This window comes from Oncorhynchus mykiss, chromosome 1 (assembly GCF_057628025.1).
Source record: "Oncorhynchus mykiss isolate SJ-2025 chromosome 1, ASM5762802v1, whole genome shotgun sequence".
Lineage (NCBI taxonomy): Eukaryota > Metazoa > Chordata > Actinopteri > Salmoniformes > Salmonidae > Oncorhynchus > Oncorhynchus mykiss.
Genome location: NC_143022.1, coordinates 25,105,715 through 25,231,852, shown reverse-complemented (window position 1 = coordinate 25,231,852; position 126,138 = coordinate 25,105,715). Strand labels below are relative to the sequence as shown.

Below are 126,138 nucleotides of genomic sequence, written 5' to 3'. Positions count from 1 at the left end.
GGCAGAGTTGGGAGGGTCGTCAGCTACATGGGAAACACCTGGGCCTGGTGTGTCCCAGGATAAATACACCACTTCCCCATTCATGGAAGATACTCTCCATGCAGACACCTTTATAGATTTTGTTGTGTATCTTGGTGGTTTTTGGTTGTTTGCTTTGGCACCTTTCAACACCCTGCATTATCACATTCATGCATGCAAAACACTCACTTACACTACTGATTACTGATTACACACACCATTGTATATTGTACTTAGTTTACTTTATTTAATAAATATATGTTTTGTTACTCCTTATCTCCACGTTGTCTCCCTTTTGTTACGGGCTTTGAGCCGGTTCGTGACAGCTGTAATAGTTAAAATAACTATAAAAATATAAATAATAATTTACACTTCCAAACAAACTAACACCTGTTTGGCCGTGGCACACATACAATCGCTTTTCCTGTGCAGCGCTATTTTTGTACAGTATAGTGTTCAGGTGCCCCACTTTAAGCTTTTCGAACACAGTAAAAGTCCAGGAAAACTGCCTATGGCGTAGCTTTTGGTTCAAACTCACCTGCTTTGTATTCTAAGGACTGGATCGTGGTTTTATGGATCTGCAATCAATCGGGTTGGCGCCCCCCCTTGGGTTGTGCCGTGGCGGAGATCTTTGTGGGCTATACTCGGCCTTGTCTCAGGATGGTAAGTTGGTGGTTGAATATATCCCTCTAGTGGTGTGTGGGCTGTGTTTTGGCAAAGTGGGTGGGGTTATATACTTTCTGTTTGGCCCTGTCCGGGGATATCATCGGATGGGGCCACAGTGTCTCCTGACCCCCCCTGTCTCAGCCTCCAGTATTTATGCTGCAGTAGTTTATGTGTCAGGGGGCTAGGGTCAGTTTGTTATATCTGGAGTACTTTTCCTGTATTATCCGGTGTCCTGTGTGAATTTGAGTATGCTCTCTCTAATTCTCTCTTTCTTTCTCTCTCTCGGAGGACCTGAACCCTAGGAACACCTGGCATGATGACTCCTTGCTGTCCCCAGTCCACCTGGCCGTGCTGCTGCTCCAGTTTCAACTGTTCTGCCTGCGGCTATGGAATCCTGACCTGTTCACCGGACATGCTACCTGTCCCAGACCTGCTGTTTTCAAATCTCTAGAGACAGCAGGAGTTGTAGAGATACTCTTAATGATCGGCTACGATTTTCTCCTGAGGTGCTGACTTGCTGCACCCTCGACAACTACTGTGATTATTATTATTTGACCATGCTGGTCATTTATGAACATTTGAACAACTTGGCCATGTTCTGTTATAATCTCCACCTGGCACAGCCAGAAGAGGACTGGCCCCCCCTCATAGCCTGTTTATTCTCTAGGTTTCTTCCTAGGTTTTGACCTTTCTAGGGAGTTTTTCCTAGCCACCGTGCTTCTACACCTGCATTGCTTGTTGTTTGGGGTTTTAGGCTGTACAGCACTTTGAGATATCAGCTGATGTACGAAGGGCTATATAAATACATTTGATTTGATTTAGATTTTAATCGTTTTTCCTGTCCATGCTAGCTATATGTGCTGCATACAGACATTTTGTTTTTTATTTGACCTTTGAACATGTTTTAAAACCCAAATGTAATGTCACTTAAATATGAATCATTGTTAATATTTATCTAACAATTTTTGATATCATGAATGAATACAGGTTATTGACACTTTTCTACTATTATGTCGTGGACTTTTATTTTGAAAATGTCTACCCGGAAGTGATTGGTTTAGCTGACAATACACAAACTGAAAGGAGCCAAGAAGACAGCTGCGAAAATTGATACAAAGGTTTCAGATGTTTAAATGATAAGAGGTACCTAGCTAGGCTTTGCATGTCATTGTCACCTCTACCAACTGCTAGCTACTACTTACAGTTTAAACTTTAGAGTCGAGAAATATGTCTTTATGGCTTAACTTTGGCATGTGTGAAATGGCAAATCAATCACAGAATGCCATTGTCTACAGTACACATTACCAACACTGTACACAGTGAACAATTTCCTCTGGCATTTGGCCTGGCGACACTGATACCTGAGTATCAGTCCATGGATGCCAAGAAGACAACAGTTGTGGAGACTGCCTGCTCTCACTCAGGTGACCCATTTAAATGCCCAGTACAGTCAAAAACGTGATATACTTGTGTTTTATATATATTTCCACACTATGAGGTTGAAAAATTATGATATGTGAAAAATCATGATATTATGATTATGATCCTTTTAATGTAAGAGCTGTTTGAAAATAAATATCAGCCTGTTTGGTGGGATGGAGTTTTGGTCTGCCTGGTGACATTTGCTTGAAAATAATTAAAAGTAAACAAATACCCTACCACCTAACACTACACACACACAAACAAAAAACATACAATTCTAAAAATAAATGTAATTAAAATAATACCACCCTACTACACTATTTAAATCTATTTAATCCTACTTCATGCCGACAACCTGAAAGGATGGGAAACTTAACACACCCTGTAACTCTTCTGATGTCAAGTCTCGCACACCCAAATACTTCTCTGCAGCTGCCACCACAACCTTTCTGATCCCCATCCTCATGGGCACCCCTACAATTAACACATACCACTACTATCCCTAATGCTGCACATTCCTTTATCTCATGGCCTTCTGCACACATCTCACACCTAGGATCCTCCCTCCTACACACTGCTGCCACGTGCCCATAAGCTTGACACCTGTAACAACGTAATGTATTCGGCACAAAAGCTCGTACAGGATAACTTATATATCCTAACATCACTTTGTCAGGCAAAGACCCATCATCAAAACTCAAAAGAACAGACAATTACTTTTCTGTTTCACCACTCTCGCCACCTTATCTGCGTTTGCACCAAACGAAGAGCATCACAAATACCGGGAATCTTCCCCTTCAGTTGGTGAACTTTAACATTTACTGCTACCCCAGTAATCACTCCTTTCAATGGCGCCCGTTTCTTGAGAGCGAAACAATTCACATTTCTTGCACCCATTTGTTTAACGCCGAGTGCCTTCTCCCTCTGACCAGCAGAAACACAAACAATTATCACAAGACTACTTCTGGTTACCCTCACCGATTCCACAGTACCCAACTCTGTTTTCACCCACCCTGAAACCACAAATGGATCAGCCAAATGGCAAGGGTCCACTTTTTCCACAGACTCATCTTCATTCTGACACTCGATGCAATCCTCGCGCTCCGAGAACTTAGCCCTCTTTCACTTCTATTTCTCCTCCTGTCTTCAGCTCACTCTGCTTATACTTTCTACCTTCTTTAACAAACCATCTCCCTTTTTTCCTCCATTTTTAACAGACTCAAGCTCACCATCTTCCTCCCTCTCTCTCGTAGACCTCCTCTGCCTCTCTTTTTCCCTCTATTCCTCTTCTGTATTCCAAATATATGTCTCCTTATGATGATCCTGCACTTCTCCTGACACATCTTGTTTTTCCTTCCCACTCAGACCACTCACAGACAGTCCCAGCAAAATTCATGCCTGAGAAATTGCTCTTTGATAAGCTCTTTTTTTGAACACATTTTTTTTTTACCATTTTAATTGAAAACAATCACAGTAAGGTACTTAAAGATGCACTATGCAGAAATCACTCTGTCATTTCCTGGTTGCAAAAATTCAAATAGTTCGCCTAATTTCAGTTTATGTAACAAAATAAGCAAGTATAATGTAGAGAATCATTGTACCATCTAAACCGCAGTGAAATATATTTTCCATAACTAAAAATATTGTACAAAACTGAAAGTAAAAGACGCAAAAACAAAACTTAAGAACAGGAAGTATCAAAATAGCACACACAGAACAGATCTACCACTTCTTAGACTTGATTTCAATGAGAATTTATTGGGATCGTCCAAGAAGTTACATATTGCAGCTTTAATTGTTACCCAGATATGATTTGATATTGAGAAAAAATGACTGCATTGGACCTGTAAGTCCTGGACATTGACCTGGTGTGTATTCATTACGCTGAATCTGTTACAAAACATGAAACGGTAGACAGTTTCCATTGATGTAATCAATACACCCCCGGTCTGTGTTCAATAGGCACATAATGGGGGAAAGTGTTTTGAAACCTGGGTTGCATTTAGTATGAAAAAAAAAAACGGTGTGCGACATTGAATTCAATAGAAACGGTACTGTACTGAACGACCAGTTGAAAAAACGTGATAATGGTGGCCCAGACGGCAATTACCATATGGTGTTTTGCCCGAGTTTTGCGATTTCAGATGGTCATACCCATATTGATTCAGACCATGTGTCAGGGGATATTAATATCCAGTGTCAGTATCCTGTTGGTCTCATCACTGTCTGTCTCATCACTCCTCAGGTTGAATTCCTCTCTGTCAGCATACCCCGACAAGGAAGAACTGATCTTGTTTGGGGGCGAATTCTTCAACCTCAAAAAGGTAAGATTGATATACCTTGAACATCATTATATCCTTAAAAAAATGTTTTGGACAAATCCTTGTTGACTTTGGATGAATAGGTTTTTAGTTGACAGTGGGTTTATTTCCTTCCTTTCAGTCTTACCTTTACAATGACCTGTTCTTCTATAACATAAAGCAGAACACCTGGGTCATCGGGTAACTATGTACCTCCTATAAACCTCAGTGCTTCCACTACAGTCATTAAGCAGAGGCGTGCCGCCGCTGGTAAATCGTTGCCGAATATACAGTGCCTTAAGAAAGTATTCAGACCCCTTGACTTTTTCCACGTTTTGTTACGTTACAGCCTTATTCTAAAATGGATTTAAAAAATATCCCTCATCAATCTACACACAATACCCCATAATGACAAAGCAAAAACAGGTTTGTAGACAGTTTTGAAAATGTATTTAAAAAAATAAATGAAATATTACATTTACATACAGTACCAGTCAAAAGTTTGGACACACCTACTCATTCAAGGGTTTTTCTTTATTTTTATTATTTTCTACATTGTAGAATAATGGCGAAGACAACAAAACTATAAAATAACACATATGGAATCATGTAGTAGCCAAAAAAGTTTTAAACAAATCAAAATATATTTTATATTTGAGATTCTTCAAAGTAGCCACCCTTTGCCTTGATGACAGCTTTGCACACTCTTGGAATACCCTCAACCATCTTCATGAGGTATTCACCTGGAATGCATTTCAATTAACAGGTGTGCCTTGTTAAAAGTTAATTTGTGGAATTTATTTCCTTCTTAATGCGTTGAGCCAATTAGTTGTGTTGTGACAAAGTAGGGTTATTATACAACAGATAGCCCAATTTGGTTAAAGACCAAGTACATATTATGGCAAGAACAGCTCAAATAAGCAAAGAGAAACAACAGTCCATAATACTTTAAGACATGAAGGTCAGTCAATCCGGAAAATTTCAAGAGGCGCATATTTTTTCAAGTACTTTGTGGCGACAAAGCTCTTAGGCACGTCTCTCTCCATGCGCACCGACTCCCACAGATTTGTGTGCATTCATAGTTTCCATGGTTTTAATTGCTTGCCAGTTTTTATGAATTCTCCACTATATAGCAAAAGTTTCACCAGTAGTATATGTAGGCTACCGTTAATCATTGCCGTTTCTAGAATGTTTGGTTAAGGTCCTTTCTGTTCATTAAATGTATTAATACTGCATACCATTCTCATTCTCTTTGTGGACCTTGTTTGGGGAGCTCACGAACGGCGCTATACTTGTGATAATGAAGTTGTGGTTTATTTAATTACCAGTTGTATTTACATTTCTTCATTGTCTTTCGTTTGGAGCACATGTCTGGTTTCTCTGTCTTGTCACTGATGTGTGAACACATGAGTGCGCAGAAATGTAGGCTGCCTGACCTGCACACCAGGATTATGCTAAATATGTCCCCTATCACTTTTAAACTCTCCTATCACAGTATAACTAGCTTATTGACAAATCATATGCTTATCGCAAAGAAACGTTATTGGAATGGAACAAGCAGCAGCAATCTCGCATCACATCTTTTGCCACTGCAAAGCGCCTCTGTAGACCCTGCCAGACCCGAGCAGTTAACACAGCTCATTATGGTTTCAATGAAGGGTTCTCAAATGGATCTTGTTTTTATTGACTGAATATATACTCAGGTGCCAGTTTATAAGGTACACCCATCTAGTACCAGGTCGGACCCCCCTTTGCCTCCAGAATAACCTGGATTCTTCATGGCATGGATTCTACAAGGTGTGGCGTTCAAACATTGCTCAATTGGTATCAAGGGACCTAATGTGTGCTATGAAAACATTCCCCACATCATTAAACCACCTTCACCAGCCTGTGCCGTTGACACCAGGCAGGATGGGGCCATGGACTCATGCTGCTTATGCCAAATCCTGACTCTGCCTTCAGAATGATGCAACAGCAACCGGGATTCGTCTGATTAGGCAACATTTTTCCACTCTTCAATTGTCCAATGTTGGTGATCGTGTGCCCACTGGAGCCACTTCTTCTTTTTTTAGCTGGAAGGAGTGGAACCAGGTGTGGTCTTCTGCTGCAGTAACCCATGCTTGACACGGATGGACGAGTTGTGCTACAACTACTGTTGTAGTGCGCCCTTATTGGTCTGTTTGCGACCCGCCTGTTAGCTTGCGCAATTCTTGCCATTTTCGACCTCTCTCATCAACGAGCTTTTCGCCCACAGGTCAGGCCAAAATTAATGAATTGCCAAAATCTCGCACTATCCCTTTAAAATTAGAGTGACAAGTTATAATGTATACTTGTAGGAAACCGAGTGAGCATGGTCGCCAGCTTGCTCCTCATTTCCCTACTGTGCAGTGGCACGAATTAGTTATATTTCAGATTGTGTCCACATAATTACATTTTCATGCATTTTGGAGTAGAATGCCTTTCTATGTCCCCCCCCCCCCCCAAAAAAAAACAAACAAATGTCCCGGCATACAAACGCTGCTGAAAGAAATCCTAGGGGAAACACTGAACCTCCAACCATCATCTCTACCTCCATCCTCGTTACTCTACAGAGCTTACCATATCTCCCTGTCATGATGTTGGCCTGGGGGTAGGTTTATGACAGTCATAAATACCTCTTCCCCCCTTTTTCCTCTCTCTACCCTACTGATGTTACATTTGCAAAACCCTTGGTTAACATAGAGATTCTGGGAACATCAGAAGGTGGGGGGAAATTAACTATATTCTGGTAATCCGACCAACTGAACATATGCGGTGGTACTTAATGAATATGATGTCAGTTCGGTTGTCATCTGAGACATTGTCATCAATGATAAGATGACATAAAGATGACTCTACAGTGGAAAGTTTACACATCAGAGTTATCGGATTCACATGGAATTTTTGTTCAATTTAAATGTTTGAATATGAAATTATTTGTGATGGGATGAAATTTTATTTTAGCTTCTAAAATGTGAGATTTGGGTTTTCAAAAGATAGGGCTCTGCTCAATCAGTGACCAGCCCCTGTGAAGGGACATGGGCTATAAAACTTTTTAAACACGCCCTCCTCTCCCTTCCTATATAAGCCCTTGATGACAATATAACCTCCTGTTCTGAGGACGTGAGGACGACGGTCTGATGTCAGAATGGTTCAGATAATAACTACAGAACGAAGCCAACATCAGCGTGAGCTTTGGTTGCGAATGGTATGAACTTTGAACTCTTATTCACTACAGAAGTGATACCTCCTAGCCGTTCAGTTAGCAACAGCCGCTGCAAACGAGGGTTAGGAAGGAACAGACAGAGTATCCCGTCTACCACACAACGACGTTACTACAACGTATTCAATTTACCAGCAGAGACATTCTTCAAAAGAACAAAGGACTCGGTTGGGCAAAACGGCCTTCCATCTACCACCAACCTACCGAAGCGCAGCTCAGAGTAAATATTTATTGCATTTTACTTTTCCAAATGGGTGGTAATTGAGAATACATAGATACTGTATTTACGATAGCACAGCTTCGCCCTTTGTTCCTCAGTCTTCCCGCTCTTTCACTCAAACCCAGCCCCTTTTCTTTTGTGTAACAAGCTGTCATATCTGTTCCGCCCCCTAGGGACGTTTTCCTTTATGACGTAATTTGTAATCAAGTTATGATTTAATTATGTGTATGTGTAATTCCGTGTGATTAGTTAGGTATTTAGTAAATAAATAATTAAACCCAATTTTGTATTGCTGGTTCAACTTGTTAGCCAGGGTTCATGCAGATAAACAAGAATTTACAACTTTCAGATGAGACTTAATTAAGATGACGATTAATATTGACTGCTATTGATGTAAAATATTACTAGGTCTTTAAGAGTTTATTCAGAAGATAACAGCTCTATAAATATTATTTTGTGGTGCCCGACTCTCTAGTTAATTACATTTACATGATTGGCTCAATCAGGTAATCTTAATTACGGATAAATTATTTTATAGAATAGCATGTCATATCACTTAACCTGGCATTGTCACGCCCTGGTCTTAGTATTTTGTGTTTTCTTTATTATTTTGGTCAGGCCAGGGTGTGACATGGGTTTATTTATGTGGTGTGTTTTGTCTTGGGGTTTTCGTGGGTATTGGGATTGTGGCTTAGTGGGGTTCTCTAGCAAAGTCTATGGCTGTCTGGAGTGGTTCTCAATCAGAGGCAGGTGTTTATCGTTGTCTCTGATTGGGAACCATATTTAGGCAGTCATATTCTTTGAGTGTTTCGGGGTGATTGGTCCTGTCTCTGTGTTTGTTTGCACCAGATAGGCTGTATAGGTTTTCACGTTACGTTTGTTGTTTTTGTATTGTTCGTGGTTTCTTCTTCTTTATTAAATATGTATCAAGAATACCACGCTGCATTTTGGTCCGACTCTCCTTCATCTAAAGAAAACCGTAACAGGCATAGCCAAAGACACGACACCCCCACCCCCCACCTTATGCCAGGAACCTACCTATACCTTCCATAGTTACTTAGACAGCTCAGAACGTTGTTGGGGAGCTCAGAACGTTGTTGAACACCTCTTGTTCTACTTTTCTCTATTGTTGTGGACTGGTGATTCCAGTCCACAACAATGATTCCTCTCACTGCGGGTCTCTGTTGGCAGCCTGCCCATTGTTCTGTCATTCTCCCATTTGGACACCAAGGGGCAGACTATGCTCTGATACAATATGAAGAGATTTGAGAGATAGCCAGGGTAGATGGTATCGATCTGATCACTATCCCGCCCTCTAACTCTCTTTATTTCTCTCTCTCTCTCCCTCCTGCAGGCTGTGGTAGTTCCCCAGGCAAGGGGTAGCTGTTGGTGCTTGGGGGGGGGGGGGGGGGGTTTGCTTCCCCTGAAGTGGAGCAGTTCAAAGACCTCTGGGGGCTTCATCTTTCCACAAACACCTGGGAACAGATCAAGTGAGTGGCCAGGTGTCTTTGCGTGCCATGCTGTTACTGTAGTAGTAGACTGGGTTTGTGTTTGAGGTGCTACTACAGTAGGTTAACCTTGTCTGTGTCAGTGTGTGTCTGTAACCAAGGGTTCCAGGTGCTCCCTCTGGTAGGAGTGGCCATCGTATGGTCCTGAGTAAGAGACAGCTGCTGGTGTTTGGAGGTTTCCACAAAAGTGCCAGGTAAGGAGAGATGATGGGAGGAGCTATTGTTTCAGGTAATGACAGGAGGACTAATTGTAATTGTAGGAAATAAGAGGAGAGAAAATAGTTCTGGAGAGTTTATGGCTGAGGCAAAAATATAATCTCACAATATTTTTTAGAAGCTTTCGGCCTGCCGCTGTTATTGAAATATGGAAAATGTATGATAATCTGACGGTATGAACTCTAGATTACTAGATTACACTTCTGTTAGTCAATTTATTTTCCTGCAGGGGTTTTATCTACTACAACGACGTGCACAGCTTCAGTCTGGACTCCTTCACCTTTAGTCGCCTCTTCCCCTCTGGTACCCCCCTCTCCCCTCACTCTGCCTGCCAGATTACCTCTGCCCCTGATGGCTCCGGGGTCATCATCTACGGCGGTTACTCCAAAGTGGTGTGTGTGTGTGTTTGTGCATGTGTGTGTGTGCGCAAGAGGGTCTTAAGTCTGTGCATGTTCATTTAAGCATTATGATATTGAGAGTTATGCAACGTGTCTTTGAGTGACTTCCGTCTGGACACTCTACTATAAAGGCCTGATTGGTGGAGTGCTGCAGAGATGGTTGTCCTTCGGGAAGGTTCTCCCATCCCCCAGAGGAACTCTGGAGCTCTGTCAGAGTGACCATTTGACCTCCCTGACCAAGGCCCTTCTCCCTGATTGCTCAATTTGGCCGGGCTGCCAGCTCTAGGAAGAGTCTTGGTGGTTCCAAACTTCTTCCATTTAAGAATGATGGAGGCCACTGTGTTCTTGGGGACCTTCAATGCTGCAGACATTTTTTTGCTCTGACATGCACTGTCACTTGTGGGACCTTATATAGACATGTGTGAGCCTTTCCAAATCATGTCCAATCACTTGAATTTACCACAGGTGGACTCAGCTCAAGTTGTAGAAACATTTCAAGGATGATCAATGGAAACAGAATGCACCTGAGCCAGTGGCAATTTTAGCATGTTAATCTTGGTGGGGACAACGCAAAAATATTTTTTTTTAGATGCATGCCAGCAAAGCCACAACATAACACTAAACAATACATTAATTGCATATACATTAAACAATGTATATGCACTAAACAATACATTATAACGACGACAAGCGGTGCCCACAAACTGTTAGCGCCTACATAAAGCTGTCCCAACAGCAGAGCTTTCTATCCAGCACAATGGAGTGAATCCTTACCACCGCTACACCAGGCTATCAGCGGGGTCTTGTCTGGCGGCGATACAATTCATTCAGCCTCATTTACTGCCTTTTTAAAAAACATAGCTGATATGGCTGGCATAACATACCATATCTCCCTGGCATATTACATCATTTATGCAGCAGCATATAAGACATTTTTGGTCTCAACTTGTTGTGTGCGCCAGTCCTTCGTTGGCAAATTTTGTCATCAAAGAAAAACATTTACAATTCTGAATTGGTTGACCTTTCAAAACATATTTTCCCAGTCTTCCCAGTTGCAATGCTAGCGGTTAGCCACTGTCACGATTCCTTCCAAACAACTCATTGTTGAAAATTGCGATTTCCAACTTGTGTTTATGTCCAACAGCCGATGAGTACCGATACATTTTATCTGTAATTAATCTGCATTATTTCTCTTCAATTGACAAGGATTAAAAAGGATTTGCCAGTAGATTATCTACTTGATTTATGATGATGACTGCTAGCTAAGATTTTGAAAGTAAGTCCAATCAAAGCTACTGTAGATATAATGTGATTTGATGTAATTTTATCTGTGGCCAATGACCTTGAGCCTTATTGGATGGGCACTTCTAATGTAACTCTATGGCAGCACCTAAAGGGCTCACATTCTTGATGTCTACCCTTGCTAAAGGTGAGTGACGTAGTGTCCACATGAGTGACAGAACACTGAGACAATCACGGTGCAATGCTTGAGCCAATCATGGTGCAATGCTCCTATTTTCTGCTGGCCTGCCCCACCACCACAGAAAGCACTGAGCTAGGCTGAAACACCTGCATTTTGGAGCTGCCGATTTGTATGCAGCTTTATTAACTCAATGATATATATATATATATATATATATATATATATATATATATATTCTTACATTGTTTGCAAACTGATATGTGACACGTATTAATGTCAAAATAACATGCAAAACAGGCAAGCCCCACCTGCCCAGAATGATGGGTCGCCACTGACCTGAGCTTAATTTCCAGTCTCATAGCAAAGGGTCTGAATAATTATAAGGTAAGGTATTTCTGTTTTTTATTTATAATATATTTCTAAAAACCCTGTTTTCGCTTTGTCATTATGTAACGTAACAAAATGTGGAGAAAATCTACAGGTCTGAATACTTTCCAAATGCACTGTATGAGTTAACCGTATACTATTGACTACAGACTAGCTTGGACATATAAAACGCAGGACAGAGAGACAATGTGAAAATTAGACTCAGGAGGGGGAATTCTACAACGGCCTCTACCAGTATGATAAATGTAATCAAAAATCGAATCAAACACTTCATGAGAGCCCATGAGCTCATGTTGCACACCATTTCTATAGGCTATGCAATTGCGTGAGAAAACAGAGTGATACCCTCTATTAAAAAGAGGATCCCATCAGCTTTCTATAGGCTAGGCCTAATAACTTTATTTTTTAACTAATAACTTTCCTAATATTAAGCACATTGCTTCTCTTTGTAGCAGGAGTTACAACCAGACGGGCTAAATGCCTTTTATGCTCGCTTCGAGGCAAGTAACACTGAAGCATGCATGAGCGCACCATCTGTTCCGGACAACTGTTTGATCAAGCTCTCCGTAGTCGATGTGAGCAAGACCTATAAACAGGTCAACATTCACAAGGCGGATTACCAGGACATGTACTCAGAGCATGCCCGGACCAACTGGCAAGTGTCTTCAATAACACAGACCTGCCAACATGCACACATTTTGCGTACCAACTACGCAATGCTCTGTCCATGTACGCAAGTATGAGATCCAAGTTAAAAGTATGCAGAAATTATTAGGGGCTGATTTATTTTGCATTCTTTTAACATTTTAATAAAAATAAATTCACTGAGTAAATCTAACATCCTGATTCTCAAATCAAATGTTATTGGTCACATTCACATGGTTAGCAGATGTTAATGCGAGTGTAGCCAAATGATTGCGCTTCTAGTTCCAACAGTACAGTAAAATCTAACAAATAATCTAACAATTCCAACTTCTACCTAATACACACAAATCTAAAGGGGTGAATGAGAATATGTACATATAAATATATGGATGAGCGATGGCCGAGGCATAGGCAAGGTGCAGTAGATGGTATAAAACACAGTATATACAGTGGGGCAAAAAAAGTATTTAGTCAGCCACCAATTGTGCAAGTTCTCCCACTTAAAAAGATGAGAGGCCTGTAATTTTCATCATAGGTACACTTCAACTATGACAGCCAAAATGAGAGAAAAAAAAATCCAGAAAATCACATTGTAGGATTTTAAATTTATTTATTTGCAAATTATGGTGGAAAATAAGTATTTGGTCACCTACAAACAAGCAAGATTTCTGGCTCTCACAGACCTGTAACTTCTTCTTTAAGAGTCTCCTCTGTCCTCCACTCATTACTTGTATTAATGGCACCTGTTTGAACTTGTTATCAGTATAAAAGACACCTGTCCACAACCTCAAACAGTCACACTCCAAACTCCACTATGGCCAAGACCAAAGAGCTGTCAAAGGACACCAGAAACAAAATTGTAGACCTGCACCAGGCTGGGAAGACTGAATCTGCAATAGCTAAGCAGCTTGGTTTGAAGAAATCAACTGTGGGAGCAATTATTAGGAAATGGAAGACATACAAGACCACTGATAATCTCCCTCGATCTGGGGCTCCACGCAAGATCTCACCCCGTGGGGTCAAAATGATCACAAGAACGGTGAGCAAAAATCCCAGAACCACACGGGGGCACCTACTGAATGACCTGCAGAGAGCTGGGACAAAAGTAACAAAGCCTACCATCAGTAACACACTACGCCGCCAGGGACTCAAATCCTGCAGTGCCAGACGTGTCCCCCTGCTCAAGCCAGTACATGTCCAGGCCCGTCTGAAGTTTGCTAGAGAGCATTTGGATGATCCAGAAGAAGATTGGGAGAATGTCATATGGTCAGATGAAACCAAAATATAACTTTTTGGTAAAAACTCAACTCGTGTGTTTGGAGGACAAAGAATGCTGAGTTGCATCCAAAGAACACCATACCTACTGTGAAGCATGGGGGTGGAAACATCATGCTTTGGGGCTGTTTTTCTGCAAAGGGACCAGGACGACTGATCCGTGTAAAGGAAAGAATGAATGGGGCCATGTATCGTGAGATTTTGAGTGAAAACCTCCTTCCATCAGCAAGGGCATTGAAGATGAAACGTGGCTGGGTCTTTCAGCATGACAATGATTCCAAACACACCGCCCGGGCAACGAAGGAGTGGCTTCGTAATAAGCATTTCAAGGCCCTGGAGTGGCCTAGCCAGTCTCCAGATCACAACCCCATAGAAAATCTTTGGAGGGAGTTGTAAGTCTGTGTTGCCCGGGCAACAGCCCCAAAACATCACTGCTCTAGAGGAGATCTGCATGGAGGAATGGGCCAAAATACCAGAAACAGTGTGTGAAAACCTTATGAAGACTTACAGACAACGTTTGACCTCTGTCATTGCCAACAAAGGGTATATAACAAAGTATGGAGATAAACTTTTGTTATTGACCAAATACTTATTTTCCACCATAATTTGCAAATAAATTCATTAAAAATCCTACAATGTGATTTATTTTCTTTTTTTTCTCATTTTTTCTGTCATAGTTGAAGTTTACCTATGATGAAAATTACAGGCCTCTCATCTTTTTAAGTGGGAGAACTTGCACAATTGGTGGCTGACTAAATACTTTTTTGCCCCACTGTCTAACTATGATGTATAATTATTTTAATTTTATTTGTTGACTTTTTTTAATACAGGGTGGGTCACCATTGAGACCAGGGTCTCATTTGCAAGTAAGCCCTATGAACATACAATAAATAATATCAATACAATAAATACAAAAATATGAATCAAAACAAACAACTCTCACATATCACCTCAATTAAACTCGATATAAACTTTCCAATGGAGACCAGCGAGTCTAATTTTAAAGTGACCTGAAGGCTATTCCATGAGCCAAAGCAACATGCAACAATTTCAAAGATTTGTTTGAGTTACAGTTTATATAAGGAAATCAGTCAATTGAAATAAATGAATTTGGCCCTAATCTATGGATTTCACATGACAGGGAATAGAGATATGCATCTGTTGGTCACAGATACCTTTTTAAAAAAGTTACAGGCGTGGATCATAAAACTAGTCAGTATCTGGTGTGACCACCATTTGCCTTAGGCAGCGCGACAGTTGCTGGGCATTGTCGGGAACTGGAACATGCTGAGTTACACATTGATCCAGAGCATCCCAAACATGCTCAATATGTGATATGTCTGGTGAGTATGCAGGCCATGGAAGAGCTGGGACATTTTCAACTCCCAGGAATTTTGTACAGATCCTTGCGACATGGGGCTGTGCATTATCATGCTGAAGCATGAGGTGATGAATGGCAAACTGCTGTCAGGTCAAGACCCTGGTGAGGACGACAAGCATGCAGATGAGCTTCCCTGAGACGGTTTCTGACAGTTTGTGCAGAAACTCTTCAGTTGTGTAATTACACAGTTTCATCAGCTGTCCGGGTGGCTGGTCTCAGACCATCTCGCAGGGGAAGAAGCCGAATGTGGAGGTCCTGGGCTGGCATGGTTACACACGGTCTACACAAGGCCGGTTGGTCGTACTGCCAAATTTTCTAAAACGACATTGGAGGCAGCTTATAATAGAGAAATTAACATTCAATTATCTAGAAACATCTCTGGTGGACATTCCTGCAGTCAGCATGCCAATTGCACACTCACGCAAATCTGTGGAATCTGTGGCATTGTGCTGTGTGACAAAACGGTACATTTTAGAGTGGCCTTTTATTGTCCCCAGCACAAGGTGCACCTGTGTAATGATCGTGCTGTTTTAATCAGCTTCTTGATATGCCACACCTGTCAGGTGGATGGATTATCTTGGCAAAGATCAAAGTTTTTTGTGCATATGGAACATTTCTGGGATCTTTCATTTCAGCTCAAGAAACATGGGACCAACACTTTACATGTTGCGTTTATATAGTATTTTTGTTCATTATATCACCATATTAAGTACTGGGAGAAGTGTTTCTTGAACAATCTTCCTTCTATTTTCAAAAGTGAGGCAGGATTTATTTCTATAAACTTTTTAAACGTTTTTTGTGTTTTTCAATGTTTGTTTTAAAAGAGAGTTTATCATCAATCCAAATACCCAAGTACTTATAATTGGCTCCCTTCAATGTGCAAATATGCAGGTCCTCAGGGTCAATGTTATGAGAAGGGATGATTGTTTAGCAACAGAACTGACGTGTGCCCAACTATTGGGCAAAACAGACAGGGTTGGCTTAGTTTCCTTAGCATTTAGCACTAGTTTAGGATCAGCAGTAAACCATGCTGAAGGTCATAAATGGCCTTCTGTTCTGACGGGGCAGAGGAGTAAATAACTGTATCATCCACGTAGAGATGAATGTTACAGGTTTTAACAGAAACATGTTATTTATATAAATAGTGATGAAAATAGGGCCCAAATCGACCCCTGTAGCAAAGGGATAGGAGATTGACTTTATTCATTCAATTCAACACATTTTAAAAACTAGTCAACACTTGCTGCTGTTAGGTCGTATATTTCAAAGCATCATAAATAGCCCATGTGCCCCGACTATAGTAGGCCTATGAAACAGACAAAAGAAAATAAATGGATGCGCCACAAAACAATTAAGTGGATTTCAATTCATTGTTACCACTTACATTACACTGGACATCTAAATTCACTCACAGGAGACAATGAAGAAGCATCATGCTCTCCCTCCTCCCTGAAAAAAAATTCTGTGTAAATAAATTTGACTGCAGCCAACCAGAGCGCACAAAAAGTAAAAAGTGGAAAAAAGTATCTGGCTGACAATGAGTCTGTTATTGGCTATTGAGACTACGGGTGGGATTTATGGAATACACTGCTCTACCCTGGGCCCAGTTTTTCAAAAGTTGTCTATCTGGATTTAGCCTATTGGATAGGATTAAATAAATTAGAAATAGAATGGGAGTCCCCTTTCAAGTCAGAAATTCATCCGTTCTATTCATTCTATTTCTATGCATTTAATCCTATCCGATAGGCAAAATCCAGATAGATAATTTATGAAAAACTGGGTGCTGCTGATTTGGGCCAAAGCTTTGCCTGAATATATGGAGGGGTTGGTTGTTTAGCAACAAAACAGATTTAAGTTTTGGGAACAGAAAACTGAATTGAGATCAAATTTGCAGGATGTCGGCCAAAATCCATCTTGCTCCATCTTCACCCACTGCTGGCCACTGGGCTTCCTCTCATCATCATACCATATTTGGTGGTGAGTGGAAATGCCAACTGGATGCTACAGATTTATACACCCAGCGAAACATCTAGCTCATTGTTCAATCTGTATTATAGCTCTGGGTGCTGTGTGTTATATGCATAACTAGTGGTTAGAGTGTTGGACTAGTAACCGAAAGGTTGCAAGTTCAAAACCCTGAGCTGACAAGGTACAAATCTGTTGTTCTACCCCTGAACAAGGCAGTTAACCCACTGTTCCTAGGCCATCATTGAAAATAAGAATTTATTCTTAACTGACTTGCCTAGCTAAATAAAGGTTAAAAAAATTGTACTGAGTTGTTGCACATGCTAGTTTCAAGTGCAAGCTAGTTACACAGTCTGTCCCACAGTCTGCAATTTATACATTTTTTCACTCTGTGACAAACACACTTTTTGCCTTGTCTCAATTTGTCTACGTGGTTGCTGGCTGCGCTTTGCTACCATCCGAAAAATCGGAAACATTGTCCATTATTTCATTTCGTAAGGACCCCAAAACACTAAAGCAGTGGGAGAACCTATTCACGTAAGTAAATACATGTTTCTTATGTAAAAAAAACAATGTATTATTAGCTAGCTGGCTACAGAAGGCCATTTTGTAGGCTAACTCAACTGATCTGCTAGCTAGCTTTACACACTGTTTAGCTAAGTGAATTAAATGTAATCAGCTACTTAACTTCTTATTACTGTAGCTGGCCATCTTGATGTGATCATTGTAAATTAAAAACAGTCTCTAAATGCATTTGTAAATAACATCCATGAAAGAGGTTGACATTACAGCTCCAGCTATCAGTAAAGGGAGAGTGTAGGTTACTGGATAGGGCAGGCCATTTTGTGGTCATTATGAAAACATTCTCCAGTTCCAGTACCTAGAGGGAAAAAGTTCGAGGACAGAGAGATAAGAGCAACATAATATTCAACGATGTCTAATTTTAGTATAATGAAGCCTGTTTCTTTGTGATGTTTTCTGTCCTTAGATATGGAATCCTGTGAAAGCCTGATTGCAGATGAAGAGAGAGGTCCCAATGAATGACCCAAGAGAATAAGGGTATATCCTATATGCCATGGGTTATATATGTAAGCCTACCTATTTTAGCAAATGTATAAAGAAATACAGTTAATCATCACACACAATGTACTGTATAAACCTATTACAATTGGAGCAGGCCAACCCTACTGGAGGTCTGCTGTGTATGCAGGGTTCTGTTTCAGCCCAGCAATAACACACCTAACTCAACTTATCAAACCTAATGAGTAGATAATCAAGTGTGCTATTGCTGGGCTGGATTAGAAGTCTGCTCACCCAATAGGTCAGGTATCAGTGAAGCAAGGTTGGCTAGCTAGTCTCCAACGAACCTCGTTGTGGCTGGCTAGTTCTTGTCCCTCATGCTAGCCTTTACAGCCAAATATCACTTCAGAAACTGTTATTTGTTTGTTCCGTCAATAAATCTATCAGATTTACGCAGAAACAGAGTGCTCCTTTGTCTTTTTTTTCTGGATAGTCACCAGTTGAAGTGTCCTGGGCTAAGGAATGATTTTTGGATCATGCCAGAAACGTCAAAATGTAAAATATTGATATGGCCAGCATTGTAGACCATTTCTCCCCTCTTACTGCAGCTTTAGCTCATCTAGAGATAACAGAGAAATGATGTGAAAACCAGCGTGCTGCAAACATTCCAAAATGTTTTGTCACCAGTGCTTGTTGCGTTGTCCTTTTTAGTCCTCACACACTGTTGCTCCTACGACATTAATCTAGTGAGCACCTTTGGAGTTCCGCCCAAGCAAGGCATTTGATTGGTTTGAAGTTGTCACTGATCCCTCCGGAACTTTCATTATGCACACCTGGCCCCAATTCCCAGTGATTAGTAATTGTATACGTGTGCCCTTGGTTTACAGTGTCCTGTTGATTGTTGTTACAATGTCCGTTGGTTTTTTGTGTGTACCTGTGCTGTGTGTTTTGGCTTTCGTGCCATTGTGAATTGCGCAGATGATGGTACTGGTCAATACTGGTCTCGTCTCGTGTGTTAATCATTGTGCTCTTGTGTGATTTATTTGAGGTACTCCTCGTTCTTTTGTTTGGGTTTCAACCCTGTGTTTTGTATAGTGTTTGTTTGGTCTTCGCCCCCGCGCCTTTATTTGGGTAAGAAATAAAAAATAAAAAATAAAAATTATTATGCATTCCTGCGCCTGTCTCCCGACCCTTCATACCAACGTGACAGAAGTGTTGTGAGGTTTCACTGATTTGCACAGTTTCCAATCCCTTGTTAGCTGATTTCTGCCAGGGAACTTCCCCAGGCTTCATGTTTTAGGGAAGCCTGGATCGCGACTAGGCTAGGAGGGGATCTCTGTCGCCTGTCCTGAAGTTAGAGAATTTAGCATTCTCATATTTTTATGCATATCTAAGCATACCGCTTGAGCTGTCTATATCCTCCTGACTGTTTTATTTTGTTTAAATAAGCTAAATATGCATATCTGTTAAAATCTGGGTAAATGATTGAAAGGAATGTGAGTCTTAATCAGTGCATTTAGTAATTCTTGCTTTTCTAAAGTTTATCAATGTCACCAGCAGGCATGCTAGTTAGCTACTCTAACTTCATTGATAGCCTGAAATGGCTTCTTGGTAGCTACTGTAGTTGAGGTTAGGAACCTATCTGGGCTAGCTAAAGCGAACTTCATAAAGTTGCTACTAGTATTACACAGAAACGACAACAAAATGGACAAATCTGAAGGGGCACGTGCCCCGTGCCCCCTATGGGCATGACACCTCTGGTCAGACAAGCGCCAGAGCCAGGGAGGAAATCAGTGCCTCCAAATGAAACGCAACCTAGTTACATGTAACTATCTCAGATTGACCTATTTTATTCAGTGTTCATTTTGTCACTCTTTAAGATTTTGACTAAATTATTGCCTTAGTCACATTTGTGTCCTTTGAGTAATGATTTTGTCAAAATGATGAAAAGTGGGCCATTTTAGTCAACTAAATACCCTTTCATTTTAGTCACATCACATTTGTATTGCCTCATTACACTAAAGTAAACATAAATGACTGGCTTCCATGTGCACAAACATATTTTTCTGCATACCATCCTATTTTCCCAACAGCAGAGATATGACAAACATACACTGTATAAGAATTATCTGGCCATATAAATTCCTAATTCAGCCGACATTAGATATTGTACATTATATACAAAACAGACTCACAATTGCAGAGAGAGAGAGCGTAGCTCAATCACCAGATGGTGCTGCAAAGTATTGACAAAGTCACTCGGTCGCATCATTGTAATCACAGTTCCACAGACGCCGCAGCCACATTGATGTCCAAAAGTAGAACGAGGGAATGACTTTGAACAGGAGCTATGACTGTTGTGATGTTGTCGATTCATTAAAACTTGAGTCCGAATCGAGCCATAAGTCCACTGTGCTCATGTTCGAGTCCTGGTCCAACTGCTCAAGTCTGATTCACTGGATCCACATTCATTCCAAATAAAGTTATTTACACAGTCATATATAGTGTAGTGGCAAGAGGAATTTAGTCAAATTGTTTGCTATCCATTATCCTTTCCTTCTATGCCAACAAATGTTTGCATATAGGCTACTCAGATGCACTGAAATTGTTTCTGTAGTTAGAAACAGATTTGGCAAAATGTTTGTTGAATTGTAATTTGATCTCTGAGAAAGTAAGTTAATTGTTAATCAAGATGACTTTTTTCAATATTCTATGAATCCGATCAATTCATATGTCCAATTTGGGTGCAATCAATTAGCTTAGATTCTTGGAGATCAACTTATATTTCAACAAAATTACGTTACAGGAATGCTAATCTTATCTGTTTCTAACTACAGAAACGATTTCGGAACAATATGAGTGTCATGGCTTGCTGAATTGACATGGAACGACGTTCAGCTGGAAAATGTCCTTGAACGTTGCAGATAGAAATTCCATGAATAGAGCCAACGTTATTCCTTATTCAACATGTCAGAGGCATGTTTGTTCTACATAGCATATTTCTATCTGAATGTTCCAAAACGATGCTTGCTGAAAGCGCCCCAGGTTGTTTTTAAAGTTAAGAGCTAGAATCAAGCCGTTTTCTCTGAGGAGAACAGGGAGACTTGGCTACAGAACCTGGCTATGAAATGCAGTGGGGAACATGGGAGGGTTGAGCGAGACTACAAATTCAAAGACAGCCTATTTTTCTATACTCAAGGGAGAAACATAGCTAGACTGTTGTTCTACTATTCAACTCAATGCTGCTATTGTTTTTCATTTTGTATAGCACCTTGAGAGTCTTAACCAGGCAAGGGTAGCAAACTAGAAGGTTGGTGGTGACTGGTTAGCTATGGGGAAGCAAGAGAGTCGCCTGTGCAATGTGTATAATCAGACGCAGCGCTGGAGTGGAGCCTGTCTGCCCACACATAGCTTACTCCCCCACAGCTCACCAGCTGATGTAGACTGTGTGTGGTGCATTCTTCCTACTGCTGAACAGAACTGCGCTACGCATCTGTGCTGCTAATATTAATTGTGCTTGTCACTGAAAAGCTCTCAATCTCTCCAAAAATGCTTGTCCAGTTCACTTAGTAGTCAGATTTAGTCACAGAGATAATTTTGTCTCATCTCTTTTTATTTAATTGAAATTCAAAATAATTTTCATTTATAGGTTTTTCTTTAGTCAGCTATAGTCTCATCAATCAAAATGTGTTTTACGAGTGGTGCAGCGGTCCAAGGCACTGCATCTCAGTGCTAGAGGCGTCATTACAGACCCTGGTTCGATTCCAGGCTGTATCACAACTGGCCTTGATTGGGAGTCCCACAGGGTGCACACAATTGGTCCAGCGTCATCAGGGTTAGGGTTTGGCTGGGATAGGCAGTCCGTGTAAATAATCATTTGTTCTTAACTGGCTTGCCTAGTTAAATAAAGGTTAAATAAAATCAGCCCTGAAAAGAATGAGAGAGGGATGATGAGAGGAATGATGAATAATAGATGGAGAGATGGCTGAGGTTACTGGGATGCTGCAGATGTTTTCCCAATCTTTTTTCACTCACTCCCTTCCTCATCTGCCTTCAATCCCCTTATTTATTTTAAATCCTGTAAAAAAGACTGATATTATAAATAAAAATACACATTTTTGGGCTCAGTGCCACTGACATGTCAGGGCACATGCAGTCAGTGGTCTCGTGAGTCCTGTGTGTGTGAGAAGTGAGACTCACACCCATAGAGTTTGTCTCCATCAATTAGTTGTATAATATCAGATATTGATCTTGTTGGTGTTTCATCATTTACACTTCTCCTCTTTGATAACACCATATTGGATGTTTTTTTTCTTCCAGATTACAGACTGACTAGATGATATTCACCATCACTCATTATCAGCCCTTTTCAATGTTGTCCCGCTAAGATTGTTCAGGCCCAGTATAAGTGACTCATGAAAACATTATGCTTACACAGTTAAGGCAAATAATCACATTTTGTAGCCATTTGTGTGTGTGTTTTATGGGCGTAGTTGTGATCATACACCCAACTGTCAGCTGGATAGATATTTGACAGACTGTCACCTCTCTCTCTAACCCCTCTCTACCTCCTCCAATAGATTTAGAGGAATGACCCATAATCCTCTTCTAGTGGTGGGACACGGCTAAACTCCACACAGTGATTTTATTACAGTAATCTCTGGTGAAATTGGCTTAGCTTCCCTTCAGACAGCAAGCAGACAGGGAGGCAATCAGAGACACAACAAGACATACAGAGAGCTGCAATGAGAACAAGACAGTGGTTCCAGAGTCTGGCAACAGAGAGAGGGCTTACTGGGAGTTGACAGCAGTGCAGGTTGATGTTTATTGTCAAGAGTCATGTCCTGGAGGCAGAACTGAGCGATTTCCCCTTAGATAGGCCAGCTGCAAAGTCAAAATTGGCTATATTGTAAACATTTATGAAAACAAAACAAAAAAAGATTTTTGGTCTCAATTTAAGGTTAGGCATTAGGGTTAGCAGTGTGGTTAGGGTTAGGTTTAAAATCAGATTTTATGACTTTGTGGCTGTTCCAGGCTAATAACCACTCTGCAGAGCTGCCTCCAGAACAAGATTCATGACCGAAAACGCTGACCTGCAACAGGGGTACGACACTACTAGCAATACAAACTAGGCTCTATTGTTATGTACTTGTGTTATGATTTACCAGTATAATAAGATAACAAGATATCATTTTTATGTAAGCTGCAGCCTGCTGATCTTCATTGTGTGGTCTTGCTGTCTGATGTAGCAACATACAGTATAGGACACACACACACACACACACACACACTGTAATGTTATTGACAGGTAGCCAGTATAAACCAAGGTGGAATGTACCATTTAAATTCTATTCAAGGGGAATTTTTGTCTGTGCTTCATCAGCTATTCTTCTCTGCATTATTGTAATCCAGCAGGATAGTACAGAAAGAAGGCTAGAGAAGGGAGAGTATAGAGGAATAGTTCACATTGAAATGGCATAGAGGCAAGATTGATTAAATGGAAATTAAAGTGTGTTGAGCTTGATACAGCGGTTTTCCTCTGCCTTTTCCCTTTTTTCTCACTCTCTCTTTTATTGAGAAGATGGGTCCCAGATGGGTCCCAGGAAACTAGCCCCACCCCCATATGTCTGACCACTCCCCTCACGTGACAGAGAGGAATACTAAATCATGGTGGCCATGGTGACCCCCCTCAAATGGTGCAGTTTGAAGTAGCAGTTTGGTTTACTCCCTCTGCATCTTTATCATACTTTGGTATCTAACATGTTGTATACCTTAACAGTTTAACAATATGCTGTGTAAACCCGCATACACACGCATTGCGCATGCGCAAACACACACCCTGGAAAACACACACACACGTGGCCCCACACACACACAAAATGCATTTTATAGCTAATATCATCAGTACTGTTTCTGTATATGGAAAGAATTGAGTGAATAATACAATATCAAAGTTGTATTAAGATCTGAGCAAAATAAGAATAAGAAAGAGGGAGAAGACAAGGATTCAATAACCACAAACAATTAGTTTTCTTTCAAACACTTTCATTATTTTCTCCACATAACTCAAAAACAAACAGACCCCCAAAAAGTTAATAAATAAAAGAGGAGAGGAGAGAGAAAAAGAACTGGGCATGCTTGGGCATGCGATGGGCTCTCAAGGTGATGGGTACTTCCAGTCGGAATGGTAGAAAAACCACAGGAACAGGGACATCACCTCTGCACCTCTCAGCATCAAGACCCGCTGGACCAATATTCATAGTTATTCTTTGAATCAGTGAACCATTTCCCATAATATCCCTTAACCATCTTACAGTATCAGTCCAGTTTCCAACAGTACCTCAGTAAGTCAAGACTGGGGGAGCAAACCACAGGAGGTTGGTGGCACCTTAATTGGGGAGGATGGGCTCGTGGTAATGGCTGGAGCGGAATTAGTGGAATGGCATAAAATACATCAAACACATGGTTTCCATGTGTTTGATGCAACTCCATTTACTCCGATACAGCCATCAATATGAGCCGTCCTCCCCTCAGCAGCCTCCACTGGCGCAAACGTTCTTGAAAAATATAACTCCAAGCATTTGGCCCCAGCTTTCATTCCTTCACATCGGCAGCTCTGTTTGACTTTGCTGGATAGAGAAACGGAGAGGTATGGGAGGAAGAGAAGAGAGCACACATACTGTAGATTGTGAATGATTACTGACTGGAGGACCAAGACAATCAGGAGGGAGTACTAGCCCATTACAGACATGCTATAAATGTCTCAGAGTGTTTGAGTTAGTTAGCCAGCTATAAAAAATACACAAAACATTTCTCTCTTAGTTTGTCTGTTTTTTTTTCTCTGTTGTTTAGTTCCGTCTAAGATGTGGGCTTTGTCATGGAGAAGCAGTGGGATGCAGTAGACTGTCTGATTCCTTTACTGTACCGTATTATAGCTCCAGCCCAGGCTATCCTATGGAAGATTCTGCTTCTCAGAACAGTACTGGACAACACCTGGAAAGGTTCTGCTTGCTCACAACTAAGAGGAAATTGGCAAAGCCAGTAAAAGACAACCTTTCCTCATTGGGATGACATTTTAAAATGTTTTTATTTTTTTAATATTTTTTTTTCAAAAAAAATGTATACAAATCTAAAACATACTTGACCATGCATTTTAGAATATATTTTTTTTCTTACTTTATAAAACAAGGCAGTTGGCGTTTTTTCAGACGTCTTGCAAATAGCTAAAAATGTTGGTGATTTTTTTCTGTCTTGGGAAATCGTTGTTTTGAAAGCAGCAGTTTGAAACGTAACAGTCTCTGAACTTGTACTTGGGCACACCCGTCTCTTACTGTACGGCGAGCCAGTGGCTCCAGACCAGGTGTGTGGGGTGAGGTTTGGGAAGAAACCTTTAGTCATTATACTGTAATGAGAAAGAGAGAGAGAGAGAGAGAGAGAGAGAGACTCTGTTGGGGCCAAAGGGGCAGTTAGATGACAACTGACAGAATGTCATGCCCTATAGTCCTCATATGAAGTTCAACCTGTACATTAAAGACCAGAGAGATACTGATGAAGTTGGTTGGAATGTCAATATTTTATACAAATCTAGCGTATAATAACTCCACTGGACAGACGTGCATGAGTATTGTACCTGTTGTGTACATGGAATTGTACAGTGTGTGTGTGTTTGAGAGTTCTTTCCTTTAGATCATGATTTCCTTTTGTTGTAGACTACAGAGAGAATCTTTAACATTAGAGACTTTTGTTGTAGACTACAGAGAGAATCTTTTACATCAGAGACTTTTGTTGTAGACTACAGAGAGAATCTTTTACATTAGAGACTTTTGTTGTAGACTACAGAGAGAATCTTTAACATTAGAGACTTTTATTGTAGACTACAGAGAGAATCTTTTACATTAGAGACTTTTGTTGTAGACTACAGAGAGAATCTTTTACATTAAAGACTTTTGTTGTCGACTACAGAGAGAATCTTTTACATTAGAGACTTTTGTTGTAGACTACAGAGAGAATCTTTTACATTAGAGACTTTTGTTGTAGACTACAGAGAGAATCTTTTACATCAGAGACTTTTGTTGTCGACTATAGAGAGAATCTTTTACATTAGAGACCTGGATGAAGTCCTTTCAGACAGAACTATTCCTACTCCGGTTGCGGACGGATTAGAGTTGATAAAGAGTAGATCCTCGTGCATGTTTCAATCTTGGTAACCCACGTTGCTAAATTTACAAACGGTTTGCTAACATAGATAGGTATAGTGTTATAGTTGTTAGAGGCAAATTTGTATTGGTCATCCTGGTTTTTCAGATTGTAAACATGTCCTGTTGCTGACCAGATTCTGTAGTTGCAAAAGTTTTTTTGCAGCCCTATTTTTATTTAATCATATTTTCATGAAAGAAGGAAACAAAATGAAGTCTTGGTGAAAATGGTTGGTTGTTAGGATTTGGGGAGCATGGTGGGGTATAAAATGAAAGGAGACTTACATGAAACAAGGAAAAGAGGGTAACAAGATATGGAGTGATGTCATGAGTGGACTACCGGGAAGGGGAAGGATGGGTGGTGAGAGGCTGAACTTATAATCGTGAAGGGGAACAACGTGCCAGAAGGGTGATATGTGCAGGGGTAGAGGATGGGGAGGGTTCGGAGGGCACTGGGTAGGACAGGGGACAGGGGGCCGTTTCCCATCCCTTTGAACCTTGTATTACTGGGTGGACAACACCTGTGTTCAAATACTACTTGAAATCTTTCGAATACTTTCAGCATTTGCTTTAGCCTGCCTCAACTGTCAGGTAGGCATTGTTTTGCACTTTTGGGACTTTTCTATTGTTTCCACTGCAACAGGTAAGCTCAATCAAGCACAGATACAGTATTTAAATATATTATTAAATAGTATTTGAACCCAGGTCAGGTGGACACAGTCAGAACCAGAGTAGATACATTATCTTCTGCCTCATTTGACCCACTACACCATCATACAGGCAGTGCCACCACTCATCTGAGTCTACCTCCAGAAACAAACTCAATCAAAAGAACATCAGCAATATCAACAGAGAGAAAAGGCAATTAAGGAATACAAAATAATATATATTAACATGTCATATGTGATAAATAAAATTAATCATTTTAATTATACGTTTTTAAACGATGATTTAAGAAGAAGAACAGGTAATTTCAGGGAGAGAAATCCAAAATGTTTTGCAGATGTTTTGCAGATAACTGCTTCTCTGAAATCTGGGCATTGGGAACCATCTGTATCCCCATATTGTTTATCCTCTTACTATATTCTTTACAGAAGTGTCAAATGGTCAAGGTCTGGTTACTGATAGTCATGATAGTACTCATAATAATGTATAATCATAAAAGGAATCAATAGGCAATACATGTTTAAATAAAAAAGTGGATAAACAAAATTGCGACTCCAATGTTGAGCAAAATCACCATGACGACCAGAATTGAGCTGGAGCTCTGTGGAGGAGGGAGGGAGAGAATAGAACATGTTCATTCAGACTTTCACTAACGTAAGCACACACACACACACACACACAGCTCTGCCTTACCACACAAGCAAATACACAGCTAATGTGTACTTTCTTTGATTTTGGTATTTGAGAGATACAATATTTTCAAGTGAGTCTCTATGTCATTGAGAGCCAGCATGTCTAAACAGCAGACTGTTAGTGAAATATAACTGATGGGCTTATGTACTGTAACACTGTCATGGAAAATGTGCAGGACTGGATCTATTGTACAAGGTAGAAAGCATCACAAATGACCGATGTAATTATCAAAGCAATTGAGTCCATAGTATGATATCTAAAATATTTAGAATAAAATATATCATAGTGTTAAAATATATCATAGTGGGATCTTTGTCCAAGAGTGTTTTACAATGTGATCACTTTCAGAATCTACGTCTGTGTCTCATGTCTTACACAAGTTCACTGCATTACTTGCCTCACTGCGGTTGCAAACACCCCCCCCCCCCCCTCCTCCAGTCACCATCACACGCCCACTTATTGGCTACCGCTGAAGCAAGGCATAACCTGTTCCCTAGCAACAGAGCGTGGGGCAGCCAATGCGGGGCTGCTTTGTGGAAGGAGCTACTTTGCCAATCTGCTGTTACTAAGGTGCTGGGAGTACAGTGGGAGATAGCTAGCTGAGGCTGTGGTGCTGTGGAGGGGACTGTGGGAGGTTAGAAGCCCAACCAAGGTGTCTGTGTTGTGTAGAGCACCTGCCTATCAGGAGACTACACCAGGGCCTGGGATGCTCCCACTTGCTACCTTACACATAAGAGTTAATTCTGTTATTTTGTCTGTATACAGTAAAGTTGTATCTGAGAGCTGTGTGAGTGCAATTGACATGTGCATGGAAGTGATTACCCATGCATGTGTATTTTTCTGCATGTGTGCACACAATAAATAAATTACATGACTAAATGTGACTATGAATGTGTGGTTGAGAGGAGGACTCCTTACCGAGTTTGCTTTGAGCTGGGTCAGTTTCTTGTCATCGTCGTGTTCTAGTGCAATGGGTGAGGATTTCTGTGGGGGGGAGAGGGTGAGATCCCTGCGCAGAGGCCTAGCCTCCAGCTTGTCCTCCTTGCGCAGACTGTCCATCTTTTGCATTGAGTCTGGGGCCGGTCCCTCCTTGCCCTCTTTACCCTCCCGTGCCCCTGAAGGCCGTGCCGCCTCCATGTCTCGGCCCTCCCTGGCCTCCCGGCTCTTACTAGGCCGCTGTCTCTGCAGCGTGTGGGAGTGGGCTTCGCCCTCATGACCATGGCCCTCCTCTCCCAGCCCATAGGGCTTCTGGGAGTTGGAGTCCATCGGCTGCAGTGGCCTCATCTCCATCTCGTAGTTGCTCAGCTTCTCCTCATCCTGCTCCAGCAGTCGTGTGTCACCGCTGTGCGTCCGCTGGGACCTCCACGATGCTGATGGGCAGTCCGACCACCGGTCCCTGGAGGCCTTGTGATTGGACGAACCATGCTCTCGAGACTTGTGATTGGAGGAGGCATGCTTGTGGCCGTGGCCATTTGTGCGCCCGCTGCCCCTGGCTTCCTCTTGGACAGAGGGGGTGGTAGAGCGACTTCTGCCCCAGCTGCCCCTCCTGCTGCCCCCTTTATAAGAGTGCTTGTCCTTGTCCTCGCTCCAGCTGTTGGCCCTAAGGTACTCCCCCCCTCCGCGCCCCTCCATCAGCACCTGGATCTCCTGCCCACTACTGCCCCCTCCCCCACCGCCACCACCCCCAGCATCGTCCACAGCACTCTGCCGCAGGAAGCGAGCGTTCTTGGTGCAGTGTGGCTTGGTGGTGGCAGGGCTGCAGGGGGGCGAGGAGGGGTGGCTGGCCTCAGGGCTAAGGTCAGGGGTCAAGTTTGGGGGTGTAGTGCCCTTCATGTAGAGTTCAGGACTGTCTGGCCCTGTGCCACTGGAGACCACCTCAATGTCGTTCTCACTGGAGTTCTGATGTTTTGGCCTTTGGACCTCTACTCCTGACCAACAGCACAGAGACACAGAGAGAGAGACACAGACAGAGACACAGAGAGAGAGACACACAGACAGAGACACAGAGAGAGACACACAGACAGAGACACAGAGAGAGAGAGACACAGACAGGGACACGAGAGAGAGACAGACAGAAAGAGAGACACAGACAGAGAGAGAAACACAGACACAACAGAGAGACAGAGAGTCAGGACAGCATGACACACAATGTTGGAATAGTCCCATTTCAAAGTGAATGATTTAGAGTTATTACATTGGGATAGTCTCTTTTTCAAAGAGAATGATTTAGAGTTGTTACGTTGGGATGGTCCCATTTCAAAGTGAATGATTTAGAGTTATTACATTGTCATAGTACCTTTTCAAAGAGAATGATTTAGAGTTATTACGTTGGAATGGTCCCATTTCAAAGTGAATGATTTAGAGTTATTACATTGTCATAGTACCTTTTCAAAGAGAATGATTTAGAGTTATTACGTTGGGATGGTCCCATTTCAAAGTGAATTATTTAGAGTTATTACGTTGGGATAGTCTCTTTTTCACAGTGAATGATTTAGAGTTATTACGTTGGGATAGTCTCTTTTTCACAGTGAATGATTTAGAGTTATTACGTTGGGATGGTCCCATTTCAAAGTGAATTATTTAGAGTTATTACGTTGGGATAGTCTCTTTTTCACAGTGAATGATTTAGAGTTATTACGTTGGGATGGTCCCATTTCAAAGTGAATGATTTAGAGTTATTACGTTGGGATAGTCTCTTTATCACAGTGAATGATTTAGAGTTATTACATTGTCATAGTACCTTTTCAAAGAGAATGATTTAGAGTTATTACGTTGGGATGGTCCCTTTTCAAAGTGAATGATTTAGAGTTATTACGTTGGGATGGTCCCATGTCAAAGTGAATGATTTAGAGTTATTACATTGTCATAGTACCTTTTCAAAGAGAATGATTTAGAGTTATTACGTTGGGATGGTCCCATTTCAAAGAGAATGATTTAGAGTTATTACGTTGGAATGGTCCCATTTCAAAGTGAATTATTTAGAGTTATTACGTTGGGATGGTCCCTTTTCAAAGTGAATGATTTAGAGTTATTAAGTTGGGATGATCCCATTTCAAAGTGAATTATTTAGAGTTATTACATTGGGATGGTCCCTTTTCAAAGTGAATGATTTAGAGTTATTAAGTTGGGATGATCCCATTTCAAAGTGAATTATTTAGAGTTATTACGTTGGGATGGTCCCTTTTCAAAGTGAATGATTTAGAGTTATTAAGTTGGGATGATCCCATTTCAAAGTGAATTATTTAGAGTTATTAAGTTGGGATGATCCCATTTCAAAGTGAATGATTTAGAGTTATTAAGTTGGGATGATCCCATTTCAAAGTGAATTATTTAGAGTTATTACGTTGGGATAGTCTCTTTTTCACAGTGAATGATTTAGAGTTATTACGTTGGGATGGTCCCATTTCAAAGTGAATTATTTAGAGTTATTACGTTGGGATAGTCTCTTTATCACAGTGAATGATTTAGAGTTATTACGTTGGGATGGTCCCATTTCAAAGTGAATTATTTAGAGTTATTACGTTGGGATAGTCTCTTTTTCACAGTGAATGATTTAGAGTTATTACTTTGGGATGGTCCCATTTCAAAGTGAATGATTTAGAGTTATTAGGTTGGGATAGTCCCATTTCAAAGTAAATTATTTAGAGTTATTAGGTTGGGATAGTCCCATTTCAAAGTGAATGATTTAGAGTTATTACGTTGGGATAGTCCCATTTCAAAGTGAATGATTTAGAGTTATTACGTTGGGATAGTCCCATTTCAAAGTGAATGATTTAGAGTTATTACGTTGGGATAGTCCCATTTCAAAGTGAATGATTTAGAGTTATTACGTTGGGATAGTCCCATTTCAAAGTGAATGATTTAGAGTTATTACGTTGGGATAGTCCCATTTCAAAGTGAATGATTTAGAGTTCTCTTTGTTTTATATTCATGTTTGGACTTTATATTCAAGTCCAATCTCTGTGATATGGCTATGGCCAATTTACCCCATGAATGACATGAACAGCTGTACTGCTAACGTCAACCAGATGATGTCAGTATTATGTAAAGGAAATCAAAGGGACGTGCATATGGAAGGAACCATTGCCCTTAAAATGACCTAATTTCCTTTCCTGAGATGTGTGTAGTTGATGTGCCCATTATATTATGCAATCATCACAATAGAATAGAATACCTCTTAGACAGACAGACTATTCCTGACCACTCCTGTCCTGTCTTTAGACTAGACTCTGCCTCTTTTCAAGGTTTTTCAGTCAGCAGCACCAGAGAGGGGGGGGGGGGGGGCTGGTTAAGCATTCTACTCAGTTACGCCAGACACTCCTTTCTCTCTCTGCATTGCCTACCTTACCTCGCTGTCTCCCAGACGTCTGCACCCAGCCAGTCACAGCACTCACACAATCTTTACTCTGCTCAACAGGCAGCACAGCACGGCAAGGCACAGCACAACACTATCACTCTCACTCTGAGCCTCAACAGTGCTCAATGTGCTAATTTATCATGTGCAAGTGCACAGATATTGTGTGCAAAGGGTTTTGTTGGCACATAAGAGCTTGGTGAAATGACCCGTTTCAGTTAAGACAAATGCTGTTGTTGTTGCTCTGAGGATAAACTCAGCCTCCTAGGGAATCTGTAACTGTGAGTCTTTATAATGTCATGACATTCAAAACAGCCATCAAGGTATTGTCAGGTACGTGGAACAAACAAACAAGCAAGGGAGAGTATATGTCAGGAAGTGTGTGTGTGTTTAAGAGTGTGTGTCAGTCAGCCTGCCTTGCGTGGGCTTGTTGGAAAGTTCATTGTTGACCTCCCTCCAGCTTTCTGTTGCTGCCTCCATCACTCATGACTTGCACTGCACTGTGGGTAACCGGTCCCATGGGGCACGAGCACATACAGTAGAGCACCCACATGCCTGCCACTGACACCTGATTGACTTGGCCATTCTCTCCTCTCTCTTGCCATTATTTACATGTTCAGGAGACATACTGTATGTTTATTCATATATGATGCAGTATGTATTTTCTCTCAGCATTTCAAGTTGATAAAATAAAGTGACACACTGTGAGTGCCAAATAGACTCAGGGCATTAGTGTATTGATATTTGTGGTTATAAAAAGACTGTGTGTGACAAAATTGGTGCTTCTGGTGTATTGATGGTTGCTATGGGGATGGTGGCACACTCACCGTTTTTGCGGTGCTGGAAGGAGGGGGAGAACTCTTTGGCCGTGACCCTGGCGAGGCGACACTCTTCCTGGGCCTTCTGGGCTGCTCCCATGGCTGCCTCTGCCTTCCCTCGTGCATGGGCTGTCCTGGTGGTGAGTAAATAATCATTAATTAAAGAATGCAACTGCAGGGAGCAAGTTGCATGACTGACTTTGTGAGTGTACTGTACGTGCATTGGAATGTATAATATAATAGACAGCCAATTCCCATTTCTCCTGTGAGGTCAGACCCTCTAAGTCAGGGCTGCCCAATTCCCATTTCTCCTGTGAGGTCAGACCCTCTAAGTCAGGGCTGCCCAATTCCCATTTCTCCTGTGAGGTCAGACCTTCTAAGTCAGGGCTGCCCAATTCCCATTTCTCCTGTGAGGTCAGACCTTCTAAGTCAGGGCTGCCCAATTCCCATTTCTACTGTGAGGTCAGACCCTCTAAGTCAGGGCTGCCCAATTCCCATTTCTCCTGTGAGGTCAGACCCTCTAAGTCAGGGCTGCCCAATTCCAATGCTGGAGCATTTTCAAATCATTTCCTATAAATAGCCTACTATTTTAACATATTTTCAAATACTTATTTCAAATACTATTTTAAAATGCCTGGGTTAAATGCATGGGAGTGTATTTGAGTCTGTGTATTTCAGTATTTTCAAATACTTTCCAAGTGTATTTTCGAATAAATTCCAATATTCAACTACTTGTCTTTGAAAGTAACTGAAAAAACCTAAATAGTATTTGAACCCAGAGCACGATATTACGAATCAAGTTTTAGGAGTTACCGAGGTAACTTTGGTCAAATCTGAGTTCAACTCGGGATAACCGGTACCACGAAAGTGTCTCACCTTTTAGCCAGGTACATTTCTATGGCAATGAATCCTTCAGAACTAACCTGCTCTGGTGCAGGTGTCTGAGTATCTGAGCCTCGAGTTGAGGACCAAAGAAATCAGATTCTCTCCCTCTCGCAAAGATTGCGTCATCATCTACTTCATTCGAGGAAGATGACTGATTAAATGTTTTTTTATTGCAAGTTTTTTTTGTGTTAAAAAATAGTAATGTTGAAATACCTATCACATTACACATTTAGTAATGACAGAATGCACTTGAAACTTCACACAGTAAAACCTTTGTATGACAATACAATTATTTTGCTGACAGGAGTGGGAAAAAGGTACTTGTGCATTGATAAGCACACCAAAGATGACCTTAACGATAAGTAATAAAATAAATACCTCACTTCTAAAAGCCCATTTCACACTATAGCCTGCTGAATTGAAAATATGAATTATAATCCATTTAATAATTCACATTTCCTGTGGCTGCAGGATTATTTCCCTTCTGTATCAAACTGGCTCAAATTAAGATCCTACATCTGTAGCTTCCATCGTAGTATACCCTTCTGGTATGTGACAGATAGCCCCATACTGACATCTGTTTCTGTGTCACACTACTGTGGTCTCATAAAAATAATAGAGGCCTGATGATAATGTGCAACCCCTTCAAATGGATAATTCCGTTTTAGCTCGCATGACATAAACCCACGTCCAGAGGAGAAGATACGGTGCTTTCCCAATCGTTTTGCCTTTACCATTCTTTCTAGTCTCTCTCTCTGAACCCTCTATTTTGTCTCTTTCCTTTTCTATTTCCCTCTCTCCTCCTTGTTTGTGCAGGAACTGTCTTGGTGCAGTATTGCATGTCGATGGTTATTGATTTTTTTTGCCTGTGTTTCTTTTTGCTTCTGTCTCTCTTCACCCTGGCACTAGAGCTCACAGCACTGTGTGTGTGTGTGTGTGTGTGTGTGTGTGTGTGTGTGTGTGTGTGTGTGTGTGTCCGTCCATCCGTCCGTAGTAGTGTGTGAGTAATAGTCTGTAAAAGTTTCTGTTTGTTCATTTTAGATAGCCGTGTGTGGACAGTGTTGGCTGGCCTGGTGTGTTTGGTAGGGACACATTAGTGGGTGTTAGAGAGGGGTGTGGTGAGGGGGTAAGCTGAGGTGAGCTGAGAGGGGGATAGAGCTCCTCATCCTGCTCTACCGGGGACCAGCCCTCTCCTGGACCGTTGTCCTAGCAACTGCAGGAGCAAGGGAGTGAGAAACATAGTGAGAGAGAGGGAGGGGATAGGAATCTTCCATTCAGTGTTACTGTGCCCCAGAGCACTGCATGAGTTATTTTACAGCTTCATCATTTAGAAAGAATGCAGTGATCACCCCACCACTCACTGACACACACACACACACACACACACACACACACACACACACACACACACACACACAGACACACACACACACACACACACCTACACACACACGCACACTAGCACATGTGCTGGCATGTAAAGGCAGATATGGATTTGATTCTCTGTCTATTTATATCACACCAAGCCACAGCAGTAAGAACACCACTTCTGATTTCACAGAGACACTAATCATTCTATGACATCAGACACACACAGGACTTTTTGCCTGCACCCGTCATCTCTCCTAATACACCTTCTTACTCTCATGCGTGCGCACGTGCACACATGAACAGAAGTTATTTCACCGCTCTCTGACTCTCACAATGCACAATGTCTCGACCTCTTGAACCATCTTTCTCATGCAAACACAGATGTGTTTTCTCACACAACCTGCACTCACCTTGTAACACACAAGTAAAGACAAACGCCCTCCTCCCCACCTCCACTCTAGCAGACATTTAGAGAATTAACTTCCTCTCACACCTTTATCTATCTAACACATTCATTCACACTGAATATATTTGTCTTGAGAAGCTGCTAGCTAATCTTATGTTAACGGGAAAGGGGCCATGCTTATACAATCTTAAGTAACCAGGAATGGTCTGACTAAGGCATGACCTGAGCCGTCTGGGGAATAGGGTGCCATTTGGGACACAAAGAGAGTCTCACTAATCCTCAGGATGACACACATAAGGAGCCTCTTTTTAATAAGTTGCATCAAAATGGAGTTGAACAGAGCCGGAGACAATTCATGCTTGTTTCCGATATCAATGTCTCATCAGCAGCACATGACGCAGGGACTCTGATAAACGCATTTACCCTATTAACATCTCATGAACATCTCTTTCTGTCCTACTGTGGTCTCTTTCTGTCCTACTGTGGTTTATTTCTGTCCTACTGTGGTCTCTTTCTGTCCTACTGTGGTCTCTTTCAGTCCTACTGTGGTCTCCTTCTGTCCTACTGTGGTCTCTTTCTGTCCTACTGTGGTCTCTTTCAGTCCTACTGTGGTCTCGTTCTGTCCTACTGTGGTCTTCTTTCTGTCCTACTGTGGTCTCTTTCAGTCCTACTGTGGTCTCCTTCTGTCCTACTGGTCTGACCAATCGGATTCCACGCTTCAAGATTGCTTCGATCATGTGGACTGGGATTTGTTCCGCATTGTGGCGAACAACAACATTGATGAATACGCTGATTTGGTGAGCGGATTTATTAGCAAATGCTTCGGCGATGTCGTATCCACAGCGTCTATTAAAACATTCCCAAAACAGAAACCGTGGATTGATGGCAGCATTCGTGCAAAACTGAAAGCACGAACCCCTGCTTTTAATCAGGGCAAGGTGACCGGAAACATGACCGAATACAAACAGTGTAGCTATTCCCTCCGCAAGCAATCAAACAAGCTAAGCCTCAGTATAGAGACAAAGTAGAGCCGCAATTCAACTGCTCAGACACGAGAGGTATGTGGCGGGGTCTACAGTCAATCACGGACTATAAAAGGAAAACTAGCCCTGTCGCGGACCATGGTGTCTAGCTCCCAGACAGACTAAACAACTTCTTTGCTCGCTTTGAGGACAATACAGTGCCACTGACATGGCCCGCTACCAAAACCTGTGGGCTCTCCTTCACTGCAGCCAATGTGAGCAAAATATTTAAATGTGTCAACCCTCGCAAGGCTGCAGGCCCAGACAGCATCCCCAGCCGCGTCCTCAGAGCATGCGCAGACCAGCTGGCTGGTGTGTTTACGGACATATTCAATCAATCCTTATCCCAGTCTGCTGTCCCCACATGCTTCAAGAGGGCCACTATTGTTCCTGTTCCCAAGAAAGCTAAGGTAACTGAGCTAAATGACTACCACCCCATAGCACTCAATTCCGTCATCATGAAGTGCTTTGAGAGACTAGTCAAGGACCATATCACCTCCACCCTACCTGACACCCTAGACCCACTCCAATTTGCTTACCGCCCCAATAGGTCCACAGACGACGCAATGACAATCATACTGCACACTGCACACTGCCCTAACCCATCTGGACAAGTGGAATACCTATGTGAGAATGCTGTTCATCGACTACAGCGCAGCATTTAACACCATAGTACCCTCCAAACTCATCATCAAGCTCAAGACCCTAGGTCTCGACCCCGCCCTGTGCAACTGGGTCCTGGACTTCCTGACAGGCCGCCCCCAGGTGGTGAGGGTAGGTAACAACATCTCCACCCCACTGATCTTCAACACTGGGTCCCCACAAGGTTGCGTTCTCAGCCCTCTCCTGTACTCCCTGTTCACCCACGACTGCATGGCCATGCACGCCTCCAACTCAATCATCAAGTTTGCAGACGACACTACAGTGGTAGGCTTGATTACCAACAACGACGAGACGGCCTACAGGGAGGAGGTGAAGGCCCTTGGAGTGTGGTGTCAGGAAAATAACCTCACACTCAAAGTCAACAAAACAAAGGAGATGATTGTGGACTTCAGGAAGCAGCAGAGGGAGCACCCCCCTATCCACATTGACGGGACAGTAGTGGAGAGGGTAGAACGTTTTAAGTTCTTCGGCGTACACATCATGGACCAACTGAAATGGTCCAACCACACAGACAGCATTGTGAAGAAGGCGCAGCAGCGCAACTACTCCTCCCACGACCGCAAGGCTTTCCAGAGGGTAGTGAGGTCTGCACAACGCATCACCAGGGGCAAACTACCTGCCCTCCAGGACACCTACAGCACCCGATGTCACAGGAAGGCCAAAAAGATCATCAAGGACAACAACCACCCGAGCCACTGCCTGTTCACCCCGCTACCATCCAGAAGGCGAGGTCAGTACAGGTGCATCAAAGCAGGGACCGAGAGACTGAAAAACAGCTTCTATCTCAAGGCCATCAGACTGTTAAACAGCCACCACTAACATTGAGAGGCTGCTGCCAACATACTGACTCAACTCCAGCCACTTTAATAATGGAAACATTGATGTAATAAATGTATCACTAGCCACTTTAAACAATGCCACTTAATATAATGTTTACATACCCTACATTACTCATCTCATATGTATATACTGTACTCTATACCATCTACTGCATCTTGCCTATGCCGTTCTATACCATCACTCATTCATATATTTATATGTACATATTCTTATTCATCCCTTTATACTTGTGTGTATAAGGTAGTTGTTGTGAAATTGTTAGGTTAGATTACTCATATTACTGCATTATCAGAACTAGAAGCACAAGCATTTTTGCTACACTCGCATTAACATCTGCTAACCATGTGTATGTGACAAATACAATTTGATTTGATTTGATTTACTGTGGTCTCTTTCTGTCCTACTGTGGTCTCCTTCTGTCCTACTGTGGTCTCCTTCTGTCCTACTGTGGTCTCTTTCTGTCCTACTGTGGTCTCCTTCTGCCTCTGTTTGTGAGTATGTCTCTATCTCTCTCTCTCTGTGTGTGTGAGTGTTTGTTGTTATTTACCTATATTGTTCTGTGACTATGCATTATTTCTTGGTATCTTACCTCGAAGAGTAACCTTTGTTTTGGAGTTGTACAAGGAAAATACCTTTCCTCTCATAATATCTGGGTTAGCCTGTGTACTGTTTGCACCAGAGAACTGCTCTAGAGGCAATTAACATGTTTAGCATAGAACGGTTGAGGTCAATCTCTTCTCACACGGTGTTCCTCGAAATGTGCATCCCTGTCATCACAGACAGAGGTATGTTACCCACATTCTCCTTGCTGTATTTTATGACAGCTTTAAAGTCAAGCAGTGGCTGCTATTGTTCCTGTATACAAAATTATACCCTGCTCTCATCCTTTCCTCTCTCTGTGCTACAGCAGTGCCACACTGAATCAGTTGACATGGGTTGAGATAAATGTATTATCCTGCTGCATCGAGGTGTAGATGCCCTCATCTATAATGAGTGTCCCTGTGTAGGTAGTTAGCTGTAGCCAGTTTGTCCTGTGTAGGTAGTTAGCTGTAGCCAGTGTGCCCTGTGTAGGTAGTTAGCTGTAGCTAGTGTCCATGTGTAGGTAGTTAGCTGTAGCCAGTGTGCCCTGTGTAGGTAGTTAGCTGTAGCCAGTGTGCCCTGTGTAGGTAGTTAGCTGTAACCAGTGTCTCTGTGTAGGTAGTTAGCTGTAGCCAGTGTTCCTGTGTAGGTAGTTAGCTGTGGCCAGTGTCCCTGTGTAGGTAGTTAGCTGTAGCCAGTGTCCCTGTGTAGGTAGTTAGCTGTAGCCAGTGTCCCTGTGTAGGTAGTTAGCTGTAGCCAGTGTGTCCTGTGTAGGTAGTTAGCTGTAGCCAGTGTCTCTGTGTAGGTAGTTAGCTGTAGCCAGTGTTCCTGTGTAGGTAGTTAGCTGTGGCAAGTGTCCCTGTGTAGGTAGTTAGCTGTAGCCAGTGTCCCTGTGTAGGTAGTTAGCTGTAGCCAGTGTGTCCTGTGTAGGTAGTTAGCTGTAGCCAGTGTGTCCTGTGTAGGAAGTTAGCTGTAGCCAGTGTGTCCTGTGTAGGTAGTTAGCTGTAGCCAGTGTGCCCTGTGTAGGTAGTTTGCTGTAGCCAGTGTGTCCTGTGTAGGTAGTTAGCTGTAGCCAGTGTGTCCTGTGTAGGAAGTTAGCTGTAGCCAGTGTGTCCTGTGTAGGTAGTTAGCTGTAGCCAGTGTGCCTTGTGTAGGTAGTTAGCTGTAGCCAGTGTGCCCTGTGTAGGAAGTTAGCTGTAGCCAGTGTGTCCTGTGTAGGTAGTTAGCTGTAGCCAGTGTGTCCTGTGTAGGTAGTTAGCTGTAGCCAGTGTGCCCTATTACTATACTTAAAAAAAGAAAAATATGCAGACGCTCTTATCCAGAGAAACTTACAGGAGCGATTAGGGTTAAGTGCCTTTCTCAAGGGCCAATCGTCAGATTTGTCACCTAGTCGTCTCGTGGATTCAAACTGACCCAGTGCTCTTAACAGCCAGGCTACCTGTCGCCCTGTGTAGGTACTTAGCTGTAGCCAGTGTGCCTGGAAGAGTTTGATGAGCTTAAATAGGATTTGAGTTTTAGAACCAAATATAGCAAATGCATACCCTTGCATATACTGTATGTATGTGTAGAAACACAGACACAGACACACACATGGAAGTGTACAGATGCCCACAAAACGTAACATAGCTATGTAAAACAAGACTTAAGTCCATAGTTTTCAGAGTAATAGCCTTTGGGGTTGTATCCTATGATATAATAATTAATTGATATGCATAGTTAAGACTTTGGAGATCTTGGAAGAGTGTGCTGGGTGTGAAGGTTGTAAGCGTGGGTGTTTGAACATTTGTTTGCATGCACATATATTTATGTGCAAATTGTGTGTGTGTGTGTGTGTGTGTGTGGCGGCCAGCCTCCAGTTCAGCCTCCCTTGGTTCTCTCAGGCTGTCCGCCAATGCAGATATCACTCCCTGCCTCTGCTCTCTCTCTTTCTCTCTGTATCTCTGATATTCTCTGATATTCTCTGATAGCCTTTCTCCCACCTCCCTCCAGGAGAAGGCTTCAACGGCCCAACACAGGAGTGCAAAAGAAAGTCAAGAAACAGGCAGATCACACAGGTATTCTGTTATCATAGCTTATGGCCTAATTGGGCTTTCTCTTTATCTCTCTCTGTCAACCACAAAAACACATACACACATGCACTTATGCACGGACACACATTCACATATGCATGCACGCACCCACACACACACGTCACACCCGAACAAATGCATACATGCTTTCAAATAATGATGTAATAGTTCATAGCCATGACACCATGACCGTGTATACCCACATCATTGATTGCCTCTACTGCTCACCCATCAATATAGACCCATCAAGGTTCCGGGCAACGTGTTTAAACAATCCATACCAGCCTCATTCAGACCCCAGTCTGGTTTGGTCAGGAAGAGGAACTCAGTATAGTGGGAGATGCAGAGTTCCACATGCATGTGTGATATTCAAGAGCAACCAGCTATGTAATCCAACCCTAGTTTATAACTAATGTAGCTCAATGTTGCATTCTTTCAGTTCCTCAGTCCAGAAGGGGATACACAAACTAACAGTGGGGAACCGTGAGGGCCTTCTAAACCTTCAGAGAAGACCTAAGAATTTATAAAATAATTGTTGTCGTTTTAAAATATACACGTATACACTTAAAATATACACACGTTGAATTTCTATTTAATCTTTTCAATAATATTTCAATGGTATTCTGATTATATTATCCTTCTCAAGGATATTCTGATTGAAACTCTTCAGGTGGTTTTGGAAAGGAAAGGGTTAACACTGAAACAAAAAAAAGATCCAATCAGGATTTTTCTTTGTTGGTCTCTGGGGAGATAAATCTAGCTAGCTATGTCAGCGATTGGCTAGGCCCTCAGAAGCTAGATAGAAGGCATCTGCCATTCAACTGTATTTGAGTATAATTTAGGAGTAACAGTGGAATCAACCAATCACATTTTGACTTGGGTGGGACGGTTCTTACAAAAACGTATGAAAACTTCCAGCTTCTTGAAGGCGGACAGGCAGTAGTTTTCCCATGGTTTACCTAGCTAGCTTTTGTTGTAAGCTTGTTAAAAGTGTGTAGCAGCTGCAGCATGTGTTATCGAAGAGGATGTTGTTGCTAAATTGTTACTCTGGCTTCGCCCTTTTCAAGATGAACTTTCAACAAGAAGTTATGTTTCAAATGATCATTGTCTGGTGAATGGAACAGTGTTTTTTTTATTGCAGCTCGCTTGCTGTTGTTAGCTGTCTCTGAAAATAACTTACAGAATGTGTGTGAAACAATGTTGCAATTTCAACTTTAGATTGATCACTGGTTACTTTGTGTGGTGAACATGATGAAAAGTAATAGTAATATAATTTGATTGAGAAATGCTTAGCCTAATGGTTGTGTTTTTGTATTCTTATGATTGGGACCTACTGGCTTATTATGTCTGAGTGAATGAGCTTCTTATCCTTTAACGTCATGCCGTGTGAGACTGCTGTTTTTCTAGTGGCTCTATGTTTTTGGCTAATGGTGTTTCTGTATGCTACTGTACAATGTAGGCCTACAGTGTAAGCTACATGTGATAGCAGTGTTTGCTAAACAAATGACCTCCCGATACAAATCTTCTTGATATCACGTATTCACGCGAATATCCCAAAGGTAGCGTGTTCGAAACTCATCACAGACAACTTTAGCATTTTAGCTAATTAGCATCTTTGCAACTACTTACTACTTTTTAGCTACTTTGCAACTACTTACATGTTTGCTAACCTTAACCCTAACCTTAACCAAAACCTTAACCCCAGCCTAGCTAATGTTAGCCACCTAGCCATCTAGCTAATGTTAGCCCCAACAAATTGGAATTTGTAACATTGCAAATTCCTAACATATCATATGAATTGTAATTCATAACATATCATATGAATTGTAATTTGTAACATATCATATAAATTGTAATTCGTAACATATCATGTGAAATGGATGAGGGACATCCACAAATTAATACATATTATATACCACACCAAACGTAACTGATCATACTCCTGAGTGACGCAGCGGTCTAGGGCACTGCAGCTCAGTGCAAGAGGTGTCACTATAGTCCCTGGTTCGAATCCAGGCTGTATCACATCCGGCTGTGATTGGGAGTCCCATAGGGTGGCGCACAATTGGCCCGGCATCGTCTGGGTTTGGCCGGGGTAGGCCGTCATTGTAAATAAGAATATGTTCTTAACTGACTTGCCTAGTTAAATAAAGGTTAAAAAAAATACGAATTATTATAGATTTTAAAAAAATACGCATATTCTTTTTTATTTTGTATTTGCTTATAGCCCACACTAACATGAGCGAGTCACAATCACATCCTTTGATGTGTCATCATTGTCACTTTTGGTGATAGTAATCAGTCACAGTTTGCCACTGCAAACTAAACCCTAGTAATTGCTATTTGGAGGTACTATAAGCCCTCTATCCATCAAGCCAGACCCAAAGATGACCCTCTTCCAGCCTCCTATACACAGACTGCTATCATTAAGCAATAAAGCATGAGGGGGTGTGGTATATGGCCAATATACCACGGCTAAGGGCTGTTCTTAAGCACAACGCAACGCGGAGTGCCTGCATACAGCCCTTAGCCGTGGTATATTGGCCATATATCACAAACCCCTGAGGTGCCTTATTGCTATTATAAACTGGTTACCAACATAATTAGAGAAGTAAAAATAAATGTTTTGTCATACCCATGGTATACAATCTGATATACAATCAGCCAATGAGTATTCAGGGCTTGAACCACCCAGTTTATAATAAGGCCCTACTCCTACTCCTAGTAAGGCCTACAAAAAAGGCTACATGGACCTGTTGCTGGGGTTTACCTGGACATGGCGATCTCAGCCTTCTGCTTGGCGATATCTGCAGCCTTCTCTGCCGCGTCCACAGCCCGGTCCACCTTCTCTCTGATCTTACTGGCTCTGAGGGGGATCAGGTTCTTTCTCTTGCCGCTCACCAGGACATTCTGCTTGTACTTGCCCTCCTCCTTGGTCCCGTCAGGGAAGGTAGTGCAGCCGTACCCGTGCCGCTTGTTTCCCACCCACTCCCCCTCATAGTGCAGGCCATCCGAGCGCCGGCTCACGCCAAAGCCTGTGCGCTTGTCGTTCTTCCACTCACCGCAGTAGGTCTCTGTTGCCGTGGCGTCCACATCATCCTCGGCAGCGGCCAGTTCGGCCTCGCCTTCTCCCAGGCTGATGGTGGAGTTGACTGAGCTGACCGTGCTCATGCCCGCCTCGCTGCGGAACGAGCTCTGCTTGGAGCGCTGGCTGGCTAGAGAGCTCCTGGACTCGGACTTCCTCAGTTTGAGTCCACTGAGGATCGAGCGACCTCGGAACAGACCCTTCTTCTTGCCCTTCAGCAGCTCTGCCTCGCTGGGTGCCGTGAGCACGAAGCCCCCCCGCGACACGGCCGGACTGCCAGCAGAGCCCATCCCACCCACGCACGCCATGCCGGCCCGGTCCGGGAGCAGAGCCATCCCGTTACTGTGCTCCGAGCGCAAGGAGTTTATGGAGGTACGCAGCGGAGAGCGGATGACGGCTGCCATGCCGTACGGCACACTCTGCCGCAGGCCGTATCCCTGTCGCATCCCCCCCAGCCACTGGCCCTGGTACGTACCTGCAAAGAGAGAGAAAAAGGTCACAATGCATACCAATATGATATAACAGCATATCAATAAATTATTCATTTTTATATTTCACAATACAACAACAACACTAGAGATAGATATATGTGCCTAAGGGGGCTAATGAACATACTGCAGAGTCTAGCATGTGTAAATGCCTCTTTGTCTGTGTCGGGACTCAGCTGATGACATTACAGCCTACTACAGTAATCCTCGCTGCCTGAACACACACTCTTCCCCTCCAGCATTGTCTGCATCTTACCTGAGACACTAAGTTCAAGTGCTTCAATTAGGGACTAAACCATGCAGTATTACCATAATAACAACAACCAAACATACTACTACTACTACCACTACTAATACCGCCAGTACCAACACTACTATACTAAGGATATCAAGTAAAAATACTGCATCCCAGGCTGTATCCCAGTCATCAATATATGTATGAGGGAAACTGTGGCGAGATAGTAAGTGAAGAGCACTCATAACATCTATCAACATGTCCATCCCGTTATCTATCACTATATCCATCCCGTTACCTGTCAGCACTGTTATTTAGGGGTCATATTGCCAACAAAATAATGTAATGTTCTTTTCCCTGAAATGTCCAGTATGGCAGCTGGTCATCATGTCGTCTGCCAACCTCTCTGATTGATCATGTCTCAGTGTGCTCCTATATAGAGGTAGCAAATGGACATTAGGTACCTGAACAGCGTATCAAAGGGCTGACCCTGACTGGCTAGGGTCAAAGGTGAGGCTCCACTGGGCACTGGATTCCATAATTCAATTTAGTGGTGCTATATTATGTCAAAGGTTTTCAGCCCGATTTTCAGCCCGATGCAATACATGACATTTCTATAGGGATAGGTAGCATTGTTTCCTATTGTGAACTACACTCTAAGTCTATTTTGTCTGTGAATAGGTCCAATACTTGTTCAGTACACTGCCTTAGTAGTTTATATTTTAAAGATGTCGCAGGATTTTTACTCTCTTTTTCTCTATTTCCCATTCCAGTATTGGTCCATCTGTTGGATATCTCTGTAGTGCTGAAATCTAGGACAATTCACTGCATCTCTCTCTGTCTCTCTCTCACATGCATGCACGCACGCACGCACGCACGCATGCACGCACGCACGCACACACACACACACACACACACACACACACACACACACACACACACACACACACACACATACACACACACATACACACACACACACACACACACACACACACACACACACACACACACACACACACACACACACAATCCTTGTGGGGACCAAACAATTGATTCCCATTCAAAATCATATTTTTCCTAACCCTAACCTTGACCCCAAACCTAACCCCAAATCTAACCCTATCTCTTAACTCTAACCCCTAATCCTAATTGTAACACTAACCCTAATTGTAACCCTAAACCTAAACACTAAGCCTAAAATAGCGTTTTTCTTTGTGAGGACAGACAAAATGTTTCTGTATTTTACTATCCTTGTGAGGACTGCTGGACTAATTGCCCGATCTATAGGAGCCATCTATGTACAAGTATTCATCTATCTTATCTATATTCTGTCCTTTCCATGCTGCCAATGACTGAGCAAACCCTCTGATGTAACAGCTCATTTGCTCGGTGATTCATCGCAGCAAGCTTTCTAGAATTTGCTGCTTAAGTGTGGAATCAGCACACATACAGATGTAGGATCTTAATTGGATCACCCTGTCACAGGAGAGCTGTACCGAAAACTTGTAGTGTATTTGAGGTTTTAAAAGGCTTCTAAAGTTTGTATTTTTCACATTGACATTTCGGACTTGATTTTTCCCTTATGAAAAATGTATCAACCCCTACAAAAATGTCCATGAATTATAATCCTCATAATAATTCATATTTCCTCTTGCTGCATGATTATTTTCCTGCTGTAGCAAACTGGATCAAATTTAGATCCTACATCTGTGTAGGCCCATATAAGGATGCACACACGCACGCACACTCACACACATACACTCTCCCCTTTCCTCTCTGCCTTCATTGCTATCTTTGGGCTGGCGTGTCAGTGAAATGCATAAGGTTGGATGGCTCAATGAGGCAACAGCAGAGAGAGTGTGGGATATCCCACCCCCACAGCAACACACTGCTGCTGCTACTTCTACTGCTGCTGCTGCTACTGCTGCTACTTCTACTGCTGATGCTGCTGCTACTCCTACTGCTGCTACTTCTACTGCTGCTACTGCTGCTACTTCTACTGCTGCTACTTCTACTGCTGATACTTCTACTGCTGATACTGCTGCTACTGCTGCTACTCCTACTGCTGCTCCTTCTACTGCTGCTACTGCTGCTACTTCTACTGCTGCTACTGCTGCTACTTCTACTGCTGCTACTTCTACTGCTGCTACTGCTGCTACTTCTACTGCTGCTACTGCTGCTACTCCTACTCCTGCTACTTCTACTGCTGCTACTGCTGCTACTTCTACTGCTGCTACTGCTGCTGCTGCTACTTCTACTGCTGCTACTTCTACTGCTGCTACTGATGCTACTTCTACTGCTGCTACCACAGTAGGATGGAAACCTACTGAAACCTACTACTCTTCAAAACAGGCCTGGCAGTCTGGGTGGGCATTGAATATTTCTGTGCGTTTGAGTGTGTGCGGGGGGAGAGTGAAATAGGTAGACAGAGAAGAGAGAAAGAGGAAGAGGGCAAGACTAAGACCAAGCTCTAACATATCTCTCATGTGGAGGTATTAATCATTGTCATACCTCCCCCCGTTCCACATACGTCTGACCGTCACAGAGACAGCTGGCCGACATCTGGGCACACCCGCCCGATCCTATCAGTCAACAGCTGTGTGCCTTATGATGGATCAAACACAGGCCTCAACTGATAGGATTACACTGATATTCCCATAGACAGAGAGAGAGCGAGAGAGAGAGAGAGAGAGAGAGAGAGAGAGAGAGAGAGAGAGAGAGAGAGAGAAAATGAGAATTAGCTAGGGCCTTCCAGCATTGCTCTGGCACATCTATCTATCTAGGATCACTTCCTGTTTTCCAGCTCTTGATTTGATTTGATTTAATTGATCCCAGCACAGACACTCCAGAAATAGAGAGAGAGGGAGGGAGGATGTATGAGTGCTTCTTCTTCTTTTTTTAATTGTTAGCTTTTGCGACACAGCTGAAATAAGGTCCAGACTGAAATAACTTGGGTTATGTCTGGTTCCATATACACAGAGAAGTGACTTATCCTCTCTTGACAGTTTGATTAGGTCCATTTTGGATCAGACCACAGCATATTAAGTTGTTATTATAGTTTTCAGACACATTAGCTAGAATCAGATCATAATGAAAGACTTGTGTGTATCCCCCCCCCCCCCCCCCCCCCCCTCCCACACACACTCACACACAAAAAACACTAACAATACAAATAAAGACTGGTGTGTCCCCGACCTGCAACAGCAGAACACTTCTCAGTGAAGGAGGTGAAGCTTTAAAAGAGTTGAGAAGGGACGTCTCTCTCCTATGAGAGAGCAGCGAACGTAAACTCTGATTCTTTGGCAATCCATTGACATAGCCATGGGATCATCATCTCACCATTACTTGTATCTCACTACAGCCATTAGTAAAGCATAGCTAGGCTAATGCCTGATGCAAGTTTGCACACATAAACATTAATTATGAGGCAAAATAAATACAATGCCACATCTAGCCACATTAGCAGAGAAAAATGCAGTAGTCTACCTGAATATACGTTTAACAAATATGTGTTAATTTAATTCAAAGTATCAAGTGCTCCTGAAATGTCAGTGACATTTTCCTTCTGGCTTAATTTTGACATTGACATAAACATCCTGTCATTACACATGCCATGAATCATTCCACATCAAGCAAAACATATTACATGCTTACTTGAGTTGTGTCATCCTTGTGTAGCCTTATAGACTTTAGGAATGTTTTAATATGCTGCATCGTGACCCAAAGTGTAGGCCTATTGTCATCGGAGCTCTCCAAGGTGCTGAAATGATAGCATTCTCTCTGTGGGGGTGGATGGATGCACGTTCATCATTGGTTTGCCTGAACAGTTTCCCACGCTTGTATGTGCCCTTACAGCTCTACCAGGAAGTCGGAAATCCTATTTCAATTCAGATGGACGCTAGTTTCATCAGTTAATTTGGCTGTGGTAGAAAACTCCGCGTCGTGGAGGCATCTCTCAGTCGTGTTAATAATTAGTGAGGCAAGCATATTATTCAATTTCCCCACAGCTATAAAAACATCTAGGCTTCTGAAAATATATTTGAATTCACAACGTGTCACATGCTGCCGGCGTTCAGATTCGGCCTAGTATGTGATGCATGTAGCCTGACTACAATAATCCTCTGTCGTTTATTTGCCTATTGGTTTTCTATGGACTATGCAACTCAGATGTTAAAACGAATCCGGTGGAGGTTTTCCGCCGAAGGGCTGCGAGATGGGTTTTGCAACAGCAGTACAGGGGACAGCATGGAAATGGTTAAACGTGGAAAGATCAAAGACGCGGAAACATCAGAGAAACTCTGATTAGATCACGCGCCAACCAACCCCCTGTCTGAATTCATGATAGTTATGTGTTCTTCTGTTTCTAGGTTAAACTTGTCTGTTGTATATTCACTCCAACAGAGATGGCGCGTCTTTTTCAAAGTTTAGGCCTACTAAATCTGTAATCAAATGATGAATCTCATTTTGATATTTTAGGCCGCATTGTGAGTTAAATTCATGACAGAGGAAATTGAGAAGGATGGCAGAAAGTGTGTTTGGATTGTCTCTTTCATGAATTATTCATATTTTACAAAGTCAGCACTTGCACTTCAGACTTGTATGTTTGTGTGTGAGAGAGAAAGTGAGAGAGACAGACAGAGAAAGTGAAATATATATATATATATAAAAATCTGGTGATGGTTATGCTTAGGCAAACAAACTATGAAGGAAAATAGAAATTGGGCATTTTGCCCATCTATCAGGTACATTTTTTAGTATTTAAAAAAATGATTTTATTATTTTAATTAAATGTATAAATATTGAAACAAAATGGCATTACACATCTCACTATTAATATTCCCACTATTATGGGGTTTTGATGTAAGGTCCCTCTTTTCATTATTGCGCCAAATCATATCCAAAGCATCCTAATGTATCTTAAAACGGCCTGTTTAACTCAATGAAGTTACTTATAGATGATTTGGACATGATTTGGAAAATGCTAATTTAGGTACCATTGACTTGCAACACACACCTTAAATTTGACTGCTTTATTAAAAACTGATTTCAAATGATCTCTAAACAAGTGGATTATTTATCTTTAGGCTCTCCTAATTGTACACTATATGACCAGAAGTATGTGAACACCTGCTTGTTGAACATCTCATTCCAAAATCATGGGCATTAATATGGAGTTGGTCCCCCCTTTGATGCTATAATGGCCTCCACTATTCTGGGAAGGCTTTCCACTAGATGTTGGAACATTGCTGCTGGGACTTGCTTCCATTCAGCCACAAGAGCATTAGTGAGGTCAGGCACTGATGTTGGGCAATCAGACCTGGCTCGCCGTCTGCGTTCCAATTGATCCCAAAGGTGTTCGAAGGGGTTGAGGTCAGGGCTCTGTGCAGGCCAGTCAAGTTCTTCCACACCGATCTCGACAAACCATTTCTGTATGGACCTTGCTTTATGCATGGGGGCTGAAACAGGAAAGCGCCTTCCCCAAACTGTTGCCACAAAATTGGAAGCACAGAATCATCTAGAATGTAATTGAATACTGTAGTGTTAAGTTTGCCCTTCACTGGAACTATGGTGCATAGGTCTAACCATGAAAAACAGCCACAGACCATTATTCCTCCTCCATCAAACTTTACAGTTGTCATGGCATCCGCTAAACCCAGATTAGTCTGTCGGACTGCCAGGTGGTGAAGCGTGATTTATCACTCCAGAAAACGCGTTTCCACTGCTCAGGAATCCAATGGCGGCAAGCTTTACACCACTGGAAACCCATTTCATGAAGCTCCCGAAAAAAACAGTTATTGTGCTGACGTAGCTTCCAGAGGCAGTTTGGAACTCTGGAGTGAGTGTTGCAACCGAGGATAGGCAATTTTTACATGCTATGCGCCTCAGCACTCGGTAGACCCGTTCTGTGAGATTATGTGGCCTACCACTTCACGGCTGAGCAGTTGTGGCTCCTAGATGTTTCCTTTTCATAATTACAGCACTTACAGTTGATCGGGGCAGAAATTTGACGAACTGACTTGTTGGAAAGGTGCCACTTAATGGTTCTACTGCCTATGTTTGTCTATGGAGAGTGCATGGTTGTGTGCTCGATTTTATACACCTATCAGCAACGGGTGTGGCTGAAATAGCGAATCCACTAATTTGTTGGGGTGTCTACATGCTTTCGCATATATATATATATATATATATATATATATATATATATATATATATATATATATATAAAGGTTATAGAGATAACTTAATTCAATTATATATAGAACCATTTCTAAATGACAAAAGGTTCGACCAACTTCCCTCGTTTTGTTGTTGAAGTCACTTAAAACATTTAGATCAGACAGATTACAGTTTTAGTCGAGCAAGAGTAGTGGCAGCCAGGGAAAGAGTTGGGAAAAGTTTTTGTGACATAAAGTGGTTTCTGGCTAGAACAGACACGGACAGACTGCAATCCAGAACAGAATACAGCTAGCAAAACTGTTGCAAAAACGTCAACATTCAAAATGAGCTGCAGTTAAAAGCTAAATCTCTCAGTAAGCTTAAATCGACTACGGATGTTATCCGGGATTTGGTTTTGAGCTTTTTCTGTCACAGAGAGGTGATGGTGTGCCCCTGTCTTAGATTTTTCCATTTAAGGATTATTAACACATAGAAACATCAGACTATTGATTTATCATTTGAACGCTAATTCTCCCAAAATTGCCCTGTACATCACAAAATTGATTTACATCGTGCTCATAATTTTGAATAACTGAGCATGCTATTTATTTGGCCTCATAACATAATCTGGTTCAACAGCAACAAGATATGTTCTTTAATAACTGCGATAACACACCATGCAGGATGATATAACAACATAAAGCAGCTGACGATCTACAAACCGTAGACCCCTCCACATCTCTACATGGTTCAAACCACTTCTTAACAACCATGTTGGTATGTAGGTCAGGGATCACATTATAAAGGCTACTGTACTGTAAGGTTGAACAGGTTGACTCATATCCAGATAGACAACTGTCAGGGCAGTTTCCTGTAGCTTTCAGTTTTGTGAGTGTGTTTTACTCCCAATCACATAGTGTGTGATAATCAGCAATCACTTTGATCATTATCATGTGACTGATGGTGTACAATGGAGCATCAACAACCATCAGAAACACTTGTAAATTAGCTACATGACAATTATTAACACAGACTGTTGAAGTGTTCTCCATAGATACCTTGGATGGGTCCCTTATTCCATGGCCATTGGCAGTATAGAATGTCTGACTCCATCTGAGGGGTAAGACATTGGAAAGACAATGCTACTTTAACCTCTCTGTAGCTTTGACTCCTCCCTCCTCTCTGTCACGGTCTACTGTGATTGTGATTAAGCAGCCAGATTAGTTCTCAAATAAGTAAACCCCATTAGCAAAATCAACCAGCCAATCAGAGCAAGGAACACTGAGTCCCCTGTGACACGCTGACTTGCTGCGTGTCTGTGCGTTTCCACAGCAACTTACTGTACAGAGACAAGAGGCAGTGAGGCACGAGGGAGCAACTGCTCAGAAGCAACTGCTCAGAGCATAGATCCTTTTCCTCCTTTCAGTTGTGGTTTGATAAGGAGGTTATGCAACATGTGTGATCACAGATCAGGGGGTAGAATGCAAGACTATTTCTTATTTATGATGATGGATGCTGTAATCAGCTGATTAACGTTGTTGTTTGGCAAAACATGCTGTAGCTTACAGACACGAGGAGTATACTGGTGTCTTTTAAAGACACTGACTGATTTATAGACACAGTGAAGTGTTACATAATGAATACTGACTGTAGATATCAAGTATCTGAGTGTCTCTCATACGACAATAGTCGACTATTCCTCATTCTCATACATCTTTATCTACCAGTTTATCTTCTCCAAATCCATTTCTCTCTATTACATCTCATACTCATTTCATTATAACAAAGCCTCACAGGCCTAGTGCTCTCTTCAGAGTGGATACTGTAACTGTTATCATTTTGGATATAGTACTGTATCATATCTGTTCTGCATATTCTGTCCCCATTAGCCTGCTCTCTCTCCTCGTTCAGCCAGTGTTGGGTGGGCTGCTGGTTGGGTGCATGATTGTGTAAGGTGCTAGAGAGTTATATAAGCTTAACAATGGTGTTGCACCAGGAGGTTTCACCAGAATAATTCAAACTATTCTACAGACAGTTATGTCCTTTAACTGTGTGATTGTTTTAGTACCTTTGTTTTGTGATATGAAATGTTTTGATGAATATATCTGGATGGACCTGGAATCCACCTTAGGAGAGAGTATGTGTGTATTTGGGGTATAGTAAGGACTTCCAGGCTCTCATCACTGTCATCTTCAAAGTGTGTAGAGCATTTATGGCCTTAGAACTAGATCTCTCCCAGCCCAGCCTGGTCTCATAGACTAGCCGTAACATAGTAAACGTATATCAAATCAAATTGTATTTGTCACATGCCTCAAATACAACAACCTTACCATGAAATGTTTACTTACGAGCCCTTAACCAACAATGCAGTTCAAGAAATATAGTTAATAAAATATTTACTAAATAAATTAAAGTTAAGAAAAATGTATCAATCAAACAGTAACACAATAAATGTACATAACAATAACAAAGCTATATACAGGGAGTACCAGTACTGAGTAAATGTGCGGGGGTACAGGTTAGTCAAGGTAATTTGTAAAGTGACTATGCATTGATAATAAACAGCAAGTAGCATCAGTGTAAAAACAAATGGGGGGGAGGGGTCAATGTAAATAGTCAGGGAGAATAAATTGTTCAGCAGTCGTATGACTTGATGGTAGAAGCTGTTAAGGAGAAGTTTGGTCCTAGACTTGACACTCCAGTACCACTTGCCATATGGTAGCAGAGTCTATGACTTGGGTGACTGGAGTCTTTGACAATTTTTTGGGCCTTCCTCTGACCGCCTAGTATATAGGTCCTGGATGTCAGGAAGCTTGGCCCCAGTGATGTACTGGGCCGTACTACCCTCTGTAGTGACTTGCAGTCAAATGCCTAGCAGTTGCCATACCAGGCGGTGATGCAACCGGTCAGGATGCTCTCGATGGTGCAGCTGTAGAACTTTTTGAGGATATGGGTACCCATGCCAAATCTTTTCAGTCTCCTGGGGGGGAAAGGTGTTGTTGTGTTCTATTCATGACTGTCTTGGTATGTTTGGACCATGAAAGTTTGTCAGTGATGTGGACACCAAGGAACTTGAAACTCTCGAATTCTCCACTTCAGTCCCGTCGATGTTAATGGGGAACTGTTGGGCCCTCCTTTTCCACTGAGACCAACAAATGAGTATGATATGTTACACTTGGTATGGTTACAAAAAATGAAAGTAGGTTTGTTGGTTGCGGTGGATAGGTGGCGTATAATGCGAAAGTCGAGCAACTCAAAAATTGTGAGTTCTTTGAGACAACTTTAGCATTATAATTTGTAACATATCATAGGAAATGGGTGATGGGCATAAACAAATTAATACATACCATATGAAACATATCATACTAAATGGAACGTCTGGGATTTACGTACAGAAGGATACAAAATGATCTGAGACCAGGTTGCCCAGCCAGGTTTGCCATGAGTTTCTCTGTCTGGTTATGGGAACTTCACCCTGACTGCTTATTTCCTATTCATGGCTGTACAGGTCATCTGGAATATCTCTTTCTCTCTCTCCGACTGCATGCAGAGTCCGGATGGCCTTAATTTGGGCCTCTAAATGTATCTCCCATTGCAGCTCGAGCAGCGGAACTGCTTACTTAAATGACAGATGGACGGAGAAAGAGAGCTTAGTTTCTGAGTAACAGGAGAATAATGAAGCAGGAGACAGTTCAATTTTGTGTGTGTGTGTGTGTGTGTAAGGCATCCATATGTTGATGCCTTACACAGAGGGTACTACTCAGCCATAACATGACTCAGTCTGAGTCTGGGTCTTACCTCCATCAGAGTAGGTCTCCGTACCGTATCCGTCCTGAAGACCGTTGTTCCAGGTTCCCTCGTACTTCCCGCTGGTGCCGGTGCTCTCCCTGAGGCCGTAGCGTCCCTTAAATCCACTTGTCCACTCCCCCTTGTACACCCACTTTCCCTTGTTCTCAACCCCAATCCCATGGCGCTTGCCCTGCGCCCAGGTGCCCTGGTAGGTGTTCCCACTGGGCCAGGTGTACACCCCCACCACCTCAAAACCATGGCTCCAGGACCCTGAGTACTCGCCTTGGCCCTTCGGCCCAGTGCAGATGCCATGGCCGTGGGCTTTGCCTTCCTGCCACCCGCCACAGTATGACCCCCCATCATCAAAGTTGAACCTGCCCCCAGTGGACATGCATGAAATAGGTTTTGGCAAATCCCCCAAATCTCAAAAAAAGAAAAAACACAGTTGGGGTCGGAGTTGGTGATGATGAGGTGTGAGGGGGAGGAAGACACACATACAAATCCCCTGGGTTGACTTAAAGAAGAAAAAGAAAAATAGCCCCCAGAGTGTAAGGTCCCTCCTGTGAGGCCGGAGCAGCGGGAGCCTCTTCAGACCATTATCCTGGAGCTGTGGTTCACTGTCACTCCCAGTCCAATCTCCTACAGCCGCAGCTCACAAATAGGAAAATGCCTATGCCAGCCATGTGACTTCCCTGATGACACAAATGCAGAAACCCTCCTTCTCCAGGTTTTGGGTTCTTTCCCCCTCCCTCCACACAGGGCCCCACCGCCGGCACTCTCCCAGCCGCTCTTTAGCGCTCCCTGGCAGCTGAGCACCACCAGGCTCCACCTAGAAACCCCAGGTAACACAGCTAACAGTCAGCCGCTGGGCAGATCCGACACCATTTCCAGCTTTACAGATCCATCTCTTCTGGCTGGCTCAGCTTGTCGTCTGTACCCAACCCACCCAACATGCTCCTGCCGCACAGTGCAATACAGAAACAGAGAGAGAGAGAAAGAAAAAAAGAGGGATTCAGCTTGCTTCTCTCCTGATGCCTCTGCTAGTGAACAGCAATGCAGTCTCTTCCCATATGCACACACACATACGTACACTCTCACCAACAGCAAGTGCGCACACGGACCATGAAAAAAAAACAAGTGATCTGATTATTTTCCTCCTCTCTTTTCCCTTTCCCTCTCTCTTTTTTCATCCACGTCCTTAAGTGGTTGAGCGATGCTGATGCTTTTATTCTTGTTCCCTTTCTAGTGAGAAATCCAGATTTATCTCTGCTTTTCCTCTTAATGCGCCATGCTCTTAATTTTTATGTATCACTATCTGCCTTTTCGGTTGTTGTCTTATTCCCCACTTCTCTCCTTATGGTTGGGTCTCTCTCTCTCTCTTTCTCTCTCTCTCTCTCTCTCTGGTGTCTCTCAAATCTGCTCATTAGAGGAGGACTGTTCCAATGCAGCCAACACCCCCTCCCCCTCACATGCATGCTCCTGTTTTTAAAGAGACAGAGGCTGCATAACATCCAAGCCTCTCTCCTCTCTCTTTTGCAGCCCTGAAGAGCAGAGATTGCTTTTCTATTTGCATGCCTTAGCCTTTTCACCTCTCCATCGCTGGTCTGTGCATAAAAATGTATTTAATCATTATATAAGATAATTATGTGGTAATAGATAGAGACTGGTAAATCTGTTTATTAGATATTATTTACCAGAGTTCTGTTGAATCATTATGTTAGGTAATCTTCCATAAACACTCTTAATACTGTAGTAATAATAATGTAATGCACATTAGTTTGACATGATATCAGAGGAATAACATTGACATACCTAACTTAAATTATTTACATTTTACATCCAAAGTTAAGACATTATTGAAAGATACAGATGAAGAGGATGCTGAGTTAAACATCTCTATGTTATGACAAGGTGAAGGTGACAAGGTCATAGTGACAAGGGCATGTTCTCCTTTTCAAAATGGCACTGCAATGGATAGCAGCCGTTTTACGGGCTCCTGACCAATTCTGCTATTTTGTGTGCTTTTTTGCGCTGATCAAATATTTTGTACATAATGTTTCTGCCAATGTTTCCTATGACCAAAATAGCTTTTGGACATCAGAACAGCGATCACTAACCTCGATTTAGATGAAGAAAGGCACAGGGTGAACCCAAAGTGCAAAATGTAAAGTACTCAGGAAATAGTAGGAGAGATTCCTCTCAGGAAAACAAGTAACATATGCAACGACCAACAAAGACAAATGGCAGAGGGAGTATATATACACTGTGATAGAGTGGGGATTGGAACCAGGAGTGTGTGATGATGACGAGACAAGTACGGGGATGATGAGTGAAGGGCGTTTACCAGCAGTTGGTTCGGCAGCAGCTAGAAGGCCAGGCGACACCGAACGCCAGAGCTGGACAGGAGGGGGAGCCAAGTGAAGGCTGGTGTGACACATGTCACCTGCGAAAAAAACTCTAAATCACCTTTACTCCACACACAGAAATGCATACAAAGATCGCCTTCCATTTGGCAAATCTGACCATAATGTTATCCTCATGATTCTTGCATACAAGCAAAAACTCAAACAGGATGTACCAGTGGAAGTGGTCCGAAGAAGTGGATGCTAAGCTACAGGACTGTATCGCTAGCACAGACTGGAATATGTTCTGGGATTCATCCTTGAAAAGTTTACCACATCAGTCACTAGCTTCATTAATAAGTGCATCAACGATGTTGTCCCCACAGTGACAGTACGTACATATCCCAACCAGAAACCATGGATTACAGGCAACATCCGCACTGAACTAAAGGCTAGAACTGCCGCTTTTAAGGAGCGGGACACTTATCCGGACGCTTATAAGAAATACTGCTATGTCCTCTGATGAACCATCAAACAGGCAAAGTGTCAATACAAGGCTAAGATCGAATCCTACTACACTGGCTCTGACACTCGTCGAATGTGGCAGGGCTTGAAAAGTAATACAGATTACAAAGGGAAACACACCCACGGGCTGCCCAGTGACGCGAGCCTACCAGATGAGCTAAATGCCTTCCATGCTCGCTTTGAGGTAAGCAACACTGAACCATGCATGAGAGCACCAGCTGTTCCAGATGACTGTGTGCAAGACCTTTGAACAGGTTGACATTCACAAGGCCGCAGGGCCATACGGATTACCCGGAGGCATACTCAGAGCATTTGCTGACCAACTGGCAAGTGTCTTCACTCACATTTTCACCTCTCTCTGACCCAGTGTGTAATACCTACATGTTTCAAGTAGACCCCCATAGTCCCTGTGCCCAAGAATGCCAAGGTAACCTGTCTAAATTACTATCGCCCCATAGGACTCACATCGGTAGCCATAAAATACTTTGAAAAGCTGGTCATGGCTTACATCAACACCCTTTTCACAGATACCCTGATCCCACTCCAATTCACATACCGCCCCAACAGATCCACAGATGACGCAATCGCTATTAGCACTCCACACTGCCTTTTCCCACCTGGACAAGAGGAACACCTATGTGAGAATGGAGAATGCTGTTCATTGACTACAGCTCAGCGTTCAACACCATAGTGCCCTCCAAGCTCATCGCTAAGCTAAGGACCCTTGGACTGAACGCCTCCCTCTGCAACTGGATCCTGGACTTCCTGACGGACCACCTCCATGTGGTGAGGTTAGGCAACAACACATCCGCCACGCTGACCCTCAACACTGGGGCCCCTCAGATGTGCAAGCTTAGTCCCCTCTTGTACTCCCTATTCACAGACTTCTGCGTGGCTGCACATGACTCCAGCACCATCATTAAGTTTGCTGATGACCCGACAGTGGTAGGTCTGATCCGTGATGACGATTAGACACCCTATAGAGAAGGGTGGTACCAGGACAACAACCGCTTCCTCAATGTCAGCAAGACAAAGGAGCTGATCATGGAATTCAAAAAACGGAGTGCCGAGCACGCCCTCATTCACATCAACAGGGCTGTAGTGGAACGGGAGCTTCAAGTTCCTTGTTGTCCACATCACTATGGACCTAACATGGTCCACACACCCCGCACAGTCATGAAGACGGCACAGCAGCGCCTCTTCCCCCTCAGGAGGCAGAAAATATTTGACATGGGCCCTCGGATCCTCAAAAAGCATCACCGCTTGGTATGGCAAATGCACCACCCTTGACTGCAAAGTGCTACAGAGGCTTGGTGCGGACAGCCCAGTACATCGCTGGGACCGAGCTCCCTGCCATCCAGGACTTCTATATCAGGCGGTATCAGAGGAAGGCCCGAAAAATTGCCAAAGACTTCAGCCACCCAAGCCATAAACTTTTCACTCTGCTACTGTCTGGCAAATGGTACCAGAGCATCGGCTCTCGGACCAACAGGCTCCAAGACCGCTTTTACCCCGAAGCCATAAGACTGCTACATAGCCAGACTCCTAAATAGTAAATTAATGGTACCCAAACTATCTGCACTGACCCTACGCACATTCAGTAGACTATATATACAAACTATATACACACTCACTCAAACATACTACATTGACACTGCCAAACAAAACCCACTCACCCACATTCACATACACTACATATGCACACATACACAACACACACACGCAGACCAACACAACACAAATGCACAAACATACACATTATACACCCACACTTTTCCACTCATTATTTGCTGCTGCTACTCTGTTCTTTATTTTACTCGCCTAGTCACTACCCTGCCTTCATGTACATACAGTATATACCTCAAATACCTTGTACCTCTGCCCATTGATCTGGTACTGGTATTCCCTGTATACTGGATACTGTAGCTCCATTTTTGTGTATTTTATTTTATTCCTCATGTTACTATTTTATTTTTATTTTTATACTCTGCATTGTTGGGAAGGGCTCGTAACGGTAAAGTCTACACCAGTTGTATTTGGCCCATGTGCCAAATAACATTTTATTTGATTTTGACATATCTACCGCAATTATCTCGTACCTCTGAATATCGAATCGGTAGTGGTACCATGTGTATATAGCCAAGTTATCGTTACTCATTGTGCATTTATTATTATTTATTTTATTATTACGTGCTTTATTTTTCTATTATTTCTTTATTTTCTTTCTCTCTACACTGTTGAGAAGGGCCCGTAAGTAAGCATTTCACTGTTAGTCTACACCTGTTATTTACGAAGCATATGACAAATACAAATTTGATTTGATTCTAGTCTCTCTTCAGGTGCTATCCCTATCACACGCTCAGCTGGCATGTTGTCGATGTGTTTATCCTGTCAATTACCTGGGATGAGATCAGACTGAGCTGAGCTGGGTATAAATAGAATGAGAGGACTAACACGCTAACCTCACCTCTCTCAGTGTTGTGGGTTGTGCGGTTCCTCTAGTCCAGTGGTTCTCAACCTTTTTTGGTTACTGTACCAATCACATTTTGCGCTGCCTGGAGTACTCCAGAAGTACCCTCTCATTCTTTCTACCAGTAGACCTATGGTTGTATGAGTTTTTTCAAGTACCCCGAGGATAGCCCAAGTATCCTGAGGGATACACGTACCCCTGTTTCCGAACCAATGATCTAGTCTATACTCTGGAACCAGATAGGCAGTGTAGGCGGTATGGGACTCATTACTGGTCCCTCCCTGGAAAAATAGTGTTTTTGTACAGTAGGCCTCTTATCAAATCAATTGTGTGCCCTCTAGCTCACCTATCTCAGGTTCTCGCCTTCATTGGGTGAGTCCCAGCAGATATTATCTCACAATGGCTTCCAGGGCCCATAGGAGCAATTATGTCCCGACACCTTTGTCCTTAGAGCTCCAAAACACACACATACTCAAGTTACAACCCAGCAGCCAAAGTTATTGTCACACCTCCAGTACGCCAAATCAGACACAATGTCCAATAGGTTAACAAATGCCATTAGCAAAATGTGTGTGTGTGGGCCTGCTGTGGGGCTGTGAGGGAATTTGAGCAATTTGTCAAAGGCATGGAGTGCCTGTGGTTCGGCTGAAGCCACACAGCTGATAGCTACTCTCAATGACCGAATGACAGTCACCATCCTCCATGGGGAAAACATTCCATGCTGATTCATACTCATCCTCATCACCATCACCCTCACCGAACATTCTCTCTGAAACATATCCGTGGACCTTTACAAACAGTCAACAGCAAAGAAAGGGTTCCCTATGTTGTTGTCAAGTGAAATAACAGCAAGGATATGTAGACCAGAATTGAACAGAAACCTACTCTCTTGACCTGCCATCAGTTTAAAACGATTATCAAGTGCACATCTTAGTTGTTTATTTTATCTAACCTTTATTTAACTAGGCAAGCCAGTTCAGAACAAATTCTTATTTACAATGGCGGCCTACCAAAAGGCAAAAGGCCTCCTGCGGGGACCAGGGCTGTGATTAAAAATACAAATATAGGACAAAACACGCATCACGACGAGAGACCACAACACTACGTAAAGAGAGACCTATGACAACAACACAGCATGGTAGCAACACAACATGACAACAACATGGTAGCAACACAACATGGCAGCAGCACAAAACAGGGTAAAACCATTATTGGACACAGACAACAGCACAAAGGGCAAGAAGGGAGAGACAAATAAAATAAAATACAATCGTATTGGTCACATACACATGGTTAGCAAATGTTAATGAGGTGTAGCTAAATGCTTGTGCTTCTAGTTCCGACAATGGAGTAATATCTAACAAGTAATCTAAAAAATTCACAACAACTACTGTCACGCCCTGTCCGTAGATTGCTTTGTATGTTTCTAATTTCAGTTTGGTCAGGGTGTGATGTGGGTGGGTATTCTATGTTGTATGTCTAGGTGTTGTGTTTCTATGTTTAGGCCTGGTAAGGTTCCCAATCAGAGGCAGCTGGTTATCGTTGTCTCTGATTGAGAACCATACTTAGGCAGCCTGTTTTCCCACTATGGGTGTGGGTAGTTGTTTTCTGTTTTGTGTATTCACCAGACAGAACTGCTTCGGTTTCATTTCATTCTCTTGTTGTTTTTGTCATTCAGTGTTCTGTTCTATTAAATAATCATGAACACTTACCACGATGCGCTTTGGTCCTCACCTTCTTCCACCTCCAACAGCCGTTACAACTATCTTATACACACAAATGTAAAGGGATTAATAAGAATATATACATATAAATATACGGATGAGCGACGGCCGTGTGGCATAGGCAAGATGCAGTAGATGGTATCGAACACAGTATATACATATGAGATGAGTAATGTAGGAAATGTAAACATTATTAAAGTGGCGTTATTTAAAGTGACTAGTGACACCTTTATTAAGTCCATTTATTTAAATAGCCTGAGAGTTGAGTCTGTATGTTGGCAGCAGCCACTCTATGTTAGTGATGGCTGTTTAACAGTCTGATGGCCTTGCAGTTTTTCAGTCTCTCGGTCCCAGCTTTGATGCACCTGTACTGACCTCGCCTTCTGGATGATAGTGGGGTGAACAGGCAGTGGCTCGGGTGGTTGTTGTCCTTGATGATATTTTTGGCAATCCTGTGACATTGCGTGCTGTAGGTGTCCTGGAGGGCAGGTAGTTTGCCTCCGGTGATGCGTTCGACAGACCTCACTACCCTCTGGAGAGCCTTGCGGTTGAGGGCAGTGCAGTTGAGTGAGTGTTTTAGGTGACAAGACAAATTTCTTCAGCCTCCTGAGGTTGAAGAGGCGCTGTTGCACCTTCTTCACCACGCTCTTTGTGTGGGTGGACCATTTCAGTTTGTCCATGATGTGTACGCAGAGGAACTTAAAACCTTCTACCTTCTCCACTACTGTCCTGTCGATGTGGATGGGAGGGTGCTCCCTCTGCTGTTTCCTGAAGTCCACGATCATCTCCTTTGTTTTGTTGACGTTGAGTGAGAGGTTATTTTCCTGACACCACACTCCGATGGCTCTCACCTCCTCTCTGTAGGCTTTCTCCTTGTCGTTAGTAATCTGGCCTACCACTCTAGTGGTGTCTGCAAACTTGATGATTGAATTGGAAGCGTGCATGGCCACGCAGTCATGGGTGAACAGGGCTCAGGAGAGGCCTGAGAATGCACTCTTGTGGGGCCCCAGTGTTGAGGATCAGCGGGGTGGAGATGTTGTTTCCTACCTTCACCACATAGGGGTGGCCCGTCAGAAAGTCCAGGACCCAGTTGCACAGGGCGGGGACGAGACCCAGGGTCTCGAGCTTAATGACGAGTTTGGAGGGTACTAAGGTGTTAAATGCTGCGCTGTAGTTAATGAACAGCATTCTTACATAGGTATTCCTCTTGTCCAGGTGGGATAGGGCAGTGTGTTGTGTGAGGGCGATTGCATCGTCAGTGGACCTATTGGGGTGATAAGCAAATTGGAGTGGGTCTAGGGTATCAGGCAGGGTGGAGGTGATATGATCCTTGACTAGTCTCTCAAAGCACTTCATGATGACAGAAGTGAGTGCAACAGGGCGATAGTCATTTAGTTCAGTTACCTTAGCTTTCTTGGGAACAGGAACAATGGTGGCTATCTTGAAGCATGTGGGGACAACAGACTGGGATAGGGATTGATTGAATATGTCCGTAAACACACCAGCCAGCTGATCTGCACGTGCTCTGAGGACGCGGCTAGGGATGCCGTTTGGGCTGGCAGCCTTGCGAGGGTTAACAAGTTTAAATGTTTTACTCACGTTGGCCACAGAGAAGGAGAGCCCACAGGCTTTGGTAGTGGGCTGTGTCAGTGGCACTGTATTGTCCTCAAAGTAAGCAAAGAAGTTGTTTAATTTGTCTGGGAGCAAGACGTCGATGTCTTTCTTTTTTTAATAATGTGTTTGAGCCGTTGAATTGCGACTTTACTTTGTCTCTATACTGACGCTTTGCTTGTTTGATTGCCTTGCGGAGGGTATAGCTGCACCATTTGTATTTGGTCATGTTTCCAGTCGCCTTGTCATGATTAAAAGCAGTGGTTCGCTCTTTCAGTTTTGTGCGAATGCTGCCATCAATCCATGGTGTCTGGTTAAAAAAGGTTTTAATAGTCATAGTGGGTACGACATCTTCAATGCACTTGCTAATAAACTCGCTCACTGAGACAGCATATACAGTGGGGCAAAAAAGTATTTAGTCAGCCACCAATTGTGCAAGTTCCCCCACTTAAAAAGATGAGAGAGGCCTGTAATTTTCATCATAGGTACACTTCAACTATGACAGACAAAATGAGAAAAAAAAAGAAGAAAAAAAATCGAGCCTTGGCGTACACCCTAGAATCGAGCCTTGGCGTACACCCTTGGTGACATGCATTTGCTGACAAAGCAGATGTTCTGATTTTATACATTGCACTCTTTGAGAGAGGTAGTTAGCAAACCAGGCCAAAGACCCCTCAGCTTTGGGGACCTTTAACAGAATGTGACTGGCAGAACGGGTGTTGTATGTGGCAGATGAGGGCTGCAGTAGATATCTCAGATAGGTAGGAGTGAGGGCTAAAAGGGTTTTATAAATAAGTATCAACCAGTGGGTCTTGCGATGGGTATACAGAGATGACCAGTTTACAGAGGAGTATAGAGTGAGAGAGAGAGAGAGAGCTTCCTACTGCCTGAGCTATGTTGTTGATGTAAATTGAGAAGAGTGTAGGGCCTAGAATCGAGCCTTGGGGTACACCCTTGGTGACATGCATTGGCTGACAAAGCAGATGTTCAGATGTTCTGAGGTAGTTAGCAAACCAGGCCAAAGACCCCTCAGAGACACCAATACTCCTTAGCCGGTCCACAAGAATAGAATAGTCTACTATATAAAAAGCTTTGGCCAAGTCAATAAAAATAGCAGTACAACATTGCTTAGAATCAAGGGCAATGGTGACATCATTGAGGACCTTTAAGGTTTCAGTGACACATCCATAACCTGAGTGGAAACCAGATTGCATACCAGAGAGGATACTATAGACATCAAGAAAGCCAGTCAGTTGATTATTGACAAGTGTTTCCAACACTTTTGATAAACAGGGCAAAATAGAAATAGGGCTATAACGGTTAGGGATCAGCTTGATCTCCCCCTTTAAATAAAGGACGAAACGTGGCTGCCTTCCAAGCAATGGGAACCTCCCCAGAGAGGAGAGACAGGTTTAAAAGGTCAGAGATGGGCTTGGCGATTATAGGGGCAGCAACCTCAAAGAACAAAGGGTCTAAAACATCTGAACCAGATGTTTTTTTGGGGTCAAGTTTAAGGAGCTCTTTTAGCACCTCGGACTCAGTGACCGCCTGCAGGGAGAAACTTTATAGTGTGGCAGGTGAAAAAGAGGGAGGATCATCAGGGCTAGTCGCATTAGAAGGGGTGGGAGATGAGGAAATGTTGGACGGGCAAGGAGACAAACAAATAAATCTAGATCTGTGAATGTTTCTGACCTAAGTGAATGTGTGTTGGGATTTGGATACTAACAGGGATGGCAGCAGAACAGAATCAGCATGATCGATCAGGGGAAATTGGCTATGCTGCTCTATCTGCTGAACCGAGTGCACTGACATGTGACCTCCGGTAATGTTAACACAGTCACAATTTACACTTCCCACATGTCATCACAGTTATATCATCAGTTAGGCAAACCTCATACTTTTGTAGGCCTTCTTTTGTACTTCATCCATAGTTTTATTCAATGTGATATTCAGTCTGATCCAGAGGGGTTGGGTTAAATCCGGAAGACACATTTCGGTTGAATGCATTCAGTTGAGCATCTGACTCAGTATCTCCTTTCCCTTCCCAGTTCATTAACTTTAATATGCAGTGCTTTCATATGATAACATTTGGAATTTGGCATATAATGGAGTTGGAATATCTTTGTGCACTGTGCTCAGCATTTTGAAAATGCTATATTTGAGAATAGATTTTTATTAGCGTGTGTGTGCTGACCCATCAGGTTTTTGGTACTGTAGTGCAAAAAAAGCTTTAACTAATGGTGACATCTACTGTTTTTTTATGGAAAGTGCAAGGCCATATTTTAGCGGGGAAAAGGCCCCACAACAAGCTCAGAAAACTTGAAAATCTCATTAGGTGAAATTCAAGATTACCATATGCAAATAGCCCTTAATGTTTATGATTACCAGTTGTATGAGGTCAAGGAAGGAAATGCCATTAGATAATACTCAAACATCAAACAAGTGCATATTTATCCATATATGAATGCAGAGATTCGAAATATGTGTGCATAATATATTTCTAAAGACGTAGAAGGGTAAGCCTACTTTTTTAGGCCATAGTCCGAACAAGCTACTGTACAGCTCAACTGTATATAAAGGCCATGTTCATGGACCAAACGAAAAACAGAGTGACGCAATGAAAATGGCAATTCCAGAAATTCACAAACTTCACTCTTCTGCTGCTCCTCTTACACTAATATCATTTTGAAAAGACATTTGAAGACAAATTATGACATATGTGTCTGTCTTAAAAACAATCAACTTCTTCAACTCATACACTTTAGAGATTGACTTGCGCTTTACAAAGTACATTCTCGTTTACCAAATCGGAGACGTAAATATTATGAGCGCATGTGAAAAAGATGTGTAGGCTAGTGCAGATACTTTTCTGACCAATCACACCAGCAGCTGGGGTTACTGACAAGCTGTAGTACACCCAATCGACGTGTATGTTTTTAGCTGATGGGTTTAGCTGGCAGTTTGGAATAATGTCACGTTCAAAACAACTGGGAAATCGAATAAAAAACGAGCTTCGACTGGGAAAATATTTTGAACGGTCATCCAACTCGGAATTGCAAGCCGGAAACTCTGGCATCTTGTTAGATCTCAGACTTTACTACCTGAAGATGACTTACATCATGATTTGATCTCGTTTTCCCCTAAATTCACACTTGTCTTTAAAGCACCAAAGTTACCCAACATCTGTTTTTCGCGATTTCAGGGATATGACAGGATGTAATGGGGGGAGGGGGGGGGGGGGATTACTTGAATTGCATTTCAAAACAGCTATGGGGTCTTTATAAAAAGGATAGGTCTAAACCACTGGGAACTCAGAACTCGAAAATCTCCGACTTCAGTGCGTTCAAGAGAACTGGGAAATCTCCAACTGGGAAAAAAGTTTTGAACGGTCATCCAACTCGGAATTCGCTGTCGGAAACTCTGGCATATTTCTAGAGCTCCGGCTTTCCGACCTGAAGATATCTGACGTCATGATTTGACCTCGTTTTTTCCGAGTTCCCAGTTGTTTTGAAAGCGCCAATTGTTGTTATTCGTCTGGAACAAATATAAACGCGTCCCTGTTTAAGTTTACGACCAATAGGATTTAACTGAATCGTTTGCGTTTAAACTTTAACCCCTATGTTACTGGCTATAGTTTATAGGCTACATGCAGTTTATGGTCTTCTTTATTGGCAGACACTCAGAATTTCAACGAATACCGTGCGGATTCCCATCGAAAATGATTTTCTTACACTGGAAGTAAATGATCTATGTGTGTAATACTCATATGGTGTTTTGTTATTTAAATCTACTTCATGTAGTACTTGTTCCATAATCGACTGACGTGGGGACCTCGGAGGGTTGGTCGAGAAAGCCTGGATGACTGGATACTACGCTGAGCCTCGCAGTACAGTAACCCTACTCATGCTTTTGTTTATAGACTTTCAAGTGATTATCGCTTTGGTTACATATTTCAACAATGTCGCAACTGGCCTGTAAACAAAGAAAGACGACGTGCTGTAATTTATTTTCCCGAAAACTCATGGTCGTGGATAGTCTACATTGAATACGATTATTGTCAACCAAATAACCAGCGTCATTGATCCAGGTGGACGTTTACTAACTGTTCAGGCAGGTTTCTGCACGCTCTCTGTTTAAAGGTTAGGCTACTTGTACCGTAAATGGAGGTTTGTCTTGACTAATTTTTGTATTACCATTTTATTATTGTTAGGCCTAATCGCAATCAACAAAATAATCCATGTTTAAACGTATGAGTCGATTTTAAAATGGTTGAAAATCGATGCTCCGTTCAAAGGGAAGGGGTCTACCGCTGGTTTTCGATATTGAACTCGGCCCAGAGAGCTGAGTTCATTTGTGGTCTTTTGGACCTCTGTGTTCCCATCGAACTACGCTTCCTCGGGTCGTGCTTGGAAGATTTAGCCCGCAAGGACTATCACTCCCTCAGGGATGCCGAGATCAAAGCCAACAACCCCGCTGACCTCTCGAACCTTACCAACATCACGGACGAGGTCGTGAGGAGCAAGCTGCTTATCTCCCTTGCACTTCTCAGCTCCGACAATCGAGAGGCTGCGGGTGTTCTCTTCCGAACGCTCACGCACATCGACAGCATCATAAACAACTACGGCCTGCAGCTCAACGATGGACAAACGGATGAGCAGTTCCTTCTCCTCTTCACCATGGCATCCAATCACCCGGCATTCAGCTTTCATCAGAAGCAGGTGCTAAGACAGGAGCTGACCCAGATCCAGGAGATCCTGCAGGTCACCTGTGGAGAGCAGCAGCCCGGGACTGGTGGCTGCGACGGGACTGGAGCGCTGGACACCCTGTCTCCCGCCACTAACATCCCAACCTACATCACTGCGCCCACCCTCGACTCCTGTCAGGTCGGGTGTCCATGTTCTCATAAGGTAGGTAATATATTGTCCTCCCTGTTGTCACTTGATGGCCAGATATATGAATGGTATTGTGCCACTTACAAGTTTGAGCAACCATCCAAAACACAAAGTTCTAGGATAGCCTACACTTGTAGAAAATAGGTACTATCTAGATCTTAAAAGGGTTCCCATATGAGAACCCTTTGAAGAACCCTTGTTGGTTCCAGGTAGAACCCCTTTGGTACCAAGTAGAACCGTTTTGGGTTCCATGTAGACCCCAACATGGATCCCAAAATGGTTCTACCTGGAACCGAAAATATTTTTTACTTGGAACCAAAAGGCATTCCCCCATGGGGACAGCCGAAGAACCCTTTTGGAACCCTTTTTTCTAAGAGTGTACCTAACAAGCCAAAAAGTTAGTGAGTGTCAGTGCTAGGAGGCTAACCAGAATCATTCAACAGCTCCCTACACTGTTCTGGTTCTGGGAGTGATGCATCTTGTGGTACAGGCAGCTATCGTACCCTCTTTTGGATGAAATGATCAAACGAGGGGACATTTTTTTGTACATACACTGTTGGCCTACATTATTTATAACTGATTGAGAATAGATTGTTGTTACACTGTAATTACGCTAATACGCCTACACCTTTTACTTGTGTGGGTTCTTCCAAAAGTAGGAAGAGAATGATAACATTCTAGCCCTACCCCCATTTCTAGGTCATGTTGAGACATACTAGGGCAATTCTACGATAACAGAAATGATGCCGAGACTCAGATAGTTGACTTTAAAATGTGTGTCAAACAAAAACCACTGATTGCAAAGTTAAACAAACCATATAACTTAATGCACAAGGACAACTTAATAATTTCTACAGTAAATTTGACAAAAACACATTTACTATTTTTTTTGTCATTTAGCAGACACTCTTTTCCAGAGCAACTTACAGGAGCAATTTCTTCACCTAGTCAGCTCGGTGAATCGAACCAGCTACCTTTCAGTTACTGGCCCAACACTCTTAACCACAAGGCTACCTGCAGAACAGTGCAGATGCAAAGTTTGGTAACACAATGACTGCACAAACAGCACAAAACGACATTCTGTTATCAAAATGTGCATCTGCGCTGTTCTTCAAGTGTGTTTTTGTTAAGTCTTCATGGACACTTTTTGAAGTGGTCCTGGTACATAATAGTTGTATGGTTTGTTTAACTTTGCAATTATTGGTTTTGGTTTGACATACATTTCGACGTGAACTATCTGAGTCTGAGCGTCATTCTGTTATCATGGAATTTCCCACTACTAACAAATGTGGCCTAAAAGGAACTAATTGAACTAAACAAACATGCTTTTTTTCTGGTCCCCCCAGGGGCATATCTGTCTGTTGTCCTCAACCATTGGTGTCCTGAACATTCACTCATACACTCTGTCTGTAGATTCAGCATGACTTTTTACCTCTTTGGACAACCAGATGTTAACACAGCAATGTGGGATTATGAAACCTTGTTAACAAAATATACAGCTTTTGCTTTTAGGATTGTGACATTTATTGCAAAAAGGTATAAATGATATTATGCCATTTTAAGGGTATTTTGTCATGCATCAGGAATATTATTGTTGATAAAATAAACACCTCAAGAAACATCTGGAAATGTCATTACCCTTCTATTTACAATATTACAGTGTGTGTTTTGTGTGTGTGTATATGTATGTGTGTTTGTTTGAGAGAGAAAGAATGAAGAACACATAAAAGGCTAAATGTAATGCTTCAAAAGAAAAGTTAACCTTACTACTTCAATTAGATTTGAATACATTGGCACACAGACACAGGTTAACTTTTTTCTATTCTTAAACAAAGGCAGGATCATTACAAGTGCCTGTTTGTCAATGTGTTGAATCAGAGACACCCAGCAAACACATAGGGCTGTTCAAACATGTGTTTGAGGGGAAAGTACCCTGGCAGCTCAAAGGAAGGCGCTTGGTTGTATTTAGTGTTTTGTTGGTCTTGGCCTCCATTAAGTGCAGGTCAGCACATTTCTCAATGCTGAAATCAATCCTGTGTGAGAGAGACTCAACCCTCCAGTGAATCACCAGGAAGCTCTAGTCTCACTGCTGCTCTCTCTGACTGTTTGGAGAAGCATTTACGTTAACCCTAACCCCGATCAGACATGAAACATAGCTAAACCACACACACTTCTTAGTGGTGTTTCATCTACCATGACCTGTGCTACTGCCATGTCCATTTCAGTTCTAAATCTAGCCCAGGCAGCTAGCATCTCTCCTAGCAGCAGGACCTTCCCTTTCCCCTGAGAAAAAGAGCAGATTTGGCAGGAATGGATGCGGATGTGGCAGTAGCACACTGTAAAGAACGCTTAATTGGTTTCAGAGCTCGTCTGTGTGTTGCTGTTGCTGCTTGGTTGAGCATGTGTGCTGTTTTACCTCTGCTCTTATACACATCAGCCTCACCACTTACAGGGCTTCAAAGAGGAAAATGCAAAATACATAAAAAATATTTGGCTGGAATGAAGATATTTGGACTGCACAACCTTAGCTAAGACATTTTTAAAACGTCTCTCCTTTCCAGGAAACTAGTTAGTTATATGCAGCCCTGTGTTTTGGTTTATCATGTCACATGACGTAGATTTGATCATTTGACAGAAATGAGAATTGAACCAAAAATGAAAGCAATTATCTGAGGATGGTGCTGGACCATCTGAAAGAAAAAGAAAATAAGACAGTATGTTGAAAAACCTTTAATAAAAATCCAGGTCATGTGACATGATTAACCAAAATACAGGACCCTAGTTCAGAGTGCAGTGGCTATTACTCTCCCCTAGCTGTCTTGACAGCCTTTCATGATACCTAATCACAGAGCAAGCAGCACAGACACCTGCTCAGTGTGTCACAACCACACACCGTCTATGGCCATAATGTATAAATCAATATAGACTATATGATACTGCAAAAGAGCTATAATATTGTGAGAATCAGCTGCCGTATTTGTGGTAACCTTTTACTAATGACAGCTTTTCTTCACTTAAAGATGCACTCTCAAACTTTTGTACAATTTCAGTTTCAGTTTTTTTGTACTAAGTCATCCACTTGTGTACTACACAGGGCTCAAAAGTGTGTCCAAAATGTTGCTGTGCGAACATTTTGGGAGCAAAAAAAAAAATCCAATAAAAAAGCAATGCCTAAAAATATTTAATTGCAATACTCTTCTCTTCACTGCTCAAATAAGACAGACAAAAACATTGTTTACAAATCATAACCAATCATAATGCTACAAATGTTTAAATGCAGCTAATTCAACCAATCAAACACCAGTCACAACCCTTTTCGCAGAATTCTTCCCCCAGAACTGTGCCACCCTTTTCTGTCAGCTAATTAATGGCATTAGCTAGCAAGATAGCTAGCAAAAACAACGCGTGGAATTGTACCTTTATTTAACTAGGCGAGTCAGTTAAGAACAATTGAAGCTTTCTTTAACAAATGATGAAATGATCAACCACAACCAGAAGAAGATGATGATGAGGACAATGTAGCAGATGCTGCTACTGGACCACCTCCTCAGAAAATAAAAATATCTACATGTTTCTAGAGGGGTTGCTGCACAATGTTCTGTGAGCATAATGTTATGTGAGTACTGTAAAACGCGTGGAGTAATAGCAGCAGGGAGGACTTAATTGCCACAACCTAAAACACAAGTTTTTGCTAAAATATAACTTTAAGCCAAAAGCACATCAAGTGCCGGGACAAGTACATCGGGGCAGGGGCTGGAGCAACATACCTATGTCTACCAGCCGTATTTGACAGCCAAGCTGGTCAACAGGTTAACTGACCTAGAGATGAAATGTATCACCGTTTACCACATTGCCAAAGAGGAGATGGCCTTCACCAAATTCAGACTGATGTTACTCACCCAGAAAAATAGTGGATTTCAAATCAACCCGACATATGGAACAAGGTTTATTGGCACCATCCTTGGGACGTCCCTAAACTCTAACCCTAAAATAAAGTTGTTTTATAAGGTAGATTCTAGATCAAAGAAATTGATTTGTTCATGTGACTGGAGACTGAACATTTATTTCAGTATCCACGTATCAGTTCATAGTCAGCATGTTACATTACTATTATTAGCTACATAGTTAGAAAAATAAAAAATTATACAATCTGTTAGCCGAATGCAGTATATCATAACAGTTTGTGGTTGGACTTTTAAATACAATAAAGGTTATGTTTTAATCACCTGTATAAATATGTTTGTTGTTTCACTTTTGCACCAAATCAATGTTCTGTTTTGTATATTACATTTGTTTGTCCAAAACTAATCACCTATGTAAATATGTTTGCAGTTGCACTTTTGAATACAATAATTAAAATATGTTTTTATTTGAATGTCTTGCCCACTCTCTAGTGATGCGTTCTACATCATCAAAGTAACAACGGATGACAATTAAGAACGATAGGACAGTCATTTGCAGTAAAAAATAAAGTAAAACATTTTCTGGTGCTCCTACCTACCAATGAATTTATTTAGAGCCCTGGTACCACGTCGTCTATTTCATGTGATATGTTTCGAATTTTGCAATTTGTATGATATGTTACGAATCCAAGTTGTGCAATATGACACAAGGTAAAAATCTGACAAGGTACAAATCTGTCGTTCTGCCCCTGAACAAGGCAGTTAACCCACTGTTCCTAGGCCGTCATTGAAAATAGGAATTTGTTCTTAACTGACTTGCCTAGTTAAATGAAGGTAGAAAATGAGGTAGTCACCTGGAATGCATTTCAATGAACAGGTGTTCCTTGTTAAAAATGTATTTGTGGAATGTCTTTTCTTCTTAATGCGTTTGAGCCAATCAATTGTGTTGTGACAAGGTAGGGGTACAGAATTTTTACTAGGATTAAATGTCAGGAATTGTGGAAAACTGAGTTTAAATGTAGTTGGCTAAGGTGTATGTAAACTTCCGACTTCAACTGTAGATTTTCAAGCAGATTTAAGTCAAAACTGAACCCTGTTTGGTAAAATACCAAGTCCGTATTATGGCAAGAACAGCTGAAATAAGCAAAGAGAAACAACAGTCCATCATTACTTCAAGACATGAAGGTCAGTCAATACAGACATTTTCTGTCGAGTTGTGATGATGTGTGGGTGCTTTGCTGGTCACATTGTCTGTGATTTATATAGAATTCAAGACACACTTAACCAACATGGCTACCACAGCATTCAGCAGCGTTACGCCATCCCATCTGGTTTGCGCTTAGTGGGACAATCATTTGTTTTTCAATAGGACAATGACCAAAAACACACCTCCAGGCTGTGTAGGGACTATTTGACCATAGAAGAAGAGTGATGGAGTGCTGCATCAGATGACCTGACCTCCACAATCATCCAACCTCAACCCAATTGAGATTGTTAGGGATGAGTTGGACTGCACAGTGAAGGAAAAGCAGCCATCAAGCACTCAGCATATGTGGGAACTCCTTCAAGACTGTCGGAAAGTTATTCCTCATGTATAAAGTTATTCCTTATTCCTCAGCTGGTTGAGAGAATTCCAAGTGTGTGCAAAGCTGTCATCAAGACAAAGGGTGGCTAGTTTGAAGAATCTAAAATCTAAATTATATTTAGATTTGTTTAACACTTTTTTGGTTACTACATGATTCCATATGTGTTATTTCATAGTTTTGATGTCTTCACTATTATTCTACAATGTAGAAAATAGTAAAAGTAAAGAAAAACCCTTGAATGAGTAGGTGTGTCCAAACGTTTTACTGGTACTGTAAGTATTCACACCCCTGAGTCAATACTTTGTAGAAGCACCTTTGGTGGTGATTACAGCTTTGAGTCTTGGGTGTGTCTGTATACGTTTTACACATCTGGATTTGGGGATTTTCTTCAATTATTCCTTGCAGATTTTCTCAAGCTCTGTTAAGTTAGATGGGGAGTGGCGGTGAACAGCAATCTTCAAGTCTTTCCACTGATTTTCAACAGGATTCAAGTATGGGCTTTGGTTGGGTGACTCAAGGACTTTCACATTCTTGTTCTGAAGCCATTCCAGTGTTGCGTTGGCTGTATGCTTGGGGTCATTGTCCTGTTGGAACGCAAATCTTCACCCTCCCAGTTTAAGGTCGTTTGCACTCTGAAGCATGCTCTCATCAAGGATGTACCTGTAAAGTGCATTCGGAAAGTATTCGCTTGATCCACATTTTGTTATGTATATTAAAAACAAATCTGCATCTATCTACAAACAATACCCCATAATTACTAAGCAAAAAAAAGGTTTTTATAAATTTTAGCAAATGTATAAAAAATAAAAAACAGAAATGCCTTATTTACATAAGTATTCAGACCCTTTGCTATGAGACATTAAATTGAGCGCAGGTGCATCCTGTTTCGATTGATCATCCTTGAGAACAAGATTGAATTATTTTGCCTGAATGCCAAGCGTCACGTCTGGAAGAAACCTGGCACCATCCTTACATTGAAGCATGGTGATGGCAGCATCATACTGTGGAGATGTTTTTCAGCGGCAGGGACTGGGAGACAAGTCAGGATCGATGGAAGATGAACGGAGCAAAGTACAGAGAGATCCTTGATGAAAACCTGCTCCAGAGCACTCAGGACCTCAGACTAGGGAAAAGGTTTACCTTCCAACAGGACATCGACACTAAGCACACAGTCAAGACAATGCAGGAGTGGCTTTGGGACAAGTCTCTGAATTTCCTTGAGTGGCCCAGCCAGCGCCCGGACTTGAACCCGATCGAACATCTTTGGAGAGACCTGAAAATTACTGTGCAGGGACTCTCCCCATCCAACCTGACAGAGCTTGAGAGGATCTGCAGAGAATAATGGGAGAAACTCCCTAAATACAGGTGTGCCAAGCATGTAGCGTCATACCCAAGAAGACTCGAGGCTGTAATCGCTGCCAAAGGTGCTTCAAGAAAGTACAGAGTAAAGGGTCTAAATCTTTATGTAAATTGAATTTTTAATACATTTGCAAACATTTCTGAAAACCTGTTTTTGCTTTGTCATTATGGGGTATTGTGTGTACATTGATGAGGGGAAAAAATGATTTAATACATTTTTGAAGAAGGGTGTAACGTAACAAAATGTGGAAAAAGTCAAGGGGTCTGAATACTTTCTGAATGCACTGTATTTTGTTATTTGTTAAGCACATTTTTACTCCTGAACTTATTTAGGCTTGCCATAGCAAAGGGGTTGAATACTTACTGACTCAAGACATTCTCTTTTAATATTTTTATTTATTTCTAAAATGTTCTACAAACAAAATTCCACTTTGATATTATGGGGTATTGTGTGTAGATCAGTGACACACAATCTCAATTTAATACCTTTTAACTTCAGACTGTGACACAACAAAGGGATGTGGAAAAAGTAAAGGGGTGTGAATACTTTCTGAAGGTACTGTATTCCTCATAACAATTCTATCTCTGAGATCTACAGACTGTTCCTTGGAATTACAGATAATTGCATTTCTGGGGTGCAGAGATAAAGTAGTCGTTTAATAATTATGTTAAACACTATTATTGCACACCGAGTGAGTCCCTGCAACTTATTATGTGACTTGTTCGGCACATTTTTACTTGCCATAACAAATGTTGAATACTTATTGACTCAAGACATTTCAGCCTTTCTTTTTTAAATTAATTTGAAAACATAAAAAACAAACATAATTCCACTTTGACAGTACGAGGTATTGTGTGTGACAAAAAAAAATCTAAATTGAATACATTTTTAATTCAGGCTGTAACACAACAAATGTGGAAAAAGTCAAAGGGTGTGAATACTTTCAGAAGGCACTGTATGTGATGACAATGATTTTCTATGTTTTGTTTTGAAAAAATAATAGTGTCCTAAGAAAATTACCCCATAGGATGTCATCAGAGGTCATTTTCAAATAAAGTCAGTGATTTCCATACGTCTGTGAGTGTGATCCTGTCTCTTACCTCTGTAAGGCATAATACATGAGGGAGATGATTATATGACAGTGAGTGAGTAGGGCAGTCTGAATGACAGTCAAGGTGCTGAAGGTTTAGTAATCCCTAACCCTCTGACCATGATATTAATCTACTTGACATGACCTTTGGCCTATGTTTCACAGACACTGCACCGAGACGTCGGGGCAGGGCGAGGGAACGAGGGAATTGTCCCAGAATCCATGCCTCACATGCCATCTCTCTCATGCAAGGAGCTGCCAGTCAAGGTGCACGTTGGGAAACCCAGCAAAGGTGAGAAACATGGCTTTTCTCTGTCACGCTTATCCACAGAACTCTCTCACACTAATTTACTCTATATACGAATGAGACAAGGACAGGACATTACAGAGACAGTAAGGGTCAAGGTTCACTCCAACAACGTCACACATGGGAATCTGTAGTACTATGGGATTCTTGAGATCACAGGTGTTGTTGCTCATAAAGTACATGTCTTTGGAGGAAGCAGTTCAGTTACAGATGTAGGATCTTAATTTGATCACTCATTTGTTGCTTAGAATTTTCCTGCACTGCTGGAAATGCAAACTTGTAGTGTATTCAAGGTTTAAAAAGTATTCTAAAGTTTGTAGTTTCCACTTTAAAATGCCAGACTTGCTTTGCCCTAATGAAAAATGTATCAACACCTGCAAAAAATATCCATTAACTATAATCCACATAATAATATCAATTTCCTTTGGCTGCAGGATTATTTTCCTTTTGAAGCAAACTGGCTGAAATTAAGATTTTACATCGGTAGTTGTCAGACAGATCATGCTTTGTAGTTGTGTCAGCCACTCACACATGCACCCAGAACAAGAAACCACATGCTGAAATACCGATATCGACCAATCAGGCTCCCTGAGGAATGTGGAGGCATGATTGCCCTATGGCCCTCCCCCAATCAGAAGGAGAGAGAGAAGGTTGCTCATTAATCTAGTTCTCAACCTGAGGGAGTGCTGGCCGTGTGCCATGAAGGGCATCAGTGTTATGTTTTACACACTGCTACGCTGCTCCAGTCTGGAGGGAGCAGCTGCTGCAGGAATCTCCCATCATCCTCTGTTTCACACTTCTGTACATACTACTGAACAGTTCCACTGCTATGTGGAATGATGTTTAAAACTTTTACTCTACTAGAGTGTCACTTAGGTAATGAGGTATTTGTTTTGAGGGGGTGTAGCAGATTGTTCTTCTTCTCCTTAGTACAATATTTGTAAATATTTGCTGCCATAGGCCTGAATAGACAACTTGTACGCATGTACAGCCAGAAACAAACAAACTCACAAAAGGCCATGCTTGTTTGGATTTGAATGATACTGTTGCTTGGGATTGTTTTCAGGCCACATACACTACAGCTATAAATATTGTATGTTTCTTAGTTGTCTGCAAGTTTTTTTTTCTCTATTTTTTCTTGTTGACTAGACCAAAACCCAGATGTTCACTCCAAGTGTGGTCACGTGTTACGTAATTCACAAGCCACATTTTCTCCTCCAGTTTTGGAAAGCTTTACCTGGAGGTAGGAGTGGCTTGGTGGACAATGATGACCTCAGCAATGTCATTTTTCTTTGAAATCCTGACAATAGTAGGAAGTAGATGTTACTACAGTAGAAGAGATCTAAATCTGTTTTAGATTCTCCTTCTTTGATACACTGTGTCTTATCTTGAGGTCCTTCTTTCTATACTATAGGCAGCACTTGACTGGTCAATGAATTGTACAGTAACATTTGTAGTGACGTGTTGTTTTAATGTCATATAAGAAAACAATGTTGAACATCCTTTTACTGTCTGTCTATAAGTTCTTCCAAACTCTCTCGCTCTCTAAGACAAATGGTCATCAAAGTGACCCTTCACACCTAGGTATGATACATTGTTACGTCATAGGACTGCAAAAGGACTCTGCTGTCTCCCATCTCACTCTTTTATCCTGCTGGACTCAAGTTGGACCTCTCTCGAGGAGGGAGATGAACCTCCATCTTCAGTAGGCTGACCACAGGGCCTGGACCTTAGCCTCTAATGACAAGAACTGTTGAATTTAGCTAAGTGAAAGTACATTTTAGGGAATAGTACCTTTAATCCAGTACAGACATTGGTGCGGAAGAGCCCATGCACTAAACAGGCCCAGAAGGAGACAGTCTTTAAAGAGCTAGTGTAGCCTGAACAGTACATTTAAGCTAACCTTCTTCAAGGAAAGAGGGAGAAAATGATTTAGAGCACAGCCTCTGCAACTCAAAGGAAGAGCCAGCAGACAGAGCCAACAGGGACACAACCCAGAGGAGCAGCCCACGAGGGACCTTCCAAACTCAGAGGAAAGGAGCGAGAAACCACCACCAAGGAACCCCTCAACTCAGGACTAAGGACACACTGCCATCTTTCCCTTGTTCACTTCCATGCGGCCTAACCAGAGCCAAGGACAACAGACTTTGTTCACAGACTGAGTATCACATCTTTAATATTCAGATATCTTGAGGTCTCTTTCTTGTCTTTCGTTCTATTTCCTACCTTTTCATGATCCCTCTCATTATGTTTGTAAATATTTTGATTAGCGTTATTGGCTGTTGATTGTACAGTCGTGGCCAAAAGTTTTGAGAATGACACAAATATTAATTTCCACAGAGTTTGCTGCTTCAGTGTCTAGATATTTTTGTCAGATGTTACTATGGAATACTGAAGTATAATTACAAGCATTTCATAAGTATCAAAGGCTTTTATTGACAATTACATGAAGTTCAAATCAAAGTTTATTTGTCACGTGCACCGAATACAACAGGTGTAGTAGACCTTACAGTGAAATGCTTACTTACAGGCTCTAACCAATGGTGCAAAAAAAAGGTGTGTGTGTGTGTGTGTAGGTAAGTAAAGAAATAAAGCAACAGTAAAAATACATTTGAAAAAAGCTTAGCAAGGCTATATACCTGTTAGTCAGGCTTATTGAGGTAGTATGTACATGTAGGTATCGTTAAAGTGTACAGTGCCTTGCGAAAGTATTCGGCCCCCTTGAACTTTGCGACCTTTTGCCACATTTCAGGCTTCAAACATAAAGATATAAAACTGTATTTTTTTGTGAAGAATCAACAACAAGTGGGACACAATCATGAAGTGGAATGACATTTATTGGATATTTTAAACTTTTTTAACAAATCAAAAACTGAAAAATTGGGCGTGCAAAATTATTCAGCCCCTTTACTTTCAGTGCAGCAAACTCTCTCCAGAAGTTCAGTGAGGATCTCCGAATGATCCAATGTTGACCTAAATGACTAATGATGATAAATACAATCCACCTGTGTGTAATCAAGTCTCCGTATAAATGCACCTGCACTGTGATAGTCTCAGAGGTCCGTTAAAAGCGCAGAGAGCATCATGAAGAACAAGGAACACACCAGGCAGGTCCGAGATACTGTTGTGAAGAAGTTTAAAGCCGGATTTGGATACAAAAAGATTTCCCAAGCTTTAAACATCCCAAGGAGCACTGTGCAAGCGATAATATTGAAATGGAAGGAGTATCAGACCACTGCAAATCTACCAAGACCTGGCCGTCCCTCTAAACTTTCAGCTCATACAAGGAGAAGACTGATCAGAGATGCAGCCAAGAGGCCCATGATCACTCTGGATGAACTGCAGAGATCTACAGCTGAGGTGGGAGACTCTGTCCATAGGACAACAATCAGTCGTATATTGCACAAATCTGGCCTTTATGGAAGAGTGGCAAGAAGAAAGCCATTTCTTAAAGATATCCATAAAAAGTGTAGTTTAAAGTTTGCCACAAGCCACCTGGGAGACACACCAAACATGTGGAAGAAGGTGCTCTGGTCAGATGAAACCAAAATTGAACTTTTTGGCAACAATGCAAAACGTTATGTTTGGCGTAAAAGCAACACAGCTCATCACCCTGAACACACCATCTCCACTGTCAAACATAGTGGTGGCAGCATCATGGTTTGGGCCTGCTTTTCTTCAGCAGGGACAGGGAAGATGGTTAAAATTGATGGGAAGATGGATGGAGCCAAATACAGGACCATTCTGGAAGAAAACCTGATGGAGTCTGCAAAAGACCTGAGACTGGGACGGAGATTTGTCTTCCAACAAGACAATGATCCAAAACATAAAGCAAAATCTACAATGGAATGGTTCAAAAATAAACATATCCAGGTGTTAGAATGGCCAAGTCAAAGTCCAGACCTGAATCCAATCGAGAATCTGTGGAAAGAACTGAAAACTGCTGTTCACAAATGCTCTCCATCCAACTTCACTGAGCTCGAGCTGTTTTGCAAGGAGGAATGGAAAAAATGTCAGTCTCTCGATGTGCAAAACTGATAGAGACATACCCCAAGTGACTTACAGCTGTAATCGCAGCAAAAGGTGGCGCTACAAAGTATTAACTTAAGGGGGCTGAAAAATTTTGCACGCCCAATTTTTCAGTTTTTCATTTGTTAAAAAAGTTTGAAATATCCAATAAATGTCGTTCCACTTCATGATTGTGTCCCACTTGTTGTTGATTCTTCACAAAAAAATACAGTTTTATATCTTTATGTTTGAAGCCTGAAATGTGGCAAAAGGTCGCAAAGTTCAAGGGTGCCGAATACTTTCGCAAGGCACTGTATATATGATGAACAGAGAGTAGCAGAAGTGTAAAAAGAGGGGTTGGCGGGTGGTGGGACTGTAACGATCTTCTTCATCTGAGGAACAGGAAAGATCGGACGAAAACGCAAGTGTCCATGTTAATTTAATATCACTGAACACGAAATACAAAATAACCAAGGGGAACAACGAAAATCGAAACAATCCTGAAAGGTGACACAACACAAAACAGGAAACAACTACCCACAAACACCAGGTGGGAACAGGCTACCTAAGTATGGTTCTCAATCAGAGACAACGATTGACAGCTGCCTCTGATTGGGACCCATACCAGGCCCAACACATAGAACTATAACACACAGAACAAGCATAAAATGCCCACCGCAACTCACGCCCTGACCAAACTAAAATAGAGACAAGAAAAAGGAACTACGGTCAGGACGTGACAGGGAGACAATGTAGATAGCCCGGTAAGCCAATGTGCAGGAGCACTGGTTGGTCGGGCCATTTAGGTAGTATGTACATGAATGTATAGTTAATGTGACTATGCATATAAGATAAACAGAGAGTAGCAGCAGCGTAAAAGAGGGGTGGGGGGTGGCACACAATGCAAATAGTCCGGGTAACCATTGGGTTACCTGTTCAGGAGTCTTATGGCTTGGGGATAAAAACTGTTGAGAAGCCTTTTTGTCCTAGACTTGGCACTCCGGTACCTCTTGCCATGCGGTAGTAGAGAGAACAGTCTATGACTGGGGTGGCTGGGGTCTTTGACAATTTTTAGGGCCTTCCTCTGACACCGCTTGGTGTAGAGGTCCTGGATGGCAGGCAGCTTTGCCCCAGTGATGTACTGGGCCGAATGCACTACCCTCTGAAGTGCCTTGCGGTCGGACGCCGAGCGATTTCTGTCCAGGCAGTGATGCAACCGGTCAGGATGCTCTCGATGTTGCAGCTGTAGAACCTTTTGAGGATCTCAGGACCCATGCCAAATCTTTTTAGTTTCCTGAGGGGGAATAGGCTTTGTCGTGCCCTCTTCACGACTGTCTTGGTGTGTGTGGACCAATCTAGTGTGTTGTTGATGTGGACACCAAGGGATTTGAAGCTCTCAACCTGCTCCACTACAGCCCCGTCGATGAGAATGGGGACGTGGACTCCTGGGTGGCGCAGTGGTTAAGGGCGCTGTACTGCAGCGCCAGCTGTGCCATCAGAGACCCTGGGTTCGCGCCCAGGCTCTGTTGTAACCGGCTGCGACCGGGACGTCCATGGGGCGACGCACAATTGACCTAGTGTCGTCCGGGTTAGGGAGGGTTTGGCCGGTAGTGATATCCTTGTCTCATCACGCACCAGCGACTCCTGTGGCGGTCTGGGCGCAGTGCACGCTAACCAAGGTTGCCAGGTGCATGGTGTTTCCTCTGACACATTGGTGCGGCTGGCTTCCGGGTTGGATGCAGCTTGGTTGGGTTGTGTATCGGAGGATGCATGACTTTCAACCTTTGTCTCTCCTGAGCCCGTACGGAAATTGTAGCTACTAACAATTGGATATCACGAAAACGGGGTAAAAAAAGAGAGACTGGGGACGTGCTCGGTGCTCCTTTTCCTGTAGTCCACAATCATTTCCTTAGTCTTGGTTACGTTAGTCTTGGTTACATAGAGGTTGTTATTCTGGCACCACCCGGCCAGGTCTCTGACCTCCTCCCTATAGGCTGTCTCGTTGTTGTCAGTGATCAGGCAGCAAACTTAATGATGGTGTTGGAGTCGTGCCTGGCCATGCAGCTGTGGGTGAGCAGGGATTACAGGAGAGGACTGAGCACTCACCCCTGGGGAGCTCCAGTGTTGAGGATCAGCGTGGCAGATGTGTTGCTACCTACCCTCACCACCTGGGGGCGGCCTGTCAGGAAGTCCAGGATCCAGTTGCAGAGGGAGGCGTTTAGTCCCAGGATCCTTAGCTTGGTGATGAGCTTTGAGGGTACTATGGTGTTGAACGCTGAGCTGTAGTCAATGAACAGCATTCTCACATAGGTGTTCCTTTTGTCCAGGTGGGAAAGGGCAGTGTGGAGTGCAATAGAGATTGCATCATCTGTGGATCTGTTTGGGCGATATGCAAATTGGAGTGGGTCTAGGGTTTCTGGGATAATGGTGTTGATGTGAGCCATTACCAGCTTTTCAAAGCACTTCATGGCTACGAACGTGAGTGCTATGGGTGTGTAGTCATTTAGGCAGGTTGCCTTTGTGTTCTTGGGCACAGGGACTATGGTGGTCTGCTTGAAGCATGTTGGTATTACAGGGACATGTTGGTTATGTTGGCATGTTAGCATGTTGGTATCAATCAGGGACATGTTGAAAATGTCAGTGAAGACACCTGCCAGTCGTTCAGCACATGCCCAGAGTACACGTCCTGGTAATCCGTCTGACCCCGCAGCCTTGTGTATGATGACCTGTTTAAAGGTATTACTCACACAGTCGTCCGGAACAGCTGATGCTCTCATGCATGCCTCAGTGTTGCTTGCCTCGAATCGAGCATAGAAGTGATTTAGCTCGTCTGGTAGGCTTGTGTCACTGGGCAGCCCGTGGCTGTGCTTCCCTTTGTAGTCTGCAATAGTTTGCAAGCCCTGCCACATCCGACGAGCGTCAGAGCTGGTGTAGTATTATTCAATCTTAGCCCTGTGTTGACGCTTTGCCTGTTTGATGGTTCGTCGTAGGGCATAGCGGGATTTCTTGTAAGCTTCCGGGTTGGAGTCCCGCACCTTGAAAGCGGCAGTTCTACCCTTTAGCTCAGTGCGAACGTTGCCTGTAATCCATGGCTTCTGGTTGGGGTATGTACATACAGTCACTGTGGGTATGACGTCCTCAATGCACTTATTGATAAAGCCAGTGACTGATGTGGTGTACTCCTCAATGTCATCGGAAGAGTCCCGGAACATGTTCCAGTCTGTGATAGCAAAGCAGTCCTGTGGTTTAGCATCTGCTTCATCTGACCATTTTTCATAGACCGAGTCACTGGTGCTTCCTGCTTTCATTTTTGCTTGTAAGCAGGAATCAGGAGGATAGAGTTGTGGTCGGATTTACCAAATGGAGGGCGAGGGAGAGCTTTGTACGCGTCTCTGTGTGTGGAGTACAGGTGATCTAGATGTTATTCCCCTCTGGTTGCACATTTAACATGTTGATAGAGATTTGGTAGAACTGATTTAAGTTTCCCTGCATTAAAGTCTCTGGCCACTAGGAGCGCCGCCTCTGGGTGAGTGGTTTCCTGTTTTCTTATTTCCTAATACAGCTGACTGAGTGCGGTCTTAGTTGATGCAAAGAGTCAATATTTGCAGTGTTGACCCTTCTTTTTCAAGACCTCTGCAATCTGACCTGGCATGCTGTCAATTAACTTCTGGACCACATACTGACTGATGGCAGCCCATTCTTGCATAATCAATGCTTGGAGTTTGTCAGAATTTGTGGGTTTTTGTTTGTCCACCCACCTCTTGAGGATTGACCACAAGTTCTCAATGGGATTAAGGTCTGGGGAGTTTCCTGGCCATGGACCCAAAATATCGATGTTTTGTTCCCCAAGCCACTTAGTTATCACTTTTTTGCCTTATGGCAAGGTGCTCCATCATGCTGGAAAAGGCATTGTTCCTCATCAAACTGTTCCTGGATGGTTGGGAGAAGTTGCTCTCGGAGGATGTGTTGGTACCCTTCTTTATTCATGGCTGTGTTCTTAGGCAAAATTGTGAGTGACCCCACTCCCTTGGCTGAGAAGCAACCCCACACATGAATGGTCTCAGGAGAATGGTCTCAGGATGCTTTAACCATATCTACATGTACATACTACCTCAATCAGCCTGACTAACTGGTGTCTGTATGTAGCCTCACTACTGTATATGCCTGTCTTTTTACTGTTGTTTTATATCTTTACCTACCTATTGTTCACCTAATACCTTTTTTTGCACTATTGGTTAGAGCCTGTAAGTAAGCATTTCACTGTAAGCTCTCACTGTTGTATTCAGAGCACGTGACAAATAAACTTTGATTTGATTTGATCCTCCAAAAGTCTTCGCCTCACTGTGCGTGCAGATGCACTCACACCTGCCTGCTGCCATTCCTGAGTAAGCTCTGTACTGGTGGTGCCCCGATCCTGCAACTGAATCAACTTTAGGAGACGGTCTTGGCGCTTGCTGGACTTTCTTGGGTGCCTTGAAGCCTTCTTCACAACAACTGAACCGCTCTCCTTGAAGTCCTTGATGATCCGATAAATTGTTGATTTAGGTGTCATTTTTTTATTTTATTTAACCTTTATTTAACCAGGAAGGGCTCATTGAGATTAAAATCTATTTTTCAAGAGCGCCCTGGCCAAGATAGGCAGCACCAAGTCATTACAAAGAAATTACAGACAGACAACATGAAAAACTAAGTAATTTAGTAAAAACCATTGAATTCACAAAAGTATAAAACAGCAAATTAAAAACATTGACAGGTCAGGGAATCAGCCTCAAAACCCTTCATCAGTGATTTAAAAACACCAATCTAGACAAGTTCTTCCAGTTTAAAAGTATTTTGTAAGGTGTTCCAAGACGGTGGCGCAGAGTACATAAAAGCCCTTTTACCAAATTCAGTTCGGACATTTGGAACAGTTAGCAGGATAAAGTCCAGCGAACGAAGAGAGTACCCACCACATTTCTGAACAATAAAAATGCACAAATAAAAAGATAGTAAACCCAATATGGCTTTGTAAATAAAGTATACCAGTGACTGAGCCTACGAGTGACTAGAGAAGGCCAGCCTACCCTGGTATACAAAGTGCAGTGGTGCGTAAGGGTTTTGCAGTTTAAAATACATCTCAAAGTGCCATGGTAAAGAGTGTCAATTGATCTCAAACACTGAGCGGAAGCATTCATATATAAAATATCCCCATAGTCTAGTAAAGGCATAAATGTAGCTGATACTAGCCTCCTTCTGGCTTCAAAAGAAAAACAGGCCTTATTCCTAAAATAAAATCCCAATTTCAGCTTCAATTTTTTTGTAAGTTGTTGAATATGCAATTTAAAAGAGATATGCAATTTAAAACCATGCAACTGCATGCTCCGAAAGACCTACACTCGACATTCTCTGCCTTAGTATAGCATGATCAACTGTATCAAAAGCCTTAGAGCGATCAATAAAAAGTGAGACACAGTGCTGTTGTTTGTCAATGGCTTCAGTGATATCATTTAAAACCTTCATGGCTGCTGTAATTGTGCTATGCTTCTTCCTGAAGCCCGATTGGTTTATTGATAAAATAGAGTTAGTAAATAAAAACTCTTTTAGCTGTTCACTTACAAGGGTTTCAAGTATTTTCACCATGGGTGACAGCTTTGAGATTGGCCTATAATTATTTAAAAGAGTTGGATCTCCCCCTTTTGAAAGTGGTAGGACAAATGCTGATTTCCAGATCTTTGGAATTTCATTACATTCCAGGGTTAGATTGAACAGAGATGTAAGTGGTGCAGCTATGAAATCAGCTGCCAGATTTAAAAAGCAGGGATCCAAAAGATCAGGACCTGCATATCTAAGGATTTCAGGGCTTTATGTACCACCTGCACTGAGAATGTAAAAAAGCTAAAAGTTTGACCAGCTCTCAGTGGTTCATACACACAGGGTTGTACAGAGACAGTGCTCATTGAAACAATTCAGCATTTCAGTTTTGTCTTATATAGCAACAGAGTCCTTCAAAACACATGACGGTAATTCATTAACATTACTGTTACCAGACATAGACTTAATAGCCTTCCAAAACTTCAGGTTGTCAGTGGTAACAGACATAAAATATTCAGACTTGGCCTTCCTGAGAAGAAAAGAACACTTGTTTCGTAACTGCCTAAAAATAAGCCAATCAGCATCAGAACATGATTTCCTTGCTTTAGCCCAGGCTAGATTACAGTCATGAATAATACAAGACAGCCTAGAAGAAAACCATGGATTATCCCGCCCTTTAACCTTGAACCTGCGGAATGGGGCATGTTTGTTTACTATTTGGGAAAAACCATAATGAAAGAATTTCCAGGCAGTTTCCACATCAGGGATAAACTCAATCTTGCTCCAGTCAAAATAAAACAATTCATGAAAGAAAGCCTGCTCATTAAAACACTTCAAATTTATCTTATGAATAAAACGTGAGTTTGTCTTTGGAACCTTAGTATTTCTAACAGCAACAACAGCACAATGGTCACTTAAATCATTACAAAAAACACCAACCGCAGAATATTTATGTGGAATATTTGTCAATATCAAATCAATCAGGGTAGATTTATCTGGGCATTTAAGATTTGGGCGAGTGGGTAAGTTGATCAACTGGGAAAATTCATAGAATTACAAAACATTTTTAAATCATCAGACACCAGCTTTAACCAACACCAGTTGAGATCACCAATCAAGATCATTTCACTGTAAAGAAGTTTAGACATAAGGTGCGTCAAAGAAGAAAATGCATCACCGAGAGCAGTCTATAAGCAGTCTATGAGCAGTCTATGTCTATAACAGCCAATCGCAGTTATAGAGAGGCCCTTTGAAACCTCAACATTCAAAGCAAGAAATTCCAACTGTTTACAAATAGTTTCAGACTTTGCCACACTTACATGAATTTTAGATTTTTCATATATAGCCACACCCCACCTTTCTTAACCCGATCAGTGCGATAAACATTGTAACCACTTGTACAAATATCCTTATCAAAAACAGACTTGCTGAGCCTGGTTCCAGAAAACACATCAGCATCAGTTGATTTAGCCCAAATCCTAACCACATCAATTTTTGACAACAGGCTGCGTACATTTAAATGAAAAATACCAAAACCAGATCTTGATTTAAAATCAGAGGGGGTTTGGAGACATTGCATATCAGGGCAGCAATATCCTTGCCTGTGAAGCCCTTTTCGTGCAAAGCAATGATGACGGCACGTGTTTCCTTGCAGGTAACCATGGTTGACAGAGGAAGAACAATGATTCCAAGCACCACCCTCCTGAAGCTTCCAGTCTGTTATTTGAACTCAATCAGCATGACAGAGTGATCTCCAGCCTTGTCCTCATTAACACTCACACCTGTGGTAACGAGAGAATCACTGACATGATGTCAGCTGGTCCTTTTGTGGCAGGGCTGAAATGCAGTGGAAATGTTTTTGGGGGATTCAGTTCATTTGCATAGCAAAGAGGGACTTTGCAATTAATTGCAATTCATCTGATCACTCATCATAACATTCTGGAGTATATGCAAATTGCCATCATACAAACTGAGGTAGGAGACTGTGAAAATGAATATTTGTGTCATTCTCAAAACTTTTGGGCACGACTGTATAAAGAACTTGTATTTGTATTTTGGGAAAAACTCCAATTGATTCTCAAAGAATTCATACCTTCATATTCATCAATGTATTAATTTATTACTATTATTGAAATTTTAGTCTTATAGTGTTATTGTAAATAACTCACAAGTCAGGCCTACTTAGATTACCAATTTTGTCCAAGAAAGGACTGGTACCCCATTAATAATTTAGATACTACCTTACATGTAATATTTTGAACTCAGGTTACACAAACTGTATAATGGTATAATGAGTCAGTGTGTAGGAATGTCTTCTATCTGAGGGGAGTTTGGGTTGCTAGTTAAGGGTGTTAGAGGATTAAGGAGTTGATTGTTAGAGGAACAGATTAAGATGAGGGCTGATATTGCTTTGAAAGGAGCAGGTCTCTCCGTTACTCAGTAGGATTGGCCTCTCCCCTCTCTGGTAACCCAATGCTGGGCTAGCTACACTTCCTCATGGCTAGGGCTGCATGCCTGTCATCACACAGCACAAAGCAGGACGAACATACCTCCACACACTCACACACACAGCAGCGAGGGTGCACTTGTTATTCAAACATGTAGATAGTGAATTACTTACTTTGTAATGCCATCTTGGTTTTGGTGTCATTTTCACACTACTCACACCACATGAAATGTGCTGATAATGTAAAAAATACAAACATTGTCACTGTTGATTAGTCACTTTGTGTGTCTCTGTGTGCCAGTGTATTGCACAGGGTATAGGTATAGTATGTAACCAGATCTGTTAGAATGGTAGTATGTCCTGGATTAATGAGTCTGGCACCAGGCATATGGAGACTCTTGCACCTACTATCTACTGAGAACAGGCGGGGTGCTGAGGGAGAGGCTGGGTGGCATGGCAGAGGGTACAGGTCACCTGATTGGCAGGGTAGGGGGTTGATGGAGGGGCACGGTGCTGAGGGAGTGGGGCCACCTGATGGGGCAGGGTGGCAGAGCAGGGGACTGAGGGAGAGGGACAACCTGACGGGCAGGGTGGCAGAGCAGGGGACTGAGGGAGAGGGACAACCTGACAGGGGGCAGGGTGGCAGAGCAGGGGACTGAGGGAGATGGATGACCTGGTGCAGGGTGGCTTGGTATGCAACAGGGTGCTGAGGGAGATGGACTGCCTGGGTGGGTGAGAAGGACCGGGACATGACTAGGTTACATGTGAGTACATGGCTTGGGTTACTACTGTGTAGTACAGGATATGGTTGAGAGGATATGTACTCTGTCCCTTAGGTTGAGGATGTGTGTGTTGGAGGAGGTTGGAGATCTGTGGGCTCAGCTTTGGCTGAGTGGTGGGTGGAGGGAGGAGTTAGTGTGTGGTAGATAAACTGAGTTTGCACATTAAGAGGTATGATTTTTGGGTTAAGATGGTGTATTTTGAAAGACTAGCGCTGTGAGAAAGGGCAGAAAGGTGCATAGATTTTTAAATCTTACAAGCTGTCCCCAGATCTGTTCCTGGACTGATGGCCGTCCTTATTTTCCTCAGTGCTCGTAATATGTTTAATTTCACTTTAGTGGGTTTTTAGACTACAGACTTAGGAAATCCCTAGAAACATTTTATCACAGTTCAATTCAAATAGGAAATCTGGCCCATTATCAGTACTGGAAGAAGTTTTTGGATGAAGTTGGTCCTACGCATCAGTTTGGACCAGAGAGGATCTCTTGGCTGAAGTGGTTGTTGTTGGTTTAGGAGTTAACTCACATACTTGTCCTCAGGGGGTTATTAGGTTATTTTAGCTATGAGATGTGAATAGCAGTCAATGTCTTTTTCTTTCTCATCACTTCGCCTTCACTCTGTTTTCGGAGAGTGATGCTTTAACACAGATAATAATACACACTGCCCTCCTGTCTACACCAGACAGTCATGGGAAAAATGACTAGCATGTTTTAGAAACCTCAAATAAGTCCATGTAACTAAGCGATTTAAACAGTGAAAGAAGAGCAATTCTTGCCAGTAGGTCACCTGTAGTGCAATGCTCTGAATCTGGAAAGGTACTAAGATAGCAGCACTCAGTTTGTCTGTGAGAATATAGACCTAACAGATAACAGGTGAATGTGCATGGTCAATGCTCCACAGGCAGGCTTTGGCTATGTATGTTCAGACTATACCAACTCATCTCAATTAAGTCAACTAACCATTTGTTTTCAGGGAGTAGATTAATTTTCAGTTGCCTTACAGTAACATGGGTGATATGCTAAACTAAACTAAGGATGGGATTGTGTCTGTGTAAACTCTGCTGTGAGTGAGAGTGATATTATGTCAGTGCTATTGTCTCTGGCTACTGTCGGGTTCTGTATGGTCTGAATATGGGCAGGGTAAGGAGCCCACACAGGAGAGAGGGTTCAGCACAGACAGCATGACATACAGTACTGTAGTTCCTCCTCTGTCCACACTCCAGAAGCACACACGTCAAGTTCACTTTCCCCACTTACTCACTCACTCACTTTTCTACACACTGTCCCTACTCTCTCTTTCACTTACTCACCTTTCTTTTCTACACACTGTCCCTACTCTCTCTCTCACTTACTCACCTTTCTACACACTGTCCCTACTCTCTCTTTCACTTACTCACCTTTCTTTTCTACACACTGTCCCTACTCTCTTTCACTTACTCACCTTTCTTTTCTACACACTGTCCCTACTCTCTCTTTCACTCACTCACTTTTCTACACACTGTCCCTACTCTCTCTTTCACTCACTCACTTTTCTACACACTGTCCCTACTCTCTCTTTCACTCACTCACTTTTCTTTTCTACACACTGTCCCTCCACTCTCTTTCACTCACTCACTTTTCTACACACTGTCCCTACTCTCTCTTTCACTCACTCACTTTTCTACACACTGTCCCTACTCTCTTTCACTCACTCACTTTTCTACACACTGTCCCTACTCTCTCTTTCACTCACTCACTTTTATTTTCTGCACACTGTCCCTACTCTCTCTTTCACTCACTCACTTTTATTTTCTGCACACTGTCCCTACTCTCTCTTTCACTCACTCACTTTTATTTTCTGCACACTGTCCCTACTCTCTCTTTCACTCACTCACTTTTATTTTCTGCACACTGTCCCTACTCTCTCTTTCACTCACTCACTTTTATTTTCTGCACACTATTCATACCCTCTTTCACTTACACACTCACGTGTACATGTGTACACACGTACACACACACACACAATGGGTTTGACCCTGCTGCTTCTGTATTGATCTTGATGGAAATTCTCGAGAGTAATGAAGATTTGAGTGGGTGGTTAGGTAGGAGCAGGCAGACAAGCAGTCTTACAATGAGGAGGCCTATAGACTTTCTGCTCTGCTCCTCAAAACATTCCAGATAAGTTCACACTTGCCCGCCAGGGGAGAGGCCCTTTCCTGGCCTGACTGAGACCCAACCCTCTGGGGAAGTAGTGACGGGGGAGGTTTTTCACAATATTTAGTCATTTCTGATCCCCTCAGATAGGAGGCTTTCAGCACAGAGCTTCATTCAGCTAGCTAGCACCTCTCCCAATGCTAATACACAACAGAGGAAGTGCTGAGTCTGCAGGGTATATTTAACACACAGACCTGTGTGTGTGTGTGTAATCTACTGTGTGTGTGTTTATGAGTGTTGTGTATGTGATTTCAGAGGGTGTGTGTGTTCTCTGAATCTCTCTCCAAAATGTCACTGGCAGGATCCCTGAAATGTGCCATTAATCTAACCATAAATCTAGATGATCCTCCTGTCACTGTTTCTCTCCATTGCTCTCTCTTTCTATCTAGTTTCTCTATCTGTATGCTCCCTCTAGTCTTTTTTTGTTCTTTCTCTCTGTCTTCCTCTAAACTCTTTCCAATTTTCCTGTGGTTCTATGAGATTGCCAGTTTCAAGTGTTTAATGTGTTTAAATGAACACCAGGTGATATCGTTCCCTGTGATTTTCCCTCTCTGAACTCAGACATTTGATTTAATTACATATATTTGGAGCCAAAACAACATGTGTCTGTGGCTGAATCAGCCTTGAAGGCACAACCTACAGCAGAGCTAATAGTACCACTAATCACTCAATTTCGTCTAGCATGTGCTACCATACTCTAGCATGGTATAATGTAGGAATCTAAAGCACATGATGCTCTTAGTTTGTTAGACAGTGTTATCAGATAATGAGAATGATCATTTGTTTGTATTTCAGAGAACATAGAGAGGATAGAGCTGAGGGGAGTAACCAACAAGGGGGGGAAACCAAGTGAATATATGCTAGAGGTGAGTACACACACATTCATGCATGCACACACACACACACGCACGCACGCACGCACGCATGCACTCACACACACACACACACACACACACACACACACACACACACACACACACACACACACACACACACACACACACACACACATAGTTATGCATGTACTGTATGTTCGTTGTCATGTCCTGTTGCCATCTACTCTCTCTCTCCTCATCCCGCAGGTCAAATGGTCAGACTCCTCTGTGTCCACTGTAAGCAGGACTCACCAGGAGGTGCTGGACTTTCTCTCCCAGGTAAGAGAGTGGCCGAAGCAGAGAGAGGGGACTGAAAGCACGTGTCTATTATTTACTTTAGGTGAGGCAGATGAACCTGTAGACATATTACTTCAACAGTATTTAACATTAGATCGTCTTTAAGCTTTATAGGAATGTGGTTCTGAATCTAGACCGCAACAACGCCTCCGTTGGCATTTCTGTCTTTTCGGTACATGTTATAACCATGTATTGCTACCACTGTATCATCAAAGGTATTATCTAAGTGAGTTTCAGAGATAGTCAGAATATGAATGTCATCAGTTACAAGCAAGTTATTGACCTCATGGACCTTGTTTCTCAGGCTGCATATGTTAATATGGGCTATTTTTAGCACTTTTCTGGGTTGCTTGATTGTTTTTAATGCTTTACTGGGAAGCTTATCAGAAGTACACTTGGACATGTTATTTATATTGGAGCTGATAGTGCAGGGTGAGCTGCACAAAATGGTCTTCCTACTAGGGCACTCCGCCTCAGTGCTAACAGTGAAACTCTGGTTTATAGGCTCATGATTACTGCATACAATAGCTGTATGATAAACAGAAGTATTCGGTGCAATTAGGGGCACATAAATGAAGGTACTTACATTGTGTTTGCCAATGCCCCTAGGATCATGTACATTTGATGCAGCATTATGACGACTCATCGTCACAACGGTAGGGATTAACTGAGCTGGTCTTGGATCATTGATGTGAAGGTCACTAACTATCTTGTGTTTCTCCCAGGTCTCCCAGCTTTTCTCTGATGAAGGTTTAGAGAAGTTCCTGCCTCAGTCCCCTGGCCTTGATCAGACCTCTGAGCTGGACCCCAGGTAAGGTCCATCAGCATTGTGTCACTGACCAAGGTAGCCCACGTAAATATGTTCACTTGATAACAGTGGTACATAGTTAATACTGTATGTGTTGTGATATATAATATGTTCACTTGATAACAGTGGTACATAGTTAATACTGTATGTGTTGTGATATATAATATGTTCACTTGATAACAGTGGTACATAGTTAATACTGTATGTGTTGTGATATATAATATGTTCACTTTATAACAGTGGTACATAGTTAATACTGTATGTGTTGTGATATATAATATGTTCACTTGATAACAGTGGTACATAGTTAATACTGTATGTGTTGTGATATATAATATGTTCACTTGATAACAGTGGTACATAGTTAATACTGTATGTGTTGTGATATATAATATGTTCACTTGATAACAGTGGTACATAGTTAATACTGTATGTGTTGTGATATATAATATGTTCATACTGTATATGTATGATAAGGAGTAACAGCCAAGGAGTTACTGTAAATGAGAAAACATGCCATGCTGTTGTAATGTTGTTGTTGACCTAGTTCTTGGTGTTACTGGCTCTGAGTCAAAGACAACAGATAAGGAGGGAATGAATCATGCCAAGCATTGAATTTAATGTTATCTCATATGTTCACATTTTAACCCTCTCCCTGTGCAGGTGCCTAACAGCGCTTCCAGTTCACATTCTCAAACACTACCGGTCCAGACTCTTCTTCAGCACTACTGCCCCCACCGTCCCCTCCTTTCTCCCAACTGCAAGTAAGACTCCTGTCCTAACCCTAACCCTAACCCTAACCCACCGCCACCGTCCCCTCCTTTCTCCCAACTGCAAGTAAGACTCCTGTCCTAACCCTAACCCTAACCCTAACCCTAACCCTAACCCACCGCCACCGTCCCCTCCTTTCTCCCAACTGCAAGTAAGACTCCTGTCCTAACCCTAACCCTAACCCTAACCCTAACCCTAACCCACCGCCACCGTCCCCTCCTTTCTCCCAACTGCAAGTAAGACTCCTGTCCTAACCCTAACCCTAACCCTAACCCACCGCCACCGTCCCCTCCTTTCTCCCAACTGCAAGTAAGACTCCTGTCCTAACCCTAACCCTAACCCTAACCCTAACCCTAACCCACCGCCACCGTCCCCTCCTTTCTCCCAACTGCAAGTAAGACTCCTGTCCTAACCCTAATCAGAGTTCATGGGACGTATGTGTCCCCCTCTCTGATTGGGGTAAAGTAGGGACACTTCATCTTTGGGGTTTGAGGGGTGTTGGGATTTCTATTTTAGTGTTGTGTGTGAATTTGGGCTGGCATGTTTGTGTTGGTAGGCATGGCGACTGCTACTCCCTGTATATACATGTAGCTTCATTCTTGAATATTTGTATTCCTTGTGTTATTTTATTTTTAGTTGGAAAAGGGCTCGTAAGTAAGCATTTCCCAGTAAAGTCTACACCTGTGGTATTCGGCAAATGTGACAAATAAAATTTGATATGATTCGATTTGGTGACCTCATCCTAGAGTGTATTTATAGTTCCGTCCCCCAGGCGGGCAGGGACGTGGGAGACTTGGGTGTGTGTCTGGAACAGCCAGCTATTCCCCCCTTGGCAGATATTAAGAGACCCTTGGGATGCAGTGAAATAAAAATGGCTCTTACTCTGCTGTAATGTGGTACCACCGGCCCCGTGGCTGCACAGACACTGCTGCAATGTCACACTGCTCTCAAATTAACCTGGACAAACTGGCGACACTCAACTGATATTTAGCTTGTTGCAACTTGCAAAGAGGTCAAGAAGTCAAGAGACAAGAGATTATTACATACATTTTGAAAACAGTATCTAGCTATTTATAGTATGCTAATTTAGAAGTTGTTCAATATGTGAATGACTGTGGATCTATGTTTCTTTCTTGTGCTACAGATCTTGGGTGCCTGCTTCAATACAGAGGAGCCAACAGGTGGTCTCTCCTCTCTAATACGCAACGTACTCTTTCACTATGTCTCAAATAGACTGTTGCTGCCTATCCAAATCTGCAAATGATGATGTATAATGATCTAAATATTGGAATTACTATCTTTCCATCCTTTGCAATATTTGTCTCTTCACTGTCCATTTTCTGTCATGAACTTTTCCTTATTTTCCCTCCAAGTTTCCACTCGCCTTTCATCCCTCCTTTCTCCCTAATTTGTCTCAGGGCTGTGTGTGGTGTGGCCAGTATCCAGCCAGTTATGAGCATTCACAACTCCATTCCGCCTTGCTCTCCAAACCAGCTGCTCCCCCAGGGCACAGTGCCCACCCTTCCCCCCGGCACGGTGGGGGTATCAGGGGGGGACAACGCGCCCTCTCCCGGGCACCTCCAGAACCCTGGCCCTCCACAGATGAGTAGCCCTGAACAGAATGGCATCCTGGACTGGCTGAGGAAACTCCGCCTGCACAAGTACTACCCAGTCTTCAAACAGCTGACCATGGAGGAGGTGGGTGGGATCTGGGGAAGGGGGAGTTTAGGTTACAGCGGATGAGTGGCATTTAAGACACCTATGGAGCTGTAGACATTAGGGCATAAGGAAAAGTGTGTTTGTTTTGGCTTCTCAAAGAGGCAATTAATTTTGCAGCAATCACAATACAGATTAAATCACATATTAACAAACAACCACATCAAAACAGCAAAGTATATTTAGAAGCAAGTAGGTGGGACAAGTGCAATATCAATGATACCATTTCATAGTAAGGCTACATGTCAAAGGCTACGTCTAATATTAGAAAGCCCCAACAGTAAGACATTAGAGTAGATCAAACAACAGCTGCTGTTTTTCCCTATCAGACTCATTCTCCCTCTCTTCAACCTGCTCTCCTTTCCCACAGTTCCTTGGACTCACAGAGGAGGATCTGAACAGGTATGACCTCACCCAGGGAGCCAAGAAAAAGCTGAAGACGCAGCTAGAACTGCAGAAGTGAGTCTGAACCTTGAACTCTGAACCCCCACATCAAGCTCTCTGTCCCCCAGCTCAATAAAAACAGTGACAATCCCAACATACTTCTGTTTAGAAATGGGTAGTTCAGAGGGTAATGACATAGATAGATACACAAAAAGGTGCTCTCTAGAACCTAAAAGGGTTATTTGGCTGTCCCAATAGGAGAACTCTTTGAAGGACCCTTTTTGGTTCTAGGTAGATCTCTTTACACAGAGGGTTCTACATGGAACCCAAAATAGTTCTACCTGGAACCAAAAATTGTTAAACCTGGAACCTTATTTTCTAAGAGTGTAGATAGATAGATAGATAGATAGATAGATAGATAGATAGATCAAATCAGGTCATTGTTATACAACGGTGCAAAATACATAGAATTAGGCCAACATTACCTACTATGTCTATTTACAACTAATGTTTAATATTTTTATTTTTTTAAATAGTCATACTTTATAATTTGTGTAGCATGTGTAAAATGTTAATCTGTTGATGGTATATTTTATTAAACATTAACAAAGGAGATTGATCAATTATGTTTTTGTGTGAGGGAATATAGAGGAATAATGGCCATTTGGTTATCAATGGTTAACTAGCATGCCAGTGGGGCAGATTGGTTAGCCCAGATAAGTTTACCTAAAGGGGAGATAGAAAGAATCACTCCCCTGGAGAAAACAGTCACCTTTTGTAGCATAGGAGTGGTACTGAGAGAAAACATTATCACTAAGCCTGTTTCCACTGCTAATATCAACACGTTTCCACTAGCCAGGTTTAGCCAGGTACAACCATGTGCGTTGATTACAGGAAGCGGAAAGTTCCTCAGGTGCTTTTCCATAGGTGTGTCTGACAGAGAGCTGGGAGAATGGGAGCTTATTCAGGATCACTATTTCTACTGTCAAGTCAGATTTTCCTTCACCTGGTGATGCAGCTAAATGAACACTATTTTCCCTCTGTAGGCCTATATGGTTGTCCAAAAAACACTCATGTGTCATGTCACACGGACTGCTAACAAAAGTGCTTTTCTATATCAATTCTCTATTGCACCAGGGACAGCAGAAATGAATCTCAGATAACTATTTATCACACATATATCTCCATCTCTCTCCCTGATCATACCACGTATATAACCAAATATGAAATATGTCCCAAGGTTGATATATGGTATACATATGGTATACAGTGCAGGTTTCGGGAAGGTTTCAGACCCCTTGACTTTTTCCACATTTTGTTACATTGCAGCATTATTCTAAAATAGATTAAATAGTTTTTTTCCTTCATCAATCTACACACAATACCCCGTAATGACATAGCAAAAACAGGTTGCTGGAATTTTTTGCAAATGTATTACAAATAAAAAAACAGATATCACATTTCCATAAGTATTGAGACCCACAGCTATTTTCAGGTCTCTCCACAGATGTTCGATTGGGTTCAAGTCTGGACTCTGGCTGGGCCACTCAATAACATTCAGAGACTTGTCCCGAAACCACTGGAAGGTGACCCTTCGCCCCAGTCTGAGGTCCTGAGTGTTCTGGAGCAGGTTTTCATCAAGGATCTCTCTGTACTTTCCTCAGTTCATCTTTCCCTTGATCCTGACTAGTCTCATAGTCCCTGCCGCTGAACAACATCCCCACAGTATGATGCTGCCACAACCATGCTTCACCATAAGGATGGTGCCAGGTTTCCGCCAGACGTGACACCTGGCATTCAGGCCAAAGAGTTAAATCTTGGTTCTATCAGACCATGGAACCTTTTGGCAAACTCCAAGCGTGCTGTCATGTGCCTTTTACTGAGGAGTGGCTTCCGTCTGGCCACTCTACCATAATGGCCTGATTGGTGGAGTGCTGCGGAGATGGTTGTCCTTCTGGAAAGTTCTCCCATCTCTACAGAGGAACTCTGGAGCTCTGTCAGAGTGACCATCAGGTTCTTGGTCACCTCCCTGACCAAGGCCCTTCTCCCCTGATTTCTCAGTTTGGCCGGGTGGCCAGCTCTGGGAAAAGTCTTTGTGGTTCCAAACTTGTTTCATTTAAGAATGATGTGTTCTTGGGGACCTTTAATGCCACAGAACTTTTTCGATACCTTTCCCCAGATCTGTGCCTCGACACAATCCTGTCTAAGTACAATTCCTTCCACCTCATGGCTTGGTTTTTGCTTTGACATACACTATTAACTGTGGGACCCTATATAGACAGGTGTGTGCCTTTCCAAGTCATGTCTAGTCAATTTAATTTATGACAGGTGGATTCCAATCAAGTTGTAGAAAAATCTCAAGGATGATCAATGGAAACAGGATGCACCTGAGCTCAATTTCAAGTCTCATATCAAAGGGTCTGAATAGTTATGTAAATAAGGTATTTCTGTTGTTTTTTTTATATCAATGTGCAGAAATTGCTACAAAACTGTTTTCACTTTGTCGTTATGGGGTATTGTGTGTAGATTTATGAAGAACATGTATTATTTAATCCATTTTAGAATAAGGCTGTAAGTACCAAAATGTGGAAAAGGGGAAGGGGTCTGAATTCTTTCCGAATGCACTGTATGTACTTTATAGTTCAATTAGTGTGACGTGAAGACTGGGGTAGACACATATTACTGCATGTCAGACCCTGGTGTGCTTGTGCAATGTTGACTAGACTAGAGAATCCTCTAGGGTTTCAGGAGTGCTAGTGAAAGACCATCTCAAAGATCTCTCCAGCTTATTTCTTCACCTTATATAGTAGCTGTCTGGCGCCTGCTTGTGTACTTTATAATTATTTTGATTGGCTGTGATGATATTCCCCTCAGTTATGCTGTTTTGTGTCTGTGTGATGACTGACTGTGTGTGTTTGTGTTGTCAGTAGGGAGAAGAGGTATATGATGTCCCAGTTCCCTGTGTCCTGTAGTGGCATCGCCAGGGTTACTCCATCCAGCCACATTGGTCCAGTGGCACAAGTCCACTCCAGCAACAACACAGGTAACTCTTCTAACATGCTGACTACACCAGCATCGTGCGCATGTTGATTTTGTCTGTCCCCACCAGATGCGATCATGACACGAAGGTTAGGTTAAAATGCCAAAATCAGCTTTGAATAAATTATATAAATTTTGGGGCAGGTCAATGCGCGTATGAAACATTCATGGATATTTGTCCTGGGAGATTAACATTGGGTTATTTTACTTGACATGCATGTGGTCCTCTTTTTAGCTGGTTCATTGTAGAATTTTGACTCGGAGTCATACAAAATTGTGTGTTTCTTTACTCCGATGATAAATCCACAGATAAAACGGGAAACCTAGTTAGTTTTTAGTTAGTTATCTTGAATTAATATCTCCTCGTTGGCCTTTCGAGCATCCATGTGGGATTGTATCTTCCTGATATCCAATAAGAAGTGGACTTGCAGCGCGTGTTGCCTCTCCAATAGAGCCTAGTTATATTTTAGTGCTTTGACTACGCAGACGGCAGACGGTGTGAGCGGTGTGAGCGGTGTGAGCAGTGTGAGCGGTGTGGGCGGTGTGAGCGGTGTGGGCGGTGTGAGCGGTGTGAGCGGTGTGGGCGGTGTGGAAGGTGTGAACGGTGTGAGCGGTGTGGGCGGTGTGGGCGGTGTGGGCGGTGTGAGCGGTGTGGGCGGTGTGAGCGGTGTGGGCGGTGTGGGCGGTGTGGGCGGTGTGAGCGGTGTGGGCGGTGTGAGCGGTGTGGGCGGTGTGAGCGGTGTGGGCGGTGTGAGCGGTGTGGGCGGTGTGAGCGGTGTGGGCCTCCACGCAAAAAAAAGAAGAGAAATGTCATATTTGTTTTTTATTGTTGGACAGCTCCAAGTGATTTTAAGTTGGGAAATCTTTTCCAAAGTATTCCCACGCATAATAGCGATATATACTGTGCATTCGGAAAGTATTCAGACCCCTTGACTTTTTCCATATTTTGTTACCTTCCCTCATCAATCCACACACAATGCCCCATAATGACAAAGCAAAAACAGCTTTTAAAAAACTGAAATATCACATTTAAATCATTATTCAGACAAATATTCAGACCCTTTACTCAGTGCTTTGTTGAAGCACCTTTGGCAACGATTACAGCCTTGAGTCTTCTTGGGTATGACGCTACAAGCTTGGCATACCTGTATTTGGGGAGTTTATCCCATGCTTCTCTGCAGATCCTCTCAAGCTCTGTCAGGTTGGATGGGGAGCGTCGCTGCACAGCTATTTTCAGGTCTCTCCAGAGATGTTTGATCGGGTTCAAGTCCGGGCTCTGGCTGGACCACTCAAGGACATTCACAGTCCCTGCCACTGAAAAACATCCCCACAGCATGATGCTGCCACCACCATGCTTCACAGTAGGGATGGTGCCATTTTTCCTCAAGACATGACGCTTGGCATTCAGGCCAAATAGTTCAATTTTGGTTTCATCAGACCAAATCATATTTTTTCTCATGGTCTGAGAGTCCTTTAGGTGCCTTTTGGCAAACTCCAAGCGGGCTGTCAGGTGCCTTTTACTGAGGAGTGGCTTCTGTCCGGCCACTCTACCATAAAGGCCTGATTGGTGGAGTGCTGCGGAGATGGTTGTCCTTCTGGAAAGTTCTCCCATCTCCACAGAGGAACTCTGGAGCTCAGTCAGAGCGACCATCGGGTTCTTGGTCACCTCCCTGACCAAGGCTCTTCTCCCCCGATTACTCAGTTTGGGCAGGCAGTCAGCTCTGGGAAGAAAATTTATGGTTTCAAACTTGTTCCATTTAAGAATGATGGAGGCCACTGTGTTTTTGGGGACCTTCAATGCTGCAGAAATGTTTTGTTACCCTTTCCCCGAGTCCGGAGCTCTACGGACAATTTATTCTACCTAAATTGTAAAAATGCCTACAAACCTGTTTTCTCTTCATCATTATGGAGTATTGTGTGTAGATTGATGAGGGAAAAAAATTTATTTTATAAATTTTAGAATATGGCTGTAACATAACAAAATGTGTAAAAAGTCAAGGGGTCTGAATACTTTCCGTATGTGATCATATAGAAATATAAGCATGGTTTGAAATTATTATGCTTTAGTCAAATATTATATCTGCTCGTGGTCAATTTGCAGTCTACAATTTATTTGTAATTATGTTCCTGTCCCCTGACCATCCGCTCATGAAGAAATCAGCCCACATGTGAATCTGGTTGATGATCCCTGCTCTACACTTCAGCTTCATTTAGCCTACATGTGTTTCTGTGTTCAGAGCTACGTGTGGAGGTAGAGACGGGCATGCACCCTCTCCCCCGGGACAGCAGCTCCTCCTCGGGTTATTCCAGCTCTTCCTCCAGCCCCATTACCCCTCTGTCTCTGTCTCGGGAAGGGGCCTTCGACAGGGCCAAGGAGCCACACAGACGTGAGTCCCCATCCCTCTTTCAGCAGTCATTAATTATATACCCTGCTTTTAAATTAGCATAACATTTTATCTATGATAACAGTTTGTTCTGTCTCCCATCCAGGTATGGGGTCAGGACTAGACCTCGGAGAGAAGGACAGGACATGTGTTCCCCTGAACCCCACCGTTACAACAGGTCCTAGTCGGCCCACTGCTCAGGTTCTTCCCGTGCAGAATGATCCTACTCCCTGCCCCTCCCACATTGGCCTTCCTCCACCCTCCTTGCCCCTACTGTCACCAAGACGCATGCTGGGCTCCCCCCGTAAGTCCCGGCCCCCTCCCCTTTGCCCTAATGAGCGGGCCAAACCCCTGGGTTCAGGCGTAGCTGTTGGGGTGCGGCTTGAGAGCCTGTTCCCTGGCCTGAGTGTGGACAGTGTGGGGTTCCCTCCCCTCCACCAGGATTCTGCTGGGCCCCGGGGGCCCTCTGGGGTCACCATGCTGCGCTCCCTTCCAGGCATGATGGTGGAGACCAGCACCGCCCTCACCACCACCTCTAACACCCTGCACCACGTCTCACACCCCCCTCTACACCTACAGGTGTCCCCCTCCTTACCCCGTGCTGGACACTACCCTTACCCGTCTTCCTCCGCCTCCTCTTCCTCATTATCTCCCTCCTTTAAGTCAGCCTTCCCATCTGTGAGTGGCATTTCCATGGGAACCGCGAGCAGCGTTCCCATAGCAGCGGTGCCAGGCAACACCTATTGTGTCAACAGTAGCGCTGCTGTCCTGCCAAGCTCCAGTCCCACTTCCACAGAGAACAGTGGCTACACCATCGCCTCAGGCTCCACCCCAAGCCCATCTGTGTGCGTGTGCAGCTCCTGTGGTTGCAGTGGGAACTGTGGTTCCTACGGGGCCCTCCCGGCCAGCTACGCAGGGTACTTCCAGCACCCCTTCTCAGGGACGTCAGTGTTCACCCTGGGTCCCCTGCTTCACCTCAGTCCCCTGCTGGCTGGGAGCAGTACTGCCTTCCCCTACCCCCTGGTGGCACCGCCCCTCTACAACAGCAGCATGTCTCACAGCCATGACACACAGGGGCAGCAGGGGCTGGTCCTGCCCCCCATGCAGGGATTTCTGGGTGCCGGGGCCAACATGTACCAGCCTCATGGAGTGGTGGGGAACGGAGGGCACAAGAAGCCAGAGAGCCTGTCCTGCTACAACTGTGGGGTCATCGGCCATCGGGCACAGGAATGCAAGCAGCCACCCATGGACGCTGCTCAGCAAGGTATAAAGTAGAAACCGTACAGCTACTGCAAGAAATATTGTAATTCTATGATTAAAAATATGTACAGTACCAGTCAAAAGCTTGGACACACCTACTCATTCAAGCCTTTTTCTTAACTTTTACTATTTTCTACATTGTAGAATAATAGTGAAGACATCAAAACTATGAAATAACACATATGGAATCGTGTAGTAACCAAGAAAGTGTTTAAATATTGTTTTTTTAAAGATATATTTGAGATTCTTCAAAGTAGCAACCCTTTGCCTTGATGGCAGCTTTGCACACTCTTGGCCTTCTCTCAACCAGCTTCATGTGGAATGCTTTTCCGACAGTCTTGATGGAGTTCCACATATGCCGGGCACTTGTTGGCTGCTTTTCCTTCGCTCTGCGGTACAACTCATCCCAAACCATCTCAATTGGGTTTAGGTTGGTTGATTGTGGAGGCCAGGTCATCTGATGCAGCACTCCATCACTCTCTTTCTTGGTCAAATAGCCCTTACACAGCCCTGAGGTGTGTTTTGGGTCACCAGATGGGATGGCGTATTGCTGCAGAATGCTGTGGTAGTCATGCTGGTTAAGTGTGCCTTGAATTCTAAATGAATCACTGACAGTGTCACCAGCAAAGCACCCCCACACCATCACACCTCCTCCATTCTTCACGGTGGGAACCACATGCAGAGATCATCCGTTCACCTACTCTGCGTCTAACAAAGACACGGTGGTTAGAACCAAAAATCTCAAATTTGGACTCATAACATATTTCCACCGGTCTAATGTCCATTGCTTGTGTTTCTTGGCCCAAGCAAGTCTCTTCTTATTGCTGTCATTTAGTAGTGGTTTCTTTGTAGCAATTCGACCATGAATAACTTGATTCACACAGTCTCCTCTGAACAGTTGATGTTGAGATGTGTCTGTTTCTTGAACCCTGTGTAACATTTATTTGGACTGCAATCTGAGGCTGGTAACTCTAATGAACGTATCCTCTGCAGCAGAGGTAATTCTCGGTCTTCCTTTCCTGTGGCTGTCCTCATGAGAGCCAGTTTCACCATAGCGCTTGATGGTTTTTGCGACTGCACTTGAAGAAACTTTCAAAGTTCTTGAAATTTCCGGATTGACTGACCTTCATTTCTTAAAGTAATGATGGACTGTCGCTTCTCTTTGCTTATTTGAGCTGTTCATGCCATAATATGGACTTGGTCTTTTACCAAACAGGACTGTCTTCTGTATACCACCCCTACCTTGTCACAACACAACTGATTGGGTCAAACGCATTAAGAAGGAAAGAAATTCCACAAATTAACTTTTAACAAGGCACACCTGTTAATTGAAATGAATTCCAGTTGACTATCTCATAAAGCTGGTTGAGAGAATGCCAGAGCTGTCATCAAGGTGTGTTCGAACGTTTTACTGGTACTGTATATTTTTTATATCCACAGAAACCTCTTAGGGAACTTGACATATTGACCGTAATTGGTATTTTGTTTTTCAGGCACATTTCGGCTGAAGTATGCTCCTAAATCAGACAGCCAGGACTCAGGGGACTAAGAAAAACTCCTGTGATCTCACACCTGGGCACATCAGCACCTTATGTTCCTCAGATTGGAGGAGCTCCTTTCATAACGTGACTCTTTGAACACCAGTCACAGTTTTGATGGTAGGCTGGTGAATGGTGGCCACTCAACTCAACTTAGATTCTTGCTTGAGACCATGAAGAAAGTGAAATTATAGAGTCAATTTGGAGGGTGCTATTTTTTATTTTTTTAAATATATTTTTTTACCTTTATTTAACTAGGCAAGTCAGTTAAGAACCAATTCTTGTTTTCTATGACGGCCTAGGAATAGTGGGTTAACTGCCTTGTTCAGGGGCAGAACAACAGATTTGTATTAGTTCCAGTCCATCTATAACAGATGATTTTGGTCAAAGGAAAAAATAAAAATATGACAAAACTCCTCACGCTACTCAGGTCACACCTCAGTGTCACTCAGTTCTGTAGCCAGACCCAACCCTTTCAAAACAAGTCATGTACTGTTCTAAGACAAGATGGCCTTTTAAATTGCTCTGGAGAAGAAAGTTGGATGTATATCTGAGAGGATGATGAAGTGTGAATGTAAAGACATAAGATGACTGCCAAATAATGCACATTGACTGACTGTCTGCCAAATCCTCCTCCTCTGGAACAAAGCATGTCTCTGAGGAAACAAGGAAGTACTTCTGTCATTTCCCTTTGTGTTGCCAGACATCACAGGGGAAGAGGAAGTGAAACAAACAAGTGCTTTATGCAACAAATCATTCACTGTGGGTACTTAGCCCTGTACAGTGCAGGTATTAATGATGAAAAGAAACAGATGGTGCCAGCATTACTAAGATGTGCCATTGATTTTGTTTTGTGCCGAACTGCCTGGAAATGATTCCAAACTTGTTTAATAATTTAGAAGTTTAGAAGTTGGAGCAGTCTAATTGTTATAATCACCACCCAAAATGGGTGGTGGTGAAATGTAAGAGGATCCTTTTTGAGAAAGATTAGATATTGAATGTGTCAGTGAATGTCTCCTTAAGTTGCCACCATGGTGTGGCATGTGAAGCACTTTTATGAGACTGGCTGGTCCCAGGCCATTGGATGTGAGTGTGACATGAGGACAGTGGTCTTCAAGGATGGACAAGTTATTATAGGTTTGTTGTGTTGCACTGGAGTGTCTTCAGTCATAAGGGACATTTCTTTGATAATGATCATATGTACCAATAAACACTTGCACCTATTGCTTCCAATAGATAGTCAAGACTTTGACTAAATCAGGATCCACTTGGAGTTCCATTCTGGTGGATGTGGTATTTGTAGGTAAGGATCAGGAAGTGGTCACTGAAGATCAAGGAATTGTAGGACAATCCAGGATTGTATCTTGACTATCTGTACAGTATTGCATGTCAGGGACTGTTGTCAAAAATGTTTTGACCACATCCATGCTGTTTATGGTCTAGGTCTCATGGGAGTAAGAGAGTTTACAGTAGGCACATTATGGCTGCAGAGCAAACATGATTCTCTGGTGGATCATTTGTTTTTACACTGTTCTGTAACATTGTGTTTAGTTAATACACCCAGGTTCATGCTGCAAACATTTTGTGTAAACCAATTAGATTTATAATCATGTCTTTATATCATTAAAATGAAATAGTGAAATTATTGACCATAGGAAATCACGTTTGTGCACAAAGCTGTGCATCCTAGATGCCTTAGCAACCCTGCATGGTACAATCATTTACTAAAGAAAATGTATGGCCATAATAAAATGATACTGTATTTTTGCTTCTGGAACGGTTTCAGCTTACTTGGTTCCAATGAGATTCTTGTCAAACATATAATGACATCTAATTAGCTGGTATTATTTGACTGTAACGTAGCAGTTTTCTTAGTCAATAGCTATGCATGTTTGATTTAAAAGGTGTTTTAAAACATTTGGTATTATTGTGAAGCAGATTTGAACTTGAAGGTCAGATCCTGTTTTATTTTTGTATATACTTGTTTTATATACTGCATGAAAAACATATTTTGTTTTCTGATTTCATAATTTCATTGGCAACACCGTGTCTAATACCAGCATAGGCGTTCTAGATGGGGAACACACCACAGAAACGTTTACATTTTTTTTTTATTCATAAAATATGAACATAAATACAAGAAAAGGTTGTAATACTGCTGTAAATATGAAGAATGAGTGGCAAACACAGGAGAATGCAGAGGAACATTGGGTTGATAACTGTACCATTCCTCTGTTATTAAACCCTCAATCAAACTGATCATAGAATCATTCTTATTCATTATGCACAAGTATAGCATATGGACATTTGTACAGCGAAGCAAAATCACATTGAATGAAAACAAAATAAAGATGGAACTGCCAAAAATGCTGACATAAAAAGGCATCTAACATTTTAAACAGTTGAGGACAGCAAAAGGGAAGAGGACACAAGTCAGCACACATTATAAAGGCGTAAATAACCCTCTATTAAACAAATTGAATATTCTAAAAGTGTGATGCCACCCAGAGATGAACTCTGTCCGGAGCCCTAGGGCAGGTCTAGGTGGGGGAGAGATGGACAGACCCAGCCCATGATGCCCGCCCAGTCCTAACTGGCCACCAACCCCACATCAGTGACCCTTTCAACACACGTGCAATTCCATCATCATGTCCTATCATAGTGATCAAGGTCAGTTTATTATTCCTTTCATTTGTCCAATATCTGTACACACACAGAGGCAAATCTCTTATTACAATCATCAAAGCAGATTTTCGGTAGCATAGCATTTAAAAAAAAACTTTTTTTTTTTTAAACAAGAGTCCCTCACATCTCTTCTATGTGGAGACATTTACGACAAAGGCAGGGAAATAAAAACATATTTGAAAAAGGACCTTCGTTTTCATTAAGGAGAGAATTGTACTTATCGCTGAACCCATAACCATTATAAAGACAGGGGGAGGTGAATGCTAAACTGAACACACATTAACATGTAAGCCTTAAAAACTATAGTTTGCCTAGAATTGGCCAAAGTAAAGACTAAAAAGGAAATAGAAACAGTAATTTTGTCACAGCGGTTAAGACTATTGGCCTAAGTCACCCATCACAGGAGACTTTACCACATGATGACACATGTTGTGGCAGTAATGTCCCATGTCAGTCAAACTGGATTCAACTAAACTGTTACAAAATTCCTCAGCAGCTGTTGTGATTGAAGCTTCATCCAAAAGACTGAGCTCATTCAAGTTTAGCAAACCCAACCAGTGGAAAAGAAAAGATGGGGTTTGCTGTATCTGAACTCAACCGTGATGGACTCAAGCAGGGATTTAACATGTAACATGTTTGAAACTTGTGCGAGCGAACTCAAGCTGAACTGGCAATCATCTCTGCTATACTAATCCATCCTATACAACAAAACCCAAACAAACTATTTAATCCCTTTCCCTAAACACATGGCTGAATGTATGGGTAAGGGGCAGAGTATGAGAAGGTGCAGGATAGGGCTTTTAATAACTATAAGGGGCCCTTTAGCGCATGGGAGAAGAGGTCGGCTGGTTCCTATGGTCTTGGCTAAGGTTGTAAAGCAAGCATGGGTTGGAGGGAAGACAGGGGGATAGGTCTGTATTTAGGAACGAAGGATCAGGTGGGGGGGGGGTGGTAGATAGTATCAATGTCCCGAGTGCTGGCGTGGTGGTTGGAGGCTGTTACTGGGGGGCCATGGTTCCGAAGGTCTCCTGCGAGGCGTACACCATGTAGAGGAAGCCATCGTCATCCTTCTCGCGCTCGTATACCTCAGCGATGGCTGCCGACACGGACACCATGCTGTGGCCGTTCACCAGCAGGAAAAAGGCCTGGTTGGAGTTCAGCTGGAGGCGCCTCCTGGTGGGACAAAGATACATGGACAAAGAGTTCAGCACATCAGATCCACACATTGGTAGAAGTACATTTGCTGTAGTGAGTGCCTGATAAATGTATGTATGTAAGTAAATACAGAGAAGGTCGAAGATAACGTAACATCATGAAAGAGCACCTGATGATTTTGATCAGTTCACTCATGTTGACATGGTCAGGAACCAGGAACTTGGTTTTATCCAGGATGGGCAGCTGCTTCTCTCCCTTGTATCTCTCAATGATGACCTTAAAGGAAGCAGAGGAAACATCTTGTTATAGAGCTCACTGTCCCCACAGCACACCATGCAAGAAGGAGTCACATTACCAAGACCATAGAAATAGAATGGGCTCCAGAACCTCTAACCCTGGCGATTTGACTGGTAAACTCAGGTGTACACCCGCGATGGATGCCTGGTATTGTAATGTATTTTTTGTAATGTCAGTTGAGTCAACAAATCACAGAACATATTGATGGATACACTTCCTGCTTTCATTTCCAGCTTTGCTCATCGCAATGGCTGCCATCATTGACTTGAATGGGGACGCCCGTTCCATTTATTATATTTCTATGACCAAGACACAGCTAGTGTCAATCAGAGGGGGAGGGGCATTACTCAGGATTTTGGGGCCCCTGGACAGACAATGGTAAGGATCAGGAAGTGGTCATGTACTGTAACTGAGGCCCTTTCAGTCAGTCAGTCAGTCAGAGTGTGTGTGTGTGTGTGGAGGAGAGCAGATGGAAGGTTAGAGAGATATTCAATCTGATATGTGGTCTGTTTGGGTCCTGACACATGGCTAACACGGAGACGGTTCCATACCCTTCTACCTATTCTTCATGAGAATATCTGTTAGGAAGGATAACTTCTGTTGAGGAAAGCATTGGATGGGTCTGTATTTAGGAATACTCTCTATCCCAATTTATAAACTGGGTGGTCCGAGCTCTGAATCCTGATTGGCTGACAGCCGTGGTATATCAGACCATATACCACGACAAAACATGTATTTTTACTGCTCTAATTAAGTTGGTAACCAGTTTATAATAGCAATAAGGCACCTCTGGGGTTTGTGGTAATAGCTGTATCTGGGCACTCCGCGTTGCGTCGTACATAAGAACAGCCCTTAGCCGTGGTATATTGGCCATACACCACATCCCCTCATGCCTTATCGCTTAAGTATATTATATCTTTGCATGGTTGTGGTGGTAATAGATCTGATACTAACCGGAATCTTGTTGGGGTGCTGCTCTCGGATCAGTCGTACATCATCTACTCTCTGCTCTGTGGACACAAGGAAGAAAGAACAGGTGAGATGACAAAATAACTATCAGACTATATCTGTTCTATATCCCATCTGCCTTTCACACAGGTAACTCAAAGGAAAAATATATATTGCCCATTTATCTCAAACCCCCTATGGTTATAGACAATACAATTAGCGCAGCAAACCAGGTAATGAATCAACTCCGACCATAAATGAAACAGCAAGTGAACATAATATTTTCTAAACTAGTCCCATCCTGCTGAACTTTGCAACTCGGTGGCCATTTGCAACAAGGCCAAAACAACGGTTTCCATGGCACCAGATAAGGCATTGGGCCCCTTTGTTTACACACAAACCCTGGGTCAGTTTTGACTGATGGACAGAAGACACACCACCACAAGTGCCTGGAAGGATGGACCTCTTGATCCCAATTGCTCCACTAAAATGTTCATATTTAGGCAATTCTATCCAGAAATACACAAGAGATTTTTACAGGAATAATAATTCACTTTGCTCTTAAGTAAATACAATAGACTTAAAGAGACAGTTCAGACAAATTGTTTTCTCAAATGAGTCTTTTATAGTTGAATATTGTATATAAATTCATTCATATGATTATATAAAGGCTGAGGGCTTAAAAACAGCCTTTACTATATCTAGACCTACACTGAGTGTACAAACAATAGGAACACCTTCATAATATTGAGTTGGACCCCCTATTGCCCTCAGAACAGCCTCAATTCTTCAGGGCATGGACTCTACAAGGTGTTGAAAATGCTCCACAGGGATGCTTGTCCATTGTTGACTCCAATGCTTCCCACAGTTGTGTCAAGTTAGCTGGATGTCCTTTGGGTGGTGGACCATTCTTGATACACACTGTTGAGAGTGAAAAACCCAGCAGCGTTGCAGTTCTTGACACACTCAAAACGGTTCGCCTGGCACCTACTACCATACCCTGTTCAAAGGCACTGAAATATTTTGTCTTGCCCATTCACCCTCTGAATGGCACACATACACAATCCATGTCTCAAGGCTTAAAACTCTTTCTTTAACCCATCTCCTCCCTTTCATCTACACTGATTGAAGTGGATTTTACCAGTTAAATGTAATTAAATGTCATCTACGTAATCCCCAAAAGTTATTATTTATCATGAGAGGGCCATAATGCTGCATACTCAAAGAAAGGTTAAAATCTCACCTTTCTGGCAAAAATTGTTATAAATTGCTGAGATGTAGTCACTTTTGAGGACACAAGCTCAACTACACTTTTTTTTTTTTTTTACATTAGGAAATTACATATTTTATGATGTATTCCATATTCAACAAAACTGTATGAATAAGGAAGGTGAAATCTTATAGTTAGTCGTTTCATAATTTGATTATGCTATATTTAGAAAGTATATAAGTCATTTCCACTGTTAAATACATATTTATATGTTTAGTGTTAGAGAAAATGTACATATTTTCTAAAGGTCTCTCTTGATCAAAACGTCTGCCAGCATCGCTGGGAACGTCTCAGTTCTAGCTTGGCTTCCTGAACTCGTTAGGAACTCGCCTCATATTAATCTTCTGTGTCTAGGACAAACAATGCTATAAATCGATCATTGAATGTGCTACTGGGCTGGGCGGTATACCGTATTTTACTATATACCGGAATTTATGCACGGACCGGTTTGGGTTTTTACTTTACCTTCTATAACGGTATTTTAAATGTTTGGTTTGTTAAATGTGATATGCCGTATGTAATATCCATTTTTATAGTTTACTCAGCTACTTGAGTCATCCCTCTCTCCATGCCGCTTTCCACAGACCTAGTCCCACCCCGTCACTCAAGGGGTGCATTTGTTGTTGCTTGACCAAGAGATACTTTCGTTCAGTCTGCATGGTCAATGCAGCACATGCAACGATGTTGTTTACACTTTGATCTTAATGTAAATCCACACGCGTTCTAGAATTACAATATGAGTTTGTGTTTCTTACATCTGCAAACAGCTAGTTTATTTTCTTAGCAAGTTAAACTAAACCGTGTTAGACACTAATGCTAATCGCTAGGCAGCTGGCTAGCTAACAAAAGTACGGAGTCACGGAGCAAACGTAGCTAGCTAATGCAGCCTGAGACCAGTACTGGTGGAGGCTTAAATCCGCATGTTGTTTGTGCAACCGTATCTTCTAAATCAAAGAGGAATAGGAGAAGCATGAATATGTTGGCTATATGAATAAAGATGTAATGTAACCAAAGATTATAGGGTCCCCAAGGAAACACTGAACATCAATTTGGTTCCTACCCTGTCACAATAACTCGTCCATGGCATTTTCATTCGTCGTCATGTCAAACATTGTATTCAAAGAACCTACTATTATTTATATTCAAACTATAGAATTACAATAAACATTCTATTTACATGATTCCAAAAGTTCACCCAGGTGTTTTGATCTAAATCGCAATTCCAACATTTGGTTAAAAATAAGGCCTAGTATTTTTGCCATATCGTGGCAGTTTGGAAATTATCTCAAATGAGTGCAGGAAATTCAGAAATAGGTTGAAGTTGAATTGAGCAGTATAAAACAATCAGAATGGAAAAATAATTTAGAATATATATGTATTGCCACCCTAGGGTCACGCACTACTCAAAGCAAGTGTAGAATTTTTATTAATCAAAAACATAAAATATCGTCAAATAGTCATTCCGTAAAAAAAAATGAAAAATACCATATGATACATTTTGGCCATATCGCCCAGCTACCATGGTGAAACCACTCCCTATAGCTGCGCTACAATGTAACGATTGCAGGCATGTGAATTGTCAGTGGTTGTGAGGTAAGAGTTGATGGACGGTCGTAAGAGCAAATGAGATATTAAAAATCAAATCAAATTTTATTTGTCACATATACATGGTTAGCAGATGTTAATGCGAGTGTAGCGAAATGCTTGTGCTTCTAGTTCCGACAATGCAGTAATAACCAACAAGTAATCTAGCTAACAATTCCAAAACTACTACCTTATACACACACAAGTGTAAGGGGATAAAGAATATGTACATGAAGATATATGAATGAGTGATGGTACAAAGCGGCATAGGCAAGATACAGTAGATGGTACTGAGTACAGTATATACATATGAGATGAGTATGTAAACAAAGTGGCATAGTTAAAGCGGCTAGTGATACATGTATTACATAAAGATGCAGTAGATGATATAGAGTACAGTATATACGTATACATATGAGATGAATAATGTAGGGTATGTAAACATTATATTAGGTAGCATTGTTTAAAGTGGCTAGTGATATATTTTACATAATTTCCCATCAATTCCCATTATTAAAGTGGCTGGAGTTGAGTCAGTGTGTTGGCAGCAGCCACTCAATGTTAGTGGTGGCTGTTTAACAGTCTGATGGCCTTGAGATAGAAGCTGTTTTTCAGTCTCCCGGTCCCAGCTTTGATGCACCTGTACTGACCTCGCCTTCTGGATGATAGCGGGGTGAACAGGCAGTGGCTCGGGTGGTTGTTGTCCTTGATTATCTTTATGGCCTTCCTGTGACATCGGGTGGTGTAGGTGTCCTAGAGGGCAGGTAGTTTGCCCCCGGTGATGCGTTGTGCAGACCTCACTACCCTCTGGAGAGCCTTACGGTTGTGGGCGGAGCAGTTGCCGTATCAGGCGGTGATACAGCCCGACAGGATGCTCTCGATTGTGTATCTGTAGAAGTTTGTGAGTGCTTTTGGTGACAAGCCGAATTTCTTCAGCCTCCTGAGGTTGAAGAGGCGCTGCTGCGCCTTCTTCACGATGCTGTCTGTGTGGGTGGACCAATTCAGTTTGTCTGTGATGTGTACGCCGAGGAACTTAAAACTTACTACCCTCTCCACTACTGTTCCATCGATGTGGATAGGGGGGTGTTCCCTCTGCTGTTTCCTGAAGTCCACAATCATCTCCTTAGTTTTGTTGACGTTGAGTGAGGTTATTTTCCTGACACCACACTCCGAGGGCCCTCACCTCCTCCCTGTAGGCCGTCTCGTCGTTGTTGGTAATCAAGCCTACCACTGTTGTGTCGTCCGCAACTTGATGATTGAGTAGGAGGCGTGCGTGGCCACACAGTCGTGGGTGAACAGGGAGTACAGGAGAGGGCTCAGAACACACCCTTGTGGGGCCCCAGTGTTGAGGATCAGCGGGGTGGAGATGTTGTTGCCTACCCTCACCACCTGGGGGCGGCCCGTCAGGAAGTCCAGTACCCAGTTGCACAGGGCGGGGTCGAGACCCAGGGTCTCGAGCTTGATGATGAGTTTGGAGGGCACTATGGTGTTAAATGCTGAGCTGTAGTCGATGAACAGCATTCTCACATAGGTATTCCTCTTGTCCAGATGGGTTAGGGCAGTGTGCAGTGTGGTTGAGATTGCATCGTCTGTGGACCTATTTGGGCGGTAAGCAAATTGGAGTGGGGTGTCAGGTAGGGTGGAGGTGATATGGTCCTTGACTAGTCTCTCAAAGCACTTCATGATGACGGAAGTGGTAGTCGTTTAGCTCAGTTACCTTAGCTTTCTTGGGAACAGGAACAATAGTGGCCCTCTTGAAGCATGTGGGAACAACAGACTGGGATAGGGATTGATTGAATATGTCCGTAAACACACCAGCCAGCTGGTCTGCGCATGCTCTGAGGGCACGGCTGGGGATGCCGTCTGGGCCTGCGAGGGTTGACATGTTTAAATGTTTTCCTCACGTCGGCTGCAGTGAAGGAGAGTCTGCATGTTTTAGTTGCGGGCCGTGTCAGTGGCACTGTATTGTCCTCAAAGCGGGCAAAAAAGTTATTTAGTCTGCCTAGGAGCAAGACATCCTGGTCCGTGACGGGGCTGGTTTTCTTTTTGTAATCCGTGATTGACTGTAGACCCTGCCACATACCTCGTGTCTGAGCCATTGAATTGAGATTCTACTTTGTCTCTATACTGACGCTTAGCTTGTTTGATTGCCTTGCGGAGGGAATAGTTACACTGTTTGTATTTGGTCATGTTTCCGGTCACCTTGCCCTGATTAAAAGCAGTGGTTCGGGCTTTCAGTTTCACGCGAATGCTGCCATCAATCCACGGTTTCTGGTTTGGGAATGTTTTAATCGTTGCTATGGGAACGACATCTTCAACTCACGTTCTAATGAACTCGCTCACCGAATCAGCGTATTCGTCAATGTTGTTGTCTGCCGCAATACGAAACATATCCCAGTCCACGTGATGGAAGCAGTCTTGGAGTGTGGAATCAGATTGGTCGGACCAGCGTTGAACAGACCTCAGCGCGGGAGCTTCTTGTTTTAGTTTCTGTCTGTAGGCAGGGATCAACAAAATGGAGTCGTGGTCAGCTTTTCCGAAAGGAGAGCGGGGCAGGGCCTTATATGCGTCGCGGAAGTTAGAATAGCAATGATCCAAGGTTTTTCCAGCCCTGGTTGCGCAATCGATATGCTGATAAAATTTAGGGAGTCTTGTTTTCAGATTAGCCTTGTTAAAATCCCCAGCTACAATGAATGCAGCCTCCGGATAAATGGATTCCAGTTGGTAAAGAGTCAAATAAAGTTTGTTCAGAGCCATCGATGTGTCTGCTTGGGGGGGGGGGAATATATACAGCTGTGATTATAATCAAAGAGAATTCCCTTGGTAGATAATGCGGTCGACATTTGATTGTGAGGAATTCTAAATCAGGTGAACAGAAGGACTTGAGTTCCTGTATGTTGTTATGATCACACCACGTCATGTTAACCATGAAGCATACGCCCCCGCCCCTCTTCTTACCAGAAAGATGTTTGTTTCTCTCTGCGCGATGCGTGGAGAAACCAGCTGGCTGCACCGACTCCGATAGCGTCTCTCCAGTGAGCCATGTTTCCGTGAAGCAAAGAACGTTACAGTCTCTGATGTCCCTCTGGAATGCTACCCTTGCTCGGATTTCATCAACCTTGTTGTCAAGAGACTGGACATTGGCGAGAAGAATACTAGGGAGTTGTGCACGATGTGCCCGTCTCCGGAGTCTGACCAGAAGACCGCTCCGTTTCCCCCTTTTACAAAGTCGTTTTTTTGGGTCGCCGGCTGGGATCCATTCAGTTGTCCTAGGTGAAAGGCAGAACACAGGATCCGCTTCGCGAAAGTCATATTCTTAGTTGTACTGATGGTGAGATGACGCTGCTCTTATGTTCAGTAGTTCTTCTCGACTGTATGTAATGAAACCTAAGATGACCTGGGGTACCAATGTAAGAAATAACACGTAAAAAAACAAAAAACTGCATAGTTTCCTATGAACGCGAAGCGAGGCGGCCATCTCTGTCGGCGCCGGAAGTCTCAATGAAGGACATCCCAGATTCAAGTGGTTTCAGATTTCACATTCCACTTCACACAGGCACAGAAGAAATGCTACGGTGTCTGTGGGAACCATGGCTTTCGCTCAATGCGAGCCATTGTGATCTACGGTGTACACAGATCGATTTATAAGCGAAAATGTCGGTCGGTACCAGTACCAGAACCATGCACATCTAAGAGGTTTTAAAAAGTGACATCTCTTAGGGATCAAAGATTGGGGATCAAACCTACGTATTTTTTTTCCCCCGCATTGTTTGAAACTCATTTTGTACATAATGTTGCTGCTTCCGTCTATTACCAAAAAGAGCTTCTGGATATCAGAACAGTGATCACCCACCTCGAAATGTACAAAGATTTTTCTTTAATGAGTCAGACGCGAAGGATATACTGCTTTGTCGAGACAAGGCCCAAATCCCTGTCATCCGCGTGTAGAAAAGACGGAGAAAAAATGGGAGAAGGGCAGGGTGCCTTGTAAAAATTTGCCGGCGAGTAGGTAAACCACCACCACCCTCCGTATTATTGGCCAACGTGCAACCACTTTAAAAAAACTGGCCAATCTACGATTAAGACTATCCTACCAACGGGATTTAAAAAACTGTAATATCTTATGTTTCACCAAGACATGGTTAAATGACGACAAAGATAATATAGAGCTGGCTGGCTTCTTCTTTCATCGGCAGGACAGATCAGCGACAGTGGGGGGAACAAGTACTTGACACACTGCCGATTTTGCAGGTTTTCCTACTTACAAAGCATGTAGAGGTCTGTAATTTTTTATCATAGGTACACTTCAACTGTGAGACAGAATGTAAAACAAAAATCCAGAAAATCACATTGTATGATTTTTAAGTAATTAATTTAGCATTTTATTGCATGACATAAGTATTTGATACATCAGAAAAGCAGAACTTAATTTTTGGTACAGAAAGCTTTGTTTGCAATTACAGAGATCATACGTTTCCTGTAGTTCTTGACCAGGTTTGCACACACTGCAGCAGGGATTTTGGCCCACTCCTCCATACAGACCTTCTCCAGATCCTTCAGGTTTCAGGGCTGTCGCTGGGCAATACGGACTTTCAGCTCCCTCCAAAGATGTTCTATTGGGTTCAGGTCTGGAGACTGGCTAGGCCACTCCAGGACCTTGAGATGCTTCTTACGGAGCCACTCCTTAGTTGTCCTGGCTGTGTGTTTCGGGTCGTTGTCATGCTGGAAGACCCAGCCACGACCCATCTTCAATGCTCTTATTGAGGGAAGGAGGTTGTTGGCCAAGATCTCGCGATACATGGCCCCATCCATCCTCCCCTCAATACGGTGCAGTCGTCCTGTCCCCTTTGCAGAAAAGCATCCCCAAAGAATGATGTTTCCACCTCCATGCTTCACGGTTGGGATGGTGTTCTTGGGGTTGTATTCATCCTTCTTCTTCCTCCAAACACGGCGAGTGGAGTTTAGACCAAAAAGCTCTATTTTTGTCTCATCAGACCACATGACATTCTCCCATTCCTCCTCTGGATCATCCAGATGGTCATTGGCAAACTTCAGACGGGCCTGGACATGCGCTGGCTTGAGCAGGATGACCTTGCGTGCGCTGCAGGATTTTAATCCATGACGGCATAGTGTGTTACTAATGGTTTTCTTTGAGACTGTGGTCACAGCTCTCTTCTGTTCATTGACCAGGTCCTGCCGTGTAGTTCTGGGCTGATCCCTCGCCTTCCTCGTGATCATTGATGCCCCATGAGGTGAGATCTTGCATGGAGCCCCAGACCGAGGGTGATTGACCATCATCTTGAACTCCTTCCATTTTCGAATAATTGCGCCAACAGTTGTTGCCTTCTCACCAAGCTGCTATTGTCCTGTAGCCGATCCCGGCTTGTACAGGTCTACAATTTTATCCCTGATGTCCTTTACACAGCTCTCTGGTCTTGGCCATTGTGGAGAGGTTGGAGTCTGTTTGATTGAGTGTGCGGACAGGTGTCTTTTATACAGGTAACGAGTTCAAACAGGTGCAGTTAATACAGGTAATGAGTGGAGAACAGGAGGGATTCTTAACCTGTTGCGACGACCAAACCCGGATCCGGGATTCTATTTATAGACCTAAGCTCATTACCATAACGCAACGTTAACTATTCATGAAAATCGCAAATGAAATGAAATAAATATGCTAGCTCTCAAGCTTAGCCTTTTGTTAACAACCCTGTCATCTCAGATTTTCAAAATATGCTTTTCAACCATAGGAAAACAATCATTTGTGTAACAGTAGCTAGCTAGCGTAGCATTTAGCGTTAGCATTAGCGTTAGCATTAGCGTTAGCATTTAGCAGGCAACTATCACAAAAACAAGTAAAGCCTTCAAATAAAATAACTTACCTTTGAAGAACTTCTGATGTTTTCAATGAGGAGACTCTCAGTTAGATAGCAGATGCTCCGTTTTTCCGAAAAGATTCTTTGTGTATTAGAAATAGCTCCGTTTTGTACATCACATTTGGCTACCAAAAAAAAAAAAAAAAAAAAAAAAAAAACGAAAATTCAGCCCTCAAAACGCGAACTTTTTTCCAAATTAACTCCATAATATCGACTGAAACATGGCAAACGTGGTTTAGAATCAATCCTCAAGGTGTTTTTCCACATATCTCTTCAATGATATATCCTTCGTGGAAGCCTGGTTTCTCCTTGCTCTCAAATGGAAAAATAATTGCACCTGGCTTTACGCTCCAATTTCGACGCAGGGACACCAGGCGGACACTTGGAAAATGTAGTCTCTTATGGTCAATCTTCCAATGATATGCCTACAAATACGTCACAATGCTGCTAACACTTTGGGGGAACGACAGAAAGTGTAGGCTCATTCCTTGCGCAATCACAGCCATATAAGGAGACAATGGAAAACAGAGCTTCAGAAATTCTGCTCATTTCCTGGTTGCTGCATCATCTTGGTTTCGCCTGTAGAATGAGTTCTGGGGCACTTACAGATTCTGAAACTTCAGAGTGTTTTCTTTCAAATATGCATAGTCGAGCATCTTTTCGTGACAAAATATCGCGCTTAAAACGGGAACGTTTTTTATCCAAAAATGAAATAGCGCCCCTAGAGATCAAAGAGTTTAAAGAAAAACTAACAGGTCTGTGAGAGCCGGAATTCTTACTGGTTGGTAGGTGATCAAATACTTATGTCATGCAATAAAATGAACATTAACCTGTTAGAGCTCTAGGGGCGCTATTTCATTTTTGGATAAAAAACGTTCCCGTTTTAAGAGCGATATTTTGTCACGAAAAGATGCTCGACTATGCATATTCTTGATATTCTTTTTGGAAAGAAAACACTCTGAAGTTTCAGAATCTGCAAAGATTTTGTCTGTAAGTGCCCCAGAACTCATTCTACAGGCGAAACCAAGATGATGCATCACCCAGGAATTAGCAGAATTTCTGAAGCTCTGTTTTCCATTCTCTCCTTATATGGCTGTGATTGCGCAACGAATGAGCCTACACTTTCTGTCGTTCGCCCAAGGTTTTAGCAGCATTGTGACGTATTTGTAGGCATATCATTGGAAGATTGACCATAAGAGACTACATTTTCCAAGTGTCCGCCTGGTGTCCTGCGTCGAATTCGGTGCGCAATTGCCAGCTGCTTCCACTTTACCATTTGATTCAGGGGAGAAAGCATGTGTCCAAGAACGATGTATCAATGAAGAGATATGTGAAAAACACCTTGATGATTGATTCTAAACAACGTTTGCCATGTTTTCAGTCGATATTATGGAGTTAATTTGGAAAAAAGTTTGCGTTTTGAGGACTGAATTTATGGATTTTTTTTGGTAGCCAAATGTGATGTATAAAACGGAGCTATTTCTAATACACAAGGAATCTTTTTGGAAAAACTGAGCATCTGCTATCTAACTGAGAGTATCCTCATTGAAAACATCAGAAGTTCTTCAAAGGTAAATGATTTTATTTGAAGGCTTTTATGTTTTTGTTAATGTTGCGTGCTGGATGCTAACGCTAATGCTAACGCTAAATGCTAACGCGAAATGCTAACTCTAGCTAGCTACTTTTACACAAATTATTGTTTTCCTATGGTTGAGATGCATATTTTGAAAATCTGAGATGACAGTGTTGTTTACAAAAGGCTAAGCTTGAGAGATGGCATATTTATTTCATTTCATTTGCGATTTTCATAAATAGTTAACGTTGTGTTATGCTAATGAGCTTGCTGATAGATTTACACAATCCTGGATACAGGGGTTTTTTCATAGCTAAACGTGACGCAGAAAACGGAGCGATTTGTCCTAAACAAATAATCTTTCAGGAAAAACTGAACATTTGCTATCTGAGAGTCTCCTCATTGAAAACATCAGAAGTTCTTCAAAGGTAAATTATTTTTTTGAATGCTTTTCTGTTTTTTTGTGTAAATGTTGCCAGCTGAATGCTAATGCTAAATGCTACGTTAGCCATCAATACTGTTACACAAATGCTTGTTTTGCAATGGTTGAGAAGCATATTTTGAAAATCTGAGATGACAGTGTTGTTAACAAAAGGCTAAGCTTGAGAGCTAGCATATTTATTTCATTTCATTTGCGATTTTCATGAATAGTTAACGTTGCGTTATGGTAATGAGCTTGAGTCTGTATTCACGAACCCGGATCCGGGATGGGGAGATCAGAAAGGTTAATTACTTAAAAATCATACAATGTGATTTTCTGGATTTTTGTTTTAGATTCCGTCTCTCACAGTTGAAGTGTACCTATGATAAATTACATATCTCTACATGCTATGTAGGTAGGAAAACCTGCAAAATCGGCAGTGTATCAAATACTTGTACTCCCCACTGTATGTCTACTAAGACGAGGGGCGGGAGTGTGTGTCTATTTGTCAATAACTGCTGGTGTGCAATGTCTAATATTAAAGAAGTCTCGAGGTATTGCTCGCCTGAGGTAGAATATCACATGATATGCTGTAGACCACACTATCTATATTACTCATAACAGTCTATTTACCACCACAAACTGATGCTGGCGCCTAAGACCGCACTCAACGAACTTAAATCCGTTTTAACCTCATTTCTACCAGCATGTCACATGTGCAACCAGAAGGAGAAAAAAAAAAAACTCTAGACCACCTTGACACCACACACAGTGACCGTACATACATATCCCAACCAGAAGCCATGGAATACAGGCAACATCCGCACCGAGCTAAAGGCTAGAGCTGCCGCTTTCAACGAGGGGGACACTAATCCGGATGCTTGTAAGAAATCCCGCCATTCCCTCAGACAAACCAAACAGGCAAAGTGTCAATACAGGACTAATTTTGAATCCTACCACACTGGATCTGGCAGGGCTTGAAAAAACTGACTACAAAGGGAAACCCAGCCGCGAGCTGCCCAGTGACACGAGCCTACCAGACGAGCTAAATGTCTTTTATGCTCACTTCGAGGCAAGCAACACTGAAGCATGCGAGAGCACCAGCTGTTCTGGACGACTGTGTGATCACGCTCTCCGTAGCCAATGTGAGCAAGACCTTTAAACAGGTCAACATTCAAAGCTGCGGGGCCAGACGGATACCACGACATGTATTCAAAGCATGCGCGAACCTAGCAAGTATCTTCACTGACATTTTCAAACTCTCCGTGATTGAGTCTGTAATACCTACATGTTTCAAACAAAGTTAACCTGCCTAAATTATTACCGCCCCATAGCACTCACGTCAGTAGCCATGAAGTGCTTTGAAAGGCTGGTCATGGCTCACATCAACACCATCATGCCGGAAACCCTAGACCCACCACAATTCGCATACCGCCCCAACAGATCCACAGATGACACAATCTCAAATCGAACTCCACACTGCTCTTTCCCACCTGGATAAAAGAAACACCTATGTGAGAATGCTGTTCCCTGACTACAGCTCAGCATTCAACACCAGTGCCCACAAAGCTCATCACTAAGCTAAGGACCCTCGGACTAAACACCTCACTCTGCAACTGGATCCTGGACTTCCTGACGGGCTGCCCCCAGGTGGTAAGGGAGGCAACAACACATCTGCCACGCTGATTCTCAACACTGGGGCCACTCAGGAGTGTATGCTTAGTCCCCTCCTGTACTCCCAAGACTGCTTGGCCAAGCACGACTCCAACACCATAATTAAGTTTGCTGACGACACAACGGTGGTAGGCCTGATCACCGACAACGATAAGACAGACTATAGGGAGGTGGTCAGAGAACTGGCAGTGTAGTGCCAAGACAACAACCTCTCCCTCAATGTGAACATGACAAAGGAGCTGATCGTGGACTATGGGAAAAGGAGGGCCAGACAGGCCCCCATTAATATTGATGGGATGAAGTGGAGCGGGTTGAGAGTTAAGTTCCTTGGTGTCCACATCGCCAAAGAACTATCCTGGTCCAAACTCACCAAGACAGTTGTGAAGAGGGCACGACAACACCTTTCCCCCTCAGGAGAGTGAAAAGATTTTACATGGGTCCCCAGATCCTCAGAAAGTTCTACAGCTACACAATCGAGAGCATCCTGACCAGTTGCATCACCGCCTGGTATGGCAACTGCTCGGTGTCTGACCGTAAGGCGCTACAGAGGGTAGTGCGTATGGCCCAGTACATCACTGGGGCCAAGCTTCCTGATATCCAGGACACAGGAAGGCCCCAAAACAATTGTCAGACTCCAGTCACCCAAGTCATAGACTGTTCTCTCTGCTACCGCACGGCAAGCGTCACCGGGGAGCCATGTCTTGGAACAAAAGGCTGCTTAATAGTTTCTATCCACAAGCCACTAGACTGCTGAATAATTAATCAAATGGCCACTCGGACTATTTACATTGACACCCCCCTCCCTTTGTTTTTACACTGCTGCTACTCACCATTTATTTTCTATGCATAGTCACTTTACAAATGACCTCGACTAACCTGTATCCCCGCACATTTGACTCGGTACCGGTCTCGCTATTGTTATGTAATTTTCTTGTGTTACATTTTTTTTACTTGAGTTTATTTATAAAATACTTTCTTAAATCCATTTCTTGAACTGCATTGTTAGATAAGGGCTTGTAAGTAATAATTTCATGGTAAGGTCTACCTACACCTGCTGTATTCGGCACATGTGACAAATACAATTTGATTAAAATACTGTCAAAAGTACTGGCAGACTGATTTGTAATAGACTGCCATAGCCGCAATTAATAAAGTAAACATTGGCCGTTGATTACATCACCTTTTTCACCACATGGGGTACCGCCCATGTTCTCAGATAACACATGAACTAGAGTGATGCTGTGAAGTCAGCACGTTCCTAGTGTGGAGGACAACCTCCCTAAAATGTGGGTTTGAGCGATGTAAGTAAAGAAAACTGACCCAGAAGTGTTTTTCTGTTGTAGAGCTGTGCATAGTTGTTTAAGGTTCCAGTTACAAAAACACGAAATTATGGCTGATAGTACAGCTAAAACAGATATTGTGCACTTCTCGCCCAGCCTGTTCTCAGATCAGACATAACATAGTTACTGTGAATCCAGGACACACACAAATTAGTATGATATATTTGGTATGGTTAGGCTGCGATTTAGGTAATATTCTGAATGGAGTTATTTTTAACTGTAGGATGTGAAAGCGCATGCAGCCTCAATTAGCCTAGCTAGATAACGCTAGCTAGCTTAACTAGCTTCTCCCGGTTTGATGCAGTCAAGACAGGTACTACTTAATCATTTTTGATAAATAACCTAGCTATGGCAGCTATTAGTCTACTATAGCTGTGAGTAGGCCCCACTTGCTAGAGCGGCACCTCTCTGCCTTGTCTCGCGCATTATCAGCTCTGCTTAATATAGTAGCTTTAAAAAGGTACTTTTCTGTTGCTTTCCTCACTCAGATTGGACCGGGTCTGGATCCAATCAGGTCCATACGGAATGAGTCTAGTTGTCCTCGGGTCCGTTTGGAACGGGTTTAAATAAATGAATCAGTAATAAGTTACGAATTCTAGCTAGGTGGCTAACGTTGGCTAGGTGGAGTTAATTAAAATAAAACTTTTTTTTTTAACAGTTTGTTAACTGCCTTGTTCAGGGGCAGAACAACAGATTTTTACCTTGTCAGCTCGGGGATTCGATCTAGCAACCTTTTGGTTACTTGCCCAACACTCTAACCACTAGGCTACCTGCCGCCCCACTAGGCTACCTGCTGACGTTGGCTAGCTGGCTAACGTCGGCTGGGTTAGCGTTAAGGAGTTAAGTTAAAGGGTTAGGGTTAGCTAAAAGGGTTAACTAAAAGGGTTAACTAGGCAAGCCAGTTAAGAACAAATTCTTATTTACAATGACAGCCTTCCCAGGCCAAACCCAGACTACGCTGAGCTAATTATGAACCGCCCTATTCCAATCACGGCTAGATGTGATGCAACATGGATTCAAACCGAAAGAGGCAGTGACACCTCTTGCACTGAGAGACAGTGTCTTAGACCACTGCGCCACTTGGGAGCCCAGTGGTTAGAGCATTGGGCCAGTAACCGAAAAGTTGCTAGATCGAATCCCAGAGCTGACAAGGTACAAATCTGTCATTCTGCCCACAAGTCAAAATACAAAACATAACATATCATACTGAATGCACCCCCCTCGGCAGGTACAAAAGTAACATTGCAGTAGTTCAGTTCTAGGTCTATTTAATTTCAACTAATTTGCTCTAGAAATGAAATTACAGGTAGAGGACACAAACTGTCGGAGTAAAAAACTAAAAGTGTTACTTTCGTCCAGGTACTCCCTACTGTGGCAACAACAAACAAAAAAGATTTCAAAATGGGGTCGCGGGCCAAAAAAGTTTGGGAATCTCTGAGTTAGGATAATTAGGTTAAGAAAGGGGTTAGGGTTCGCTGAAAAGCTCTCCTAACCTGCTACGAAAACTAACGTCCGGTCGTAGCTGTACTCCATCTAGTCACATCACAACCCTAAACAAGGAACCTCATCTCAGACGCAACACTGTATTGAACATAAAGGCCTATTGACAGAAAGCGAAATTAACACGACAATCCATATTTGGTTTGTTATCTAGGTCTACATGATATAATGTTACAGTTAGCCTACAGACATTTGTTTTTGGCCCCTTCCCCCAAGGCCCTCTTTTCACCTTCGCAATCCGTCCCATCCCATCCCCCAATTTTGCAGCGCACTTCCCTGCATTTCGAGAAGAGCAATAGGCCTATGTAGCCTACTTATTTATTTTTTAAAACATCTCTTTCCAAAACAAATTGAGCTCAACAGAATCCGATTATCGTTTCGCTGTCATTGACATACATTTTACAGAGACAGACATTGTAGGCTAAAGCCTACCAACTAAACACAACACCAATATTTGCTCAGTCTATTCGGATTGCATAACATGACCCACTGAGGATATAACCTTTTTTTATTAGCCTAGATACAGCCACCACACTTATTTATCACGAATTTGTCGCTTTGAAAAGCCAAGTGTAGGCCTATATTATATCGAATTAATTATCTTCCAAATTTGTACCTATACTGTTTGTTGCCTTTGGCGTCTGGTCGAAGTTGAACTGATGAACTATTCAGACACTAGGGGCAATTGGGAAACCATCTGTTTTCCACATAAAAGATGACATTACGAAATAAGGATCCATCAAATGTGAACAGTTACTAATTGAAATAACGACATAATCTATAAAATCAGATTCCAATGTTAAAATGTGTGGTGTTAGTACATACCAAATGTCCTCCTTTGTTTGAATGTCTTCTCTGAAGGCATATTTCACGCAGGTCAAACTGTTTCGTAAATGAGGCAAAAGATGCCTGTAAGAATGGTACATATATTTTCAACCGTAGATGATTTAAACTGTTGGGCGATCCAAGACCAATTTTTTGTAAGAATAACAAATTATTTTACTCCTTTGATGTCGTTCGACTCCTTCCTTGCTATCTGCTGCGGAGTCTACAGCAAAACAAACCAGTCAGCTGATACTTGACGTCATTGAAAGAGAGAGAGAGAGATTACCCTGGTTCAAGTCTGGAGTGAATAATCTGAAAACCTGGCTAACGAACAATTCGACTCAAATTTGGCCTACAGATACAATTAGATAAGGCTTACTAAACTAATGCGTTATTAGTTGTTAGGAACATGTAGGAGCCCTTATAATGTCTTATTGAAATATGTAAAATGTCTGTAATATGTTAAACATGTCCATGCACATTTTTCAAAAGACAGAAAATAGTTGTTATTTAGACAGGGCTGCTATGAAAGTAGTAAATAAGTAAATAAACTTCAGCAGTGAGTGAGTCACTACAATATTTTTTTGCTCACAGATAGACAAATCCATTGTCCAAAATAAACAAACCTGTTGTCTCAATCTCACACAACATAATTATTATTTGTTGTTTCAATAGAGTGAAAGCTTAAATGTGTTACACAGGGTTTAAAAAAT

The 126,138-nt window shown here is 42.6% G+C and overlaps 3 protein-coding genes across 5 annotated transcripts; 1 reads left to right on the top strand and 2 right to left on the bottom strand.

The window, feature by feature from the left end:
* Window positions 1-24,113: 24,113 nt before the first annotated feature.
* LOC110511358 (junctophilin-3) lies at window positions 24,114-55,812 on the bottom strand. 2 transcript variants are annotated; one of them, XM_021592337.3, is made up of 5 exons: window positions 54,412-55,812; window positions 43,417-44,206; window positions 32,821-32,945; window positions 28,558-29,567; window positions 24,114-27,547 (listed from the first exon to the last, which is right to left on the bottom strand). In XM_021592337.3, the coding sequence occupies exons 1-5, from the start codon at window positions 54,791-54,793 to the stop codon at window positions 27,467-27,469; spliced, it is 2,388 nt and encodes a 795-aa protein (XP_021448012.2). In that variant the 5' UTR covers window positions 54,794-55,812; the 3' UTR covers window positions 24,114-27,466. The 2 variants fall into 2 exon arrangements, with proteins under 2 accessions (XP_021448012.2, XP_021448059.2); XM_021592384.3 differs by having other exon boundaries at window positions 28,558-29,561; window positions 54,412-55,764.
* Window positions 55,813-66,112: 10,300 nt separating this feature from the next.
* LOC110511130 (zinc finger CCHC domain-containing protein 14) lies at window positions 66,113-106,539 on the top strand. Of its 2 annotated transcripts, XM_036972413.2 has the most exons (13): window positions 66,113-67,981; window positions 76,070-76,196; window positions 92,004-92,074; window positions 92,291-92,362; window positions 93,106-93,191; window positions 93,852-93,952; window positions 95,104-95,140; window positions 95,378-95,657; window positions 96,046-96,134; window positions 98,987-99,102; window positions 101,336-101,485; window positions 101,589-102,746; window positions 104,236-106,539. In XM_036972413.2, exons 1-13 carry the CDS (start codon window positions 67,340-67,342, stop codon window positions 104,289-104,291), a joined length of 2,985 nt encoding a protein of 994 aa, XP_036828308.2. In that variant the 5' UTR covers window positions 66,113-67,339; the 3' UTR covers window positions 104,292-106,539. The 2 variants fall into 2 exon arrangements, with proteins under 2 accessions (XP_036828308.2, XP_090067988.1); XM_090211862.1 differs by lacking the exons at window positions 66,113-67,981; window positions 76,070-76,196 and adding an exon at window positions 87,445-87,764.
* Window positions 106,374-125,739, bottom strand: LOC110511247 (microtubule-associated protein 1 light chain 3 beta). Its single transcript, XM_021592266.3, has 4 exons — window positions 125,426-125,739; window positions 109,372-109,427; window positions 108,290-108,396; window positions 106,374-108,138 (listed from the first exon to the last, which is right to left on the bottom strand). The coding sequence occupies exons 1-4, from the start codon at window positions 125,463-125,465 to the stop codon at window positions 107,964-107,966; spliced, it is 378 nt and encodes a 125-aa protein (XP_021447941.1). The 5' UTR covers window positions 125,466-125,739; the 3' UTR covers window positions 106,374-107,963.
* Window positions 125,740-126,138: the final 399 nt, after the last annotated feature.

Coding starts and splice junctions, on each gene's coding strand:
- LOC110511358 (XM_021592337.3), bottom strand. CDS start 54,793: ATGTCCACTGGGGGCAGGTTCAACTTTGATGATGGGGGGTCATACTGT. Junction 44,207..54,411: donor GGAGACCTACTCTGATGGAG/GTAAGACCCAGA, acceptor CTCTCTTTGCAG/GTACGTACCAGGGCCAGTGG. Junction 32,946..43,416: donor GCTGAGATCGCCATGTCCAG/GTAAACCCCAGC, acceptor ACTCACCACCAG/GACAGCCCATGCACGAGGGA.
- LOC110511130 (XM_036972413.2), top strand. CDS start 67,340: ATGGTTGAAAATCGATGCTCCGTTCAAAGGGAAGGGGTCTACCGCTGG. Junction 67,982..76,069: donor GGTGTCCATGTTCTCATAAG/GTAGGTAATATA, acceptor TATGTTTCACAG/ACACTGCACCGAGACGTCGG. Junction 102,747..104,235: donor CATGGACGCTGCTCAGCAAG/GTATAAAGTAGA, acceptor TTTGTTTTTCAG/GCACATTTCGGCTGAAGTAT.
- LOC110511247 (XM_021592266.3), bottom strand. CDS start 125,465: ATGCCTTCAGAGAAGACATTCAAACAAAGGAGGACATTTG. Junction 108,397..109,371: donor AGCACCCCAACAAGATTCCG/GTTAGTATCAGA, acceptor GCTTCCTTTAAG/GTCATCATTGAGAGATACAA. Junction 108,139..108,289: donor GAACTGATCAAAATCATCAG/GTGCTCTTTCAT, acceptor TTGTCCCACCAG/GAGGCGCCTCCAGCTGAACT.